Here is a 141,356-nt window from a genome sequence, read left to right as displayed (position 1 = left end):
CAGGTGGTGTTAATATAAGGATCAATCTTGCAGCAGCTCCTCCTGATCTGTGGGATATCCTGACAAGAGCAGCCTACAGCAGATCTCTCATGGGCTGTCATACACATTTAGGGGTGAGACTTGGAGTGACATAAAATGGCTACACAGCTAAAAGCCTTTCCAGATCTGTTTCCCTCTGCTCAGCTAGTGATTGTGACTCAAAAAGTATCAAAGCTGCCACACGTGATTTTCTGTAGAAATCACATTCTTAATGTTAAAGTTTGCACATGGATTGATTCCCTGCTGCTTTCAGCTCCCTGTTGTTACATTTAGGAACTGGTTTATCTATCAAAGAACCTCTATTAAATAAGGATTCCTCTTTTTGTTAAATAAATGTTCCACTTGTACAGTGAGGCACAGAGACTCATGGAATAAGCTTATAGCTAAGACAGAGAGAGGTGTGTAGTTCAGAACATGAATTCCGGTCTTGGCTTCCAAGCCTTATGCTAACATTTCAGCTGTTGGGAAGCCCTACCAGTCTGAAAATCAAAACCTAACCTCCCGGACTTAAAAGTGAGATGGTCTCTAGTCAAAGATCCAAATTTAGGAAGGGACCTTCCGAATCTACCTTCCAATTCCAAACATACTGCAAAATATGGCTGTTAGGAGCTTAGACTTAATTTTTTTTTCAGTTCAAACCATTCTCCGTTTGCTTCGAGAGTCATTGCTTACACAGGTACAGGTCTCTAGTATTGGTATGAGTCTGCTGTGTAAGTAGGGATAGAATGAAAGGTTTATTTTCCTTCTGTTTCTCTTCCTTGTATACAGGCCACAAAGGTCCTGAAGAATGGGCTTGTTGCTGGCCATGCCTACACAGTAACCGGTATTAGAAAGGTAAGACTAGCCCTAATGTCCTGGGTCCAGGTTTGTTTGGATGTCAGCAATTTTTATTGCAGTCATAGGTTCAACCCTTAATCAGGGCAACTACTGTATCTCCTCCCCCAGTGCTCTTCTCTTAGTCTAAGGCTAAAAGAGGCTGCGTGCTTTGTAAAGATTCACTTTCAAGTGTGTCCACATTAGTATCATGAACCTGATGTAAAGGACAATGGTTATAGATCAGCATATCTCTAAGGGTGGGAATGGTTCACAGGGCTCTGCTGAGAGCATCACCTACAAATGAATCTTAGCTGTTAAGGATGAAAGAACTGGCCTTTGGGGATGCTGGGAGGATGTGCTGAACCCTACTTTGGGTAAAAAGCCTTCATCTGAAGTCAGAGGGGAGGCCATAGAGAAGTAAAGATAACTGAATACAAGGGCCAAAACATGAAAAACTGCAGATGGAAATGTGAGTCAAGGCTAAAGTGAGGGAACTGAACTAGGCTCCTGTGCAGAGTACCATATAGACCCCACTGATCTGCAGAAGTATCATTGGGAGTCCCCTAAGGATATTTGTCTAGAGGTAAGGGACAATAAAATAATAGGTCCCAAAGAGTGGGAGAAGGCTCAAGCTTTCTCCTCCTGGACTGATGGATGACTATCTTGTCCAACCTCAAAAGGAGGTTGACAAGGGTAGTGAAGAACTTCTTTGTGGGGCTTTATGGGTGAAAGCACATTCAGTACCTCTAGCAAGAGATACTAGGGAAGCTGGAAGTGATACTATGAGCTGGATGATGCACACCTGTCTCCCACACACAGCAGGAGGGTTTTAGGTATGGACTTTATCGGCGACATGTCTGTCAGTCTGGCTCCTCTGATGGGATGAAGAGCCAGGCAGGAGTAAGGGACTGAGTGAGCACGTGGAGCTGTATGCTGCCAACAAAGCCCCTAGTCAGCCTGGCTCCCTCTTCTCCCACCATGGCATCCCATTTCAGGAGACACTAATCTATGTGGTTACCCCACGGGCTGCATTGTGCTATGCCATTGCACTGGGGTAGGACTTAGCTTTCACAGTAGTACAATCCTGCCCCCACATAAGCACAAAATGAGCAGATGTTGGAAAGGAAGAGGAATTTACGGACAAGCCTCCAAATTAGGAAACTGTGAGGTCTCTGGTTTCAGTTATAGAAGGTAAGATAAAGCATCTTAATCTCTTTGTGCCAGCATTCAGAGTTGTTCATAGATTTTTATCATCATACTTGCTGGCATATATGAGAACAAACAAAATCTTTGTTAATATCTGACATAGTACAGTGATATAAACCAGATGAGAACTGCTGAGACCTTGGTAAGCACAGTGTTACTGTTTTATACAGGTGACCTGTCAATGTGGACCAGAAAACCTAGTGAGACTGAGAAATCCATGGGGAAAAATTGAATGGAAGGGAGACTGGAGTGACAGGTGAGTTTAAAAAAGGGAAGGTCTGATGCTGAGTGGGAGGAAGGGTTTCTTGGAGGAAAGATGCTGCCATCTTCAGGCATGAATTAGTGCTGAGAGCAGCATTAGGATAAGTAACAGTTGCTTGCACAGACCGTCTGGTGTCAAAGCAATGACTCGATAGATCTGTATTTCTCCAGCAGATAATGCTCACGTAGCTGGGCTCACTTCACACGTGCAGCTTCAACAAGCTCAGTTCTGCTTTTCCATTCACTGAATGCCAGTGGAAACATAATATGAACATCAGATGCTGACCATGTTGCTGTGATCTTGATGGCATGCAAAGTGACAGATAGCTGTGCAGAAGGCTCTAAACAAAAAGCATGTTTCAGGGCACACAGCCCTTTATCACAGGAGGGACTGTGCTAAGTCCTCCATGGGTGGGAAAGTGTTGGAGCTGGGTGGCTGCAAAGGAGTCCTCCGTCCTGGCTGTTTGGGGAACTACAATTGGGTATGAGATCAGAGGAAGCAACTAGTGAGGCAAATGGGCCCTATATTTGCATCTGCCTGAATGTTTTGATTGGGATCCATGAAAGACAGTGTTTTGCATTCTAGACCACAGGCAACTGTAGACTCATGTCCTATTCCTCTTTGAAGCGGTGCACGTTCCTTCCTTCCAAGCTTCACTTCATTCCCTGCACAGGCCCTGTTGGCTGAGGCTTGGGGATAGGGAGGAGGGAAGAGCATAGGGAGGTGTTGGGAATGTGAGTGACTTTCACCTTGTCTGCAGAGCAGTAACTTCTCTGATGCATGTCTGTCACATAATGACAACATACCAGCTGTTCCTGTTGAAGAGCATAATGAGCAACATACTGTAGGCCTGCCTTTTAAATGACTCCCAGCTGCCTCTTGTGCTGTCCTAGTCATTCATTCATTATGCCAAACACTCTTCCTATTATGTCTCCTTTGACAGAAAATTAACCAACAAAACAGGTCTAGATTTTTATATTTTAAGCACTTGGAAGCTGTGTGTGCAAGTGAATGGACTGGCTAATGGAAATGGAGCATTTCTGGCTTCTGCCGGAGAAAACTGGAGCCACTTAGCTACAGCTCATGGGGACCAGAGTGCTTGTGGAGAGTCTCCTATGGCTGAAGGCATAGGGGGCCTTTGTTTAGTGGGGTATAAATGTGGAGATATATGGGGACAGGGATTTGGCCTCTTTTTGTAGAGGAAAGCTATGTACCTTGAATTTGAGGACACATTTGGTTAGTCACCTCATGTTTTTCCCCTCAGCTCTTACAAATGGGAGCTGCTGAGCCCGAAGGAGAAGATTTTGCTGAGGAAAAAGAAGGATGATGGAGAATTCTGGTAATGGCATAGTCTCGCCTCTTCTCTCCTTGCCAGTAGCTCTGGGGCTGCGTCTGGAGATGAAGCAGCACATTGCCACTTAGGTTGAGGCATATGTGATCTGCTTTATAACAGCCCATGCTTGCTTTCTTGCTCTCCTCCTCTGCTTGATGATGTGAGAAGCAGTAGCTGTGCTGACACAGAAGAGATGCACTGTTCTTCAGTGGCAGGAGTGAGGGAGAAGCAGGATGCTGCCAGGTCTCCCAGGGCTCCTGGAGACATGGGCAGCTTTCAGGAACTTTTGTCCTGCCTTTTATTTTTAAGGTAGCTTTGGGAAGCTCTTGCTTGCCTTATGTTTGTTCCTGGTTTCTCCACAGCTTCTGCCAAGAGGTGGCAATGTTGTTGCCTGTGTCATTTCACTGCGGTCCCTTTGGTGGCAATATTATTTTAATCTCTGTGCTGCTATACTTTGCTGAAATCTTAGTCATGCATTTGCTACTGCTAGATGCTGCTGTTGGAGCAGACGCTCTCTTCTTTACTGCCTAATAAAATATGAGCATTACCATATGTAACACAGAATGGTGTGGCTTCGAAGTTCCCTGCTCCCTTTCCTTTTCTTTTTATAAGCCATATGGACTAAACTAAACTGCTGACAAGATGTCTCTTGGCACTCTTTTCTCAGGATGTCTCTGCGAGATTTTAAGATCCATTTTGTAGATCTGATGATCTGTAAATTAACTCCAGACCTGATGAGCCAGGAAGATGGGAAGAAGTGGATGTACTCCCTGAAGAGTGGGAGATGGGTTAAAGGAAGTACAGCAAGAGGAAGTCTGGGATTCTGTAATGGTGAGAGGTGCTGTTTTGGATGACTGTGGGGTAACATTGCTCTGCTGTCACAGTTACCAGCACCTTATACCTGTTAACATGAAATTGACAACAGAAACGTGCTCTTCCTGCTTAAACGTCCACACAAACATCAGAAATAAGCAGCTGAAGGACTTGACTAGCTTCTGCTATCATAAAAGCTGCATGACTCGCAAACATAGAGCAATGGGCTGGTTATGGCATGAAATGAGCTGCAGAATCCTAGGATCAGTTGCCAACACTGAGCTTCCTTGGGGCATTAAACTTGTGTGTTAAAATTTGCATCCTCAGCATCTCCAGGGAGTGGTACTTTAAGTAAAGTGAATGGGAAATGCAGAGGCTCAGCCTTTCTGGAAGCAGAGCAGGTGGGGTCTGAAGTCAGCTAGCCCATACACCAGAGGAATAGTGATACATTTGTAAACAAAATGACCTCTTAGTTGCAGGTGACTGGAAATGTAGTTCCTTGTTCCTGGGCCTTCCTCCTGTCTTAGTGGTTGCACTGCTAAACTCGTAAACTGCACCCTAAGATCAAATCCCTGTGAGGTCTGGAGATCCAGACAACCTGTGACCTATTCAGTCTGATGCCAGGCATCATGTGGGAAGCTGGCAACCAATTTTGTGATGGAAAATGACATGAAAATGTTTTTCTTGTTTTGCTTAGGCTCCTTTTGGATGAATCCTCAGTACTGGCTGAAAGTTTTACCAGCTGAAGACAGTAAGAAAAGACTGGGTTCCTGCAATGTGGTTATATCCCTGATGCAGAAACACAGCAGCAAACACCGGAAATGAGCTCCTCACCTCTTCATTGGATTTGCACTCTACAAGGTGCGAAGAATTCTTTGCCTTTCTTGCTTTTACCAAATAGGAAAATTTCCAGCCCCTGTAAATTGTAGAGCTTTGCAGACCAAGAGTTTTGCTATGCGCGGGGTGATCTGTGCTCTTTTCTCCTTGCCTGGGCCCAGTCTCCTCACACATCAGGGCTAGGCTCCCTCGGGCTCTGTGGCCCACTTGCTGCCTCTCCAGCATGCTGGGTGTCAGCCTGCAGAGCAGTGAGAAATGCAGCTTGCTTCAGAGCACACTGGGCTTTATTTTATTCTCTCTGAGAGTATGTGCAAGAGCTGGGAGAGGGTGCCAGGAGTCCACTTTGAGGCAGGGAGAGTGCTGCCATGGTAAAATTGTGCTTGAGAAGTATTCCTAGTATGATGTGGCAGCTGCCCATGTGTGAATACTGCTAGTTCTCTGTGTATCCAGGGGTGAGTGGATATCACTAGAAGGAGTGAGAGTTTCCCCACCTCAATTCTCTGCTTATCTGTGAGCCTTGCAGAGCCACTCTCTGCCCATGAACAGAGCCACAGCTCTTGTTGCTGCTGTGAGTTTACACAGTTGTGGAGAGATGGCTGTGGGGCAGGGTTTTCAGGTGGAGGGGCTGACGTTTCTGAAGGCAAAGACCCCAGCTGGGCATATGTAGCTGCTTCCCAGCAATGATATGGCTATGTTGTGTGAGACCCAAAGGTCCCTGTCTGACAGATGCTCTGTTTCTATTCTTCCTGCAGGTGGACCTAGAGGTAAGTCCCTTGTCACCGCTGCTGGCTGTTTGCTGGTGGACCTGGGTTGGTGCAGCTGTTATGACAACACTGAAGGTGTTGTGTTTGCCTTTGTTCCTTGGCTGACAGCTAGTAACAGTGTATTTGAGTTCAGTGAGGCACCACAGTAAGTCACTATTAATGCAGAGCTATCCACTGACTCTTCTGAAAAGCAGCCATATCAGGAGGGCTCAGGGCTCAGAAGCCTTAAAATGGGGCATTAGTTGTTCAGCTTCTGCACTAGGTCTTCAAAGGTATTAGAAGTGGCATCAGTGTTTACCCGATCAGCACTTTGTCCCTGCTGCAATTGTAAGATGGTGCCCCAGTTCTTGGCTGTGTCTAAGCTGGACTCACTGCAGCAATCAGGGGAGCCAGAGCTACCTTTCTGCTGCCTCCCAGTCTTGGGATGAGGTGGGAACAGAGCCTATGTCCCATGCAAGTCAGGGGTCTCCTGGGGAGCTCAGGTTCCTTCCTGGCTGGGGATGCTCTGAAGCTGACACTACAGGTGTTTTCAGCTTCCTCAGGCCAGCTGAAGGCCAGCTTTCTAGCATTTTCTTTAGCCAGTAGCCTTTGGGACCTGAGGAAGGGCCCTGGAAGTTAAACCCTGATGTAAGTCCCAATTTTGACCCTGACATCAGAGGGCTATTTAGAAGAGGGAAAGGTTTAGCTCTTTTTGTCTTGAAAGGGTATATCTTCCACTCTGTTACTACTCAGAACACCTCTGAAATGAGAGTCCCTTTGAATTTGGGCTGGCAAAGAGCTGGTTTGGGTGTATGGTCAGGGCAGCACAACTGTGTTCTCAGTTATTTTATTTCCAGCATGGTAACCATGAGGTAAGATGCTACTCCTTCCTGACTTAAATATTGTGGGCATTATCAGAGTTACAAGTGAGTTAAAATTCCTGGCAGAGGGGGTCTGAGTGTGGCCATAGCACACTGCTGTGCTGCACCCAAGGGGGAATGGTGGCAGCCAGGACTTTAATTTCAGGTTTGTAGCGGTTGCCAGGATCAATACAAAGAGATGGCAAGCTGAGAACATCTAAGGTATTGGAACTACAGTCAACAAAGTATTGACTGGAATATAAAAACTTTGAATTTAACATAAGGGGCATGAGGAGGAGTAACCCTGAACCCTTCAGAAGAAAGATTGCTCTATTAGTAAGAAAAATACTGGCAAAGGAAGAGGAATAGCATCTCCACTATGAGGCTGTGGAGTAAAATGGCTAAATGTTTTGAGGAACAGCCAAGATCAGAAGGTGACAGTGGGTTTAGCTAGCAGGATTATTTATTTGGCTTGTGTACTGGGCACTTGGTGGCATTAAAAATGAGTTCAGAGTTGCCTGGATCAACACTTTATCTATCCTCCTATTGCAGAAAAGTGCTGCAGAGCAAAACATCTATAAGAGCCAAGAGTGCCAGGCAGATCAAGGACACATGTGGAGTCAGGGCTAGGGATTAGGTTGCTCCTGCAGTATGCTCAGATCACAGGTGCTCAGGAAAACCCTCTGCTACCAGATCCCTAGTGCAAAGGACAAGCTGGGGACAAAGTGTGTGGTACCTATGGGATAGGAGGGGTGTTCTGGCTAGTGAAGAGCAGTCTCTAGAGCAGTTCTTGCCTGCAGTCATTTCTGCCAGTATAGAAATGACTTTTGCAGTAGCCACTCTGACAGGAGCCTCTTTTCTTCCCCAGTCTTTGCTGCTGTTCCTTGCAAGTACTATTATATTGTTGATAAGGTTGCAGGAAGACCTGTTCTTTGTCATATTAACATTGGGCAGGGGCAGTGGGTAGTGAGAACCACCATGTCCTGGGAGGAGACTGAGTCCTTTGGGCCCTGTTATCTGCTTGTGCTGTAAAAAAAATCTGAGGTGTGAAGGCAGGCTGTCTATGCCATGCCTGTGAATTCTCCATGTGCCTTTTGTCTCTCTGTTCAGCTGGTGCAGAACACATTTCTCTTCTGTTTCTTCTCTTAACAGTACCAGGAAAGCAACAGAAAGCTGCCCCCTGCTTTCTTCACCCGACACCAGCCTGTGAACAAGCACCAGGTCTTCCTTGATGAGTGGGAAGTGACTCATGACTTCCACCTGGCACCTGGTATCTATGTGATTGTCCCATCCACCCTGAAGCCTCAGCAGGAGTCTGAATTCATCCTGCGGGTCTTCTCGAGGAAGCATGTTCTTTGGTGAGATGCTGGTGCCCCTCTGACAGCACCTAATTCTCTGGGATGGTAGGATGGTCTGGTCTTTCTAGCCTAATGGGGGCAGCATAAAGACTTTACTCTGCAAAAAGCAGCACAATCTCTTTTGGAGAGGCTGGCTGTGGGTTTCTCGGACCTCAGGATTCTCAGTGGCTGAAACTGCTTTTAGCCTTATCCTTTCAAGAAGTCTTGAGGTAGGCCCGCACAAGGGATTCTTGCAGCATGCTCAAGTTTGAGACTGTGGAGAAGGACAACAGTTTTTAATGCACCATCAGTTTGCCAGGAGGCCCTGCTGGCGATGCTAGGATGGTTGCTTGTGCAGAAATGGTGCTTTGGAGACTTCACGTGCCAGCAGCCCCTGAGGAGCCATGTGGGCATGAGGGCTTCCCTTACTGCAGGTGTTACACTAGGGAAAAAAAACATATGCTGCAACAGAGGGTTGGGGCCCTGTCTGAGGATGGGGGATACCACCTGTGATGAGACAAACACACAACTCTGGGATATCTCCTTAATGTGTCTGCTTTTTTGCATCTCCAGGGAAATGGGCGGGAACACCAGTTTCACCCTCTCTAAGGTGAGTGAGTATGAGGGGAGTGGGAGGTCTGTGGTTCGGTCTTCAGGTCTGAATGTTGGGTTTTTCCTGTTGCCCTGCCCTATTGAGAGGCTGAGTGAGAATGTGAGTGCTTGTGTTGCAGCGCTTTTGAAAGGGCAGCTTGGGTTTACAGGCAGAGTCCCTTGGACCATGTGGACAGAAGCAGTCAAATGTCAGGGACGAACAAATTTTTAGACACCTTTGTTAGTTGCCTTTTTGTGAACTTCTTTTAGTGACACCATCTTACTTGCTCTGCAGTCTTTCCTATTCATGGCTTTTTGGAGACTCCCGGTCCTTTCTTGCACTTCTCCCTGCTCCTTTCATGCCTTGAAAGTTTTGAAGACATCATGGGACCTGAGCAGTATTGTTCCCATGCAGTGGTCTATAGGTAATTTTCAAAATAACTGAGCTCAATGGCAGTGCATGCATGTCTGCAACTTGTGCCAGGGAGTTTATAGCATAGTCTGTTCCCCTGGCATAAATAGGGCCATTCTTTCTTTCATGTCCTCTATCCTCCTGTATAAAGAAGGACAGAGACCCTTCTCTCTCTTCTTGGCATGGAGTGAGCCCCATCCTTTGTTCTTGCACAGCTTGGTGGGGGGGAAATATTTCTTCTCACTGAGTGTTATATGAGTATTTCTTTCCAAGCAATAGCATTTCTATGAGGTGGAGAGCTATCTTAGCAGTGGGCTGCGTTAGTGATATAGCATTGATTGCAGTGGTGGGGAGAAGGTGGAAGGGCAGGGGATGAGAGTGCAGTTCTGGGAAAGCATCTTTACTAACTCTGTCTTGGATGGCGACATTTTTCTTCCTTGAGTTAATGATTTATTTATTTATTTATTTAAATATCTTAAAGGAAATTGTGGATAGATATGAAGGCAAGATTTGGGAGGATTTCTTCACAAAGCATTTTGAACAGGTAAGTGTGTGCATGAGCTGCCAGAGTAAACTCCTCCAGAACTATTATATAGCTCTGTGAAAGTTAAAGCATGTGGACAGTGCGGAGACAAGGTAGTCCAGAACATGGTTTAGTGGGCATGGATGATGGTTGGACTTGATGATCTTGAAGGTCTTTTCCAACCTAAATGATTCTATGATTCAAGGGACGTCTGGATGTGGAAGTGTGGGGAACAGAGAGGGGCCACAGGAGGTTGGGCTGTGCATACAGTGCTGATTCCATGCAGCAGATTTGACCGCAAAGCTTAGCAATGTGTTAGCATTGAGATAGGCATACTTCTCTACGCTATGGGGTGTGAATGCCTGGAACTTAATGCCACAGGATGTTGTGGATGTGACAGTATCAACAGGCTCAAAAGGTATTAGCAAACTGATGGGCAGCAGGTCCGTAAATGAATACTAAAGGACTAGGCAGGTATGTACCCTCTAAGATCCATTTTCCAACAGGTGTGGGTGCCAGGAAAACAGGAGAATGGACTGCAGAAGCTGACCAGGCTCACGTGCTTTCCCTAAACTTTAATTCCTATTGCCTGTATTGGGGGGAAAAATGGTGGGCTGTGTGGATCCATCCTACCCTTTATGGTGTTCTTACGCTTACTGGAGAAAGTCACCTATTAGGGAATACCCCCGAAATATTGACACTTGTCTCATACATCCTTCATCACAGTTTGATGGCAGCTAACTTGTTTCGAGAGGTAAAGTAGGTATCAGGTGTCCCATCACCTTTTTTCACTAATTTTTCTAGTGAAAGATTCTTTTTAACGATCTCTCTGGTCTGATTTGGGATTGAGTTGACCTTCAGGGATCCCACTAACTATGGTGAGGGATGAAAGTGTTTTACCTTTCAGAAAAGGTGGCCACATTTATTTAGCAGCATACACTGTACTTGACGAACACAATTTCACAAAAACACATTTGCACTTTCGATAGCAATATTTTGATGGAAGCAGTTACTAAAACCAAGCAATGCTTTTACTTTTTGCCACTTGTTTAAGATTTTGATTTTGAGAATGGTGTGGCTTTCAGATGTGCTAGAAATTGCCACATATTGTGAGGTGCTGGTCCTTTGCTGTCAGGAGGTCCAAGTACGCACAGAGGTGAGCAGTAGTACCATTTCTTAATGCATTACCCTGGCAAGCCTCAGTGATCTGAAAACAGGCTTTTATTTTTGAAGAGTGACATTTAAAAAAATCCTCCAAACAAACAAATGTCACAGTTTCTAAAAAACCTTTAAACTTTAGTATAACAAGGAGGAGGGGAAGTCTCTGCTTTTGAAAAGTTTGGGGAGGAAGTATTCTGAAGTTTCCATCTTTTTTTGTTTGTAAATGATAAAAGGGAAATATTTGAAGCAGGTCTCTTGATAGTGTGCTTGATGGGACAGATGGCACCAGGGCTGAAAGGTTGACGGTCTGGATCCTCACTCAGTGTAAATCTGCACTACTGCATTGATCTGTGTGGAGCCCTGAGAACTTAGCCCAGAGCAGACTGCAGCTCTTGCAGGCTGAGAATCTTGTCATACTCAAAGGGAGTTTTTTCTATTGATTTTCACAGTGGCTGGAGTGGGGCCAGAAAAGCAGAGAATGAAGATGGGACATGCTGGGGAAATAAAAGAGGGAGAAAAGTGATTTAATAATTTAAAAAAAAAAAAAATTTTCTTCCATATCACAGAATCCTGAAATAAATGCTGTTCAGCTCCAGAAGATCCTGAATAATATATCTTGGAGAAGTAAGTGCTGAGAAGTAATGTTTCTGTAAAATAAACCCTCTTAGAGAAAAGCCTCAGCTCCTGTATCTGTTTCTTGAATTCTGAGAAGAGAAACTGGCTTGAATCTGACTGAACTGACTCTTCTGATGCCATGTTAGATTTCCAGAGAAAGGATTTGCTGGGGTGTGAATCAATATGGTAGAAATTTTGTAAGCGATGCTAATCTAGTTTGAATTTCAACAACTGAAAGAATGAGGGGGAAGAGCAAGCATAGATATTGTGTGTGGATGCAGACTCTGAATCTGACCTCCAAACCCAGCTTGACCTCAGCCTTGACTCTGAAACTGTATCTCATTTCACCCTGTGCCACTGCCACAGTCTTGGCAGCACCACTGCTAGAAGGTGTAGAAAGTTAGCCTGGTCTTCAGGCAGTTAGGTGGTGGAAGGGGGTCTTGTCTTTACCTTGATGTGCCTGGTTCATGCTCACTATTCCTATTTACTCTTCCCTGCTGCGCATGCATAGGGCTGTTCCTTGTTGTTTGTGTTTGGGAGACAGGAAGGAGGTGCAGGTAGCCTGTGTAACTTATGCTTGTGAGAACCAGGTGAGCCCTGGGGTTGTCTCTCTAGTGAGGACTGTGACATCCACTGCCAGTGGCAGCCCAGAGCACTCCACAAGTTCATAGTTTGGTCCCTAGTTATAAATAATGCTACCTGGACAGCAGCGAGTTATTGCAGTGGCTGATTTCTCTGAACAGCAACAATGAAGTTACAGATACAATGATGAATCCAGTTTTTCTTCCCACTTTCTTCACTGGTAACAACCGATGTGCAACACAGAAAATACACCGTCTGGCCATTATAGGCAACAAAGATGATGAACAATAGACTGATATGATGCCTTTTCCACTGAAGCTGAATTTGACATTGCTCCCTTTTCGACAAAGGTGGACAAGGATAGCTTTTCTATCTTTGCAAAGTGACCCACCAGGCACTGTTTTATCTGTGAGAACACTATGTTGAACAGAGAGTCTTTATTTTTCATAAGTCATCAATTTTAAGACATTAATTTAAAAACGTTACCGTACTTGATTCATATTTAGTAAACAGGGCTATTACAAGATTAAAACATCTTCACTTTCTGGAGAGAAGGGATTGGTGAGTTATGCTTCTGTCCCTTGCTCAGTGGAAGTCTACAGACAATATATAATCATGATTTGCGGTGAGATTAGAGTCTATTTCTGTTACTCTTCATGTAACTTATGTATGAACCAGGAATGCTAAACTTTGATGCAGCATCATGTTTTCAGTGATGCCTGTACTTTTAATTATATTAACAGAGCTGGCAGTGCGTCTTTGAAAGAGAGAGAGATACTTAGCACAAAGGTTTCAATTAATCTGCAGTCCTGCTCCCCAAAGCTCTTCAGGTCAAGTGACTTTGCTCAAGGTCATGCAGTAAATTCTGTTTGGGATTACGGCTTTGGATGTCCTTTTCCTTCCATTTTCTCTTAATAGCTGGAGATAGTGCACCGTATTTCATTCCATATTACAGGCCTGCAGGGAGCTCATATTGGATTTTCTGAGACTAGTAGAATCCATCCTGTTGCCTCATATTTTTATCATCATAGATGATACGTCTTCTCAAGTGGGCGTAAATTTTCACAAAGGCTTTGGGGCCTGAGCCCTATCAAGGGAGGGGGAATTTTGTGAGAGTCCATTTTTCTGAGAGATGTTCAATAACTCCTCAAAACAGTTTTTTTTCTTCTTTTTTTCCCCCTTCTCCAGATTTCCAGAATTTTCACCCGAGTTTCAGTCTGGATGCCTGCCAGGGTATCTTGGTGCTGCTGGATGTATCCTTAGCATGAGTGATACTTCTGACTCATAATACTTCACTGAAGCATTATTTCTTCAGGCAAACGGGGTGTTACTGTGATTTCTTTACCACCAGGACATGGCCCTGCTTATTGAACTTCTCACCCTTCATAATAACAGTTCAGCTGTGACAGAATGGAATTGGTTTGGGAAAGGGTTGATTCCTACTGCCTCTGAAATCAGCGGCCAGGTTTCCATTGACTTTAGTGGGAGGAGGATCAAGCCTATATATAGGCTTGTGGGCTAAGAAATCATTATCCTCATATTATAATTGTGTGAATGTTAAAGTGGCTATGAGTTTTTGATTTGTTTGGGTTTTTTTATGTAATGGGTGCTCTCTGACATTTAATTGAGATGTTCTGACCTTAATTGTCTCATGAAGCTGAATGCCTCTGGCACACTGAGTATCCAGGAATTGAGAGTCCTGTGGAAAAGGCTGCTTTTCTATTTGGTATAACAATAATTTCTGTGCCCCCTCGCAATATCTCCCTGCTCACAATCTCTTTGGTGTCATCTGTTGTTTTTTGGGGGCTTGTTTTGTTTAAAAATATTCACCCCCACCTCCCGCAGGAAGTTTTCCAGAAAGAAGATGCTAGCAAATCAGGAAAGCTTGACCTTGTGGAACTGCATGCAGCTGTACAGGAGACAGATGAGCCCACAGTGCATCTTGGCAAGTCTCATCCTCTTCCTCATAAAGGCTGGAAAAAGCCCAGGGCTGGGAAGCATCTTGAGAATTGTAGGTGGAGCCCAGGAGTGGAAAATCTCTGTTTCCCTCTTTAGCTGGGTAAACACATCTGAAAATTATTTTGCTGTGGGATGGGCTACTTAATTTTGCCCCAGTGTGGTCTCATACTGATAGTTCTCTGAAACAGAAGTGTCTGTCTATTTTAGACCCAGTTTTTAAATCCCTTCCTGTTAGTTGCTAATTTAATTTTGAAAGACTGTGTGGGGTTGTGTGGATACATGCAGGAGGCCAGATCTAGCTCATATTAAATTGCTACCTCTGCTGAAGATGACAGCTCAGGGACTGAACCTAGAAATGTGGGACTTGCACAGAGGCAATACTGGTGCCAGACTTCACAGATATAATGTCTGAAGCTTGATCTAAAAATGGAAGATGATACATATGGGTCCAAATACTGGACCAAGCTCTGTTGCTGTTACTGGGTGGGGGCTTTGAGTGGGGGCTGGTACTCAGTCTTGTAGCTTCTTTTGCACATTTACAGCTTAAATATCACTCCTCCTTTTTTGGTGTGTGGTTCACCCAGTTCATCTGAGTCAGTGAAAGCACAGTGAGAAACCCAGGTGTACCTCTGCTAAAGCAAACTAAAATCCCAGGCCATGAGTAGAAAATACTTTTATTCCTTGTAAATGCTGCTTGATGTTGGGACTGATGGTTTCTGTATGAGCTTCCTCTGGAATTTCTTTTTCATCTCCTTTCCTACCCTCTTGTGGAGTATTGCTCTTAAACACAGCTGCTGTTATTACCCTCATACCCCATGAGCAAAGGATGCCTATGTGTATTTTATTCCAACTCTGGCAGGACTGTGAGTATAGGGGTCAGATCTGAACGCTTTTAAGTTTGCAGGAGATATCTCCACGTAGTGGTCTCATTTGGGCTGGCTAAGACTTGATTATCTTAGGGGAGGTTTGAAAAACCACGCTGTTGGAGAAGGGCTGAAGACCACTCAGTTGTGCATGCTTATAGCTATGTGCACACCCACAGCTGTGCACATTCAGCTGTGTACAGCTGGGAACTGCCATCTCATTCTCTTTTCCCTTTTTTTTTCCTCCCCCCCCCCCCCCCCCTTTTTTATGAAGGCATTTCACTCAGCAATGAAGTCTGTAATTTGATGGCAATCAGATATGGAGACCCCGACTTACAGATCAGCTTTGAGAGCTTTGTGTGCTTCATGCTTTGAGTGGAGATCATGGGAGGTGAGGCTGGCGTTACGTGACTGGCCAGGAAGCTGGGCTGTCCAGCTAAGCTCTGGCCCTTCTGACGCTGCTCCAGCTGGCAGTTGCAAGGTCAAAATTAGGACTGGGTTTCTGAATAGACCAAGAATAATCAATTTAAAGCAAGGGACAGATATAGAGGAAATCAAGCTCTTTACCTTTCCACCAGTGGCTTTCTACAGACATCCAGGCTGTACATGTCAGAGTGATTTAGCTCCCTGCAGGTTTGCACCAGCCTTCTGTAGGAGGAGGCAGGCAAATTACAGATGGAGGTTGCTCATTTTCCAGGAAGAAGAGAGCCTTGGAATATACCTTTGGTGGGACTGCAGTTGTGATGATGAGACAGCTGATATCCAGTCTGTGAGCTCATGCTGTAGACACTTCGCACATGTCTCAAAACTGTAGTGGGTGAGATTGGGACTGCCTGCATTTTGGGGTTTCACAGCTGGATGGACAGACAGTAACATGCCTGACTTTATTCAGCTGCTCCCTGTGTCCCAGCCCTCAGGGATCTTCCAGCGATAGAACGGAGAAGCACACATGCGCTTGTGAATAGCCTACAAACTCTGACTTTGAGGTTTTTCCTGAGACAGAGTGTCTTGGCTAGTGTTGATCTCTTGGCTATTAAGTTAATGCCCTTTATTTATTTATTTTCCAGAGGCCTTTCGCAACTTAACACAAGATGGCAAAGGGATATATCTCCGGGAATCTGAGGTAAAGCTTGCTCCCTGACTGTCAAATGTGGGCTCCTTCATTGCAAGTAGCACTGCATGTTTTGTTCTGTAGCATTAAAAAAGGTATCTTTACCTGATCACTTACAGTGTAGGTTAGAAACAACAAGGAGCTTCAGGCTTCTAAGTCTTCTGCTTTTATTATGGCTTCTGCTCCTTCTGGAGACAGAAAATCTGCAATGCCCCATAGTCCACTGCAGTTGTGAATATTGCAGAGCTCTCACAGGGATGGATGAGTTCAGCCCACTTTCCCCATTATTTTACAGTGGATGATGATGACACTGTATTCCTGAAGCAATGCTGTAGAGGAGGGGACAACACAGGCCTGTACCAGGATGACGAAGGCTGCTTTGTATCAACTTTCTGCGCACACTGGACTCTCTGGGCTCAGCCCTGCAATTTCCCTCATATGAAAAGTCTTCCCCTCAAGCTTGACCTAATAATGACAGACTTGGTGAATTGAAGTTTTGCTAATTAATGTACTTATTTTGAGTCCTCTTTCACTTCAGACAACCCTTCTGAGAAGAGACTGCTGGATGCCAACCACTACAAGTGCACAGTGTGACACCATGGAGTGCGGTGGCTGAGTCGCTGAGGTCACCTACTTAATGCTGGTGTTACACTGTCACTATTATAGGATGGCATATATTGTGGTAGTGCCCAGAGGCTGTGCTTGGTGATGGGGCTCTTGAGCCTGGGAGAGAAATGGCCCCTGCCCTGAGGGGCTTGTCACCTAATAGAGGAAATCCCAGTTCTGCAGCTGCTAGGCCCATGGTAGAGGGCAGGAGTCTGTGTACTTGTGGGGAAGAAGGGGTGGGGACTCTCGGAATGAACACTCTTCCCTAGCCACGACTTGGAAAGGTGATTTGCAAGCATTCAAACCATCTCTTTTGCTTTTATAAGTCAGCATAGCCCTATTGAAGTGAATCTAAGTTGATTTGACCAAGCAATGAGCCAGGCCTCCAGCTCTTTGTTGTGGATGGAGGCTGTGATGTCTGTGTATTTATTTCAGAAAGGCAGTGGGTTTTCTCTGCGGATTGAAAAGTACAGTACAGTGATAAGTAAACTGAACCCATATTGTCTTTAAGTCACCGGAGACTGGCAGGGAATAGATGTTCTCTGTAGCATGATACAGGAGCAGTCTGGTAAAACATTTGGATGTTTGTCAGTTACTTTTATAAAGCAGGATGAGAGAGCATGTGTGTGTGCGCCTTTAAACGATGCAGGCACATGTAGGTTGCGGCTAATTAAATAGTGGAAACTGGGTGTGTAGCTGTGAACAGCGTTAGAGAACGTGTTATAAGTGGGACTATTCACATCAAACTCTGTGCTAGAGTTGCTTGATGCATCTGTCTGTAGGATCCTTTTTCACTTTCTTACCATTTATTTAATTGGGCTGGAAATGTCCATGCTAAGTGCCTGTTACAGGTTGTTGCTTCTATTCCTGCCCCCCAGTCCAGTGGACAGCACAATTGTGGCTTTTTTCCAGTGCAGAGCCTAGTCTGGGCACTGAAACAGAGCTCCCATGGGAATGAACATATAATGAAAGACCATACTCTAATCCCTTTGTAGGAAGGAGTTATATTAAGCTTGCATAGGTAGCCTTCCCTCTGGCTTTTTGTGACTTTTTAGGTGCTTAATCTCATAAATATCCTTTTAGAGTGTGTATGAGATTCAGGAATGAGGTGGACTGTGGGTGAGAAAGTAAACACAAGCAAAAGACTGAGCTCAGGTATGTGCTTACCGCTGCATTGAAGCCTGTGCAACAGCATAAGCATATTTAGAGAGAAACCCCATCATGTATAAGTGTTCCCAGTCAGGAGGCGTTAAACAGTAAAAACGACAGTGTGCACTTTATTCCCCAGAACAGTCTGTTTCTAAACAGTATCATTTTCATACTGTTTTTATGAGAAAACTGTTAGAACCACATAAATAGATAGCTGTGTTTGTACTTTATTACAGATGATATATCTGTCGTCTACTGTGGTGTCACTGGAGCCACAGGGTTCAGATCTGCAAAGGTTAGAGGGAGCTGGGACATCCAGGACCCTTGAGCAGCGGTGTTGCAGCACTGCCATCCTGCTGAGCTCCCGAAGAGCCTCTATTAGCAGCTCCCATCACAAAGCACATGCCCTCTCCCAACTGTCATGCCTCTGTTTTCTTTTGTGACTCACAGCTGAACACGACGGTGCAAACTAAATTAGCCTGATTTAATTTGCACTCAACTCAGTGGGGGATATTATAAACACTGATTTACTGTGTGCAGGAGCAGCACTAGAAGAACCGAAAAGGTTGATTGAGAGAGCGTAGGTCTTACTTTTTCAGTGCACTCGGAAAAAGATGGTCCCTGGCACCCACAGGGATGGCTGGGGGGTCTGTGTGAGTGCAGAGTGTTCACAGCAGGACTCTGCTGGACATGATGGGATGAAAATCTGTCAGTCCCAACTGGGTTTGTTGCACAGTATGTGTAACCAGCTGAGCAAGAATCATTAAAGGCTAGGAGTATGCTGAGCATAGCTCTGCCACAGGCTGTGCAAAACTGTGGTGCAGGACACCACAGTTTCAAATTGAAGTTCATTTTAATGTTGTACACATTGTTTTTTATATCAGATTTTGTACTTATTTACTTCACACCTCTTTAATGCAGAGCAATGTAATTGCAGGGAGATTATTTTGCTATTGATTACTTGATCCAGGAAAGAAACAGAATTCATCCATGCCATGAATCACTAAGCATTTGCAGCAATAAACTTTATTGAGCCATGTGACTTGCTGTTACAGAATTGTAAAGAATGCTTTACTGGAATGATTATACCAAACCGTGTACAATTCAAACTGAATTATCTGGCTCACAATAAAATGTTTTTGGCAAGGGCACCTACTCGGACACCGTGAGGCTTTTATATTGCTAAAAGAATAACGTTTTCTGGGCAATTCTGAAGATATATTACTCCTCATTTACAAAGTGTATTGTGGAAAAAATGGTCTAAAAGGCTGCTGAAGGATGCATTCGCTTGTAACCACAGCGTTTATAGAGATGCTGAGCTTTGCAGTGGGTGGTATTGCTCTAGCAGAAATGAAGGAAAAGTGGGGCTGCGGCTTGAGACTAGTATTGCTAATAAAGGTTCTTTTTGGAAAAGGTGGGTGCAAATAACAAGCATAGCAAATAATGGCTGGAGTGTGAAGAGGAGCTGGATGATGAGGTATACTGTAACAGTAAGACTGAGATGAAATTGAAAGGAACTAATCAACCCTTTGCAAACAAAATATTCAGCTAGAGCTTATTGCCACAAGATACAATCGCACAACTGGAGGTATTTCATGTTTCCTGGATATAGCTGGTGCACACGTTTAGTATGCAGTTGGGGTACAGCAGGTACCTGTCAGCCTCACTGCATGCATTCTGCATGGTCAGGGCTTCTGTCCAGATGGCAACAGGACAGGCTCTACCCTCAAGCCTAATAGGATTCAAGAAGGGGCTAAGACTTACAGGAATGGCAAGCGTGGCTGGAGCGATCGTGGCCTCCGTGAAGAGCTGTGGCACAGACCTGACATCTGGCTTCAGGCAAAAGGGGAAGAGCTGTCCCCTGGGGACAAATTACCCCAAGGCAAATCACTCCAAGATCATGGGGCTCTTGCCCTTGGGCAGCTAGGGTTGACCACCATTGGAGAGATACCAAGCTGGTCCAGGTTTGAGAGTGAGTATTTCTGCCTATCTGTATTTCTTTCTGGGCAATCAATTAAAATTTGAAGGTCTACATGCTGTTGAGATACTGCAGTGTAGTTCTCTGCCTGAAGGTCACATCTCTCCTTTTCGCCAATTTTACAGTGGGGCCAACAAGACTCCTGCCTTACCTAAAAGCATGTTACAGTCCTTTGTTGGGAGGTATTATATTCTTGTAAGGGGCTACTGCACAAACCACCATCGTGCCTGACCAAGCTGTGCCAGTGGACTTTGACCATACCACGAGATGTTCTGTGTAGAATGAATAATGCTGCTTTGTTTTTAATTATTAAGCAGTACATGTAATCTTAACTCCATGACCCACAAAAGGGATTTCTAAAGGGCAAGTTGTAATTGCACTGGAGCCATAAAAATGGGGACTTTGAAGCTTTTGGAAGGAAAAGCCTGTTTCTGAGGGCAGGCAGTGCCCAAAGGCTGGCCACTGAGCAGAGTGGGTACAGGGTGTCCCAGTAGCACAGGCCTTTGCACAGGGCAGTGATGGAAATGAAGAGACAACATTGGAATATGGAGTCAAAGCCGCTGCCAAATCCGAGTGTCCACCAGTCCTCGCTCACCCCCTCTCCAGTCCTGCAACCCCACCAGGACACTCAATTAAAACAATGGGATTTCAAAATTTGCAAACCTTAAGTCTTTCTTTATTTCCTTAGTGAATTTTCAGGCTGATATTTCAAGCTTTCTGCCCAAAGATGGAGGGCTGTGGAGATTTTTCTCCCAACATTAGTTCTGCTGGACTGGCTGAGTGCAACCCTGTGCTCCAATGTGAAGAGGAGTGAAAAGCTGGAGTTTCCAACAGGTATGATGTTCACAACCACATTCAGAAAAGCTAAGGGCACACCCCCCCCTTGTTATTATTTACAGTGCCACAGTACTGAGGGGAGGAAGATCAGATCTCTAGGGTGCTGGCTGCTGTGTGACCAGGAGAGCAGGACTTGTCTGCTTAGAAAAAGAAGTACCTCTGCAGTGCCCAGGGGGAGTGATCTGTCTGTGTTCAGCCTGGGGCTCTATAGTCAAAACTTTATCTGAACCTCAGCCTCCTGAAGCCCAGCCTGCTAGCTCCTCTTCCCCTTGTGTACCACAGCGTTGCTGCTCTATAATCCCCATACTGCTGTGAGCCAGATTTTTCCCATAAGCAATGCTTCTTTCTCACTGGCATCCAGGAGCTCGAGTTATGATCCTGTCCCAAGGTTTGGGGCTTGGCAAGAAGCCAGCAATTGCCGGGTGGTTCTTCTGCACCTCACTTTCTGCGTGCGCACTCCTGCACATACCCGTGCATCCCATGTCACCTTCCTCAAAAATAGTTGCAGTGCTGTGCTGAAAAAGAAAGGAAAAAAGATGATCTTTATTTTTTGTCTTCCCTGCTCAGGGAGCAGCTCCTTGCGGAATGAAATGCTAACGAGCACCTTTGCCTTTCCTTCCTGCTATGTCTTACACTGGATTAGACCTGAAAAGCAGTATCACCAAGCTTGAAGTTCAATTTATCAATGCAGTCAGGATTGATTTGTTACACTACCTATTCTGGGGAAATGAATGTCTCCATCGCGCTCCATTCCAATGCAGGCAGACCTTTGTTTTGCTCAGATCAGCTATGTAATGTAGGAAGCTGACGTTCCACAGATAAAGGAAAAAGCCTACAAAATCCTGACTAATTCTACCCAGCCTGGCAATGCCAGAGACTGATGGCACTTGCAAAGCACCTGCCTGGCGTTATGGTGGCTGCGGATACTGGGCAGAAGAAGTGCTCCCCACGTGGGCTTATCTCCTACTTTTTTTGTTGTTGAAGAAGTGGCGAAAAGTACCATAGAAAATTATTCTTGGGTGAATTACACATCCTCTTTATCACTATTAATGTTATAGCTGGATGGTCAGGTTGGTCCTTGGAGCTCAAATTCGTAGTAAGAGTCAGGTTGAAAACAAAGTTGGTTTTTGTACAAATTTTCAGCTGTTTTGCGAGACAATGGAAATGGACTTTTCTACTGCTGTTGAGGAGGAGAATTTTACTCGTAATCTAGCACAGGGGATCTCCGTTAAGAAAGCATGCAATTAAAAGTCCAGTTTTCTCCTGAAGCTCATTTTGATGGAATGTTTGCAGTGAACCATGTACAAATGTGGGAATTATATTTTCAGATTCAAAAGACCCAGAATGTGGATTGCTATGAAGAGTCATATTTTAAAAAGACCCATTTTTTGCTAACAAGTCCTGTATGCATCTCATGCGGAGGGAAGGGGTTAAGAGCTGAACACCCTGTGGAAACTTGTGGAGATCCTCACGCTCCTGCAAACGTGGCTACAAGAAGGATGTCTATAGCTGGTGCTCATTAAGCGAGACGAAATGAAAGAGGTAGTTACTCTAAAGTAGCTTTTTTTCCTCAGGTAAAAGCAGGATTTCTTTCTCATAAATACACTGCAGCCTAGACATAAACCACTTATTGCTTGAAAGCAGCTCTGCGCTGCTGAAGAGCTGGAGCTCATGAGTGAGAAATTGGATCTTAAGCAACCCTGACCCGGCTGCTTTCAGCCTGGCTGCTGGCAGCAGCAACACTGCTTTTTGCCTTTTCTGAGGCTTCAGAAGACTCCTGCCTCTGCAGCTAAATGCTGAGTTTCCAGAGGATGTGAAGAGTGGGGTTATGTCTGAGAGCGCCTCGTTACCACTGTCTCTCCCTTCCTGCTGCCCCCTTCAAAACCAAAGCGTTAGCTCTGCATACCGCGCCAGAAAATGGGGCCATGTTTGCTCTGCTAGTTTCTAGATCCAGCCCCCTATTAGCATGTTTCCCCTAAAAATGGAGCAGGAGATGCAGAGCTTTGGAGGACACAACGAGCATGCCCCTTCCAGAGAAAGGGTCACGGAAATGGCCATGGGCCATTCTGGATGCAGTGAATATCTGAAGGGCTGCACATCTCTTGGCATGAGATTTCAAGTTGCCTTCTCTGTAACTTGGGTGTTTATTGTCACTTACAGTGTTTCCTTTTAAAAGGAAAAAGAAAACAAACTCAACATCACACACTCTTCCTGGTGCTCCTTAATCTTACACGCATCTCAGAAGAGTCATAACCCTAGTCTTAAAAACTGTCTCCTACTCTTAAGGCATGGGTGCACATGTACCAACTGATTAAAACTGAAGGGCTGAGGTGTGCCCCCCAATCCCCTGACCAACATTAGCTCCAGTTGTTCCTTAGCTCCAGCTCTGCAGGCTGATGTCTGAAGTTGCGCAGGAACTGGCTCATGTCGGAACGTGTCACAGCACCGGGGTCTGACCGCATCCACGAGAGTGGTGGGACAGGCCATCGGAGATCTTATTTTAACTTGGAGCCATGCTTGTCACAGACCCCTTTTCTGAAACCCAGGCGATGCCCTTGCTGAGCACATCTGTTGTGGCCAACTTCTACCAGAATTGTGCTACCTGCCTTACGGTGATACTGGAGAAATGTTGGCCTGATGTTAAGATGCTCATCCTCGGGGACTGTGGAGAACCATGACTTCTGGCCTCCCAATGCTTATCGGGCAAATACGGACAACAGAAATAACCCTATGTATGTCCAAAGTAGTTTGATCTGAAGGGCTCATGATTTTTGAACAGCTGAAATGAGCATTACTGAGAACTCAGTTTCCACTTCAGCCTGCTCTTCTACTTGTGCAGGGCAGAGTACAGAAGCAAGGCTTGTGCACTTCACAGCCTCCACTGTCTGGATCAATATTTTCCAATGTGCTCAAGTTTCCAAGAGTTTAAACCGCTGAGTTTTGCAGAACTTTAATTGTATAAAATACAAAAAAAAAAGGGATACTCTATCAAACTAACACATAGCTAAGCACGTAAAGAATTTAGGGGATGAATGAACAGAAAATAATTCATATGCTGCAAGAATAAATTGCTGAGTCCAGTAGAAGGAACCCCTATTTCTTCATCTTTTTTTTTTTTTTTTTAATGGTGCACAAGTACTTGGAAATACAAAATCGCAGGAGAAATTTGGTGGAAAGGCCATGTGGGGGTGCCATTCCTCAACACTACTCTTTAAATTACTTAAAATGTTGCAATAAATTTGAAGAACATCAAAGAACTTCTATCAACTCTGACCACCTGAAACAGCTGAAGCAAGCTGAGAAGTCCACATCGCCTTGCTGAATTAAGGTGCCAAAACCTGAGCTACAAACACAGCTGTCACTGGAGAGCTTACCGTGACAGGAAATCAAGCCCTTCCTGCTGTGAGGCAGACAGTCATCCTTTCTCAAATTATTTAAAGCAACTAGAGGCAACAGATCCTCAGGTGGCTCACACTGTTGCATACGCATAAAAGTTAGGATCAGCTGAGTGTGTTTCTCCTCAATGTCTTGGTGTGTAGAATCATAGAATAGTTTGGGTTGGAAGGGACCTTTATAGGTCATCCAGTCCAACCTCCCTGCAATGAGCAGGGACATCTTCAACTAGAGCAGGTTCCTCAGAGCCCTGTCTGACCTGACCTTGAATGTTTCCAGGGATGGGGCATCTACCACCTCTCTGGGCAACCTGTTCCAGTGTCTCACCACCCTCATTGTAAAAAGTTTCTTCCTTATATCTAGTCTGAATCTACCCTCTTTTAGTTTAAAAACATTACCCCTGGTCCTATCACTACAGGCCCTATTAAAAAGTCTGTCCCCATCTTTCTTACAAGCCCGCTTTAAGTATTGAAAGGCTGCAATAAGGTCTCCCCGGAGCCTACTCTTCTCCAAGCTGAACAACCCCAACTCTCTCAGCCTTTCCTCATAGGAGAGGTGTTCCATCCCTCTGATCGTTTTTGTGTCCCTCCTCTGGACCTGCTCCAACAGGTCCGTGTCTTTCCTGTGCTGAGGACCACAGAGCTGAACACAGTACTGCAGGTGGTCTCACCAGTGGAGTAGAGGGGCAGAATCTCCTCCCTTGACCTGCTGGCCACGCTGCTTTTGATGCAGCCCAGGATACGGTTGGTCATATAAGAAGAGCTGCCTCTAGTTAACAGGTTCTTGAGGGCAAAGCCTACTGAGAAGGTCTCCTGATTGTTGGTAAAGCTGCTTTTCTAAGAGGCTGTGCTGGGTGCTTGTGCTCTTCCCAGCATGGGTCCAGGAGCTGAGCTGGCTGTTTTGCAGGGGTGAGTGGCAGGGTGAAGGTCCTGCAGCGTCAGCTAAGGCTGCCTTTCTGCTTTTTGTGTTAAGTTGGTGTTTCTCCCTTGCTGAATGACCCTGGGCTTGGGATTGCTGTGGTGAGGGATGAGGCTGTCCCGATGTTAATAGAAGGTCTTTGCAATGCGATCAAACCCTTCTGCATTGCTCAGGCAGCAGGGTGAAGGTACCCAAGGGTGAGCATGCCATGGGGTGGCACAGAGGGTGGGAGGTGGGCACACAGTGTCTCCATCAGTAGCCCAGCTCCTGGGGGCTGCAAGGCTGTGCTAGCCTGCCCTGACATACTATTGCCCCCCAAAACTGAGGATACTCCTGGCTGCTTCTGGGCTGTGCAGGGCAGAGCCAGCCTGGGACCTGAGCCCCTCCTTGCATCCAGCACATGGGGGAAGAAAATGAAACGATCCATCCTCCCAGGTCAGGCTTTTTGTACAGCTCTTCAAACCTAGAAACCGCTCCTCTTTCTCCTGACACTAGGCTCAGCTTGCTGAAACAAAGATTAAAAGCCTGAATTCCTGTAAAGGTACTTTAATGGCAGCCAAAACAGGCTCCCTAGAGAAGATTAACTGTCCCCTGGACTGAGGGGAGTTTGAGCTTTAGCAAAATGGACTGATGAGAAAAATATAGCTAGTCCTGCAAAGATGAATTTGATAAAGGTGCGCAGGGCATAGTGAAGGCATGAGATGTTGGTTAAGTTTTAGCTTTTATGTATAGCTGAGTTCTAGGTCTTTAGACAAGACTTAATCTTTTCTATAAACAAATAACACATTCATTTACATGAATAATCCACATTTCTTATGCAAATCATTTCCCTGCTGCTGTTTCTACTGAGAATAATATTCAGTATAATTACCACATTTATTTAGTGAATCTATTTACACAGGGTAGCTCTCTGTCCATGAATGCTCTTCACCAGAGAGGCCCAAAGAGCAACAGGGGAGCCCAAGCTGCCAGTCATGTGCACCCTCCGCTTTCTATTTTTGTTCTGATAAAGCATTTTGGGACTGTTTGAGATGTCTCGGCAAGAGCAGAAGCATGTCAGCACCCTGCCTCCGTCCCAGGGAGAGCACCTGCTGCTAATGGAAGGCAGCTCTCCCCTGCTCGCTAGCCTGCTGTTTGAGCTCCAGCTAACTATAATGAGGCAAGGCACTTTGAATAATAACTTTCCTTTGGGTATAAGGCTATCTTAATTTTTTGTGTGTTTAAGTTGGTAATTGCCATAGAGTTTGAAAATCTTCCAGGTTTTACCACTCTTAATTATGTTCTCATGCATATGCATCATCTGCTTGTGCGCTCATTACTGCAAGGAGATCAGAACCTGAAACTTTGGAGCGGTTTCCTCCAATTATCTCCCATATGCAGAATTTCCTGCGAAATACCTCTCCTGTGTGGGATAGCCTAAGCTGTTTGGAGCACATCTTGCTGTCCAGAGCACATTTTGCTCTGTGTGGTTAAATCAAGACACGTTTCTTCCCTCATGTGTCTTGCCTGGGTTGCTCCTACCTGGGATGTCCCCTTGCTGTAGCACCAGCTGTTGAAATGCTTGTTCAGGGGAAGTTATTATGGTGTCCTAATGGAAAATATTTCAACTTTCTAGGACCCTGATTGCCTCTTTACCTGCTCTGTTTGCATCTATTGATCGTTCTGGTTCAACAAGAGCCTCTGGGACTAACAAATTCTAACAGGTTTGAATGCATTAATGAGGTGTTATGCAGGGAAGGAAAAATAATGCTGTTGGGCTTCTAACTTGTTCTTGCTCAATAACAGCAAAACAAATGTGTGCAATTAAACATTACTTTGTTTTCTAAACAGCAGCCTTGAAATTTTGTCCTGCTAGTGGGGAAATCAAGCTGCTGCTTTGCTTTCTAACCAACAGCAATGATTTGGTGATGGGAAATGAGATGTTAATCCACCTGAGCACATTCAGGGTAGAATATCGTTCCCTGGTAGGTAGGCAGGATTTGTAGCACCGTGTGTGTTTTCCTGTAGGAGATCACAGTGGATCCCATGAAAAGGTTGACGTGGAGCACGTGTAGATCTTGACGTTATGCACTCTTTTTGCACAGAGTAACCTCTTGCTTTTAATTCTTTTTCAAGGAGATGCAATGTTAGTTGTTAGCCCCTTGGAGCTTTTGCGTTGAGAGCAGGAGATTGCCTCATCAAATATAAATCACTCCATCTTTATACTTAAAGTGTTGGATTGTATATGGAAGAAATGTCTGTTCCTAGACTCTTCACCTAAATAATGGGATTGAAAGCTTAAGAAGTTAGGTGGTGTGTGGCTCACTCTCTTCAGTTTTTGGATCCCTCAGGAGAGGGGAGGGATGAACAGTCAAGAATTTTTTCTATGAAAAATTTTCTAGGAGGAAGACGAGGGTAAAACTTTTCATCCAGCTGTGAAAACGCTCCTTCCCACAAAACGCCTGGTGCAATATTACATATTGCCAGCTGTGTTAATAGATGCCTAAATCCCAGTTGGCATCAGGCCACGCTTATCACAGAAGTAGAGCTTTGGCTCTGGAGTCTGCTTAACACCTGCACACAAAAGGGCAGAGGCATTAAAGGTGCTTTAAGGGCAAAGCTTTATTTTGGCTAATGTGTTCTCTCACCCATCATCTGACTTGTTTTTTATTCTGCTGAGTGTCACCTGCCCAAACCACAATTATGGGCTTGAATGTGTCTGAGGGACATAGTCCTGCAGCTGGCTAAAAGGACTGATTTAGCATACTCAGAGTAACAAAAAGGGTTTGGTCTGAATTCTGGCAGGGTTCTCTGCTTTCTGCGCACAGGAGCACATCTCCTTAGGAGGCAGCTGAGCAGCTCTGCTTCCCCTGTGGCGTTACAGCAGCACTGGGGTCCCCCGGGAGCATGGGTGCCTGCCAGAGCTATGCCGAGGACTGCAGGGTGCCCAGGACCTTACAGGCTCAGGTGCTACTGGTGAAGATTCATCTGCCCTGTGCTGTGTTTGCTTGTTTGTGCTTGTGTTTGTTGTGATTGTTTGCTGCAACTTGGCCCTTAAAGCTATCTGCTGCCTTTTGTCTCAAATGCTTTTTGTGGCCATTTGCAGCGGCTGCCACTGGTTGCTGATGCAGTGACCTGGTTCCAGACAGCTTCCCCCTGGCCAAAACACTGAAAACAGGCTGTGGGATCAGCAGCCATCACTTATCCATGGGCTTTTCCCAGAAAATTCCTGTGTTGGGGAGCATCAGGAGACAGTATCAACCACCAGAGACATCTGGAGACAGACAGGACCCAGAAGACTTAACTCTATTGTGGCAATAAGCTACACAAAAGCAGGGCTGGTCAAAAGCAACCAGTGAACAGCACTGAAGGTGGCCACAGTGGAAGAGCACTGCCCAAGGGATCACTTCTTGTGCTCCCTAAAATGTCCCCCAGCCACATGCTGAAGTCAATGTGTCTGCCTTCAAATCTCCCATTGCTCTGGCCCTTGATCCCACACCTGCTTGTACTGGCACCACTGGGCACCTGGAAATGCTGGGAGCTAGTAAAAAGGCTGCATCTAATCCAGAAAAACCTGTGCTCCAGCAAATGGAGACAAAGACTGGGGAGAATGTGAATTAAACACAAGTGCAAGTGGGTGGCCATTTGATTGCAGTTGCTAAAGATGCAAGATATAATACCTTGTGGTAGGCAAGAATTCTTTCACCCTCCTCCAGTCTCGCTATGGAGAAGTCTTTGCATTTGTCCCAGTGGTGAGGGAGCTCAGCACTACCTCATGCATCGGTGCCACACGAGCTAGGCTGAAGGTGGGAGGCTGACTTGTAGAAACTGCAGGTGAATGTCTGGATGTGTGCTGGTGCCCACCTACTCAGGGAACAGCTTGTGTTCATGCAGCTGACTTGTGAGAACTTCAATTAACAAATATTATTAAAGTATCTCTCCTCTTTATTTTATTTTTTTTATGCATAGCATTTCCTGACAGCTTAAACCTTTAATTAACTGGAGATGCCATCGTGGAAAGTTTGCTAGAGAAGAATGCTTGCGGTTTAATTAAAAACAAAAAAAATCCTTTACGGTTACTGAAAAAGATCTGCTTGCAACACCAATAGTGGCAAAAAGCCTGCAGCAATTCCTCCATTTCCCTTTCTGATTGAAGCAGTAGGTGAGGAGGTGCACAGCGATATCATCGCTCGAGTGGAGAAGGTGAGTGCTTCACAGCTTCACGTTTGACCCTCCAGTTTAGGCTGCAGATGTAGGACAAGCTACAGTTCTGTTACCTCGGTGAGGGAAAGGAGACAGCCAACTATAAAGCTTTTAATTTTTAAAGAACTTCAACTTAAAATTTTCCTGGTATTAGGCCAGAGCTGTCTCTAACATTTGTGGTCTTCTCTGAGGGCACACAGGGAGAACATTGTCTTTTTTTTGGTTCCCTTTACAGCACAAAAGCAAAGGTAGAGCTTACCTGCCACAAAAATGTGGGATAATGTTCACAGTATCTTCAGCAGCCATCATGGAAGCTGCTTTTTGAGATGGTAGGGTACTGCCTGATGTGGCAGAGAGTCCTCGCTGCCGTTCACAACCCTGAGGGCTGTGTGTGATGGCAGCTGCAGCTCGGAACCACCAGCTCCGTACACGCTTGCATCCTTGCAGCAACGTGCCATGGGGCCAAGGCACGGCGGTGACGAGTGCCGCAGAGCTGGTGGAGCCCCACGGCAAAGCAACGAGCTCTCCTTGCTCCCGTGCAAAGGACTTGCTGGCTTCTCCCCTTCTTCTGCCCACGTTGACCGGATTAGGAACAGACCATGTGACCCGGAGGCTTTTGAACAGCTGCAGATCCAAAAAGGGATTTTTGTTCCTGTATTAAATATAAACCTGAAAGAGTCACCGATATGACTGTTTGCATTCAAAGCACAGCTCCACCCCTAGACAAGTAGCAAATGGTTTCTGAGTCATCCCCGGGGAGCAGGTCGGGGCTGTTGGGATGGTGCCTGGGCCAGGGGCATGTGTTGGCTTGCTCTCCTGGGGGCCCTGCACCTCGGCTGGCACCCCGGCTGCTGGGTGGCGAGGGACAGCTGGGCTTCTTGTGAAACATGCCAAGGCTCAGCACTTGCCAAAACAGCTATTTGGGAGCAGTCTGATGTGCTCTCCCTCCTCTCCTGGCCCTGTCCTCAGTGCGGTTAAATTCAGTAGGTGTAGCACACCCTCTTCCAGGGGTGGGAGAGAAACTTCTGTATTAGCTTCTTTCCCCAAGCCTGGAGCAGGGACCACAAGGGTGCTGTTGACCACTGAATGAAATCCATCTCCCTGTGTAACCACATATTACCATGCTGTCCCTTTCAAACGCTGATCTCTTATTTTTGCAAACATACTCTTTCTGATGTATCTGCTACTGCAAGCGGCACATCTTCGTGGGGAACCTGCGCTGCCATGAACAGCAGTGAGAGCTGGGCTGCCCCAAACCACTGACCGTGCCAGATCCTACCCTGGCAGTGGAGCTCTGTGTCCTAGAAGCCCCTTTTCAGCCAGGGCTCGGTGGGGTTACTCCATCTTACAACAACATGGGATGTTCAGCCGAGACTCCTCAGCATCCCAAGTTGGGGATAGATTTTGATCCTTTCACCTGATCACTTCTTGAATGTATCTGTTTAAGCCCTTTGCAACTTTCTCAGAAGAAACTGCAAACTATTTGCGATTCTTTTGGAAAAGAAACATGTTTTTTCTCAGTGGATGGGAATCTCAGATGTGAACCAAACTCAAACCCAGGAGTATTCCTAGTAAAAACTGCACTGAAGCAGTGCCCAGATGGTTTGTAGACCTGGTGAGATGAAATTCCCTTCAAATGTGCTTTACAGATGCCCTTGAACTAGTGAGGAGAGCTACTTTCCCTTACCACCCTTTACTTAAAGGCAGGACCCCGATGAAAAATTAGAAAAATGGGGAAGATAGGTATCAATAATAAAACAGAAGATTTTTTTTATTGCCATGGTTTTAATGGAATTGCAGTAGGATTTTTATACATGTCTCTGAAAGTCCATGACTTCAAATAACGCTGAACCTAGAGATTTGTACTCTTGCCTTATTCTTGTTTAAATAGCCGTTACCATCGTCTGCTCGGTATATTATCTGTCCCAGCACACACGCACACACGGTCAGGAGGAATACACTTTCCTGGAGATGGCATGCATTGCTAGAGCTCCTCGCATCTCCTGTCTCACCACGGGACCCCTGCACAGAGCAGCCCCAGGGCTCCAGCAGGCAGGGATTTGTACAGCGTCACCCTCCTCGCTGGTGTAACGGCAGTGCCAGCGGGGGAGTCAGGCCTTTGCCCGTTATCTCGGCTGGGCACAGTGGGTTATTCATCACGATGCCAAGCCCTGCCAATAAAGCTTTCCCTCAGCAGAGGGAGTTGTTTCTCAAGGTAATAAGATAGCATTATCTGATTGCATTTTTGTCAGGTCTGTCCTATTTATTACCTTACCTGTAATCTAATTTGTAATGTACTTCCCTGATATTTTCTGTATTTCCCCCCCTATATTTTGTAATAACTTCTGCTGAAAGTCTGACCTACAAAAAAAGATGATGTTTTTAATCCAGCTTTGAATGATAACACCCAGGTGCCTTTATCTGGAAAAACTCTCCTAGCATGGAGCGAGGTCTTGTAGGAAAAGCTCAGCAACCTCTGCAAGCATGTCGGGGGAACGCTGTGTTACAGCAGCCGAGGTCGCTTTGTCCCAGCCAGGAAAATGCCAGCAGCTACTTTCTACTTGTGGCAAGATGATCTTTTTGGTTAGAAAGCCATTCCTGCTGTGAAAGGGTTAGAGGGAGGTATGTGAGAACCAGCAACCAGCCTATGCCAATAGCTGGGTTAGGCAGAAGGTAAGAAAATAACTATAAGCCATGTGAAAGGCCACCATTGATGTGCCTCAGCTGCTGAAAGTTGCTCAGGTGCTTCACCTTAACTTTCAGGAGAAAGCATAAAGCAACAGTCTGGGGAAGAAAGTAATACCTGCGGGTTCCCTCTAGGTTGGGCAGAGATGTCTCGTGGCAGAGCCAGAGCTTGGTGGTCCTGCTACCCTGAGCACAGGGCTGAGGAAGGTTAATTAGTGTCACAAATGATGGGCACCATGGGAAGAGGTGGCATTTTCAGGCTGGCGTGGGCTTCCCATGCTATGTCAAGCTGGTGGCTCGCCAGGGCGTGAGGGCTTTCCGCTCTCTTCCCACCCGGTTAGTTCTGCTCCCGCTTGGCTGCGCTGCTGACGTTGTTGTAAAACAAAGTTCAACCTAAGCCTGCCTGCTGGACCTGGATTTCAACATTCTGGTAAAGGCGTTTCAAAGTCAGATGGCCTTAAAACAAAGAAAGAGAAATGTCCCTTTTTGTGGATGCTAATGAAATTTTTATCTGGGCATCTTTCTGTGAATGTTGGGCCTGAGAGGCATGGATTATGTTAGGGGAGAAGGGCTTACTGAGCCCTGGAAATAAATCAGAGGAGGACAGAGGATGAAGATCACAAATGATAAATTAGCAAGTGACAGAAAACAACTGCAGGAAATAATAAAACCAGGAGGAGTGTGTGGGAAATGCATAGGAGAGGTTGTTTACAACATGTGCATTGGACTTCCCAGCATTTGACATCTTATCTCCAATTCATTCCATATGTTACTTTATGCATGGATTCCTGTTTTTATGGGGTTTGTTCCATAGTTTTTCTACTAACATGAATGACTCACATCTGCTCCAATACTTAATTTATTCTCTAATGTCTTCTGCAAGGGATTGCTCAGCTCGTGCAATGCTTGTCAGTGGCAGGATCAGAAGAGCAGCCAGTCAGGCAGGTGAGCAGGGACAACTGGGTGAGGCAGCTCTTTTCTGGAGTTTTTTTTCTGGTTTGGGTTTTGGTTTTTTTTTTTCCCTTCTCTTAGCAATGTCTGTAATTCGCACTTTGGCTGCCCTGTGCGGACAGGCTTGCTGTGCCGAAGCTGTGTGTGGAGCCAGCAGGGAACACCCCACGGGACAGGGATGATGGCTGAGGGCTGGCACCGAACTGCTGCCGGCATACTAACAGCTGATGATTATGATTTTATTTTTTAAGTGCTCTTGACAGCTCCGGAGACTCACATCTTCTCTTCTAAATCCAGTAATTAAATTCCACCTACCTGAATTCCCCCTGCTGTTTCAATTGGATAAATTAATCTTCCCGTCATGTCTGAGCCTTCTCTGTGTGTTGCTGAACGGTAGCCTCCCCTCGCCCCGGAGCCGGACGGGGACCGGGACCGGGACCGGGACCGGCCCGGGCCAACTTCGCCGCGGCTCTGCCCGGCCCCGCGCATCCTTTCGCGCTGGGCTCGGGGGCGCTGGGAAGCGGCCTGGACCCACTCGCGGTGCGTGGGAGGGGAGAGAGATGGGCGTCCCCGGTTACACCCCCCCCCCCCCCCATCGAACCGCTGTGCTCGGTGTCCCCGTCCCCGGACGGCCGCGTCCCCGCCGGCGCGGTGCGGTGCGGTGCCCGGCGGAGCGAGCAGGGCAGCGGCGCGGCTCCGCACCTCCCGCGGCGGGCCCGGGGTGCCAGCCCGCCGGGCTGCGCCCAGCACCTTCCCTCGGCGAGCGACTCCGGTACCGGCTCCAGCCCCCCTCCTCCCGCCCGGCGCCTCCTCCTCCTCTTCCTCCTCCTCCTCCTCCTCCTCCTCCTCCCCTCCCCTGCAGAGCATGCACAGCCCGGGACTCGCATCGCCGGCTCCGAGGCGGGCGGGCGAGACCCTCCTCCCCGCTTAGCCCCGCTCCCGCTGCCCCCCGGAGGCGCCCACCCCCCTTCTCCCCCCCTCCCCGGCCCTTCATCCCCCCCCCTCACCGCCCCCCGGACACTTTTCCCACCCCTCCCGAGGATGAGGCGGCCGACGCGGCGGCTGGCGCTGTCTCTGCTGGGGGTGCTCTGGCTCGCCGCCCTCCTCCTCTTCTTCTTCGGGGCGAGGAGGAAGTTGGAGGCGGCGGGAGCCGAGGGGCACACGCCGGAGGTAAGGAAGGGGCGGCGGGGCCGGGGCGAGACGGAGCCGGCGGGCAGGGCGCGCAGCCGCCGCCGCCGCCCGGGGGAGAACTTGCCGGCGGTTTGCGGGACCCCCACCCCATCGCGCTCCCCTTAAAGTTTTGCACCGGCTCTGTGCCCCTAGCAGGGGGTCGGGCCCTTTCGTTACCCCTGCCCGGCCTCGGGCAGCGGAGGATCCCAGCCGTGCCCTCCGCCCCGCGGTTCACCGGGGGCTGCAGCCGTCGGGGGTCCCCGAGCCCCGGGTGCGGGCGTGGGGGTGGCAGGGGGGCCGGCGGTAGCAGCCCTGTGCCCAGCCAACAACTTCGAGCATCCCTCGCTTCGGGCCTGGGGTTCCTGGGGAGCGGCGCACCCCAAGAAGACGAAGCGCGTGGTTTATGTCACCCGTGGGGCACGGGCGACCTGGCCCGGGTGAAGGGGTCGCGCAGCGTTTCCGAGCTCTTTCCTAAACAAGAAGGGCTCGATCTTCTCCCTCATCCGAAGCGAGAGGGGAGTAGATGGGAGAGCGTTTAGGTGGTCCATGGTTGGGGCACGTCGGCTGGCAGAGCTGCAGGTGCATCAGCCGGGTTAAACCTCTGGGTCTTTTTTTAATTACGGTTTTTGTTTGAAGGCAGGGCGTGGGTAGGAGTGTTGCCCTGTAAGTCTCAGCCTGGGTGGGAGAAGGGTGCAGTTGCGTGTTTCTGTGGCATGTTTTGAGTCCCCGGCGTGCACCGGAGTGACAGCACGGGCGAGATGCGAAGAGCATCCCACTCGACACAGGGAGTGAAACAGAGGAGTTTCGCTGCCCAAACAGTGTGAAAAGCAGGGGAGCTGCAATCAGTGTTGTTTGAGCAAGGTCTCATGGCTGAGAGCAGCCTGAGCTTCGCTGAGGGTTAACTTGCCGAAGGAGGCGGATTAGATGCTGCTCTTAGTTACAGTGTTGTAAATCTTGAATAAATTAATCGGGGTTAGAGCCCAGGTCCTGAAAATCTGCTGAGATTAAGGGTTATCGCAGCAGAGGAAGGCTGCGAGCCCTCAGCCCCTTTTTTGCACCAGTGACACCCAACTGAGCGTTTGGCCCGTGGCATATGGCAACTATATGTGTTGGCCAGGTCTTTGGAGAGTGTCATATATGTGTCACCTCTGCAACTGAATTAATGGCTTGATTGGGAAAAAAAAAAAAGTCAGAACTCATAAAGCTTACTTTGATTTTTTCCTCCTGAGGAATTATTGGTTTTCCATGTTTTTTAAATAAAAATGATTGAGGAGGTTTTCTCAGGCTTTCAGAAATCTTTCAATCCTAGCAGAGGGGAATGAATCTACGCAATTTCAGGCCCCAAAATAAATAAATAAATCTATATATAATTATTTATTTAAGCGGGGGAAGGCAATAAGTCACTGAAAACAGAGTTAGAAGACAAGCCCTTTCTTAACCATAACTATGCTTTGGTGTCAGTAGGCTTCTGTCTGCACTGCGTTCTTAAAAATTGCAAAATAAGACCTCCTCTGTTTGATGTGAGCTCCTATATTCTCCTTGAAGTGAACCTTGCTTCTCACTTAGCAGCAGCTGCAGCTGAATTGCTGCTGTTTTGTAGCCCATTTGGCTCTCTGCTCCCATTCAAGGCTTCCCCCACCCTGAGGTGCAGGTTGCTGATGCTGTTAGGGGCCAGGCTGGGCTCCCACAGCTGGCGAAGCAAACTTCTCCCGTCACGCAGGATCAGGCCCTGAGTTTCGAAGCTGCAACTGCCAAGTTGCCATAACTCCAGCAATTTGACTGCTAAAATTGCCTCTCCTTCATTTCCTCTGAATTTTCCATCAAAACAGTTGCATCCCCTTGAGATCCATACAGTGCTGATTTTAAAAAAAATTTTTTTTTTTTTAATGCATTACATTTTTTGGCTTTGGAAACCGCTTTTGAGCAGTATGAATTATAAGCTGGTTGTGAGCGTGGGGACATGGTGTCACTTCAGTTAACCCCTCTGAACGGCTGCAGAGCTGACTTGGGTACCAGAGGCAGGGATGCTGTGGTCCAGAGAGGAGCCTGGCGGTGTGTCCCATTCCCAGCGGGACCGGCTGCCAATGATGGAAACTTGAGCAGTCAGAGTTGTCCTCCCAAATTCCTCAAGAAACGAGTGGAGGTAGCAGGTTGCTAACGGCAGTGCAAACTTTGCAACGCAGCTATGGTGGAAAAATGGAGCAAATCTGCATCAACTTTCCTGGCCGCGTTTTCTGATGGGGGTTTTTTTTTTTTTTTTATCCCCCCTCTCCCTTCTGCCTTCTCTCTCAATCAAGCTTTATTTCTGTGGCCATATGCACACCATATATCATGCCTCATGTGGATTTAACCTTTAGACCCTTCTAGTTAGGCTCCAGCTGGTAATGCCTCCTCCTGCCCATGCCAGTTTCCCAGCAGGGCTCTCGGCACGTGTCCGGTGCTGGAAGGCCGTGGTGCCCGAGCTTGCCGGCAGGCTGTGGCGTGTTGGTGGCTTGCCAAGGGCCAGCGGCAGAGCTGCTGCTCGTGGAGCTGCCACCCTCGGCTGCATGGAGGGCTTGCCCATCCATCGCTGTTATTTTGGTCTGCGCCCCCCCTTTACCCCTAATCTTGTGCCAGATCCAGCACTCATCTTCCCGAAGGAAGACTTGGGATGTTTTTCCTATAGCCAGAGAGCTATATGTTGGGGTTGGCAAGGTATCCAAGGAGCAGGTTCTCGGGGTGAGGGGTCCGCTGCGGTCTTTGGGTCCTGCCTACCCTCGAAACACACTGCTGGCTTGGCCTCTCGTGGCCCCAGCGGGACGGCTGTTCAGGGCAGGTCCGACGGCGGTAGCTGAGCTTTCCCAAGCTGCTCATGCACAAAGAGGTAGGCGCAGTCATCTGTTTTAAGCTAACTTGGCTTCACCTCCTCTTTTTTTTTTTTCTTTTTCCCCTCTAATCCTGTCTCCATGCATCTCTCACTGCTGCCCAGTGGCAGGCAGGCTCAGAGGGCCCCCCTTCTTCTTGCCAGCCCTTGCTCCCCTCAATCCCTGCCGCCTCCTTTCCCTCCTCCTCCTCCCTGCCGCTTGCAGCTGCTGGCGGTACATGCCGGGGCGGCCAAAGCAGGCTGAGGCTGGATTTTAGGGTGTGGGACTCCCTCCTGGCTGTGGGGTGTAGTAACCTTGCAGGGCTGGTAGGGTATGGAAGAAAATAACTTGCTCCATTTAGGACCGTGAAGCTGTCCCTGGGACAACTTCCCCAGTCCCTCCGGTGCTGTTATTACTGCTGTCGCTTGGGCTTTTTTTCTCTTTTTCAAAGGGCAGGTCAATTCCTATTAGTGCAGTAAGCGAAACTTGCCCTTGCCCTTTCCCTGCCCTTTATAAAGTCCTGTAAATTGGCTGAGGAGCCGTAGCGGTGTGCCTGCCTCTGCCAGGGTGCATTGCCCGCACGGCCCGGCCGGGTGTCTGGTTAGCTGCCGTGGGCTCAGCCTGGAGGAGAGCCGAGTCTGACGGATGAAGGTGTAAGGATGCGGGGCTGGTCGGGGTTACGGATGAGCTGGGACTTGTCGATGCCTCCTGCCCTCCCTGCCTTTTGGCAGAGGGTTTCAAAATACTTTGCAAACATTAATTAGTTCCAGCTTGTCTCCCTGCCCCGGCAGGATAAACCAGGACCTGGAGAGGTTAACTGAACTTTGTATCCTTCTGGCTCTCGTTGACTCCAGAGGAACTGGAATTGCTCAGCCCTCTTGGAAAATCAGGCTGCCGGTGACCCACCTGAAGTCACACAGGGAAGCGGTGTCGGGGCTTGGCATGTGCTCCGGTGATCTGGGCTCGTGGCCGGGCGGTAGCGCAGGTCCATCTCCCCTGCCTCCCTCTGATCCGGCCCTTTGCTTTGGGAAGGGCGGGGGGACGTATAAATTAATAACTTAATTACATTAAGAAATAATGAGAGGAACTGATACGCGGGATTAATTACAAGCAAATTCCCAAATTGATTTGTGAGGAGTACGTGTAGCTGGCTCCGCGGTGATGTTTTGCTAGCGTGCCGGCTCCCCCGGCTTGTGCCGGTGCCTGTGCCAGGCTGCAGCCGTGCGGCCCTGGGGGATGCTAACGAGGGAGCCCGAGAGGAGTAGGTGACAACCCCTTGGTCATCTCATCTTCTCCACCTGGTGAATCCATACCAGATGAAGTGGGGAGCTGACTGTATAGCAGAGCCCCGCAGCAGCGAGGGGCTGGCGGGGGGTCTGGGCTCCGGTGCTCGGGGCCAGCAGTGTGTGCAGGAGGGGCACAAAGAGTTTTTTTTGTTGGGTTTGGGGGTTTTATTTCACTTTGTTCCCTCCTGCATGCTGGCTTGCTCCCTCTGATGAATGGCTGAAGCACAGCTGACAGCCTCTGGAGGGAATGCGGGTCCGTCAGGGGCTGGATCACAGGAGAAAAGCTACCGAGGAAAAGTTCCTTTTATTAAAAAAAGTGACCTGATATACTTGACTTGTACTAGCGTTTGCAATGCAACAGCTCCTTTCCGAGTGTGTGCAAATGCAGCTGGGGGATGGCTCCTGGGAGATGACAAAAGGCTCAGCACCCTTTCTGCCTGCTCCAAGTGCTCTGGCATGCTCAGCATCCTGCAGGATCAGACCTCGATGTGAAGGGACGCTTGCCAGCTTTGCGCTTGTGTGCCTCGCACCAGCCTGCGCTTCCTTCTGCATCATCGCCATCTAGAAAGCCTCAGCACCTGGAGCTCAGCTGACAGTCTCCAGATATTAAATTCCTGTCAGTTTTATAGCAGCAGAGCCACTTAACAGATTAAAATAACTGTGTATCCTGCAAAAATTCAGATCTTAACAATTATGGGATTGAAGTGGCAAAGCTGTTGGGAACAAAAAGGCAGAGCGTTTAATACCAGGGAAGCTGGTGTTGGCTGGGGGCATGGGTAGGTCCAGGATGGGAGAGAAGAGGAAACTTCTGTCATGCTTTGCTGGTGAAATCCCACCCTGAAATCTCAAGGAGCAAACCCAGGCTTTCTAGCATGTCCAGACCTTTGCTGGTGCAGGAGGTGGGGTGGGAATCCCATTGCTCTCTACTGCTGGTGTATTTAGTGATGGATGTGGAAGTACAAAACAGAAGACCATGCCCAAGCTGTCCTCGTCTGTGGGACCAAATGGGACAGGTCTGGTGCATCAACGGTGCTGTTTCTCAAGCGCTTGCCTTCCTTCTGGTGGGCTTGGGAAAGAGATTTTCCCAGCACGGCCACCTCCTTGTTCGGATACCTGCATCCTCATGGAGCAGGAGCGAGGCGAGAAGTCCTGCCAAAGTCAGCACCCAGTCACCTCGGCTACTAAACCAGCTGCAGACAAATGGTGAGCAGCCTGTCTTGTATGTCTCGTTTAATTAATCTACCCACTGCATATCAAGGTGCTCTCTGAGATACCTGTGAAACAATAAGCAGTCAATGAAAACCCTGTTAATTTTTCATTGGTAATTGCAATGAATGAATTTTACCCCCATTACATTCTGGTAGAGCTCTGTGTTGCGGCTGTGACTGATGGGGGCATAAATATTGATTGAACAAGACCTGTTTGCTTTGCAAAACAGTGAGCATCAGGATGTCCAGGCACTTTTCCTAGCTTGGTGCTTTAAAAAAAAAATATATCAGGGAAGGAGGGAGAAGATGCAAGGATTCTGCTTCTTTGCTGGTAAGATACGAAATAAATTTCTATGCAGCTGGTATGTGTCTTGTTGACAAGAGATGTTGAGCACCAGAAAAAGAACAATATTTTTTATTCTGCTCTGGAAGGATAGAAAGAGCTGGAAAAGTCCTGCCGCTGTGCTCTGAAGGGGTGCCAGAGGTGGTGATGCTCCCGGGGTGAGCTGGGCTCAGGAGTTTCATGGTCTGTCTTCTAATCTGCTTCTCCTGGCGAGGTCCCTGCGGAGCACCCCACATGTTGCCAGCGGGATCGCTCTGCGCTGCAGCATCCCTTGCCGGCTGGCATGGCAGTGCGGCATGGCATCCCCTTGGTAGGTGACAGGGAAGGGTCCAAGCCTTTGTCCCTGCAGCTGGGTTTTTAGGAGGGCTCAGCTCTGGCTCATTTGTGGCCCTGAGCCTTTAGTGACCCTAAGGAATGGGCTTGACAAAAGAAAGTCCTGCTTTTGAACAGGGAGGTCTCCAAAATCAGTTCTGTGTCTGGATGCCAAGGCATCCTAGACACAGCGCAGATATTGTGAAGTGTCTCCACGCTTGAGAGAGATGCTGACTATCAGGGAAGATTTTTTTCCTATTTATCCTTTCACCACCTCACATACTGTCCTGGTTTTGGCTGGGGTAGAGTTAATTTTCTTTCTAGTAGCTGGTATAGTGTTAAGTTTTGGGTTCAGTATGAGAAGAATGTTGATAACACACTGATGTTTTCAGTTGTTGCTAAGTAGTGTTTAGACTAAGTCAAGGATTTTTCAGCTTCTCCTGCCCAGCCAGCAAGAAGGCTGGAGGGGCACAAGAAGTTGGGAGGGGACACAGCCAGGACAGCTGACCCGAACTGGCAAAGGGGTATTCCATACCATGTGGCATCATGCCCAGTATATAAACTGGGGGGAGTTGGCCTAAGGGGGGATTGCTGCTTGGGAACTAACTGGGCATCGGTTGGCAAGTAGTGAGCAATTGCATTGTGCATTGCTTGTTTTGTATATTCCAATCCTTTTATTAGTATTGCCATTTTATTATTGTTGTTATTACCATTATTAGTGTCTTCTTTTCTGTTCTATTAAACTGTTCTTATCTCAACCCATGAGTTTTACCTTTTTTCCTCCTGATTTTCTCCCCCATTCCACTGGGTGGGGGGGAAGTGAGTGAGCAGCTGCGTGGTGCTTAGCTGTTGGCTGGGGTTAAACCACGGCAGATACGTAGAGAGGTGGATTATTTACTCAAAAACCCAGGCTGTTTTCTCCTTCTCGCTCTTCCCTTCCATGATAAGAGAACATCATCCTGATTGATTTTGATGTGCTCATGGCCCAGGGCCTGTCCTGGCTGGGTTTGCTTCCTCTTGCTCTGCCGAGACGTCTCTTGACCCTGGCTCTGCAGCGTGACGCGTGCCTCCCCACGGGCAGGGGGACTTGACACACGGGATGGCTGCAGGGTGAGGGCTATAAACGGGAATAACGTGCCTGGGGAAGGCAGGTCTGTGGAGCGTTTTATGGTACGGGGACTAGAGTTTTTCCATCCCTCCCAAAGCTGAAAGGTTGCATTTAGGCATAGAGCAGAGCACGCAGGGCACGCTCTGCTGAGCTGCTGTGGTTTAGCAGGCGTGAGCTGGGCGAACGCAGACGCTGGAAGGGCAGCGCTGGGAGAGGCAGCCTTGCAAACAGCACCGTCTTATAAGCCCGTGTAAGTGCAGGTGCTGCATTTTTGTCCCAGGCTAGCAAATCCCCGGGTAGCTGAATACGGGGTTTGAGCAGAGGTGGTGCGAGCAGAGTGTTCTTCTTGGATCTGTGTCCAGTGCGCGCAGCCCAGGGGATGCCAGATTGGTAGTTCTGGGTGCTCTAGTCTCTTTGCCCGGGGAGAAAGCAAGCTTGGGAGAAGCCATGGAAATGCAAAAGCAACCTACTGCTGCTGGGAGAGAGAAACACAGTTACAACCATTTCCCTTCCGCGAGGGCAGCCCAGCATTTGGTGCAATAAAACCAATTATGGGGAATGTATCTGCAGAGAAAGCAAAAGCAGGATCTGTTTAAGAAAGATGTTTGCGTGAAGGGGTAATTACGTGTAGCCTAACGACAAAGGGTGCAGCGGATTGACTATTAATTGGAGTAGCGTGAGCGGGAGATTGCTGGCGTTAGCTCTGTGTTTCTTGCTGGCTTCCTCCTGTTTAAAGAAGGAAGGGGTGAGGAGGAGCAGATGATCGGGGGGGTTTGCTCTCAATCCACTTTCTCCTGCAATGAAAAAGCCATTTTCCCCCCCTTTCTCTCACAGCAAAATGTTCAGATTTTGCCAGCAACACTTAGCACAGTTGCTTACTAAGCTGCAATTAAATTGATTTCCCACCCTCTTTCCCCTTTTTGGTTCCAGAATCTCAGCAGAAGTCAACGTTAGGGAAAGAGTGAGCTGAAGAGGAGATCTTGGGCCCCATCTTCTGCTTGTCTAAATCGGTATTGCTCCACTCTTCCTATGTATTTCCACAGGAGCTGGGGAAGGTGAGCTGCCTAGATATAGGTTTTCCAGTATAGCTGCTGCTCTGGTGGGGAGGGCAGCCCTAGGTCAGGCTGGATCGGTCTATAGGGTACCCGGGAAGCTGTGGGGTGGGTGTTGGATGTCCCGGGGGGGCTGGGGCTATGGGTGCCCGTGGCACAGGGGTGCTGGGAGGAGGAGGAGGAGGAAGAGGATTTCTCATCGTTAAGGTGTGCTTTTGGAAAATGATCAGTGGTGACAGGTTCAGCAAGAGTTCACCGCTTTCTTTGTGGAGGCGGCATTAGTAGTACTAATAGTTTGCCTTCAGTCCCGCTGTTTGGAAGCTCCTTATGAGCCTTAATTAACCCTTACCGCAGCCCCGAGGGAGCGAGCGAGGTGCAGCCGTCCTTCGCGTGTCACAGAGAAGCGTTTGGGGAAGGGACAATGTGCCGGTTTCACTTCTCCGTGGCGGGGGACACGCTGGGTTGGGGACTGTCCCCAGCCAGAAGGGATGCAGAGGCATCATCGGTGGTGGCACCCGTGGGGCCGGGGGGAGCCTTGTGTCCCCCGCCAAACCCTGCCCTGCCGCACATAGGCAGAAGTTAGTGATGATTTACCGCAAAGCAGCTCGAGCTCCGGCTTTGTGATATTATTTGGAGGAGCAAGTGAGCTAATGATTGCATCTTGTCTCAGGAAGGACTGCAGGGAGTGCGGTGCTAGAAGAGAAGTGATTCAGAAGCAAAACAGGTTCCTTTTCAGATCAGGCTTAAAGACAAGGGAATAATAGATTATTATTATTCTTTTTTTTTAAATTTTATTTTTTTTCCCCACCATCTCAAGTACGACTGAGGGTTTTAATCTTTCCCTCCCTGGTTTTCTAGTGGAAACACCAACAATAAACCTGACTGGAAAGTGATACGAGGAGAACAGGATTCATGTCATGCAAAAACAAACGAGCTCTGAAATCACCTACTATTCTCTAAACATTTTTCACAGAGCCAAGGAAATTGAGATGGATTATTCTTTTTTTTTTTTTTTTTTTTTTTTGAAGCCACTGAAGGAATAAGTCCAAAGGATGTAATTTGGCCCAAGCAAGGAGAGCAAGGCTGCTTTGTCCTGGCTTTCTAAATATCTTTGCCTGCATTTAGACACACACCATTTCCTCCTCAAGGACCACTGTCGGCATCCGCCGGTTGCAAACACACCTCATAACACATTATGGAGGCACACGGCTCACAAATAAGACACAAGTATGTTCAGTGGCGCAGGCCTTGGTTGCAGCCCCCCCCCCCCCCCCGGGCCGGGGGGAGTTCGTGCACATCTTCTCTTTCTTGTGCATTGAATTTTTAGTTGCTTGTCGTTAGGTGAGACAGAGAAAAGCTGGGAAGGAGGAGTTACAGGTGTGAGCAGGCTCGTTTTCAATGGCTTGGGTCAGTTCCTTTTATTAAACATTGATTTTTTTAAAATTTTATTTTTATTTTTTTTTTTTTTTTAAAAAGAGGTTTTTTACTCTGAGTCGGGGTAATCTACTCTACCCAATGGGTTGATCTGGGGTTCTTCAGGATGGAATAATATCCTCTAATATCCTTTGGGACCTGTCTCGGGGGATGTTTGGGATGCAGCCTCTTTGCACTTTGACCTCGCCAAGCCAAAATGCGAAACTCGGGATCTGGTTGCGGAGGGAGGGTGGTTTTTCCAGCGGGGTGGGCAGCGGGAAGATGCAGGGGGGCTGCTGGAGCGGGTGTCTGGGAGCCGAGCTGGGAGGGAAGCTGTCGTGCCGCACGGTCCTGCCTTTTGGCAAGAGCCGAGCTGGATGGGGAGGGAGCGGTGAAGAGCCGTGACTTTTATAATGCCTGCTGCATTTTCCTGGTGCCATAATATGGTGTAATTTGGAGAGAAAGAGACTCAAACGTGCATTAAACAGCCATCTGCTCCTGCGACTGGGATCAAAACGGATGAATATCCGTATAACGCTCAGAGTTAAACCGTGTACAGCGTGTAGGCTGCATACGGTGTGCTCCTTGTGGTATTGCGAAACGCTTTGTGAAGAGCCCTCCCATCCTGCCCTCCCATCCCGCAGGAAGATCTCTGGTTTAGGTCTCTTAAGAAAAGAAAGAACCAACCACCGTGCAGCCCTTGGGGATGGGTGCTCAGCCCAGCGGTGCCCCAGCGGTCCCGTCTGCTGGCGATGGCGCAGGAGGAGCAGATTTTGGGGTGGAGATGACAAGCGTTGCCTGGGGCCGGCCAGCACCAGCTCTCCCTGCCCCGCTGCCATGGCACGGAGCAAGGGAGGGATGGACAGACAGCTTGCTATGGCAGAGGGATGGCACCTGTCTTGGGAAGCTGTTAGCAGCGATTCTGCTGTGGGGTTGAAATTCTGGGAAACGAGAAGGAAAATCAATTTGCCTTTTTTTCTTAAGTTTTGACTTTTTTTTACCGTATAATTAAGTACCCACAAAAATACTGTTCTGGGTGTTTGAAGGCCAGGACTGAGGTTTTAAAGTGCAGCGTGCTGCCGTACCCATCACCACTTTAATTTAGCCCCTATTAAGTGGGTGTGGTTTGAATCCCGCCCGATGCAATGATGTACAAGAGTACCCGCACAGCATGCTGGATGGCTTCTGCTCCCTCTTCAAGAAACTTTTTTGTTTTATTCCTTACTGCTTCTTGCTGACCCCAAGCTCACAGATGGAGGACAACGTTATGCACTTCCACGCAGACTTCTCTGTCATGCTCGATGCTCTGGCAGCCAAGGGCTTCACGAGCAGTAATAATTGTATTTGCACAGCTTCTGGATAAATAAGGATGTAAGTCCCCCTTGCAGAGGTGATACGTGAAGGATTTGGTCAGCGCTAGAAACGGTGAGAAGACGAAGCCTACGAATAGTCTGAAATCTGCTGAGACTTCAGCTGCAGTCTTAGGAAGCGTCAGGTATTTGTGCAAAATTAGGCTTTGCAAAGGCTTATCACTTTGCCTGGTTTGGTGGCATTCTCGGGGGGAAAAGTGAAATACCTGAGCCCATTAGAGAGGCTGTCATCTGCCTGATTTGAAGTCCCAGCCCCAGAGCTTGGAGAAGGAAGGACATCTCAAAACATAGGGCACCAGGATTTTGTAATAGGACCAAACCAACTTTTTTCTTCCCTGGTTTTGTTATTTGAAAGAGAGTCTGGTTCTCCATGCCCAAACCTCAATCACCCTGCAGTAGAAAACTAGCCAGGACATTTTTGAGTGAAATAGCTGAAATCTGAAATTAGACTTGCAAGTGGCAAAAAAAGAGAATCGGATGATGAGAAGAGTGGTACGCTCGTGGTCCCCGCTGCTGCTGGTGATGTGGCCTCTGTTCCTGCGCACAGTTACGGATGTATCTCCTCAAAAGGGACCTCCTGTGTGCACGCACGCGCTCAAGAAACATGAAATTTCCAAAATCAAACGTAAAATACAAACACAGTCTGCCTTGCAAGGTGAGAGCGAGCTCTGGCAGGCATCCGAATGCTGGGGAAAGTCGTTCAGATGTTGTTCTTCACCTGAGGCACCATGGGGCTCGGGGAGGTGAGGACACTTTGCCTTCTGGAGGCAATGTCAGCGAAGGAAAGTCAGCTCCAATTTGGCCTTACAAGCAGAAGCTCCACTAGCACGTGTGAGGCAGGAGGAAAACGCGTCGGCACTCGAGGGCACCGGCTGCTGGGAGGTGAAGTGCGGTCAGCCTTCCCCAACGGGCGCGAGTGGCGTTCTGCGAAACAGGATTTCTTTCCTCTCGGTGCTTTATTGCATCCTTTGGAGATCAGGTCCCGCTGCCAGCATCGTGGCCAAATCCTGACACTGGATGCGTCCCAGAAGCGAAGAACATCTCTGCTATTTAACCAAACCCTTGTATATCTGCTGTTTGACCAGAGCGTTGTACTTAGACCGCAGTTGTAGAACTGGGGCGGGAGTTGGTATAAAGGCACTTGCTGTAGGTGGAGCGGCACGTGCAGGTCCAGCCCCGGGGTTTGCCTGTGCGATAGCTGGAAATGAGCACATTACATAAAGTTTAATTTGTACCTTTTAATCTCAGTGATACCTGCATGCGGGCACCCCAATTTGGGATAAAAGCTTATTCTGCTTCAATTAATTTTATATCAACGTAAGCTGAATAATTAAAGGTGTGAATGAAAGGCCAGGTAGTTATTTCCCTTCCCTCTGGTGCACAAGCTGCACTGAGAGAGCCAGAGAGGTGGGAGCACCCAGCAATGCGGGTGTTAGTCCAGCCAAAACCTGCCTGCACCATCTCACAGCCAAACAATTCTGAGTTTCTATAGGTAAATATCAACTGGGATCAATAATTTTTGATGCAGATCTCCTGGTATTAACACCAGTTTGGGCACTAGCACCAGCTGTGCGTATGGCCTTGGGCAAGCCAGCATCTTTCTTTCTGAATGTAGGCTTGGGTCTCAAGATGTTCTCCCCATCTTCAGGCAGAACTAGCAGCCATTACTGTATCCGAAAGACAAAGCAGGTGAATTCCCACTTTTTTTTTTCCTTATTTCCAGAAACTGTGTTTCAAGTCCATAGGCTAGGGCTGGCTGTATTTTGTAGGCATTTCATTACAATAGGCTGCAATAGGTAACTGGCCATTTCTGCATCAAAATCACAGGGAACTTTTCAGAATTATATTAATCCAATAAAAGAGTAAAAACTTTTGAAGTGTAAAAGTTGGGGACGTTTTTCCTTTGAGAATGGACTAACGCTTGACCTGAAAAGTATGATACATCTCTAGTTCTAAGGTGCAGCTAAACTCATGCTGTGCTCAGGATTTCTTTTTCTCCCCAGTAATCCTTTCCCAGTGCATCAAAGACAGTTACAGGAGATTAATTTGCTGAAGGTCTTAATGTTTGCTGTGTGTTACAGGGACCCAAATTCCCCACGGGGCTGGCTTTGACTGAAGGAGGCTTTAAAGCCACCCAGTTCATCCCAGCACGTGCTTAAGGCCTTTTGCCGCATGGGATTCGGTTTTGAGAGGACGTACTGGGAAGCCAACACTCGCTTTTCTGTGAGTGGGGCTGATTTCGGATGCTGTAAGGAGCATGGCAAAGTTTGATAACCCAGCAGCGTGGTTTTAGTGCCTTCCCTCGTGCTGCCTGCCTGTGCTCTTGCAAGGAGCCACAGCATGATTACAAGGGCTGTTAAATGCCCTTAATATTCACGCTGTTAGAGAGAGCATTACTCCTGCAGGCTCTGCTGTCTGCTGCTGTTTGCAATAGCGTCGCACTGATGATTAAATCACCGATGCCGCATTGAATAGTGTGTGAAGCCCCTCCAGCCAGGAGATTCAAAGGCAGAGTTAAATCCCTCCCATTTGTCCATCTCCTTTTTTCTCTGTCTCTTAAGTAACGACATTTTTTTTTAAGAAAAAAAAACCCCACCCACAGAGGGAATGGTTCAGAGCCATGAGATGAGATGGGAAACAAGCCCTTTGCGGAGAGGTTAAGAGAATAGGGCAGGGGTGCAGCGAGGGAGAGGAGCCGGGGGGGTCAGGGGGGCACAGGGATGATGCAGCACTGCTCTACACGCTGCTGCTTCTCATACTCTTTTCAAACGCAGTTGGGAAAAGCAGTGTGCTGAGTAAGATAGATATATATTTATGTATATATATACTGATGTATACTTGGTAGTGCAGCAAATGGGAGGGTGGCAGGGGGTGCTACGGCGGTGGCGTGGGGAGGTGTTTGGAGCTGAAGCCAGCAGGTGCTTGTTGTGGAAGGGCCCCAATCCATCCTAACCTCTCTGGATGCTGGGGGGAAGCTGCTCCCTCTTGGTTTTTTCTCTTCGGGTTGGTCGGTGTTGGGTTTGGGGAGCACCCATTCCCCACCGCACCTACACCATCGTCCCATCTCGCGGGTTTCCTTGGCTGGTGCCAGGATGCAGCCGTTTCCCCGTCAAAGCCTCGTCCCTCGCATGCAGCCTCAGATGCTGCAGAGCGGGCTTCAGTCTGCCGGGTGTTTTAGGGAAAAGAGCCAAAAGCGGTTTCTTGGTACCCTGCTTCACTCGTTTGGCTGCTCCCCATCCCTCTCGGTCCCCCAAGACCGTGTCCTCTGTCCCCTGCCTGCATCCCTGCTCAACCGCAGGTATTGCAAGTGCGTGGCTTGTCTCGGAGGTGTCCCAGTGCTTCCCATTCGGCCCCAAAATGTGCGGTGTCCATCTGGCCATATAAAGACTTAGTTTTAGCTCATGGGGCCAGGGGCTTTGAAAGGCCCGTGGGTGTCTGGGAGAGGGGTGCTGAGCCAAACATCCTTGTCCGTGGGGAAACGCTGGGGGCTTTTCCGAGGCCGGTTCCCAGAAGCACCGCAGTGGCCTCAGCAGCCCTTCTTTTCTGCGCTGGTATTGCCAGGGAGAAGGCTGGCACCTCCACAGATGACTCGTTGTTGTGGCTTGCTTTCACGGGGTCTTGGTAAGAAGAGTCCTGCCGGGGTGGCCATTAATGAACCTGTCGGTTAATCGCTCCCCCGTCGGTTTCAGTTAGAGAGAGCAGCGTGGCGGGGACGCCTGGCTGGGCGCCGGCAGGAGGCTTTGCTCGGGGTTCGCCAAGCCTCCATTGATTTTTGAGCTTGTCACGCTGTTCATTAGGAGAGGGAGAGCAAACTAGGTGTTTAGCAGAAATGCTCCGAGTCCATCCTGATGGAGCAGGTTTCTCCGCTGCCTGGTTAGGGGAGGGGAAAAAAATCGTCTTGCCCAAATCTCCTCCGCTCCTAGAGCGCTCAGCCTCAAACCTCCCGTCTTCCAGGGGTGCCGGGCAGGGCGTCTGTCCATCTGTCCTGGCATTGCCCCATCCTTGCAGATTTGCTGCAATGAGAGAGAGTGAAGAAAATTGCGCTGTTGGTGCTCTTGGTTCACGGGATGATTTTCTGCCCTATCCCTCCTCCTCGTCCCGCCAGGCTCCCGTGGCCGGGTCCCTGTTGCATATTGGGCTTGATGCGTCCCTTTTTCACGCAGCTCATGCTGGAGCTGTGCTGATCGAGGCAGTAAATCAACTTCTTGGTGCTGTGGAGATAAATGATGGCTGTAATGTGAACTGAGGGGGAGCAGATGAAAAAAAAAAAAAAGGAAATAAAAAAAAGAAAAAATTGTGAAGAAAATAGTGTACTCAATGACGGATGGGCTATGAAATGAAATATCTACCTCGACCAAGGCCCCTCGGCACAGCAGCATGGTCCTAGCAATGACTCGAGGTGCTGCAACGGGACCTGCTGGGAAGCATGGGGAAGGAAAAGGGGTGCAGAGCTGCTCTGGCACCCCACCTTCCCCCCGGCTCCTTGACAGCTGCTAACGGGTGGCAGAGATAAGGATGAAAGCCGGTATCTGCAGCGTGGGCTGAGGCGCGGGACTGAATAGAGGGCACCAAATGGAGCTAAATCATAGGCCAATTTATAGTCTCGCCGTCTACAGCTGCAGGGAAGGTTTGAGCTGAGATACTATTGTTTGAATGTCTCTGCAGCTCTTAAGGTTGCAACCTCTCCATTTGCTGCCTGCCTTAGCTGGGTTTTGTTTCTTTTTTTTTTTTTTTTTTTTTTTAATTTTAAAGCACTTTCCTGCTGGCGAAAGGCTGACAGCCCTCAAGGCTTAAGTCTTCTACTGATTTCTGCAAGCGGCGGCGCTTGCTGGGTCCCTGGGCTGCCCAGACTGTGTCCCTCAGCCCTGGCCTGCACTTTGGGGATGGAGAAAGGTGTTTAGAGCTGAGTCAGTGGCATCTTCACCGGTGGGTAATTATCCACTCGGAGCTGAACGGAGCCCGGCAGCTCCCCGTGAGCCACAAACCAGATGTTGGGTGGCAGTGATTTAAAGCCCCTGTCATATGGAGACAAACGGGTGATAATGATTCTCTTTTTATAGATGGGGACTTCAAGGCACAGGAAGATTTAATGTGGGGATGCTTTGTAAAATTAACTACTTAGCTAAGTTTAGCAAAATCTTAGGCAAATTAACTAAAACTGAGCTAAATTTAGCTAAAATCATAGAAGAATTGTCATTCTTGATGGGGAAAAAGCAGAAATCAGAGGGGAAAGTGAAGAGTTAGTAACGCTGATGAAGTTGTGACACTGGTCAGTAGTTCAGGAGCGTGCCCCTGCCTTGAGTATGCTGCTGAGTTTTCGGCATCTCACTGGGATGGGACCTGCGTTGGAAGAAATTAAGGTGGGTGATGGAAAGTTATCTGCAGGGAGACAGAGGGATGTCACCAACGGACCTCACTGCTGATGGGCTTCTGCAGGGTCGAGCACTTGATGGCTAGCAGCAGCAGGATTTGACACCTGCGTGGCTGTCCTCAGCCACAGCTTTTATAAGAGGAGGCAAAAGAGATGGCAAAAAATATCTTGTGACTGGAGGCCATCTCTTGCTGGCAAAAAACTGGGGAAAAGCATCACTCGTAAGGGAGTTGCATCTCGTTAAGCAGTGTGGGGAGGTTTGCATCTTCCTGGCCGGTGTCGGAGGCAAGGTGTCTGGTCGGACAGTTTGGAAATGATTTGTTTTCTGAGGTTGGGTGTGGAGGAAAAACAATGCTGTTGTAGTCCCACGCCCTTGGAAGTGAAATGTAAGGAAGGAGAGACGAAGAAAAGCCTCTGTAGCTGAAGGAGGAGGTGAAAGAGTATAAGTTGAAATTCAATTCTGCGAGCCTGGCCGTCGACCAGGAGGCTGTGGTGAACTTCTGCCATGTTACTCGGGATTTGTCATGACTGGGTGCACTTTGGAGCTATTTTTCCTACAGCAGAGCTGTATCCTTCTGGAGATGTTAAGCTGCCAGAGACAAGACGGATTGTTGCAGGTGTGCAAAGGTCTTGGATGTACGTTTTTCCCTTTATCCCAATTTATGTTCGAGTTACTTGTAAGCCCCCTGGAAGATTATTCCTGGTAGAGGATCTGGTGATGTGCTAGTGGCTTTTTGCCTTTTGGCTTTTCCAAGAGGCAGTCCCAGTGGACTAACCGAGGGGTGTTAGTGTTACTGGCCAGCAGTGGCGAAGCTGGTCTGTGGGGTCACCATCTCCTCTTCCTCTGCTGAGGAAAGCTGGGGAGCTGATGTCCCCTGTGGATCAGGAGGGACCGGAGACGTGGTTTTGTGGACTGTGCGTGCCTGACCTGGCTGTTATCTGCCCATCTATTTTCAGCCCTTGGAGTCAGCATTGTTGCATCTGAGCAGTACGGATGAAATCGGAGTCAGGTGGGCTGATGCCGGGGGAAGCCGTGTGGCAGCATCCCTGCCTGCACCAGCGGGGCTGGGGACCGCAAAATGGGACCGAAGGCTAACCCCAGAGCCTGCACTGCTGGGAGGTGGGAAGAGGATGCAGAGCTGGTTCGGTGAGCAATGCAGGGGTTAAGCCGGCATCCCCACCTCGCTTCTGGGGCAGGAATTATTGCGGCGCTTTCAGGAAAGTGGTCTTGGAAGAAATATCCTTGTGGAGGCAGAAATCTGAATAATCTCTCAGTTTGCAGGCTGCTCTGATAAACTTTTGTTTTCAGAAGCAAGAAACAGGTTGCACAGTTTTTTGCTTCCTCCCAAAAAACCCAACCCCCAAACCCACCCCCTGCCATTAACACAGTGGGTAGGGCGAGGAAGAAATATTTCTTTTTTTTTTTTTCATTTGCTTTCATTAAATATTTTATCAAGAAACATTCACCTTGGCCTACCCAAAAGCACTGTTTTAGTTAATGAATTTTTCTTCCCTCTGGAAACCCTCCACTGACAGCAGTCCCCCCCGCCAGCAGGGCAGACCCTGGCACTGCAGCTTTCTTGGGGTCCCTGGGGACGAGCCCCGGCAGCATTTTGCCATCGGCAGTGTTCTTTTGCAAGCGTGGCAGCCGCTCTCGAAGGGACAGGGATGCTGGTGGATAATGGCACGTCGTTTCGGTTTGATAGCTCCTGTGTTGAGCGTGGGGCTCGGTGTCCCATCCTAACCTCGACCTTGGTTTCCCCCCTCCTCCTCTGCAGCTCTTGTGTGCCCATCAGGAACACGGCACGGTCAGGGCAGCTCTCACAAGCGAGCGTCACTCTTTTAGGTTTGTGGGTAATAACGAGCCGCGGTGTGAAATAGCAGTTTCTTTTAAAGCATTCTTCTCTACAAAAGTCCCCTTGAATTTAATGAAGACTTAGAAAGTTGTTCCTGAAATTTTTACGCCGGCATATAGATATCCATAAAAGAGCCTTCCCATAAATGGAACAGAAAGGAAACCATTCATTTTAGCGTCTGTGCATTTATGGATTGATTTTTACAGAATCCTATTAGTTTCACTGCCAGTAAATGGCACGAGGACTCTATTTCAAACCAGACAATGTCAAGGTATAGAGGTGGACATTAAATATCGTCCTACCTGTTGCTGTTCAGCTATAGTTCCTGTTTGTGTCAGAGCAGAATATAATTGCAGAGACCAGGAATGCCAAGTCAATCTCCTTTCAACTCTTTGATTAATAAAATCATTAGGAACCAGGTTAACATAAGAGGTTGGCATTACACTGTCTCAATGGCCCATTAAATAGATCTGATAATTTTTGCACAATGCTTTCTTAAAAGCAAAGAAATACTCTCCTGTAGCCATTACTTGGTGCCTACTTTTGAGAAAGCAATGATTCATAAACCTCTTCCTAAATAAACAAGTTACATACAATGAAAAAAACCACCTATAAACCGCAGACTGCTACTCCTCCCCATAATGCAGACAATTTCTGGATTTTTTTCACCTCTCCCCCTTGCCAGGTGGAGGACAGAGCATCCTCTCCCTGCCCAGAGGGCTGCTGCCAGCCCAGCTCTACCTGACCGCAGCTGGCACAGCGACCTGTTGCAGCGGCCATTTACACTTTACCTTCACGTGGTGTTCGAGCAGCTGACAGCCAGATGGTTTCATAAATAGCCACGTCTCCTTGGGCCAAGGATAGCTCACCTTCCAGTGTCATTACCAGTCTCTCTCAGATCATTACGAACGAAAATATGCTATTAATGTAATTTCCATTTTTTTCCCCCTCCCTATTTAAGCTCTCTGCTTTGTGCATCTTGCTCGGTTTTGGCAGTGCAGTGCTTTGATTTTCGTTGATAGGCGGTTTTACTTTTCAATTTCAATTCCACCAAATCATTTGGTTTGCAGAGTGTGGGGACTCTGCAATTAAAACCAAAACCGAGCCACACACATCGAAGCAAGGCGGGAAAAGCAACAGGCTAACACTTTCAGTATTACTAAGTTTTCTAAGGGTCGCTCTACAGCCTGGGGAAGAGTGGGCAAATTTGGTGCTTCAGATTGAATATGGCTATGCTGGGAGCTGAGGAGATGCTTTAGGGGGCACCTGCAGCAGCCGGTGTGTTTTGGGGTGCAGAGTGGCACCCTGATGCTTCACCCCCCCACGGAGGGGACAGACCAATGCCACCCAGCATCACCTCCTCTTCCCTGTGGTCCTGCTGCAGGCATGGTACGTTACGGATGTATTGAAGGGGACATCGGTAGCGCTGGCAGCTGCGATAGGGATGCGGAGCCCGTTGTGAGCAAGAGGCGTTGGTCATGACCGAGGAAGATGCAAGCCTGTTCGTAAAACATTTGCAAACCATTAACCACAACCCTGTTACTAACTGCTTGTATTCGTCCCTGCCGCTTGGGCTGCGCTTTTTGTGGCCTGGCACCCCTAGGCATGTACTTCTCTCTTCCATCCCTGTAAAGATGATGCCGGGATAAATACAAAGATGGTGGCCTGATGAAAAATAGCAATATTTCGGATCTGTTTCAGTTGGTTTGCCAAGGAGATTTAATCCTCCTTTCCGCAATGTCCAGCGGGACTGGTAGAGAAGAGAGGGCGCCCAGGGCTCAAGACGGAGAGGAGCGTGGTACGGCAAGCGGGGGACACTGCTTAGCTGTGGGCATGTCGGCCTCCTGCTTGGAAAAAGCAAATCCATGATGCTTTACCGAACTGTTTAGAAAAGGCAAAATAATATGAAAGTCATATATATATATGTGTATATTTTCTTATACATAGGTTTTCTGTAGCTGAGAGGGAGGGGGTTGTTGCCAAGATCAGCAGTGTAGCCTCAGACTCTGTGTGTTATTTAAGGAGCTGATGCTGCTGGTTTTCAGCCTCCTGATCACAGACACAGAAATGTGTCTTAAAGTCATTTCTCCTGTTTCACCTCTGTGGGCTGCCCAGATTGTCCCTGCGTTGAGACCAACCTCATTGCAGCAGAGACTCTGAGGATGCCACTGCAGACAGAGGAAAGGACATTTCTTGGAGGGGGGGTTGGTGGAAGAAAGGAGAGGGTTATTAATAAAAGAGCCTGGCTCTGAGCTTATCCTCTCCCTGGCTCTTACCCTACTGCTCGCCTCCTTCACCTGCTGCATCTCGCAGGCTGTGGAAGGAGAGAGCCATCAGGGTGGACAGTGATGCCTGACCGACGGCCCCGCTGTTCCTCTGGCCACGGCAGGCACCTGCCAGCGCAGCCTTGCCACAAGTTTTTTTTCCTGCCTCAGTGTTGGGGAATAGTTTCTGGGATTGGAGGAGCACATGGCTCTTCTATTCCTGGGCAGCCTCGGGCTTCCCCGCCAGTCTGAGTGAGGAGCCCCTGCTCTGCCTGGGGACCAGTAAAAGCCTTGGTAAGCCAGGTCAGCGCTGAGCTCTTAAAGGCGATGACGGCACTTTGAGCTTGCCCTTTTTGCCATGTGTAATTTATGAGTGCGGCGGAGGCTGGGAGGTATGTTTGGGGTGGGTTAGCGCCAGGGCACCCTTAAATTGCAGGGCTTGGCTCCTGGCAAGAATAGAATCTGGCCATAACATCTTCAGCCTAAATTTCAGACTGTCCCAAGGTCTTTGGGACTATTTGGAGCTGGGATTTTAAATATTTTTTTTTTGTTTTTAAGCTTGAATTGGGCTGTTGAGCCTTAACCAAAGAGCTGTAGTGCAGCACATATACCTGCAGCTCTGGAGAGCCCAGCAGTTGGGCTAACAGCTTATAGCGCATTCCCGGGGTGTTTATATCCCACGGAGAGTTTCTGAGCAACTGTGGGCAAAGCAGTTGCTGTCACTGCACTTCAGCTGCTCCATCAGGAAGTGGAGAAGGGATGGAGAGCCCTGGGGGAAGCTGTGCTGTGCCCCGGGGGCATGGGGCAGCGGCCAAAGGGAGCTCCCCACACCAGCCCCACTGCTCTGTGCTTCCCAGTGAGGGGAAATATAGTCCGGGAGCATGGCAAAAGCTTGCTTTGCCGCCTGCTTCACCCACTCTGAGGCTTAAAAGCAGCTTGGTAGCACCCCATGTAAGGCCATAATGAAAATGATTCTCAAAGCAGGGCTAAAATCCCATTTGTTTTGCCCTTTAATTATTTAATTTATTTTCTATATTTAACACGCATGCTCTTCGTGAGTCAACTGAATTTTTCTGTAATATTTTTTGCTCAAATATTTATCCATGTTGACAGAGGGAACGTTTTAATATGAGCCTCGCAGAGCTCGCCCTAGATGCCCTAGTGTTTCTTCTGGCTTCTCCCGCTATTGAGCCAGAGCGGTTACTCACTTCACATTTCCCACATGTTTTCCCCGCTGCTTCCAATACAGATAAAATGTTAAATTGAAACCAAAAGAAGAATTTTAATTTTATGCCCTGTGTTCACCACTTTTGTCCTTGAAAGTAAGGGGCCAGTGGGCTTAGCCTGGTGCCAGCAGCAGAGCCCCACTCTGGTAGCGCTGGCTGCCCATTCCCATTTGGCATCACTGGTGCTGGACGGGGGGTAAAGGACAAGCCACAGCTCAGCTGTGGCACTGGAAATAGCAAAGCCCCCGCCAAACGCCTTGTGGAGGGGAAGAACATCTTGTCCTGCTGTACCAGGACCCTGGTGCCTTCTAGCAGCCCGGACTCATATTTTAGAATACTGAGGCTTTTGCTGCTTGTCTTTTTGTAGTCACATTTAATTAGCCAGGCAGAGGAGAGGACTGTCGAACAGCCGCTCCTGGGCGACTTATGCTTTTTTTTTTTTTTTTTTTTTTTAAACCGTGCTGCTGGCAAAGGTGAGTGATGCTCTGGGAGCGCAGCCGGCCCCGTAGCAAGCACTGAGGGCTGGAGCGCAGTGGGCAGGTCAGTTGTGTTGCTGGTGAACCATGGGTGGTCAAGGAGTGAGGGCAGGCAGGGTGCTGCCGCATGAATCCTTGGTGGATTCTGCCTGCTGTTTGCTCCCTGCCGACTTGGAGAGAGGGCTGTACAACTGGGAATGGTGTGGAGAGGGGGGACACCGGGTGATCTAGGCTTTGGGGTGGCTTCTCTGCGGGAAGTAGGCTTAGCTTAGGATGGAGGAGGGGGCTTGTGTTGGAGATCTGGAAGATCATTAATGGCAGAGAAAGGGTGGATAGGAAATATCTCCCATCAGTTCCCGGACAAATGCTGGGGTCATTAAAGGAAGCTGTCAGGGGCAGGTTCAGTGTGGCTGGATGCAGGGTATTTGTGGAGCCCCCTGCAACAGCATCTTCTGGCTGCTGAAAGCCTGCATGGGTTCAGCAGTGACTGGACAGATGCATGGGAAAAAGGTCCGTGCAGGTATTAGATGAGAAGATGGGAGTGTGCTGGCATCAGCAGCGTGCTCAGAAGAGGTGTCCCTGTGCTCACTCGACCATAGTTTTCCCCAGGTCTTTGCTGTCGAGACTGCCATCAGAGATGGAGTATTTAGGCAGATATGACCCAGCACCGCTGCCTTTCTGAGCAGCCCTTCTGTGCGTGACTGTCACTCTGCTCCCCAGGGGCCAGTTTTCCTGCTCCATGCCCCCAGCACGTACCCAGGGCAGCTCTAGCAGTTCAGTTTGGAGGCTCTTTTCAGGGAAGGGTGTGTAAATGAGCAGGAAAAACATGGTGTGCATGCATATATATGCATATACACTGATATATTTAATTTACCACATCCCTGTAAGGAAACTGGGCTGTGGAAAGCTGGGGCTGGGTGTGGGAACGAGCAGCTCGGCTGGGAGGGAGCTGTGGGAACACTGGTCCTTTCCACCTGGGGTGTGGAGGGAAGTGTGCTGCGGGACTGGATGGGGACCGAAACCCTCATGCCTCCCCCTGCTGCTCTGCACCCCTCCTCTGGCTGCTTTACACCGCGCTGGCCCTCACCCGGGAAATACCAACCCCTGGACAGGCGCTGCCACGCGTGCCCTGCCTGCACTGCGCCCTGCCTGCACCGCGCCCTGCCTGATGCTGCTTGCTGGGCAGAGAGCCCAGGAGCAAGACAGAAGTTGGCGGAGAGGAGGAAACCTTTTAAAATAACTTTTTTCCTTTAGCATGACTAGATTTTTTTTTTTTTTTCTTTCTTTCTTTTTCCCTGCTCCTCCAAATACCGCATTCCTCAGCTCAGCAGTTTTAGAGCCGGGCGGTACAAGCAGGCACAACCACGTTGGCCGTGCCTGGTGGGGACGAGACCCTCTGCCGACCCAGGGAGCTGGGCAGATGTTACTGGTGCCCATCCAGGGCAGGGAGGAGGGTGCACCCGTGCCGCCGGGGCTGCTGTGCATCCTCCCCTAAAGCATTAAGCGGTGTTAGAGACAGCTTACCGGGGACCGTAGCACAGCACAGACCATTAGTCTTGCTGAGTACGGCTATGATCGTACTTACTGCTGCCTTCCTATCTCTCGTTGCTGAACCATAGAGCACTTTGCAATGATTAATTCAGCATGAGACTCTTAAGTGAGCATTATTGCCCCTGTTTTAGAGCAGATGTAAAGGTTGCTGGCAGACCAAGAGCAGAAACTCTCTGCCATACAGATGTTCACTGGCGTAGCTGTTACAAGCCACCAGTACCTCCGCTGGCCTTTTGTTTCAGCACTTTTTTAGGTCCATTTCATTGCCTTTGAGATGTTCCTTCCTCTGCAAAAAGTGGGGATGCATTCAGATGCTCAGCTGTACCCGGTAGTTTGGGATTAAAACTCTCTTTGTCTGCGTAGGAGAAAAAGTCTTGGCTTGTGTAACCAGTTAGTTCTGGTGCATCTCTCCAGGAATCTGTGTTGATGTGGGCAGCAGCAGCATATGCTGCCGGCTGCAGAGGGACCGGTCCCATTGCCATCTGCGCACAAGCTTGCTGGGGCTCCGGCGGGTGTTGCAGCCGGGGCTCTGCATCCCTGCCTTTCCCAGGGCCGTGCACGAGCCAGTGGCAGGTCATCCGGCTCAGAGCTGGGAGCCTGCGGTGGTGTGTCCGGAGCTCTTCACATCTCATGAGAATTTTTTCTCCTTTGGGCTCCAGTGAGGGCAGAAAGAATAAGAAAATGCTCAGCTGGAGCTTGTGCTCTAGAGGTGCCTTTAAAATCAGTAAATCAAATATAAAAGCAGTCGGGATTTTTTAGAGCAGTCGGGACCAATGCTGGTTGAGATGCTCAAGCCTGCCTGCCCCGCAGCTGGTAGGACCTCTGCACTGACTGCTGTGTTTTCGGGATGGGTCTGTGAAGTAGCACGTCTGCTCCTTGGCAGGTCTTCTCCATCCACAGGGTTTCTGCTCCCCACCCTTCCTTCCACGAGGTGTTGTGGCTTTTGCTTGCTCCGGCATGCCTATCAAAGCCTGAACATCCCCCTGAGCCCTTTGTATCACCATCTTCTCCCCTCCGTTTGAAGGCACGCCGTGGCTGGTGCCAAGGGCTCGGGGAGCGAGGGGAGGTAGAGGCATGCCTGTAGCATGCCTGTAGCTGGGAGGTGAGAACTTCTGAGCGATGTAAGAGAAGGTGAGGATGGAAGAAGACCCGGGAGGAGAAATGAGCCAGTGGATGCCCAACGTTAAGGGAAAAAGCATCACCCATTTGGGCCTTGACTCGTGCTTTCAGGACCGTCCAGACAACAAAAGGGTTTTGTTTCATCTCCAGTTACGCAGACCCGTGTAGGGATGGTGCGAAAGACTTCCCGCCGGCGGTGGGGAGCCTGCCTGCTACTGCCACTCCTCACCTGCCCTGGTTTCCACCAGGAAACCCAGCTGGAGACGTGGCTCCTCTGCAAGGAGAGTCCCGTTCCCCTGTAGCTGCGGGCCATCGGGCACTGTAGTGGTATATCCAAACCTGTGGGCAGAGAAGCTGCATTAGCCTGATCTCAGCTGTACCCCTCCTTTCCTTTCCTGCATGGCCAGAGTTTAACAGCATCTTGTTTCCTTCCAGCTGGGAAGACTGGCTCCTCATTTCTTTGCAGCTACTGTCAGCAGCAAATGCGACCTCATTTGTATTATCCCATGTCTGATCCTACCTAATCCTTAATGCAGTGCTGCCGGCAAGGGGAGTGTGTCGCTGCTGGAGCAAGGGGGATGAAAGGCGTGCGGGACATGCCGTGGCCCAGCCAGGCGGTGGGGCTGCCTGAAAGTGGTCCAGCCTCTGTGCTCCACTCCTTGCATCGTGTGAGCCACTTCCCTTCTCCCCCCACGGATTTCTAAGAGCAGGGACCTTCGCCTTCAGTAGATATTGCACAGCTTCTGGTGGAGCTAACGTGTCCACCCGGTGTGAAATGCTCTTTGTTGAAGAGAGCATCGGGCTGTTTCGGTGCTGACTCTTTGATTTTGGAGGTCCTGGAGGTGTTGCCTATCAACTTGTTTCTGGTAGACGGGTGAGCAAGCCTTGTGTGGTGACACGTCCGTGCTGCCATGGCCAACGAATGGAGCATGTGTTGACTTGCCACCCAGCTGTGCTATGAGAAGTTGTACCATGCCTGCTGCTACCACCCCCCTCCAAGCCCAACGCTGCTAAAGCATCAAGAGCCAACAGATTTAGGGGGGCTTATTTCTGCCTTGATTTGAGACCTGCTGCTGGCTCGTATCATGCTTGCTCTGCTTGCCCGTGTGCATGGTGCCTCCTCCCATCGTGTGCTCATACGAAATGCCATCTACGGGAGCGCTTCGATGTCTGCGTTGAAGAGGATGAGGTTTTGGGGTTTGATGCATTACGGTACGTGGCAAGGCTTGCTGCTTCCAGACGTGGGTTAGCCACAGTGTGCGCAATCATGGTGGAGCTGAGCAGGAGTGTGCCAGGAGCCATTAGCTGTACTGCCTTGCTGTGGTGGAGGAAATGTTTTCCTGCATCAACCAAGGGGGCTGGTACATGCCCAAGCAGAAGCTGCCCGTCAAGACTTCCCTGCTACGTTTTCATGACTGGTGACTCCAAAAATGCTCTTTTCCTTGTTGCGGTGAAAGGTCTGTATGTGTGAGAGAGAATGAGTGCCAAACGCAGATTTTATTTTTTTTCCAATAATAAAACCAAAGCTCAGTCCCTGGTTGCTGGTTTCTGTCCGGATCCCCATGCTCTCAGGAGGTGTTTTGAGTTTGCTGCATCAGGTGACTTAGCAGTGGGTTTGTTTTTTATTTTCAAGTGGGTTTTTTAAATTATTTTTGTTTTTCTTCTAGAGATGTGCAGAAATATTGATCAGATGTTGCCAATGTGTTAGGGAAGGAGGGAAGGGAAAGTTGTCCTGTGTCTCCAGGCTGTGACATAGCAGTGCTTTTTGAACTAGCGTCCTGGATGTGAGAGCTCCAGTAATGGACCCTTGGTGGTAACACAGCTGTCCTCCAATTACAGATGTAATTTCCTACAAGCCCAATTACAGCTTTGTTTGGGTTTTTGTTTGTTCCCTCCTCCCTCTCCTGTTTTCTTTTTGTATCTCTGATCTTTCTAGCAATGTGGGAAGCTGTGCTCGTGCCTTCGCATGAGCACAGCAGGAGCGGATGGTGGGGTGTGCGTCTCCATGCTCATTTGCCTGCTTCTCTTTTTGGGAAGGATAACGCTGCTTAAGCCTGTCCCTCAAGGGAAGCAAGTGGCTTTTGTGATGGCAGAAGGAGGTCTTTGCTCCAGAAGAAGCTGTGATTCTTTCCCAGCACCATCTCTTTTCTCCCTGTGGGGATGATTTTGGGGGCAAATTTGCCCTAAAATACTGGTCAGGCCTCGATATGAACTTTGGCCCATGTCGCCCTTGGGCTGTCCCTGCTGCATGGACCTGGCATGTCCCACGCCCCAGCTCCCGTGCCCAGCCGCAGCTCTGCTCAGGGTTTGCTCCTTCAAGCAGCAACGCTGTGCTGCTGGAAGGCAGCCAGACCCTGGAGATCTGCCTGGGATCCTCCTGGCCAGGCCACACCAGCTGTGTCCTGCCTCTGGTCTCCCCCATGCCCATCCCCATCCCAGCCCGCATCATCCCAAGGCGCAGCACCTTTCTTGATGCTCTCGCAGTGCCTGTGTTTGTGCTGGCAGGGACCCGCAGTCAAAGGACTTCTTAAAGGCTTATTTATTTTCTAACTCACCATACCTTGCTACAGTGCATTTCTCACTAGCCAGGGTTGGTTTTTTTTATTCCTATTACTGAGCTGAGATAGGAGAAGGTTGGGCTGACACATACGCTCTAAATTATGCTGCTGTATCTCCGGTGCTGTCAGTCATGTTGCTCCCAGGCCCGGGATCTCGCAGATGCTCCAGCAGCAGGTACCTAAGGATCAAAGGTTTAGATCAGTTCTTGCTGTCACAAATGTTTTATATCTAGTTTCTCCTTGAGGAGAGTTGGGGGGAGGATGGGCTGGCAGCTGGGTAGTACACGCACCCTGGAGCATCGTTGCCGTGACCTGAGCTTCATCTCCCTCCGCCTGTGTGTTGAGGACCAGCTCTGGGTTGCAGAAACGCCTGCCTCTCTGCAAAATGTGTGTGTGTGAGATGAGGAGGTGGGTCACCGGTGCTTTTTGATGGTGGGATGGTGTCTGACAGGCAGGCACCGCCAGGTCCTGTGCTCCGGCTGTGCACTGAGGGTTTGCAGGATGCCCCGTGGGTCGGTGCCCCACAGCCTGTACTGCCCCTCCCAGCTGCAGAAAACCTGTCCCTGTCTCCTGCATCCTCTTATATGTGGGGTACGGCAGCCCACATGTTTTCTGCTGGTGCTTTTAAGTATGTTAGAGAGGTCATGCTCTGACCAAGAATTTCCCCACTGGTACCAGGGTAGCTGCTTGGTATGGTTTGGGCTGTGCTGGGCTGGCCTTCAGCACATCACTGCACAGTGCGCATACACCAAGAAAGCCCTCTGAGAGGGCTTGGGGCATTTTAATTAGTCCCCAGCAAGGGTTTTCCTCCACTCTTCCCACTTTGCAAAGAGTGAGAGATGGGAAGAGAAAAAAAACCCCTTGTGCTGGAGCTGCTCAGCGCAGGTGATGCTCCCTGGGGAGCCTCCCACCAAGCGGGAGCCTTGTGAGTTAATTGTAGGAGCAGGGAAACCGAGGCATGGCTGGCGGAGGAGGGGGGAGTCCAGGGCTTTTCCAGAGCTGGAAATTGAGTGCAGGAGTGGGGAGTTTTGACTGACAGCATTTCTTGTCCTTGCGGAGCTCCTTCCTTGGAGCAGGTTGTGCCTTGGTGCCCACTTGGTAAAGCTCTGCTCCTCAAAAGCAGTTAGCTGGCAGAGGGAGAGGGAAAGGCAAGCTGGTGGCTTCCTGAAGAGAGCTAAAGCCATGCATGTAAGTGCCTTGTGTATTTGCAATTATTTTATTTTGCTTGAATATCTATTTTTCTAATCTCTGGGTTTTTTTTCCCCCTGTTAGAATAAACCACAGTAAAATAAAGACTGAGCTTTCCCTCCCTTGGAGGCACTTTTCCCTTCACATTAATACGCTGCTGTTATCCATTGCCCCTCATTGCTGCTTGGTTTGGAAGGGTGGCTGCTCAGGGAAGGATAGTAGCATTAGTTTCTAAAGCTGTGTAAAGATCCCCATGGAAGCAATTACCAGATGGATTACCCCTGGCTTTGCTGCTGTGAAAAGGCCGCGTCGGGTCGAGGATGCCGAGTGTATTAACAGCACGATCCCTTCCTTGCTTGGGAGGTGCAGTTCAGATTAGGCACCTGCTTAAGGGCTGGGTTCAGAGCAGAACTCCGGCTGCTGGTTGCTTTACTCTTCCCTCCCTGTTCCCCTTTCCCTCTCCCTTTCTCCCCGATGCGCCCTATCCCAGGCTGTCCTCCAGCATGTGGGACCCACAGCTCCGTGGGGAAGGGGGAGACCTTCCCCGACCTCCGAGATGCTCAAGCTGTGTGGTTTGGTAGGAGTTTTGGCTTTTACGCAGAAGGATGAGCAAAGCTCAGCTGGAGACCGAGTGCAGCTATGGGCTCCTAAGTACTAAATCATCTGCTGCTCCTGCTGAAGCCTGGGAAGGCTGGTTTGACCTTCATGGCTGGGAAGCAGCTCATGTCTGTCCTGAAAAGGCACAGAAGGAAAACAAAACAAAACACCGTCTGTCCACGCAGGAGCTCCCTTTTGCCATTTTTACCCACCGTGGGTCTGGGGTCTACCCAATGTGTTTGACCTCTGATGATCCTGGGAATGAGCTGAACCTGGCTGGCGTGAAGGGGACACGGGATGCTGCCTTCATTTCTTTCCCAGTTAGTGCCCCATGTAATTGCTGATGACCTTTGGGGAGCAGCGCTGAGTGGTGGCAACGGGCCACAGAGGGGCTGCCCGTGGTGCTCCGGTTAATGCGGCACAATGGCCGCAGAGATGCTCTCTGCCATCTCCTGGCACCCGGGGAAGCCCGGAGCGGGGTGCCGAGGGGACCCCCTCTGGCAGGGGGCAAAGGCGCCTGGGGGGGCTGGCATCAGCAGAGGATGCAGAAGGGCTCAGGGGAGCCGTGGGTGTCCCACCGCGGATGGGGGGTGGCAGCGGGGGCACCGTGGAGGACTATTGCCGTTGACCCGGGGGGCTCACCATGGAGCACAGCTGCTGCCAGACCAGCGGTTTTCCACCTTTTTTGGTTTTTTAAACCTGAAATCTTAAAAAAAAAAAAAAAAAAAAATTCTCAGTGGAAGAAGAGACTCTTTTATAGACTCTTAAAACTTATTTGGTCTTGTTTGCCGTCCAGAATTACTGTTTGCAGACCCATTAAAAGGGTTCACAGGTACCAACAGGCTTGGGCTGACCTTGCTCATCCTTTCTTGCGGGGGACTGTGGGGGAGCTCAGAAGGCCTTTTTTGATGGAGGCTTGGGAAGACTGATGCAGCCCGAGCACAAGCAGCTGAGAGTGAGCAGTTGAACCGAGCAGTCCCACAGTATCTCGGGGAGCTGCAGGCAGGGGGAGGAGATGACCAAAAATCCTCTCCATCCTCCTGCTTGGCTCCCGGCACAGACAGAGCTGGGTCTTCTCTTTTCTCCAGTCAGCAGCTTGGTTTGTGCTGACCTCCTAAATATTCAGCTCATTATACAGTGTAACGTATAAATAAAACAGAAGCAGGCAGCAATATTCTCCAGGAGGATATAATCGGCTTCCTTTCCTTTTTAATTATACAGGATTTGTCTTCATGTGTCAGGCTATCCTACTGGCTAATTTATTATTTTAAAGAATTAAAGTCTGTGTTCTTTACGCAGCGAGACACTTCTGTATGTACCTGATTTTGGGGGTCCAGGAAGGAAGAGCACAGGGAGTTTTGTAGCTGAATGTTGTTTCTAGAGGTCAGTGGCCTGCATTATGCACTCCTCTCCGTTGTCACAGGGAGGCAGGAGGTTCCTCAGCATGTTGGAGATGATGAGGGTCACCACGGGAATTCCTTGGGATCTGACTGGAGCATGCGATGCTGGCTGGCAGCGTGCATTGCCTCTCCCCCCATAGAGGCAGGACAGTGGCCTGATGCTACAGCCAGCAGACAGGAGCATCGTCCACACGTGAAGCTCAGGCCCAGGCTGCCTGCAGGAGGTTGGGATATATTTTAACCTGGCACCACTGCCAGCCCGGCGAGTGCTTGCTGATAAGCGAGGTGTGAACTCTGAGCTGACTTGCTTTCTCCTAAGGGAAGCCCTGGAAACAAAATTTGGCCTTTCATCAAAGCAATGAATCTTTCATCTTTCCCTCCTTGCGACTCCGAGTCCCCTGCTCCTGATTTGCAAATAAATTCCCCATTTTGGTGGCTGCCCTGGCCATCTGTTTTAAAATTAAAGCTTTGGTGCCCTTACTGGAAAAAGCATCAATAATTCTCCAGTGGCTTTTCATTCCATTGTATTTGGCTGGAGACTTTAGCAGATTTAAGCCTCTGGAGGGTGTTTCAGACCGTGTGTATCGCTTACCACAGACACGGACAAGAAGATACACAAAGAGCTGGTTCTAGCTGTGATCGACTTAATGATGGCCCTGGGTCAGCTCCTTGCACTGAATCAGTGGCCAACAGCCTGTGCCGATGCTAGCTGAGTGTGGGGATGATAAGAAGAAGACACTGAAGAGCCTTCTCCAGATCCTGAACTGGGGATGTCTCCATCCAGGCAGCGGTTGCCGTTGTAGTTCCTGAAGGTCAAGTCTTCTTCCGTGGCCACTTTCCAGCCTTCGTCAGTCCTGTTGCCTGATGCAGTAGGTGTCTTGATTGCGTAAACACGTGCGTGCACTGCAGGAGAGATGCAGACGCTGCCCACGCAGGAGTGAGCATTAGAGGAGGGGTTGGAGGGAGACAGGTAAAGGAAACTGGGTGGTGGGCAGGAAGGGCACTAAAAGGTGGTGATAGCATGGCCTTGGCCTCAGGGCCAAGTGAGAAAGTGGGACACTTACTGGAAGGTCCTCAGGGACTCGTGTTCCCTGCTGAGATAGCAGAGGAGGAGGCAATGCTCCGTCCTTTGAAGATGGAGCAGCATGCCTGTGGATATGCACGAGCAGGGAAAGGTCATTGGCAGCGAGAAGCTTAATGGTGAATGCTCAGAGCTTCTCCAGGGACCCCAGCTGCAGGACAAGCTTTGCTGGAGAAGTGCTTTGCTTTAATTAGGTATCCATATTAATATTTAATTTGATTTTTTTTGTTGTTGTTGATGTTCTTTCTTTTCCCAGCAAGTGGGGTCAGAGCAGACTCAGATCTGCAGGTCTCCCTTGAGAGGCAGTAAATTACCTCCAAGCAGTGGGAGATGCTGGTCTTCCTTGGGGCAGGGTAGGATCCTGGCAGAAATGGGTCTCCTGTGCATCCCCGCAGGGTCCCGAAGGAGCTGCCACCAAGGTGCATCTGGGTGTTGTGCCCAGCTATTAGTGCAAGAGGAAGAGGAGCTTCATAGCCCTCAAATAAAGGAACTGCAGCTAAAATCCCCACGGGGCAGAAGACTAATTAAGGGCAGATAATAGCTGGGGCCCAGAGCTACCTCCATTTCCAACGTGTGGTTGGTGTCAGCACAAAGCTGGAGAAGGCGGCACTGAGCCAATGCAGCACTTAAGCAAGTACTTAATTTCAAGCGTTTAAACAGGGATTTCTGTGGGCTCCTCCAAATGCCTGGAGTCACCTGAGTTTGTATTTAAGTGCTTGATTGGCTTGGGGGCTGTGCAGTTTGGGGAAGGGGGATAAGAGAAAGGAGGTGTGGGACGTGACCCTTCCAAGGTCTGTGGCGGTTTGCTGCTGAGCGGCACCTGATGCACTGGAGGATGTGCTGCAGGATGGGTACGAAGCCTGTTCTCCAGAGACCCGCGGCCTGATTTTGGCACCACTACGTGCTCTTCGGACAGGGCAAAGAGTGTGGCCGTGGTGCTCTGTCTGTCTCCCCCTTGTATCTTGGGGATGAGGCCACCGGGATGCACAGCACTGCGTGCACGGGGCTAAGCCAAGCCGCTGGGCTCTGGCATCGGGAAAACTACACCAAAGCCCGACTGAAGGATCTTGTACTTCGATGCTCCATCTGGGCTGTTTGAGGAGACCTGGAAGAGGGTGGAGGCAGCATGATGCTGCCCCGCTTCTTTCTCCTGTGGGATTGCTGACCCTCTTAGTGCATGCACTGGCACCGGGGGACGAGGAGGGATGAGCCCTACCCTTTTTGAAGTATTATAATCCTTTCAGATGGCATTAGCGCCTCGGCCAGTAACAGCTCTATAATTGAACCTCCTGCTTGCGGGGGGCCTGCTTTTCAGTGAGATGTTTAAATCTCATTTGTATAATGCCTGGTTGCAATTCCAGCTGAAAGATTGCCCTCCGCCTCCAGTGCCCCTGAGCTGTGCCGAACACGCGCACGTGCTCCAGCCCTCTGCAGGCAGAGGAGCAGCTGAGTGCGGCCAGGCAACAACATGCCACACGGCATCCGAGTTTCTAGAGTTTTCGCTTGTTTATTGGAGCTTTTGCTAGACTGATGTATTTTTTTATTTCCCTCTCCCCTTCTCTTTTTTAACACCTGAGTCCCAGGAAAGGCAGGACGGAGGCTCAGTGGTGAGTGCTCCATCGGGGATTATGTAGGGATGAGATTTTCCAGGGAAAGCTGGCTGTGAGGGGGCACATTTGGCTACTGCCACATCCCCGTGGGGTCATCATTGCACCTACACAGGCAAATCCCCTTTGCCTGGCCAAAGATTGGGGCTCCCAGCAAACCCCGTCAGCTCTGCCTGCCTGCCGGGCTGGCTTGGGTTTGCTGCCTCCTGAAAGGATGCGCATGGTGCTGGTCCGATTCACCTTGGTCTAATGGCAACACTCAGCAGCCCCAAAAGGAAAATGGCTTTTATTTTAGCAAAGGCGTAAGTTCTCTATTTTGAAACAGTGCCTTGAAAGAAGAAAGTGAATCAGAGTCCACTTTTAGCTCACACCACCCACTCCTTTTCTTCCTGGGCAGCTGGAGGCTGGCCCTGGGGACTGGTGCGACTTGCCCATCCTCAGTCACCGCTGGCTCTGCTTGGGCCAGGCTTTTCACCCAAAATGCCCTTTCTGTGCTGGCAATGCACTGGCCTCTTGTGCTGGCGAGGGGTGCCGGGGGCTGCCTGCGGGTGCAGGCAGGATGGGGCAGAGCGTCCTGTGGGACGCTGCGGGCCCGCAGCAGCAGCCGGCTGCGTTCCTCGTTCCTCCTTCCCGCTCCAGTGATCCCCGCTGTACTGTAATCACACAATTATTATGCCATTAAAATGTCATATTTGCAGAAATCCACATAAACAAGGCATTAGCAGTTGCCAGAAAATTGTAGTTTTACTGCTAATGACCCGCTCTCCCCCCGCAGCACCACTCTTTTTTTTTTTTAAATATTATTTTTTCCCTTTTTTTTTTTTGTTTCTGAGCCGTGATTTAAGAGGCAGATGACGAATTACATCTTTGCACCGAGAGGCTTTCGAACTTTGATGTACAGTTGTGGTGAATAGCTGCCTCTGTGCTTGCTCTGGGGGTTTGCCCTTTGCCCTTCGCCAGCGAGGCGGTGGGCAGTTTTGCAGGGGTGCCTTCAGCAGGGGGGTTTGGGGGGGGTGCTTTTGGTGGGCTGGTGAAGAACGCTTTTGGTGAGCCCTGCTCTTGGCTGGGCGCTGGCGTGAGATGGGAGCTCCTCTCCTCAATGAGTTTTGTCCGTGTCTCCTTGCCTGGGGGGGCCCTCTTGTTGACCACCCTGGGACCCCCCCCAGTGTGGTGTTGGAAGGGGTGGCACTTGTTTGCTGAGAGCGGCCGGCTACCCCTTGGATATTTTTTTTCCTCTCTTTCCTGCAGACTCATTGAGTCTCTCAAATTCTTTTAAGCATTGACTGTGTTTCCTATAATTAATACCAGCCATTAAACTGCAATGTTGAAAGAGAAATTACCTAATTCCAAGGAAAAAAATGAAAATTTATTACTAGTACATGAGAGAAAATGAATATGAAACTTGGAGAGAGGAGCCCTCTAGAAGATAAATAGAAAGGCAAGTGGAGTATTGACTTGATCCTTTTCTAGTGCAGGGTAATTTGGCTTCTAAAGTGAGTTAGATCATAATAAATTAAATTTAGATTTCTGCACATCAGTTATTTAACTCCCAAGACAGAATTCTGGTGTGAGGAAGAGGTGATAATACATGGCGGAAATATTATAATGAAGACCTTACTCAGTAATCCGTAACTGATGTGCTGTCCCTGGGTGAGCGAAGGGGATTTCTCCTCACACTTTAACTTGCTTTCCCCGTCCCTGATCAGGTGCTGAGAAACAGGTGAGTCCCTGCGTGCAGGTTGGGGAGGTCTGCTGCCTCCCACCGCTTGTGTAGCTGGAGCCTTTGCATATGAGGCTGCTGCCTCGCTTTCCTTCACTGCTTTGTGCAGGTATTTTTTTGCAGAGGTCAGTGTGTGCGTGTGTCCGAGCATCCTGCTCCGATTTTGGTTACCCTTGCAGGGAAGCTTGGGGTGGAAAGCTGAAGAACACCCAGAAGATTTGGACAGGAGTTGTAGATTGAAAGCAAATGACCAAACCCGGGTATCTACTTCTGGCTGAGAAAGTTAACCAAATCCCTGGGCTTGTTTTGTGGCCAGATAGTGGTTAATATAACTCTTTAATCTCTATTTGGCACCTGTTCGCTCTTGATCTCAGATGTGTATTTAGCTACCTGATATTTAGGAACCATCCTACTGATAGCTTTCCTTGACCCAAAAAGGAGAGTGAAACCTGGGTGAATCAAGGTGGGCTGATGTCTTTCAGGTGGAGATTTCATGGGGGCTGTTAGTTATTCACTGCAATGTGAACCAAGAATGCAGCCCTTGGATGCGAGATATATCCATGGCAGGATGAGAAGCAAATTCCATGGGATAAGGCACTGGTATTTGTCCACGTATCCATTTAGCATTGGGACCACCCAGTAACAGGATGGTAGTGGGGTTAGATGGATGCTGGGAAAATGCTGTCCCAGACCTCGAAGCACGTGCCAGGACCTCCCGCGCGGCGACCCCCTGCTTCTGCTGGCCTGGCCAGAGCCTCGCTGCCCTTGCAGCATGTGTAGAAGCGCCAGTTTTCCCGGAGCCGCGGCTGCCCACGGGAATCCGCCAGCCCTCCCGCTTGAGCCTTCCGACGCTTGCCCGGCTGCCCCCTTCTAGTTGATCCAAGGCTATTGGGTTGAACTGACATTAAAAAATATATCTATACACATCCAACAGCCTTAAGTGCTATGTGGCCGCTTTTAGAAGCCATTTCTCTTCTTATTAAGTTTGATAAAACAAACTTTTACTTTTCTTCACAGCATTAAAATTTAGGAACTGCAACTTGGCGGCGGTTGTTTTAACGGCACCAGGCCTCCCGCGGTCATCATGAAATCCTATAAACGTCAGGCTGTCAGTGGCTCTGTGATGCAATCGGCTCACTTTTCCCTGGTCTTTTACTGCAGTGGTAAATCACATTTTGCAAGATGCCTTAGAAAAAACATAAACAATATTTATCACTCTGTGTACATCAGTCCTCCCGAAAGCCCGCAGGCAGGTTACGTACATCCTCCTCGTAAACCTTCTGCAGTGACCTTACTGGTTTCATAACTTTCTCCTAGCCTTGAATAACTTTCTCCCGGTCCTGAATAACTTTCTCCCAGTAGAGCTGGTGGCTCACGGGTTTCTTCTGCTCTTCCCTGCACTGGGGTAAGTGCTGGAGGAGCTCCTGAGAAGGCCATGGGGTCACACAGGAGGAGGATGCATACGACCCTGTATCTGGAAGCCCCTGCATCTCTGGGCTCTGTCAGGTTTTTGGGGGTGCTCGTGTCACTGTGACCCAGGGCGGTGTGGGGCATTGTGTGGCTGGAGGCACCCGGCTTGGTCCTGCTGCAGTTCAATTGCAGGAGCCAGTGCTCCCTCCTCCCCTTCCTATGACTAGAGAAAACGTGCTGCCAGATGCGAGTAAAATCAATTACAGGATAAAAATCGCCTGTTTCAAAAGCTTCATTTTGCACTATTAGCAGGCAAAATCGGCTTTGAGATGGTGTGAACTGAGGAGGGGAAAAAAAAAGAAAAGAAGAAGAAAAGATCAATTATGGGATAAGATCACAATTTTCTTTAGGGCTGAGATGTCTGTAAATGTTTGCATCTCTCCGTGTTACGTGTAGGCTCAGATCAAAGAGGTTGTGCTGCTGCAACGATGAGATCTTATCGGCGCTGCATTGTGCTCGCTGGCTCAGGCACTGTGCCACCGAGGAATGCCTAAACCCCCCCCCCCCGAACAGCATCATGCTGCTGAGGGATGCTTAACCCCCCTGATGGCACCAAGCCACCAAGGGATGCTTAAACCCCCTGATGGCTGTCGGAGCTGTCGGGTAACCCTGAAATGCAGCTCCTCCCTCATTTTGGAGCGGGGGGAATGCACGGGCACATGCTCGCCCGCTCGTCTCCCTGCCGTAGGGCTGAAGTCCTTGGTGGGAGACTTGTTGCGGCAAAGACGGACTGAAATCGGGCTGGGAGGGCTATGGCTCCCTTCTTCCAGGGTCCCGTTGCTGGAGCTGGCCCTGGGGCCAGGGTACGGCTGTGGAAACATGGGATTGCGCTTGAGGAAACTGCTCCTGTCTGATGGCTCTTTCCCGCCCGAAGCGTTACAGGGATGAGAGGGCATGTGGTGTAAAATACCTTTGTTTTTTGGCTGGAGAGAAATTAAAAGCCTAACAAGACCTTTGCGCTTTTATATTTCTTGAGACCGTGCTGTTTGAGAGGGGGATCCACCAGAGACCTGAATTTGGTTTCAAATTAGTCATTTTAAATTCAAATTGGCAGGCTCTCTTCGACATGCTGTTTCAAGACCTAGGGAAAAAACAAAACCCGAAGACCTAATGAGGCTTCGTGTTAGCCTGCTCCTGTGATGCTTGCCCATGCTGTGAGGCCGGCTGACCTCCGGCAGGGCTCGGGAGGACCTCCGGAGCGGGGTCGGATGTCCTCTGGTCTCTCCTCTCTCTAACGGGGCTGACTTTGTGCGCGCAGGGCTCGGACGTGGACTGGGACGACCTTTGGGATCAGTTTGAAGAGCGGAGGTACCTGAGCGCCCGGAGGTGGAAGGGCGGAGAGGACCCGTACCGGCTCCATGCCTTTAACCAGCGGGAGAGCGAGAGGATCCCCAGTGACCGTGCTGTCCGTGACACCCGCCATCACAGGTTCTGCCTCCCCCCCGGTTTCTCCCGATCTTCCTCACGAAACTTCGTTATATGGGTGGATAGTCCCATTCCTCTTCAGGGCCGTGGTTTTGGGATGCTAGGTGGGTCTGGGCCCTTCACCCACGCCAAGTGGGTGCGCTTGGGATTGTTTCTGCCTGGGTTATATTTTTAGGATTGAATCTTTCACTTTGCTTGATTTCTTGGCATGTCTGGAAGTCCTAAACTTATTAACTAAAACCTGCATAAATTATTCCAGGACCATAGGGAAAGAAAGGAAAAGCCTTTTTTTTTTTTTCTCCTTCAGAAAAGTAATGGGTGCGCAAGAGCACATCTCCATGATGTGTGAAGCCTTCACTGGTGCTGGGAACACTTGCTCTTCAGAGGATGCAATGAGATGGTGCAAGGGGGATAAAATAACTGTTGAGCGCTTATTTTGCTCCGCAGAGAGGAGTTAATGTGGGGAATAAGGGACTATTGGTGAGTGAGGGGGAGAGGAAGGTAAGAACTCGTTGGGATCTCCAGCACCATCGGGGTCAAAAATACCCTTTGGCACCCAAGGGACCTCTTGGGAGAGGCAGGGAGGATTGCAGCGAGGGTTGCCTTGCGGGACCCGCACTCCCTTGCCGCTGTCAGCGTGAGAAGGGCAGGGTGGGAGTTTTGGTGCACCCTCACTTGCTGTGGGTGCAGTTGTAGCCTTCCTTCCCTTGCCTTTCCAAACTCATCAGGGAAGAGCTGCCCTTCACAGCTGCAGGTTGTTGATGGTCGTTGGGGTTAATTGTTAGTCTGCTGGATGGAGCAATGCCGGAGTGTCCCACTGGTGTAGGAAATACTCCCAAGGTTCTCTTGATGCAGTTTTTCTCTTTGTCCTCTGAGGGCACAGCCAGCCCCCGACGGTGGTCCCCAGCCCACAGCCATTGCAAACCCTTCCCGAGGAGCTGTGCCTGGCATTACATCCCAGCCTGCCAGCCGCAGCTGTCATCTACTGCCTTCTCCTGGGAACCCTTTGGGGGGACGTCCTGCTCCAGCGGGAGCTCTCTGCTGGACCCAGCCATGGCACCTTGCTGCCCAGGCTGCACCTTGCTCCCAGGTCAGAGTGACGCAACTCCCAGCATCTGACCCGACTCTGAATTTTCCCTATTCCAGTCCAAATGCAGCACTTGGGCTGAAATGCTGAAACAGCACCAGTTCTCCAGCCCTATAGCAAGCAATGTGCTTATTTATTTATTTATTTATTCTTTTAGCTCCGTTTTGTAGTGAAGACCAGATGCTCCTTTCTGCAGAGAGGAGTTGTCAGCCCTGATGGACGCCTCTTATAGCTGTGCAGAGAGCGAGTGTGCTATTCCTGGAGAGAATTAATGCCAGGGATATTAACCATCTGCCCCCATAAAAAGGAAGATCGACTCAGCTGCCCCCTCGCTGTCCCCCCGCTGCGTGGTGGCAGCCACCTTGTTCCCGGGCGGGCGGATGCGGCGCTGAGTGCTCCTGTGAAAGAAAAGTTCTCATTAAGGAGGAAGCGAGGGCACAGCACATGGGAGGGGCTGGGGCTAATTGCATTTGCTTCCAATTTCCTTAACCCGGTAATTGGATTCTGATTTATTGAATATGTCTGAACAATGCTGCGGATGATGCATCATTAGCCGAGCATTAGTGCGGCCACGGAGGAAACGGGGCTGCCGGGAGATCTGGGGGAGGCGGGCGCTGATGGGGGGGGATGGAGGAGGGAGAAGAGTCCAGGCACGGTGGTGGACAGGGAGAGGAAGGTGCAGAGTTTGCAAAGCTCTCTCTGGAAAGAAATCCTTGCTCATGGTGTGGGTGTCCGGGGAGCTGCCGCAGGCGATGCTCTGGCACTACCATGCAACCTAGGAGAGGGTCCTGAATTGCCCAGGGGAGCTGGGAGGGAAAGCATGGATGAGCACGGCCTGTTCTTGGAGCAGGGAGAAATTGCTGGTGGCTGTGCAAGAAGCATGTGTAAAGAGAGTCCAGCATGGAGTTGACTAGGAGAGGTCCCTCCTGCGAAGCAGAGAGCAGAGTACCACAGACCAGGCTAGAGTGAGAGATGGGAAACCCTCAGGGCTCACGCTGCGTGACCTGCTGGAGGCTGTGCTTAGAGACTTGGTTTCAACGGCAAACCTGGCTTAGGCTGCTTTGTGTGAGCCAGACTGGAAGCGATCAGGCTTTTTCGTATGAGAGTGAAGCCAAAGAGCTGGACTTCGATTCTGCTCCAGCTGACCTTGGGGGAAGCTACATCCTAGCGTGGGCCCCGCACCAAAGGGCACTGCCATGCCAGGAGCTGTGCTGAGGGGCACTGCCATGCCAAGGGGCTCCTGCCCAGCTCACACAAGGGGCTAGGAGGCTTTGAAAACGGTCTTACCCACCTCTTCAGCTCATCCCCGTGAGCAAGCAGGTTCTCCTTCAGCCTCTCAGACAGATGTTGCCTGAAGCAGCTTGCTCTGCTCTGTGACCAGGTTTTCAGCGTGTTTGCTCTCCATCTTTTATCCCCTCTGTATAATGCATGACAGCACCGAGACATGCAGACCTGCAGACCATGGTAATGCCCTGATACCAGCACCTCATAGTCCTGATCCTAGTGCCCAGGACGTGGGAGTGCTGCTCCTTACAGCGTCTGTGGGGTGTTTTTCACCAGGATGGTTGCAGATTTCCTGGAGTTTTCTTTGCTGATCCAGCCAAGCACCTGGACTTGCCAACGATAGCTGAATATACAAAATCTGGCAAGGGATGAGCAGCAAGCTCCTTGCCAGAAGGTCATGGAGAGGGCAAATACTTTCGGCAGGGCGGGATGTGGCACTGACAGCCAGTTGCTTAGTAATGTTTGCTGGATTGATTTTGTTTTTAAATTGCAGCCAGTGGAATAATTTCAGATGGAGAGGAATCACAGCGCTCCAAAGAATCGGAGCTGGAGAAACCATGGTGGCTCCCCGGCCAGTGTGGGGCTGCAAGCCTGTGCTTGGTTTGTGGGTGATTTCAGCTGGGGAAATGCCACAGCTTCCATGGGCCACATCATGTCCCTCAGCCTGGGAGATGTCACAGCTGGAACATCGCTCCTGCTGTCCTGCCCGCATTTCCCTGCCATTAACTGTGTTCCTGGCTGCATGTTGACTCAGCTCTTGGACCCCGTGAAGGGATGTCTTTCTCCAGGAGAAGACCATGTACGGTCCTGTGGTGGTGTGTCCCATCCCCACCATGAGTCAAGGTTAAAAAATCCCTGTGACCACAGCAGCGAGCTGGACCCAGATCTAGCTGGCGTGTCCACGTCACGCGGAGCCAGCTCATGCTGCTGGAGTGGGTGGCTAGTCCCCCTCTGCTGCGGTAGCCACACGCCATTGGGATTACCTCATCTCCACATCCCACCTTCTGCAACTCCCACCGGCAAACCGCAGGACCAAAACAGCAGCGAGTGAGTCAGTGCCAGGCGCACGCGCGCGGGGAGAAGAGCTGAGGTTTCCAGTATTGCTCAGCGGCTTGGAAAGCCGACAGGGAGGATGCGTTGCCCACAGCCAGAAGATTTTGTCGTGATGGCTCCTGGGCTTTTTCCATCTGTAGCAGACAGCTCCCGAGGAGGCCGGTATTCACCACACAGTTGCTCCATATGCTGCTTAGGCTGACCTCCGCCTCCCAAACGCTCCGTTAGGTTTAATAGATGTGCAGATGCTGTTGTGGCTGCCAGGCTAGGCTGGGACCACGAGTTGCAGCCAGCATCAACCTGGGCTGGGGTTTGTGCTCGCTGACGGCGGTGAAGCAGACAGGTGAAATTGGGGACAAGGAGACTAGATGAGAGGATAGTGGCTGGAGGAGAGGTAAGAGCCTCCAGCAGACTTCTCTAGCTATTGCAAATCATGTCAGCCAGCCTCAGGCATCCCCCGCTGCCTGTTTTCCTCTATTTGTCTGGCTTTTTTCCTCTGCAGCGCCGATACGAGTTTAGTAGTGCTGTCTCGAGCTGGTATAGCAAGGAGGCTGGGGATGGAGCCCTCTCAAGTCCTGGCATAAGGCAATAATCCTTTGAATTTTTGAAACTCCCCCCCCTCCCTGAGTCCCAAGTGCTTTACAAGAGGCCCTACCTACCCAGCTAAGCTTGAATTTTGCAGCTGCTTGATGGGGTGCGTTTCTGTGTGTATATGCGTGTCTGAGAGAGAGAAAGCAGCTGCTAAAATCAAGTTGCGATTGAAATGCGAGGCTGGCAGGGATACTGGCAGATAGGAAGACCAGGCGTTGCATTGTCTGCTGAAGATGAGAGCATCCTGGCAGCCCGGCGGCCTGGTCACGCCAACTTGTGCTCCCTAGAAAAGTTCTGCCCTTGTAGTCTGTCCTGTTCCCTTTGTGGGGAACAACACACACCGTAAGACTTCTTGCAGGTCTCCTCACTCAAACCGCAGCGCAGTGCCAGCTGGAGACTGTCCGCTGGGTGGGAGAGCTGCCCAGGGCTGGTGGCTCTGCTCGTAGGGACTATTCATGGAGGGATGGGAAGAGGTGACGCCTGTGACGTTCCCCAGGGGCAGAGAGCTGCTGGTTTGAGTTCTTAAGGTCCAGAAAAGTCAGGATTTCAGCCCTGAAGCGCTACATGCTGCAGCGTTATTTTGACCCATTAATTGCAGCGTGCATCCCAAGGGTGCAGAGGCTGTACGTTCAGCATTACGTTGGAGCAGCTCTAGTGGGGGTAGTTGAAAATACCTGACTGTTCTGCGCATGAGGATGACCGGGAGGAACACGCTGTCCCGAGGGCGGTCCTACCTCTTCCAGGTGAGGTACCTGTGGACATGGGCACATGGGGCTGAGCGTGCATCTCTGCCTCTGCACGCCTTCCAGGTGTCCCCGTGTCCCGTGTGTACACATTTGGTGCACAGCACATGGAAGCACGTGTAGACATCCATGTGCAGATTGCGTGAGGGCAGCTGTATCTCATGCAGGTTTTGAAGTGGCTCTGTTTTTGGCTGAATTGATGATTGCATCCCAGGAGTGGCAAGCAGTCAAGTGCACTGAGAATATTGTAATATCTTCTTGGAAGCAAAGAGTCGAAGAGGAGAAAAGTAGATTTTGACAGCATTGCCTTTGGCTTAGCGTGTTTATGATCCCCTTGGACTTCTCGCATTGCCTTGTCTTCCTTCAACTTGCCCGCTAGACCAAAACCACTTTGAGATGAATTGAGGTGAAAACTGGGTCTCAACAGCTAGAAATGCATTTTGTAGCCCACATAGGGATTTAGGCATCTTATCTTTCTTGCCCGGTTTCTTGAGAGTCCCCAAAGGAGGAACTTAATGTCTGGAAATGACATGTGTGGAAAAGCCCATCTTATTCCACAGGCAGGACAGAGTTGGGGCTCTGCTCTGCCATCCTCAGCGGTACCTGAACATCAGACCTGCAGAAGCAGGTAGGTACCTAGCAGGTGGCCAAACCCACTTTGAATTCGAGGGAAGGTTTGCAGGGATGTTACCTGGATGGACCTTGAACAGTTGAGAGCAGAACCGAACCTAGAGGTTTTCCTGGTCTACTGTTGCCTTTCCCTTTGCTGATTCCATACATTTCTCCCCGTGGCCTCTGGACTGTAGCTGAGCTAATCCAGTTTCCTGCGTAATGCAGACTAGGTCCCGAGGGGTTCTGTTATTTTTAAAATTTGCTTATTCAGGCAGTGTCTTGCGAGTTGCTGACTCTGGATGCGCTGTGTTGTAGACCAGGGCAAGAAGTGGCGTGGGTACGGGTGTGTGTGCACGTGCTCTCCCTGTGCCTGATGCTGCTGGGTGCATCTGCTTGGGGCAGAGGGGTGGTGGGACCAGCAGGGAGCAAGGCATGTCTGAGCAGAGGTGCCTTGAGTGCGGTGGGGGTGGATGAACCTCTGTCCGTGAGGACAGATGGAGCTGTACAGTCCAAGATGTGAAGGAGGGAGCCAGGTGAGGAGGGTGAAGGAGAGGGAGTGCTCAAATGCTGCCACATCTCTGGACTCGGCATTGGTGAAAGCTGGAGGAGGTGTCTTTGTACAGCCACGTGTGTGTGCTGCTGGTTTTGCTCTGTCCTGCACGCTCTTGTGTGGGCTGGGGGTCCCTGTGTGGGTGCTTCCCTGTGAGAAGTGTGTGATGCCCTGGGGAGAGTGGGCTGGCAGCACCTTGTGTGGCCTGGGGGTGGCTGGATGCAAGGGGGTATGGGTCTCTTCTTGCTTTTGAGGTTCATTATTAGCTGCTATGTGACTGCCAGCAATATTCCAAAGAGTTTTTCTGTCTCTTGATCTGTTATTTCAGCTGTTACACTGTTCTCTGGGCAGAGCCAGGGCATTTGTGATTTCATTACAAAATAAGATTTATCACATTTGGGCAAAATCCTGTATGCACGAGGGCTGTCCCTGGATCTCTTGCCTGCAGAGCATACTCTGAGGCTGAATTAGCTAAGTAAGAGAAGATCTGGGATCCTCCTGCCTTTGGTCTTGGTCTCCTTCTTATTTCTAACAACAGGCAAGAGCACAGCATGACCCTACAGGCGAGCAGTTACACAAATGAACGGTGGAAAACACATCTGAGATGGAAGTGTGTCCATTAGGAAACAGCATGATTGCTTTTGTCTCTTGGACACCAGACCCTAAGAGGTTAGCGCTCGACACTGTGTTTTTCCATCACCTCCTTAGGCTGAGATCTCTGGGGATGAAGAAATGAGAACAGTCCATCAAGTAGAGTAGGGGCTGCTGTGTGTCTTGGGGATAAACTAGAACTGCCTGTATTGGACAAGGTTTTGTTTCTGCCATCGATCAGCTGGCTTTTGTGGCCTAAGTTTGAAACTTTCACAGGCTGGGCAATGTCTTAGAGAGTTGCTCATGCCTCTTCTGTGCAACCTGGTAACCCTTTGGCAATGGTAGAAGTAGCTAGCACAGCTTGGTGATGTGAAGGAAAGTATCTTAATATGTTCTGTAGCTGCTTCTATCAGCAGCAGTTGGGCAGCTGAAAGTCAGTGAGAGAGACAGCTTTGAGCAGCCAGCTCGCTCTCCACACACTATCGCCAACCACTGATCAACCATTTGATATCTAGCCATACCATCTATGTAAGAGGGGATCGTCATGTGATGCTGGGATTTATTTTATTTTTTAGGGAACTGTCGTTATTATCTCTTCTCGTCCTAGTTATCCTGTTTTCAAGCTCTTCAGCCCTCCAGGAATTCAGACCTTTGCTATACAGACTGGTTAATAGCACAGTTAGTTCCCCTAGCTGGGAAAATTTGCTGTCTGCTAACAAAAGACCTGGTATGGAGCTCCCCTTATCAAAACCCACTACCTGTAGCTTTGTGCTAGAGTTTATACCTGCTGTCACTCACAGTCTGGGAAGGTCCCATCTGGCCAAAGACTTAAGGGTGAGGCATAGTTTGAGTAAGGGTGTGCACTGTGTCCCCCAGACTACCATGCAGTAGTTATTTTGGCCTCCCAGCCCCCATCAGACAGCTGTACCAGCATCTCATGGTTGTGATGGCCAGTTTGTTGCCCATTGCTCCTGGGCCAAGACTGGCTTTTGTGTGCCTGTTGGCTAAACCTAACCAACCTATGACTATAGTTGGGCCAAAATCTGAGTCTTTCGCTCAAAAGAGCTCAGTTCTGCACTTTGTAGATTCAGTCCATCTGGAGTGCTCACCACACCTAGTGGCATTTTGCACTTGGTCTTCTGGGTGAATTTGAACTTAAAACTCCAAGGAGGTTTGAGGAACAGGTATGCGATCAAAACACAGAGAGGTTGTTTTCAGGTAGCACAGAGAATAAGGAGTATTGAGATTTGCAGTTGTTGGCAGCTAAGCAAGGAAAGCAAGACAGCTATTAATCAGAAACAGGCACTCCATAAAATCATAGAATAATTCAGTTTGGAAGAGACCACAGGAGGTCTCTGATCCAGCCTCCTGCTCAAAGAAGGGTCAGCTATGAAATCAGCCCAGGTTTCTCTTGTTGCAGAAACCACTGAGCCCTCTGGGGCTCCTGCCTCTCAAGCTTGGCCCAGTGTTTTATAAGAGCTGGCATAATTTACAAACCCTGATTGCAGCGCACGTAATTTGTACTTCTTCTCCCCCAGCTGCTTGTGTTTGTGTAACAAGCTTTGAAGTTGCTTGAGTCGCTGTCCTTGCAGCGCTTGTGTTACCCGTATCTTTCCTATCTTGCAGACACTATGGGCCTAATTGTCCAGTCACTCATAGCGAGTGCATTTAAATGAGAGGAGGGGTAGGTGCACATCAAAGCGTGCTTGCTAAAGGCTCCCATCCTCACTGCCTGCCATCTTTTCCAGGCTTGATCATTACGTCAGTAGCAAATCTGTGTTTCGAATCTGTGTATCACTGTGCAGTTGCTCTGATGGAGGACTGCTGAGGTGACTGGAGACCTTCATCCATGTGATGAACAAGCAAGAGTCTGTGCTACTGCTTGCAATCTATTCAGAATTCTGCTCAGAGAACACTGTGGAAAAAATTGGGGGAAAAAAAAAAAAAGTGACCCTGACTCCTCATTTCAAGCTGGAACTGAACTCCTAAACTTTTCTCTTTCCTAAGGCTTGAGAAAACTTGGTCAGAGACAAAAATCCCATGGAGTCCCCACTCCATGATGTTGCCTGAAAGTGGAGAAAAATATTCATTGGAACATTTTAGTGCTGAAAAACCCCCCAGTGTTTCATGTTCTCCTGCTTCTGCTGGAGCTGGCATCTTGCATAGATGTGGGGACACCTGGTAAGAAGTCAGTAAGGTGCCTCTTTCCGATAGCTGCACCTATTGCTTCTAGAGAGCTCATGCAAGAAGCGTGACAGGTCTCTCTAGGGACTTACTGGCTGCGAACTGGGCTGGAAATGCACGGTCCTGGGAAATGGCTGGTGCGTGTCCAAGTCCTCATACTGGGAATGGCTGTGGCCACCCTGACATGCGACAGTGTCTGTGACATTTGCTGCCCCATGTTTGTTGTCTGGTGGCCTGTGGGGCAGCTTGCCAGGAGGTGGAGGGCTTGAGGAGCAGGCCAGCTAGATCTGATGGCTTCTGAGACAGGGGCTGGTGGCTTCAGGAGTCAAAAGTTGATGAATGCGATGATCTCTTTCAAATATCTTTCTATGTAATGTCCTCTTTTGAAGCTTTTTTTTTTTTTTTTTTTTTTTTAATGGGGTGGGGGGAAGGAAGAGTTGATGAGAAGGGTGTGCATGACATGGGATTATGGTGGGCTTGAGCACTGAGAGAAATTGCATCTCCCCTGAGATGGCTGCCCGTGTCTGAGCTGGGGACTATCCTTGGCCAACACTGATGGCCAGATCATCATCCCAATATCCACTTGTCCTGAATAGCCTGTTTTTTCCTCCTCAGATGTGACAGTGCTTCTGCCACAGTCCATGTTGGCTCTCCCAGTGCTTGTCCTGGGCCTCACCGACATCCGAACTGCCCTGCATGACTTGTGCAGACCTCCCTGGAGAGGAGAGAGGCTTCCAAGTGCCGAGATCCCAACCCCAGCCTTTGCTGTGATGTCCGAGGCAGCCTGTGATGCCACTCTGCCCTCCAACCCCTGCCTAATCACTCCCTGGAGCTGGAGGTGGTGGGTCAGGTCAGTCAACATCGCCTCCTTGGCAGAGACAGAGGGTTATCACTACCCACCAGGCTAACCGCATCACAGCAAAAGGACTGCCACCCTTTTGGTTTCGGAGGTGCTATGTCTTCCTCACCCTGGCAGTACAGTGGCTCTGCTCAGGTTTTCGGACCACAGCTCAACTGATCCCAGGTTGCAAATCGTGCCCCGGAATCACGGGCTCTGGCGCTGGATGTTCGCTGTCACGAAGGGGCAGGATATGAAGTGCTGTGAGATGCCGTGGTTTTGTATGTCAAGGGGCTGCCCCTAGAGAAAAGGCAGGTTGAGGGGCTTTAATTAAAAATGGTACTGGGACGGGATGCTGGGGCAGGGGTAGGGGGAGGCTGGTGTTTCTTCAGGAGCAGCGTCGGTTGTGTCTCGATCATGGATGCTGTAGGGAAATGGCAAATGTGACAGTGCTTATTCTGCAGCGGTAGATTTGCAGTGCTATTCCTCCCCCCTCCTTTTCTTTTTCTTGAGTGAGAAGGATGAGGGCAACTCTTGGGAAGGAGTCGAGGAGTGAGCTAGACTGTATGAGGAACTGATGGAAATGTATAGGCGGGTGTTTTGAATGCAGGAGGATGTGTCAGTTAAGTGGCTGTGTTACTCATTTTTTTCTGGAGGGCAAAGCTAGTTATATCTGAAAGAGCTGTGCTGGGAGTGTGAGTTATGGCACTTGTCTGCACAGTGAGCAGAAATGATTCCTGAGCTGTGTCCTTGGCTAAAAGGTGTCTTCAGGGCAAAAAGGATCGGCAGTGCGGGTACTGGGGGAGCCCGTAGGACCTCGGTGTCTCAGAGCCTGGGTCCTGGTAGTGGGGGTGACTCTGGACTGTTCCAGCAAACACCATGGTATAATATTAAATCTCCTGCTGCTGTGTTTTGTTTCTGCAAGTTGTCCCTTGTTTCAGCCCCACAGTGCCTCCCTGGGTAGGAAGAGCATCCGCATGGGATAGGCATCCTCCTGAGAAGCGTCTGAGGAGCTCACTCAGGAGCAGGCACAGCCTCCATCCCAGCTGTCCCTTCCCTGGAAAACACCTTTATTTTGGTTGGACTAATGTTTTGCTTGCCAAAAATTGCTGTTTCGGAGAGAAAAAAAGCTGAAAACAGTTTCTCCCCCCCCTGCTCCATGTGATAGATTTCCTTCACCTAAGTTATTTTGGTTTTGTTTCCTCATGAGACAGTTTTGATTTCACTCTGGAAATTCCCCACCCACCCGTCCATTGCATTTTGCCAAGAAAAATGCTTGCACAAAATAGTTCTGGGTCGATCTGAAATGACCCTTCCCTCGTCCTTTTCCAATTCCTCCATTTACCCTGCTTGTATCTCAGCCCTGTTCTTAGCAGCCTCATGGAGAGATGTTGTGCGCTGTACCCCCTGATGAGGACTGCTGTGCAGGCACTGGGGGGACCTTCTTCTCCCCAGTCCCCATGGGAATTTGCTTCAGCGGTCGGTTCCCCCCATGAGAACGGGTTTGTCATTGGGATGGAAGAGTTAGGAGAGCCCTTGGGTTTTCCCTCTCGTTGTGTAGACTGGGGCATCGGAGCGATGAGGGAAGAGACTGCCTCAGAGCTGGTGGTGCCTGGGGACAAGGGGCTTGGACTGGTGCTCCGGTGCCGGAGCTGTGAAGCTCTTAGCTGAGTTGCAGTGCCTTGATTTAAAGCATCCCCTGTACCTGAGGGCAAAGAATAGGACAAGCAGAACATGTACAGCCTTTGGAGCAGGGTTTTGCCTCTGTTAATATTCTACGGCAGGTTAGTTTGTGTGGAGAAGTAACCACTGGTTAGATGTACTGTTAGCCCAGAGTTGAGATGCTGTCTATCCATCAATACCACGTGTCTCTCTCCAGCCTCCAGTTTCTCACTCAGTCCCTTGGGAAACGGCAGAGCTAGTACTGCCAGGGCTAATTATTCCTCAAGACAGAAGACATGTGATAAAATATTAACCTTTCTCAAAAACAGAGCCCCAGTTAATTAGCTCTACTTTTGCGACACATTCACCCAGAGATAAAAGCTCATTCCCCAGATATCTGTCTGTGGCGGCATGATCTTTCTGCGTGTCCCTGTCATGATGGGGGACGGGGAGGGGGAGAGCTGGGAATTTAATAAAAGACAGTGACCTGCCAGTCACTGGGCCCTGAGGACGAACCGCTCCATTTCAAGGTGAGCGATGTCCGGACACGGGCACTGCTGCTTTCGTTTGAGAGGCTGAAGCTGGAAACAGAGATGGAGTGGGTGGTGGGATCTACTCTGATCCCCACACCTGGGTTATGTCCGTGTTGTCAGTGCCACATCTCTGGAGCCTGAATTTGGGGATTATGTGGGTGGACAGGACTCAGTAGAGCTGAGCGAATAACTGTGTTTTGGTTCTTTGGTTATTTGAGAAAAAGAAAAGCCAGGAGACAGCAATTTCAGGATAAACCAAAAGCAAAGCTCTCTGTGAATCTCAAAGTAAAAATACAGGAAAACTTAAAGCCCAAAGGATCTGTTTTTCTCATCCTGAAAAGGAAAAAATTTCATTTAGATCTCAAATGTTTTTGACACTTGTAGTCATCTAAAAATGACAGGCTGTATTTAAAAGCAAGTGATTTTGAGTATCAGATGAAAAGTACACATTGGGCTCCTCTGGAACAAATGATGTGCTGGAGTGGAAGTGATGCCGCGACGTGTGTCGGCAGCTGCAGCAACCACTGGTGTGAGGATGTGGTATCGCCATGGCTGTCACTATACTGGGGAGAGGGCTTCCTCCTGCTGGAGGGAGGGATGGGGGGTCTCTGATAGACCAGCATCAACCGCAGCCCCAGCCGTGGCCCTCGGGGTGGGTGTGCCAGCACCAGTCAATCCATGGAGGCATGGGGTCTCTTCTTTAAACTCCACGTGCCTCCTTCTCTGCAATGGACAGAGAGGATCCTGGGGTTTTTATGGGGAAGAGAAAGCCTCGCTTGTCTCGGTGTCCTTCACAGGGAGCGATGGAGCGCCCACCTGAACCCTCCCAGGGCCCGCGATGACTTCGTGATGGACATCACTTCATCACCAAGTGCTTCAACATTCCTAGGGTGCCATTGATCACTCCCTGCTAGAGCCATCCTCTGCCTTTGACTGCTATAACGTATTGACCACTTGTCTTCTAGTTATTACGTGCCATCGATTACTTTGATAACTTGTTCCAAGTAATTCGGACAGAATGAAGTTGTTTGTTTAACTTTCCTGCTTGTCTCGGTATTTCTATTGACCCAGTATGTTTGCGTAGGCTGAAATCGAAGTCGAGTATTAGTAAGCCATGGAACTAATTCTCTGAGGCTCGCTACTATTGATAATTAAGGCCATGAGACAGTTTCTTCCATCAAACTCTTGTTTGTTTTTTCAGCTACCCAGCACCTTAAAGTCCTACTCCATCAACTGTAGCAAAAGGGCAGTCACAGGCAATGTTTCAGGGCCATTTGGGTGGATTTTTGCTGTAAGCACTGCAGATCCCTGCATGCTTAAAGTGTTTTTGACCTATCACAGTGTGGAGTTGGCTTTGCGCTTCTCCATTTTTGACTAAGGAGGAGTTGTGGGGATGGGGACTTTCTCTGCTTTGATTTGCCACATGGTGCCAGGAAGCTCTGGTCAGAAAGCATCCTCCCTAATGAATCTTTACATCCGTGGTTCTGACCCTCTGAAATGTAATTTCAGGTTGTCCTGGCTTCTAAAGATCTTTAATAAAGGATTGGTGGCTTTCCAGGAAGGTGCAAGGTGCCAGATTTTGCTTTTACTTTCACCAGGTGAAAACCTTTGATGTCAGCTCTGGTATTCCAGTAAAACTGGCATCAGAAATTTGGCCACAATTTAAACTTCTACTGAAAACAAAGAAGTTTCTTTTTTGTTGTTTGTTTTCTTTTTTTCACTTTTGTTGGCTCCTTTTTTCTTTTTGCCTCAGTTCTGAAGAAGGAAGGGTAGGGGGAGTCAAGAAGCAAGACAGACCCTGAGTCTGTGTGGAGGGCCCTAGAAGTCTGAATTATTCATGAACTGCTTTGAAAATCAAGACACACAATCTGGTTTAACTTGTTTTTAAATGCAGCCATGCTATTCTCTCCTTTCTTTTTAGTAGGTTCTCTTTTTTTTTTTTTTTCCCTCCCCTTTTCCAAAGACAAAAATCCAGTGAATTTTTAATAAATTATGAATGCATCATCTCATCAGTTTTGAGGTTCGCAGGCAGCAGCACGTCATGTGCACAGAAGGTTATTTTTGCCTTCTTGCATTTCCCCCTTTCTTCAAATTTAGCCGTTTGATTAATTTTTTAGATATCTATCTTGCAGGGAAAAGAAAGAAAGAAAGAGACTGAAAGAGGCAGTGAGTTAGAGAAAACACTAATCGTACACTAGCCAAATATAGCACTGTTTCAATTTCCAGAAGCTGTGTAGAAAAATGTCCTTCTTGGTCAACCCAAGAAGGCTGACCTCAGGTCATCCCGCAGTTGACTTGAACCGGGGTTCCCGTTTGCAGGTCCCTGCCCTGGTGGGCAGCGTGTGTGGTCGTCCCCTGCCAAGGCTTGGAGCTGCTTGCCTTCAGGCAAGCACTAGCTGTAACCATCACATTCATGGTAGCACATCGACTTCAGAGCACGGAGGCTGCGAAGACCTCTTTCATCAGTGGTAGCATCTTCTGCCCTCCGGAGCGTTCTTGTCTTTTGCCCGTTTTTCTAGGATTTTTTGCGGTAGTGTGTGCTGGGGAGGGGAGAGGTGGGGACTTGGACAGGTTCCTCTGGGAGTCTAATCTGCAGCCAGAACTGATTCAGTGCCCTGGCAGTGTTTTCCCAATGGTGTTCCTTACAGTTTATCCAATTACGTCTAGTTAAAGCCTGCTAAATAATTCCTTGTCAGCTCTGATGCTAACCACGATTGAATATTTGTTGCAGATGTGCCTCCTCACCCTCGCTCAAGCACTTGCACACCCCCAAGTTGTCTACTCAACCGGGGATTCCTCTCTTTGGATCGCCCCTGTTTGTCCCAGCCTCAGCAGCTACTGAGGCTGTTGCATGCCACCCTGGGGAGTTTTCAGTCCCTTTTTGGGAATGCAAACCTGAGGTGCATGCCAGCCCAGCACAGAGAAATCCTACCGACCTTTCTCAAGGGTATTTTTTCACTTTGGCAAGCCTAACTTGAGCTGGCGTTCCCTGCAATCACGTGGCATCCCCAGCTGACATCTGACTCCTTGCCCCCTCTTTCCTTTTGGCACAGTTGCTCTCCAGAGTCATCTGCCTTCCAGCTGGTTTTTCAGCCTCTCTTCGCTCTAGGCCTTTTGGTATTTCGGTAGCACCAACGTGCCCACTGTCATGGCCAGCCCGAGGCGGACCTGCAGGACCAGGATGGATGCAAGAGGGTCTGTAGCTGGTGGCAATCCCCGCAGCCACTGCTCTCCCTATCATGCTACAAAGGTCACATATGTGCTCTGAGCAGCGACGTTCACACTCAGATTGTGGTGTGTCCTGGTGGAGTGGTCAGTATCAAAGCTCTTGGCGTTATGGAAGAAACCCCAGAGCTTTCTCAGTAGGTCTTTGTCCCAGACCTGACCCCAACTGCAGGATGTGCAAGCAGCCTGCTTGCTGCTAGCAGCCGTCCCCCGGCATGGCCCCGGGTGCCAGCCGGTGCATGCAGAGCGCGGTGTTGCTGGAGATGTGCAGCAAGGCAGACCGTGGTCAACCCTCCGTTTGGCAGCCTCATCCTGACTGAGGGGGTGCAAAGCATACCCGTAGAAGGAGGAGGAGATGCTGACGTATCTTGGGAAGACAAAGTAGGATTTTGAAGGTCTCCCAAAGCTGAGTGACAAAATATTTTGAGGTGACGTGCAGGAAGGATGGTTTGGGGAGAGCCAAGAAGAACTGAGGGTGGTGATGGGAGGTGAATGTCATGAAAAAGGCCACAGACCCCTCTATGTGCTTTGGTCATGCATATACTGAGTTGTCCTATCCCACTTACACTGTCGTATGAGACTGATGCATTGACTGTAACGTGAACGGCGCTTCTTGGATTTTCCACCTCTGGAGGGCACGAAGTAATGATTTTTTGAAAGGTACTCTGCAGTCAGACACAAGTCACTGGGCTTAATGCATGGATAACTGAGAAATGTACAGATAACTGGGAAAAATGCCAGAGACTGTATTACTCAGAGGTCAGGTGAGACAGTGCATGGTCCTGTCCAGCAGTAAGCTCTATGAACTCATTAGTTTCCATACGAGTTGGCACATACATTGCTATATAGCTCTAAATTGCAACATGTCCAGGGTCCCTATTTTTAGAGTATTTTCATGGAACTTGACTGTAATTTTGCTTCAGCTCGAAGATAGGGTTTAGGTACAATGGTTTCCCACTGGTGGGGGTCTGTGCCACCCTGGGAGGTTGTCCTGAGAGGTATGACCAAGGTGCCCACATGTCGTGCCATCCCTGCAGGTGTGCGGAGCCCGCGCATGTTCACTACTGGCCGGAGCAAGGCAGTTGGGGCTCTAATCTCTTCCTTCCCACCGGTGGCTGTTTGCTTGCCTATGATGGGCAGCTTCCTCACTCCCCAGGGCAGTAATTTTTGTTTTCCTCTGAAGAAGTAATTTTTCACACCTGGTTGGTTGTCAAGACTTGCTCCAGTTTCTTCTGGGGTCCTGGAGGGAGGAATTGCAGTGACTACACCAAGGACACCCGGCCGCAATAGTTAGATGAAGCAGCTCAAACCAGAGAGGGCTGAGCTGGTTTTCATGAGAAGAAAGAAAAATGGTAAAAGAAAGCTCTCCTTGTTTTTCTTTCCTGGACTGCCACCCATTTCCAGAAGCGGGCTAGCTCCTGTCCCTTTGGTAAGGTATAGACATGTTTTCAGCATCTCTGGTCTTTCTCCTCCACTTTCCCTGCTGCTCTGTCTCTTCAGCTGGGTGTGGGGTGACAGCAAGGTCCCTGGGAGGTCGTTGTTGACTGACTGGTGTGTAGCCTGAGCGAATCTGTAGAGGCTTCTCCCAGGCATGGATGACTTGGTCCAGCCCAAGGCCACGCTGGAGCAGAGGCTTGCTCCAGTCCTGACTGGCTGAGTCCCTTCAGAGGTGTGCACCAGGCTGGCAAGATCTCTTCTTCCAGCATGGGTGTGAGCTGAGAGCTTTGATGTTAGTACTAACTCTTCCTTGAAGTTGCTGTGGAGATGTGTGTAATTCAGTTCACTTTTTCTGCGAGCTAAAAGGACTTTTTATGGTTTTCCCCTTTCTCCACCAAGTTCTTCTCTGCTTCTGGTGGAGCGTCCAAGTCTATAACGTGCAGCTCATGGTAGTTGCGCTGTTGTGACATGACTCTTGCACGTGTCCACTCAAGATAGCCATCAAGCTCGGAGAGCTAGTCAGACTCAAGGAAAGTCATCTGAAACCCAAAGTGCTCCTAGGTTTGTCCATCAGTGGTGGTGTGAACCCATACTGTTTCTGATGGCAGGTCCCTGTCCTCTGGGTCAATGTGAGAGGGAGAGCCCTGTGAGTGCACAGTGTGGAGACAAACCCAAATACTTGTGGTTTAGATGTGTGGTGACGAGACTGCTCTCCCACGTGTTTCCAAGGAGAAGGGAGGAGCCAGGAGGGAGTTGAAAGGTGGTGTAGCTCTGAATGATGCAGCTGGCTGTTCAAAATAAATATGCAGAGAGTGCTTTGGAGGTGGTGAGCTGTGTTAAGGGAGAGTTTGGACTTCATGGAAAACGTTAAAAATTCAAAGCAGAGCTGTTGGCAAGTGATGGCTGTCAAAGCAGAAAAAAGGAATGAACAGAAGCCTGGCAGGGGAAGCTGGTGGAGCAGGATGAGGATAATCATCTCTTGAAGGAGGTTAACGAGACACAGGAGAGAGTGAGCCTGAGAGGTGGGTTTCAGAGACATGGCGCAGCTCTGTGGGTGCATGATGGCAGATGTCAAGGAGCAAAGACACTCTGGATGAGCCCAGGGGTGGACCAGGAGGGGCTGAGGAACAGGGTCCATCTCTGTTCACACCATTTTTTTCTCACCAGGAGCACAAGGGTCGAAGCAACCCAAGAAAAAAGTCTTCAGAGTGAGGGACTTTGGAGGCTTGTGAGGAACGCTGGAGTGTCCAAAGTTTGGGACTTTGCGGGAGGGCTTTGTGATTCCTGCGAGGAGTGCAGGGCTCCGGCTATCTGCTCCCTGTCCCCGCAAATAGGTGTGCCGTAATTTATTCCTGAGCTGTTAACGGCATATTGGGAAAACAGAGATGAGATGTGCTGCTCCTTCCGCCCTGAAGGATGTACGGCGAGCAGCCAGTCCAGGCTGGGATTTTCCAGGGGTGATTCTTAAGGTGTCTGCAGCCAGAATGCCCCTTTCATAACTTTCTGTTTCTGAAATTATTTCAAATTTGAACGGGAAATAACCTTAAAACAGAAAAGTGAAACTTCCCATCAAATGAAAGTTTGACTTCTGGGTTTGCAGGAGGAAATAATAATTGTTTCTCCAGCTGGATGCTCTCTCTGGGGTGTTTAGGGCAGGCCAGCCTAGCTTCTGTTTTCTTTTGGCCCCCCAGAAGCTGTGAGCTGGTGGGCAGCCCACATTGCAGGCAGTTCAGCCTGGCAGCATTCCTGCTAGCACTTGCTGTGCTAAGATTGCTCCCCAGTCCTGCAGCAAGGTTTCAAAGCATGAAACTTTAAATGACTTTAGCCAGTGAATTTCAACACACTGCAAATATAAGCAACGCAGTTATTACTTTTTTTTACTTTTTTTTTTTTGAAACAATCTAAAAAAAAAGCAACCCTCAAACTTTCACTGGTTTCCTGAAAATGTTGGGGGTGTTGTTGTTGGTTTTCTTTTCATGTTGGCAATTGGGTGACCTATGAAATACCATAAGCAGCACAAAACGTTTATCCAGTGACAGCCTGAGGTAGCACAGGCAGCTCTTAGCGGGTTTATTTTCATTATTACAGCAATTTTAGGGCTGCATGCTGCAATTTTCACTTGCAGTGAGGTATTAAATTGAAATTACCCCAGATGTAATTGTCACACAAAATAATTCTGGACGTGCTGGATTTAATGCTTTTCCAAGCTGTGGTTTTTATTACCCAAGCAAGTGCCAAAAAAACACTTGTAGTCAACAACTTAAACTGAAATCTGCCTTCTGGGGAGCCAGGATGTTTAGCTGCAGTTACGCTGGGGGAGGAAGGGGGAAAAAAAAAAAAAAAAAGGGACCAACTGAAGGAAACTTTGGGAGGACTCCTGAAAGAAGGGTCCAGGTGTAAAATCCTGGGCAAGGGCAGAGTCAGGGCCACATGGGGACCCCGGAGGAGCCCTGGCAGATGCAGCAGCTCAGCCTAACCCTTTGTAGGCTGATTTTGGGGAGATGAGTCCCACCTGCGGGGCAGTGCTGGTCACAGAGGCGAAGCGAGGCTGGGGGTGCTGCCGGGTCCCTGCCTGCTCCATAGCAGCAGCGCAGTCATCAGTCCCGTCTTTGGGATGCGAGGAGCCTCATTAGACAGAACTCGGGTTGAGTCGCAGAGCCGGTGACCAAGCTCTGGAGGTGCTCGTATATGACATTTCAGTGTTTCCCATATGCACATTGTCTAGTTAGGCTGATCTGGTGCATAGACATCTGGAGTTTTAAAAAGCAAGTTGTTGTCATGCACGAGGAGCTTTCATCACTTCGCTGACAGGCTCAGCCAGCATGCGTATCCCCAGCACTCCCACTGGTGGGTGATACAGCATGCATCCATTGCAGCTTTATTTATTAGCTCCTTAACTATCGTAATAACATAAGTAAAGTATTGATGACTTTGTATTTTTCACCCTCTTTCATTTTTTTTCCAGAAATAGCTTCCCTTGTTTACTCCACAGAACCCCTTCTGATGCCGCGCTGGAAGTGGGTGGAAGGACACGCATCTGGGAACAGTTAGGAGATAATGGTGTATAAATAGCACAGGGAGAGCAATTGTCATAGTCTGTCCCTGCAGCTCTGCAAAGCAAGCGAGAGCTGAGCCTGAGCGTGGCAAAAAAGGCACTGAGCAGCAGCAGCAGCAGCTTCTTTCTCATCGTATCAGGTTGGGAAAGCTCAGTTGGAGTTGGTTACTAGATGATGCAAGGGGCCACGGTGACCCAGACGAGCAGCTCAAGGCATGACCCGGTGCTGTTTAGTAATTCAGAAACCCTCTGTTTTTAGCATCCCTGAGATGTAACTTTGATGAATGAGGGTGTTGTCACATGGGGCAATGTTACTGAATTTTCTCCTGCATGTGGAGTAGCTGTGCAACTTTGGCGTCCTTTGAAGATGGACCTAGAATTAGAATTGGTTCAATGATGAATTTCTGGGGTTGGTGACTATGCTGAAAGAACCAGGTAGTAATGGGAAATCTGCTTTGGTCAAGTTGAGGCAGGATTTGAGAAAAGTTTTGAGTGAAACAATGAGAGAAAGCAGCAGCCGATTTAGCGTGAGCTTGCACATATTTTGTCCCACTTGAGATGTCCTTTTTTCCTTACCTCTGCAATTATTTCACCTGTTGCGCACTCTTTTTTCCTTTCATTTAGTTCACTTTGTAAATAATCAGAAATGCAATTTCAAAATGAAGAGATGAAAAAACTCATTAAAAAGAGTATCTCAAGCGTTTTGGTATTTCTGAGGTGCAACATGCTGTGCTGATAGCATAAACCAGCAATATCTGGCTACTCTTACTTACTTTCCCCTCTCCATCTCCAACTTAATTTTTCCATCTGTTTTTACTTTGCCTTGCAGATACTGTGGTCCAGAGCTTTGGGGGAGCAAACTGATGGTTTGTTGAAAGAGTGGTTGCTCAGTCCTCTTTCCTGCTTCATTTGAGGATGGTAGTGGTAGCACCTGGGCAGTGACACGAGCAGTTGAGTGGCACGTGGATGGGAAGGGACACGATGGCTGTGACGGGGAGTTCCTCAGGCTGGGCACGGGGTGCCCTTCTGCCACTGCTGTGTCATCTTGTGGCCATCACAGGGACTGACAGGGACCTGGAAAGGGCAGCACGGATGTAAGAGGTATATCTGGATTTCCTGAGCTAGGAATATGTTGGCATCGGTCTATAAAAGCCACAACTTTCATCAGCTAAAGGTCAAAGTAATTACAGAGTCTAGGATGTTTCCTCCTGGGAAGGAGGCAGCAGGGGCTGTGGTTGCAGTTGTGGGTTTTCACCTTCTGCAGGGTGGCTTGGAAAGTGTTAAATCCCAATCTTCCCTGTAGTCAGGTTATGCCATTAAGGCAGAATGAATGAGGAAACAATTTAGAAACAGGACTTGGCTTACCTTGCAGCCGGCTGGTGGAAATTGCTGCCTTGTGAGGTGGGAGTGAGGCAGCTCGGAGCTGGAGCCACAGCAATGCTCTTACCTCTGCCAGGGTGCGTGCGAGAGTCCTTGAGCCCCTGCCTCACTTTAAGAAAGAAAAAAGCCTCATCACAATAACCCAGTACTTCTGGGATGACACCAAAAGCCCCATGAAGCTCACAAAGCCACCGAGGCAGCATAAGACTTGCAGCTGGCCTTCTGCAAGCACCTCACCTGTGCCTTACCTTTGGCATGAAGGACTCATTTCTGATCCCATCATGCTAATGTCAGTGAGGAGCATCTTTGCTGAAGCTGGCATTGCCCTAACTGGTATCAAAAGGGAGGGCCTTTATCTTCCCACTACCTCTTCGTGGGGGAGGCTGGTAGGACCAGGAGGGTGTGCTAGTTGGGAAGCAATGGTTAGAGAAAAGGGCTGCAAGCTGGGTGCCTCCTTTCTCATCCCTTCCTGTTAATGGCAGTTAAGCTCTTTTTGCTGCTTTAATCCTCACTGACTGACTTGGCAGTTTCTGAACTCCTTCAGAAAGCATTCACACAGCAAAACTCTTCTTTTTTTTTTTTAATAGCAGCTGGAGGACCATCTACTGATGGACTCTGCTGCCTGTGTTAATGAATTGAGCTCCCACTTTGAATTCCAGTGCCTGAACGGCCTCTTTCTCCCTCTCCAGGTGTACGACTTTGCACTATCGCCAGGACCTGCCACCAACCAGCGTCATCATCACTTTCCACAATGAGGCCAGGTCGACCCTGCTAAGAACGATTCGGAGGTAAGAGCTCCTGGTTTGCTGGAAATGCTCTTATTTATAAACACTCTTAAAAAAGGATGAGTGGGCTAGAGATTTTCATGGATAAAGGCAGAATCTGTTTGCACTCACTGCAGCAATGGGACTGGACCTACCAACTACAGTCTCAAATGATTACCAGGAGAAATTAGCATGAAAGCTGGTCTCTGAGAAGTAGGTTTTACAGTGGGATGCTCAGGAAAGTAAGTAGCTGTGTTCCCTTTGCAGGGTCTATCACGGGGTGCTCTTGGGGGAGCGGCAGAAGATTAGACAGAATCTGGGATAAGAGGCTTTATATCCAGCTGGGTATCAGTGCTCAGCTGTATTTTGTCCCAGTCCTCTAGGGACAGCTATGATTCTGCAGATGTCTGCTCCAGTACTGCTGTTTGAGCTCCTCCAGTGACCCGTTGAGTGCCAGAAAGGCTTGCTAATTGAGAAGCACTAATGGTGCACATGCAGACTAGATTTTCAAGGATGGTTTCTGTACTCCTCTGGATACACGGTGGAGCACTCTGGGCATGTGGCCATTCCTTCATTTGTCGGTTTGTTCTTGGCTGTGTTTTGCTGTAGGGGATAAACTAAAGGCTTCATTTTCATTGCAGGTTTTTGAAAATCAGCATTTAACCCCAATGTGTGCCTTGAATCTGCAAGTTCTCTTGTAGGAAGATTTAGTGACCTTTGAGGGGTCTATCTCCAGGTCTCAGCTGGTGGGTTCCTCTGTAGCGAGCTTGGGTGTGCTCAGCTCTGTGCCAGTAATAAGTGTTTTGCAGGTGTGTCTCATGCCCACACAGGGAAGGTTTGTGCCCTGCTGCAGGCCTTGTCAGTTAAACCCTGGCATCCCCAGGGACCCCTTGCCATCATCAGTACTGGTCAGACTGGGGTTGCTGGTTGGGGGGAGGCTTCAGCTGTGCCCTGTCCACTGTCATGTCCTCACTGGGGTCTTCTCTGAAAACAGCAGCCTGAGGTGAACATATCCAGTGCCACAAGTGAGTTTGATAGTCCTGAAATTGAATTCCTGCTTTGCTTTATGGTTTCATGCCTGTCGTGCTTTAACCCCAGACAGCAACTAAGCACAATGCAGCCGCTCACTCACTCCCTCCGACCCAGTGGGATGGGGGAGAGAATGGGGGAAAAAAAGTAAAACTCGTGGGTTGAGATAAAGACAGTTTAATAGGACAGAAAGGAAGAAAATAATAATGATGATGATGATAATAAAATTACAATAATAATAATAAAAGAATTGGAATATACAAAACAAGTGATGCACAATACAGTTGCTCACCACTCGCTGACCGATGCCCAGTTAGTTCCTGAGCAGCGATCTGCCCCACTGCCCGGTTTATATACTGGGCATGACATCATATGGTATGGAATACCCCTTTGGCCAGTTTGGGTCAGCTGTCCTGGCTGTGTCCCCTCCCAACTTCTTGTGCCCCTCCAGCCTTCTCGCTGGCTGGGCATGAGAAGCTGAAAAATCTTTGACTTAGTCTAAACACTACTTAGCAACAACTGAAACCATCAGTGTGTTATCAACATTCTTCTACTAAATCCAAAATATTCCACTATACAAACTACTAGAAAGAAAATTAACTCTATCCCAGCCGAAACCAGGACATTGCCCGATCCCATCTCCTTTTTTTCACACTTAATAATTTGTCACTGCTTTCTCTCTCTAGGGTATGTGGATTTCGTATGTGCATAGCACTGACACTTGATGCTGTGTACCGCTTCCTCGATCCTGGACCTTCTCTTATATCTTTACAGTGCCTTGCATAGGTTTACCATCCCCCAGAACCCATTGTAACAGAGATGGCAAGGGAAAGCCAAGTGCAGTCCTCTAGCCCCTGAGATATAGGATGCTTATAACATGTAAAGTGCAGGGATGGACTTTAATCTCATTTCTCCCCATAACTCAGCACTTGACTGTCCTGGCAGGTATGATCATGAGTGATGTTGTCACATGAGAGATGTTAGACCCATGATATGGCTCTTATGCCTGGGTCCCCCATATCTGGTTTCATTAGAGAACTGTTCATTGCAAAGATGCCAAGGTTAGAAATACAGGTAGTTTGAATTTTTCCTCCTTCTTCTAGGATATTGTCCTCTGAAGTTTCCGATTTCCCATTATAAAAAGACTTTCTTCCTTGTTCCTCTTCTTTTCTTTGCTTGACTTGATTAGTTGGCTTTACTGCCTTTCTTACCTGGTTGCGTGTGATTTCCACCACAGCTTTGTCCCCGTCCACTGCTCCTCCCCGCTCATGTGCCCCGGCAATTCCAGTGCTCGTGTTTTGTCTGTGGGGAGGTTTTCCCCAGCTCTGGGGCCCCTTCTGAGCCCTCTTTCCCACAGGCTGATCTCCAAATGGTGCCAGAGCCCTGCAGAGCATCCCACTGAGCTGCACCACAGAGGCAAGCCTGGGCAGCGAGGAACCGAGATGACAGCCTTGGGTCCCCATCTCCCCTGCCTCTCCCTGGGCTGAGATCCTGAGCTCTCCTGAGCTCACTCTCCGTTTTCTGGTCCCCATGGTTTGGAGGTGGCCTCCTGGCATCAGGGTTCACTGTTTTCCTCCTGGATGCAGTACTTAGAGGCTTGCTTTGATCCAGCTGGCCCTAAGGGTACCAGCCCTTGGTCGCAAGTCACACTGGTGACGTGGCTCCTGCTCTGCTCCTCTCCAGCCATGATTGTGCACATATTGCCACCTCCCTGCCTGTTTTTGGACCCAGCTGAGAGCTCATCTGCCTCTTCAGCCTCTGTAGGTTAATTTGCTCTGCCTTCTGACTGCTCTGGGTTTTTTTCCCCTTGCTTGGCAAATGCTTAGTTTAATTAGATCTTCCAGATAACTCCATCCCACGGTGGCTGTAACAACATGGATCATTTTCCATGGCCATTCAAAACAAACTCTGTCCTCCTGACACTGCTTTGTGCCTTTTGTAGCAGTCTGCAGCCAAGTGTCTCCAAGCGCTTTGAGCATGGCGGTGAGTAAAACGGGCACCTCTTCTACCCTGTTCTCCCCAGTACATGTCCATGGTGCGCTCTTGGTATAACCCAGGTGACAGACGGACAGACTGAGGAACAGAGAGGTGATTTGTCTGGGTCTGGTGGAAGATTTTGGGTTGCAAACCTGGTTTTCTGAGTTCCAGCAAGTTGGGTTTTCCAGCCTCATTGCAGAATGAATGTTCTCAGTTAACCACCATGGCAGGAGCAAGAAACAGGGCAAAGGGACGTTGTTTGGCTTGTCCAAAGCCATGGGTGGTGGGGCATTGTCCCCCCCAAAGGGAGCGCTTTTTACAGGACCCCATGTAAACACGGAGGAGTGGCAGAGGGAAATGCTGGTGAAGGCACCCTCTAGCAGGGGAGGAAATCAGCTCTTGCAGAAGGGACCGCGTACATGACAAGCAGGAGGGATTTTGCTGTTCCTGTGCTTTTCCTAGGTGCTTGAGAGCTTTAATGCTCACCGAATGCAGAGGCTGAATTGTACTGCAGGCTCAGTGTGTTGCATGTGGCTCTTGATGAGGATGCGAGTGCTCTGACCCATGAAGCAGAGGTGCCAACACGTGGCCTCCGCAGCACCCCTTACGCAAGTCATGTTGCGAACATTTGGGACGGTTCATTTATGAACAATTTGCGTCGTCAGAGCTATTGAGAAAAGCTAGTGGACTGTGTTGAATAATGAATTAATTTAAAAGTTTCATGATCCTTCCTCTGACTGTTTGCCAGCTGGAAGAAAAGGAGGGGGGAAAAAAAAAGCTAAATTAATCGAATGCCCAAATCTCTGCAAATGATGTAGTCAGCATTTATAAATGCGTTATCTAACTATGCTTGTGAATATGTACAAGTGTCCAGGTAGCAGGGGTGGGTGCCATGAGAAAGGGAAATAGAAAAGGGGAGAAGAGGCCAGAAAGGAGGAAGTGGTGAAGAGCAAAGTAGCTCTTGAGAATTTTTTTTTTTTTTTTTTTACTGTGCAGACAGTGAAGAAACTACCATTGGGTTGTTGTTTCAGCCACTCGCTTCTCGAATTACCTTGGGCAACTTTCTTATCCCCCTGCGGTTTGGTTTCACGTTATTTCAAGCTCCAAGGCTCAGTGCATTAAAGATGGTGAGAGTCTCCAACAGTACAGGGATGGGACCATGTGAGTAAACCCAAGGAGGGAAGGCAGGAGCAAAGGAGAGAATAAGCAATACAGAGGCATTTAAAAAAAAACCCAAACAATTTCTTTCCTCTCCTTCCATCCTGTGCTAGCCTGGATTTAGGAAGGGAATCCAGCTCATTACCCAGCTAGCTCTAGCTGCCCAGCTCCTCTGGCGGGAGAGCTTAAGGATGTCCCCAAGGCCATAGCAGTCACTGGAGGAGAAGGAGCAGCGTGGCCAGGAAGGATGCACTTCTCATCACCTGGGGCTGGGCTGGGTGCTGGGATTCTCGACAGCGATGGGTGATAGTGCCTCCCCATCTTGTAACCCTGTGTGGTTAGGGGGATCTACTCCATGGCTTGCTTATGAGAATATCATCCCTTTTCCTTTGCTGTCCCTCCTCCGCAGGCTTCGGCACGCTCACATGCCGAGATGTGGCCACCGCTGGGGGACCAGTTGTGCTTTCAGGGCTTGATGCAGTGTGGCATCCCTTGCCAAGGTCCACAGGGGGGCAAGGCTTGGTGCGTGCCCCATCCCTGGGAGCATCCCTGGAAGCGGCAGGGAGAGAAACACTGCCTGCCCTGGAGGCAGAGCTGGGGAAGGCAGAACTGCAGGCAGCCTGGGGTGATGCTCTGCTTTGCTCCCGGACCATCAGAGACCACCATGCTGTGACTTTCTCCAGCAATGCAATTTTAGGAGCTTGATGGCTGGTCAGCGCTGGCGCAGGCTGGGCAGGAGAGAAGTGTAGGAGGCTGTCGTGCCGGCGACCTGCCAGGCAGAGGGTGAGACAGTCCTGTTTACTCTGCTGAGTGGTCTTCATTTATTTATTCTTCAAACTTCCAGCTGGGGAGCTCAGAACAGGAATAAGGAGACTTAATTATTTACCTCTCGCTGACAAACCAAAACACATCCTTTGGCGAAAGTCCTGATGCGAGTGCTGTGAATACCACATCAAATATTTAGATCATTAATTAGTGGGGAGAATATCGTGCCTTTCATTTTCCCATCCTTGTAAGTAAGAGGAGTGAGGTTCTGGACAGCCAGCACCTTGCACCTTCCCCTCACGCCACTACCTTGTCTGCATCCAGACGCATCTGAGACAGGGAAATGACAAAGACGCGCACCTCCTTCCGTAGGTAGTGGTGACACTGTACAGAGCCTGTGCCGTAACTGAAACGAGTCTGATTAAAGAAGCAAAACCAAGCCAGGTGTTGCACAGAAACTGTATAATTAGCACTTTGTGCCAACTATTTTTTAATTTTTTTTTTCTTCTTTTTGCTTAAACCCTGAACTTTTTTTTTTTTCCTTAATTTGCTAATCATCTTTCACGGTGACTAAGTACACAGCCCTCCATGCGCTTTTACCTTTTGATGTTAACACAAGAGAACTCTTGAATTTCAAAGAGCTTGGTGGGTATTTGAAAGAATAAAATGTGAAAGCTGCAGTATAATCAAAGCTCATTATGGTTATTCTTGGTGTGATGTCTCTCTTCCTACATAATTAGCTATTTTGGGTTGTTGAAGCAGTTCATTTTGGTGGGCATTTTATCTCCACGCTTTCGGTCTGATTTTGATAATTGTGACCCTTGGCCCTTTCAACACTTTGTTATACCCCCAAAGGTGTATTTTTTCCCCTAACAAGTCTCAATGTCTTGCCATGGAGAGAATTAACAGGTTCATGAGTTTCTGAGGATCAATGTCCACAGTCACCTCTCTAAAGCAGCTGATACTCTGGGTGATGACCAAAACCATACTGATCTTCTGTCAGAAGGTCTGAACTCCTCCATGGAAACATTTTCCATGTCTTACATGTCAGGGTGACTTTTGCACTGGTATTTATTTGGAGATGAAATTGTTGGATCCAGTGCTTACTTCTGGGTAGGTGGAAAAGGATCCCAGCAAATTGTTGAGGAGGACAGAAGAGGGACCTTACGGTGAAAATTTAAGGTGAAATTCTCCATGGCTACATCTGCATAATGTCTGCTAAATCCATTGAAACAAAGAAACTTTGAGTATTGACTTTTCAAGATAATTCAGCAGCGAATCTGGTCTTAATGTGTTGAGTAAGCGTAAGCACTTTCTGGACTAGAGGCATGAGTTTTCATTTCAGTGGTAACGGGCCTTTTGGCCATTTAAGGGAGAAAGTGTTGTCATCTCTGGCTCAACAGAACTTGAAAGCTGTTTTGATTTGTTAAAATATGTCCATCACTGCAGTATATCTACTTACGTTTGATTTCAGGGAAAAAAATCTATAAATACCAGAGGTACTTCAAAGCACTATAATATTAATTGTCTTCTGATTTTACCCATATAAAAGGTAAAAAAAAAAAAACATGCACACACATAAAGAAAAGAAAGTATTAAAAAAAAAATCAAAGCTGAGCAAAGGCACAAGTAATAGGAAAGCTGGCTTTGAATTTTTAAAAGTGCTTTTATGTCTATCTGAAAAAACCAAACCTGTAATGTCGAAAACGTGCAGGATTCAGTGCCTTTGTTTCCCGTGCTCCCCAAGGAGCGCTGCAGGAGGGGTGTTTATAATCTCCCGAGTCTCCAGTGGCATGGGTGCATTACCGTGTGATTAGCAGAGCACAGGTAGGAAATGCGTTGGAGACGTGAATTTGGCTTTGCTGAAGAGCCGGCGTACTTGCCCTCGGCTGCGTTGGGAAGTGGGCTGCGGTCACGGCGTTGCAGCCTTGGCTGGGGATTTCTTTGTGCCTGCATCAAGTGGCCCTTAGCTTAGTGGCAATTTTGGGGCTTGCGGGTGTCTGTGCACAGACTTGCAAGGGCAGTAATGAGCTCAAAGCCCGCTGAAATCAATGGACATCAGGGCCCTTAGAGCCACAGTAGACCCAGCCTTTGGACTACCCTCACCAGGGCTTTGTTCACTTGGAGTTCGGGAAAGTGTGGCACGGTGAGGGAGTCCCACAAGGGAAGTGATGGGAGAGGGCTGCGACGGTGCGGGCCGAGGCTGCTCGCAGTGCCAGGGGATGCTGCGTTGCTCACGGTGGTGTCTGTCATTAACCCCATGGAAGGATGACGGTTCATGGAGCCAGAGCAGTCCTCGGAGACATCCTTCCCTTGTCAGTCAGCATGCTGACTTTTTCCCCCTTGCTCTGGTCAACCCTCTGCATCCCACAGATGGCCGTCGTTGGCATTCAGGGGACGTCATCCCTGATTTACAGGGTGGCAAGCTGAGGCACAGAGTTGGCAGCAAACTGCTTGACCTGGGAATGGTGGGAGCCTGCAGCTGAGCAGAGACTGGGCTGCGCATCTCCCCAGCCCAGCGCCTTGAAAACGGTCTATGCTGGATTTTCTTCTATAAGAGGTGCCCTGGGGGGAATTCCCCTAAGGCACTGAGTACCGCTATGAGCCCAGGTCTGAGTCTACAGCCCAGGGCAGTGGTTTTGGTTGAGTTATTCTTGCTGGTACCAGCAAAAGTAGAACTAGCCCCATTGCGACCACCTTCCTGTAGAGTTAAGCCCTGCATTGCACTTCCAGTAGCCGAATCTATAGGGGAGACTGGGCAGAGGCAGGCTTTGAATATTCAAGTTGCCCGCTGCCTCCCCACCTCCCGCTCTTGGAGGGTTATTTATTTATTTTGCTGGCTTTTTTACAAGTCTGCTTCTTTCCTGCAGGTTTCACCAGCTTAGGTTTCCAGGCAATCAGCGCTTGTTAAATATTCCACTGAGCATGATATTGCTCTCCTGTCTCTCTGTACTGGCGCTCAGCTGCGGTAATTTGCTGAACTCAGCTCTCGCATATGGGGATTTTTTAAAAATAACAAACCTATTAATAATAATAATTAAAAAACACTTGACAGGTGGGAACAGCACATCTAAATTGTTCTGTGTGCCCCAGCGGGAGGAGGGGCATTCAGCCACTTTTTCTAATACTTTGTGCAAGCTGTGGGTGTTGGTGAGGCGGTGCTGTCTAACCCTGCTTGGTGCAAGCCTTAGTGATGCCGAGGTGGCCACAGCAGCTCCTGGCTGTTAGGACTCCCCCGTGACTGTTGCTTAGGGGACAGAGCCTTTTTTTTCCTCCCCACCCCGGGAGGCTTTCTCTTCCTGCCCACCCCTTATCACGCAAGGCATCTGAAGCAGGGGGAAAATCATGGCTTTTGCCAAGATCCTGAAACTGGAGGAGGCAGGGATTGTGTTTCCAGGGAATGTAGTTCTTGGAAGTGATTTTTGAGGAGCTCCACAAGGGAGGTGCCAGCCTTACCCACTCTGGTCTGAGATAAACCCCCCTGTTTTTTCAGCATTTCTGCTGGGGAAAAAAAAACAACCAAACAAACCATGGAGGGAGGATCCATTTCAAGCATCTGCCTTAAGATGTCCTGTTGTCCTTCCAAAAAAATCCAGCTCAACTCTTTCTCTCTGGAGGGTTGTAATTCCAGCACCTGGTGGGGTGGGGGTACACCAGCGCAGGCAGCAGGCACCCGGCAATAGGCATGGATACTCCAAGCTGTCCTGGGTGGGGTGGGCTTGTGGTTTCTCAACAAGAAGGTTTCATCAGAGAAAAGCAGCCCTTTGGCTGAATGTCCTCAGATATCCGGGGGTGATGCCGTGAGACCCCTCGGGGTTCCTGCCAGCTGGGCTGGTGGCTCCCGAGCACCCAGGTGCCCCAGGGATCCTGCCCTTCAGAGCCCTCTTGACTGGGGTCTGGGCCGGGGAGGTAGTTTTCCAGACTTCCAGGCTTTTTGCTGGAGCTTTGGGAGCCTGAGAGACTGGGGAAATCTGTCAATAAGGGTCTGGAGGTATCAGGGGCTTCAAGGTTTTTAGCCCGTGGGGTGTCTGCCCTCTTATGCCAGTGGCAGGTTTGAAGGTTTTGTCTAACCCAGACCAGAAGGCAGACTCAGGTGTGAAATTTGGGGGGGGGGGGGGGGATTTTAAATCCTGTGTGAAAAAGCAACCACACTGAGGATGAAGGCAAAGAAGTTTAAAAGCTGGAAAAGCCCGTACAACCCAACTGGCGTTATCAAAGCCCAAGTCAAGCGCTTAGGAGATTTTTGGGATGCCCTGGGGCTTCTGCTTCAAGAAGTCAGCCTTGACCCTTTGCTGGGGCAGGATTTTAAACACTTGTAATTCTGCTGACCTCTGCACCGTGCGAGAAAGGGGAAGAACAGGTCTAGATTTTTAAATAATAATAATAAAATTAGTAATAATAATACCATCCTTCATGGCATAATTAAGGGAAGATTGCAGCTTTCAGCCACATTTCAGTGTCTGTCCACCTGGAGGGAGCTGCGAACCACATCCTCCAGCCTCTCTCTTTCATTAAATAGGTGCGCTCCAACCCTGCTCTTATCCTCTCGGCAGCCTCTAAAACACAATCAGCCCACAGATAAAAACAGGAGTTGTCCTGTCGTGGCTGTGAGCTCTGTAAAGATGGGTTTGAGCTGGGTAATTTTCTCTGTGTTGGCCCTGCTGTCAGTGGACACTGTATCATTAGCCCCAGGAGAGGTGGTGGGGTGACAGCAGCTTTGCTGTAAGCCCCGTTAGGAAACTTGGTGCGACGTGCATGTTGCTGAAAAGCCGGTTTTCTTGTTTCTCCTGGCTTTACATGGTGCTCTGCTTTTGCTCACAAAGGTGGTAAGGGTGAATCTCAGCTATTTCCCAGGAATACCGGGTGCTCAACTCTTAGATCAGGCTACGGGAAGCTGATAGCTGGGCACTGTAGGTTACTGGGGGGTGGTTTCTGGGTCTTATCTAGTATATACTTTCTGGAAATCCAAGACTGATCTTCTGTGCTTTGGCAGGGATCAGTTCCTAGGCTTTCCCGCTCCATTTGCTGAGTTGTTGAGTTGGTAAAGCACTGTCATGGATTTTCTCTCTTCATTCTTTAGCGTGCTGAACCGCACCCCAGTGCACCTCGTCCATGAAATCATACTAGTGGATGACTTCAGTGATGATCGTAAGTGACCCTTTCTACGTTAAAAGCGAGGGGCCAAACCGAAAGAGAGTGTGAGAGACTGGGATTTACGCAGAGAGTGGGGGAAGAGTTTGTCAAAGTGGAAGGAAATTTAAAGCTCCGTAGGTGTAGAGAGCAAACCCCGCTGTGCCAGGTTTGCATCGCCGCATGAAGAATTCAAATTCCAAATGATCAAACCTCTTCTCATGAATATAATACAAGAAAAGCGCATGGCAAATAGTTTTTATGCCCAGTAGACATGAATCTAATCCTTACCCGGTTGTATTCTGCCACAGCTATGGTGTGTTTAATCTGGCTTTCAGCTGCAGCCAGGAGCAATTCTGGGTTGACACCACTGGAATTGCACAGGATAGTGATAGTCTGACCCTCCTGATGTATGCACATGTTCTGCATACATTTATGTAGGTGGCCAGCAACTCTTGATTGATTTTTTTTTTTTTTTTTTTTTTTAATTCACCTTCTTTTTCACCCATGTAAAGAGGATTTCCTGCATGGGTTGCCCATTTCTGAGATGCACCATAAATAGCACTGTACACCACAGACAGCCCACCTCCTCCTGCCATTCTCTCCCAGTAAATAGCGTGACTCAAGTGAAATCAATAGGTCTGATCTCTAGCAGAAGTCGGTAGCTGAAACCCCAGGGGCTTCCAGGGAACCACCCCAGCTAAAGACCTTGCCTTGTGAGATGGGTGAGTGGAAGATTCAGGTGCTGAGACTAAATGCTCAAAAAAACTGTCTCAGGCATAAAAAGGATGATAAAATACACCTAGACTGAGCTGTCCACAGCACTTACATTTCAAGGAGCTGCAAGATGTAGCCATTTACTAGGAAACGTGAAAACTAAGCCAGAGAGGTTAAAAAAACCAGGATCTATGCTTTGCTCTTGGATATTATAAATAGGCACTGCCTCAGAGAGCATTAGGGACAGATTTCACATGAGACCCACTTCTTGGCATCGACACCTCCCTGGGGAGTCGCTGAAGCCTGGAGAAGGGGTTGCAGTGATTACGGTGAGCTTTGGAGCAACTCCAGTGCATGGGGGGCCAGGCTAGGCAAGCCTGAGGACTGGCAGAACGGCTGCGATGGAGAAAAGGAGCAGGTGTAAGGACTCGAGCTGCCCCGGCATACAGCAGAGCAGGCTTTTTGAAGGGTGGAGGAAGTAAATGCCAGTTATTTGGCTAAATAGACAAAGCGCTTGCCTTCCTGAAAGGAGAAAGGTTTGTAGAAATGCAGTTTCCCTGCCACAGCACACCCGATGGTATGAGCCTTGGAGAAGGAGCAGGGCTGGGTTTAAGCTCCTCTCGTTCCTGGGGCACCAGGGGGAAGCCTGTTTCCCATCTAACTTAGAGCAGCCCCTCGGCTACTCGAAATCAGTGCTTCTCAGCTGTCTTACATCTCCTTTCCTGTGATAATCTGAGCCTGCTGGCATCTAGTCTGCATGCATTTACATAAAATACATCTATTTGCATAATACGCTGTATACACACGGTCAGTTTTTTCCCTGCAACCCACCCCAAGCAATTGGTGCTTTTATCTCATGCCTAGTTGTGTCTCATTTCTCACCTCTCTCTGTCCGTTGACCTTTTATTCACTGGGATGCAGTTGTTCTGCACGTGGGTTCCCGCACTTCCCAGCAAATCTCCATCGTAGGTCTGTAGCCAACCCCTGCCACTTCTGCCCCCCTCGTATGCGCAGAGCAACGCAGCCCTGTACCCCAGTTGTTAGGGATACCGGTACGGTGATGTCTCTTGTCAACAAAGATTGCTGGAGGGGATGAAAGCACTCAGAGGTCCGTGCGGGCTCATGGGGCGGGTGCCAGGGATGGGGCACATGCACGTGTGTTTACAGTGCCGAGGAAGAAGAGGCAGAGAAGTGGTGAGAGGTATGAAGGGGTTGCGGAGGTCACGGCGTGGGTTTGCGGAGGTAGAGGGGACTGTCATGGGTGCAGATGCCTGCAGAGCCAGCTCTTGCTGGGAGAAATCTGGGTGAGGAGGGATGCTGGGGCTGCAGGCAGCACCGGGGCGAAAGCAATGGCAGCAACTGCATGTGGGATTGCAGGACCTCCCTAGCTCAGGTATGGGTGGCTGTGGGAGCTCTCTGCCCCATGGAGCTGCTGCCCCAGGTATGAGGAGCCCTTGGATGCTCCATAGGACTCTCTTTGACCATGATTTTCTCCTTGCTGAGGGCTTGCGGGCCCCCTCAGGAGGCTCCTGCCCCTCCACACGGACATGCATCAAACAGCTTTTGTGTTGCTTTGCAGCTACCAAAAATAGTCATTTGCATTAATGTGCAAAAACTCCGACTCTGTCCCCAACCACAGCTCTTCTACACTGACTTTCCAGTGTAATTCAGCTGTTCTCGGTGTAAATCTACTGGGTTTACACTGGTTTTATGAAAACTGCTGCTCTGCCAGTCCTGGTTTACACTGCATGAGCTGAGGGGTAAGACTGTTGTGCCCCAGCAGAGCAATCGCCCTAACAAGCCATCAGCCAGTCCAGGACGGGGTCCTCTCCCTGCTCCCAGTCTCCCCTAGGACCTTTTCTGCTGCCAGAGCCACCATGAGGGCTGAGGGTGACATGTCCTCCCTTTGTGTTTCCCAAGCTGATGACTGCCGCTTGTTGGGCAAGCTCCCCAAGGTGAAGTGCTTGCGGAATGGACGGCGAGAAGGTAAGAGCTGCCTGCCCAAGACCCAGGTGGGAAACCCAGATTTTGGGAGACGTGAGAGTGATGGAGCAGGGGGGGACCTCCATGGAGTGGGCGACAAGGGAGGTCAGTGGCTCCTGGGGATAGGGAGCCCTGATAAAAGGAGATGTGATAAAGGGCTGGGATTTGAAATAGATCCCCCCTCTCTCGCTGAAAAAGATGGGACTATTAAGATATCCAATGAGGCTCAGCTGTAGCTTATTAACCAGAAAATTAGAACAGGCAAAACAAAGCCCCGGGTCTTATTTTTAAAGATGTTTGCTCTAATGAAAGAGAGGAGATCTGCTCCTGCTGCTTCTGTGGGATTTTTTTTTTTTTTAATAATTAATTATATTTGAAAGATTAAGAAGGACTATATGGAGGATGTATGTATGTCCTACTGGGCTGCAGCTGGCAACCTTTTGAGACATTTTCCAGCTCCCTATAGTCTGAATGGGTGTTTTCAAGTCCTGCTTTGCAGTATTAGGAAAACAAAAAACAATGAAGTTTTTTCATGCTGAAAATCGAAGGCGTGAGTCCAGGTGTGTGTCAGGTTGTGGTGATGGAGGAGTGGAGAGGGTTTGTCTGTGGATTCTTTCTGCAGAAGGTTTCAGATCTGCAGGTCTGGTCTCAAGGTGGCATCACCTCCCCATGGGTGTAAGAGATATACCTGCTTTGGCAGGAGGGTAGGGGAGGTGTCCATAGACCTGCATCTCCTTCTCACCTTTCTCTCCTGTGTTATGGGGGTACATATGTGCCCACCCCCAGCACTGGATGGACCTGCAGGTATCGGTGCTCTATAAAGCCGTCAGGATTTGGGTACTGTCATGGTTTAACCCCAGTCAGCAACTAAGCACCACGCAGCCGCTCACTCAACGTTCTTCTCATACCTAACTCAAAAACATAGCACTGTACCAGCTACTAGGAAGACAATTAACTCTATCCCAGCTGAAACCAGGACAGGTACCCAGCCTGGAGGGCTTACCTAACCTAAATACATCACTGAAGCTGTATCCTTCAGGACCTGCCAGGATTTGGGGAGGGCTGGGGTGGGTACAGCAGACTGTGCCTACCCACAAGATCGTAGAAGTTGCAGAGAGAGATACAGGAACAACCTAGGTTGCAGGAGGTGACCTTGGCAAACGCTGGATTGCTCCAGGCTTTGTTCTCCTGTCCCTCTCCCTCCTCCTCAGAGGCTGTTCCTTGACCCCTTTCCTCGAGGGAATTTTAATATGAAAGTCAGTGACCTCCTTCTGCATGGACCTGATGTGTGGCTGCTCCCTCAAACCCTTCTGTCTCTCTTTATCCGCTCCTATCTCCCTTTGTATTACCATTGTTTCTCCTTCATCAAGAAGCTCTGCTCCCCTTGAGCAACTTGCGTGTCCTCTTGTTTGCCAATGGACCATCTACTTCCTTGCGTTGCGGTTCACTTGAGCATTGGCTGCAGGCAGGAGGAGTGTTGGAAAGCCAGTTGACTCCTGCATAAATAGGAACAGAGCATCTTCAAGAGCAGTGATCTTGCCAAAGAGTCTAGTGTGAAATCTGTGTGTGCAGCTGTTTTCCATGACTTCCCTCTTTGTTCATTTTTCTCTCTCACAAACACACGCAGCGATCCAGCTCCAGCTCCAAAGGGCTCTAAATTCACCATCAGCGCCCTGATGAGCCAAGTAGGCTCTTAGCACCTTGAGAGCCGACCCTCTTTACTTGGTGGAAAATGTGTTCCCATTGAGCTGCAGATCAGCAGTGCCCCCAGGGTGGGAGAGAGATCTGGGGGTCACTGGGACATGGAAAGGGGCACAGCAGGGAAAAGTCAGCAGTCTAAGAAAAGCCTAATTCTGGCACAAGGTGATCCCACCCTCGACTCCCCTGGACCATTCCCCACTGACTTACATCTATGTTAGATTTATTACTTGCAGGGGGTTATGAAAGCATTTTGAGTCGTGTTTTGCCCCAGAAGGTGACAGTAGAAATAATTGCACAAATTAAGGATTGGCATAAATGCCATAAGTCATTAATCTTGGTGGAGCCGTTTATTTGCTTTGGTGACCTTGGGAAATGGTTGACATGCCTTGCAGTGCCGGGAAGGAGGCAATGAACCCGAACCATGTTTTATCCAAGTGGGATTTAGACGGGTCGCAACCCAGGAGACGCACGAGTGCAAGAGACCGTGCTGGAGGAGCCCGGGGACGTTGCCCATCCATCTGGGCGGCAGCTGACATGGTGTGTCCCTGAACAGGTCTGATCCGGTCCCGAATCCGAGGGGCAGATGTGGCACAAGCAGGAGTCCTGACCTTTCTCGACAGTCACTGCGAGGTGAATAAGGACTGGCTGCTCCCTCTGCTGCAGAGGATCAAAGAGGTGAGTGCTCCTGAGAGAGCAGGGCCTGCCCTCAGGGGATGCGTCGCTGATGTCCACCTCCTCTTCCCTCTTAATGGGCATGACCACCCAACTGTAACCAACTGCATGCAGGCATCCGAGTAAGAAAGTGATGAGCTTCTGGGGTGCAAAGTGGCCTTCGCTGGTCTTCCTCTACCCAGCAGCCAGGTGGGGTTGTCTCCGTGACTGGGAGAGCATGTGGGTGCCTCCTGGGGCCGTGGGGCTCTAACTGGCAAGCACAAGTTGAGTGGTGAAAGGGGAATACGTGGGCAGTGCTCTAGCAGAGTTTTTAATTAGGCACATGTAAAATGCTCAGTGCTGATGATTTAAGGGAGTGACGGCTCCTAGAATAGGGGCCGAATTTAATTTCATGCAAATTAAGCACTAATAAATTGATTTAATAGGATTTAAATTCTGCTGATTTCAGAGCAGACAATGACATTCGCCTTTCGCCGGCGGCGACATTCTCGCCAGACGTGTGCACGGAGGCTCCCGGTGCCTTGTCGCTTGAGTCAGAGGGAGCTCTGTGCTGGTGACCTGCTGGCACGGTGCAGGGGATGAAGCCTTCAGCTCCAGCGCGGACGCATGGTCCTTTCCCTTCGCCGTGCCTCTTTCCTCCACCCTTGCTACACCTCTGGCTCCTGATTGCTAGTATTTATTACTCGGTAATTTTAAAACTACTGAATTATGGTGAAATAATATGCTGAAATGGGCAGCTGAGGAGCAAGGGGAAGCCGAGGCGGTGGGTTACGGAGAAACCCGCTCGGCTGGTGTTCACGGTGCCCCTCGTCCAAGGCGTCCTGCTTTTCACACCTCTATACGTGATAGCCGTGCTGGCTGGGCTATGCATCCCCTGTGTGCAGCAGCGATGGGACAGGGTGAAGGGGGCTCAGCACCAGGTCAGGTCCTGCCGGAGTGGGCGAGGGCGGTCGGTGCTGCTGGTGCTCGTAGTGCAGCCAGCGCTGGAGAGGTCCCAACCTCGGTTTGCAGGCTGGGCCGCAGTGCTGCTGATAAATGGTAATATAATGAAAATGGCCTTTTCATATTATCGATCGCAGCTCTGGTGGAGTTATGAGAACACCTGCTATAATACCCCACTCGGGCCTCATAGCCGGCCTGCCCCAGGGTGGGATTCACCACTAAACTTTACTGCATCGGTTGTTCCTCTGAGCTTTTTTAAGGCAAGCATTCCTCGTTCTCTGCCAAAGCCCTGCTGTATTTTGGTGAGGAATATCCAGAGCGATTGCCTCTTTCCCAGGCAGAGCTTTTGATGTGTTTTGGCAGGAGAAGGGCAGCAGTGGTGGCAGAAAGGGGACAGGCAGAGCTGCTTTCCCGTGCAGCTCCAGGACTGTGCCCCACGTTCGGCACCCGTGGGTAGGTGAACGTGGATGCCACGTGCGGCATCGCCGTAGGAGTTTCACTGCATCGTGGTCTGAATATAGCATCAAATGCACGCGTCACCTCCGTGAAGTTCTTTTTATTTGTTCTTCTGGGTTAAATCTTTCTCTGGCTGGAAGTAAGGCAGTCTGTAAGCTTGCACTGCTGCTCGTGCTGCTCTTACCCTGCCCAGTGTCTTGCAGGCCAGGCACAAAGGGAGACTTAGTATGAAGAGTGTTGAGGGACTTGCAAAGCAAGTGGGGTCCCACTTGCTTGCTTTTTAACTGCTCACAAAAGCTGCAGGATAAGGGCAGAGAGTCCTCAGTTTCCTTCTTCCCAGGCCCACTGTACCCATCCTTTCCATCAGGGTTAAAATATTGATCAATGAAGTGTATGAAATGTTACTGCTGCCACCTTCAGGCTGTGCTAAAGAGATGGCTTCCCTGTCCCACTGCTGCGGTGAAGATTAGCCGCTTAGAAAGAGCATTTTCTTACCGTGTTACTCCTAGGAACAGTCTGCTTTGAGCTAATGTGATTTAAGTTTCAAGCAAAGGAGAGCGGTGATTGCCTCGAAGCACACCCGGCACTTTCGCCACCACCAGCCACCCTGCGCGTCGCTTCTCTTTTATTTTCTCAGCCAGAACAGCTATTCCTGCAGCTTTCCGTGGTGCAAAATGCCAGAGCCCATGTGTGCCACCATGCACCGGCGTGAAGGTGCCCCTCAAGCCCCACGTCGAGCTTTCCCAGCAGCCGATAGCATCCCCCCCCAGGCCGATGCTCACTTTCAGGCATGGGCAGCACTTGCCCAGCATATGGATTTGGAAACAAGCAGGACTAGAAAGTCTAAGAGCAAGTGATGGGGTGTGGGGGGAAGAAAGGGGGTGCAGGGGGTCTCAGACCTGTGCCTGGGAGGGTGCCTGTCCCTAGGAGTAGCAGTGACGGTGGGTGTTTTGTACCAGCACGTTCACAAGCGTATGACTGTGACTGCGTGGGCACGGGCTCTTGTTTTTATTTACAGAACAAATATCTCCTAAAGCCATTAACAGTGCATTTCGACTGAATAACTTTTCTAAAAATGTAATTATCCAGCCCAAGGCATTTTTACAGTATGGCTCAACAAGCTCACCCCAAAACCGGATTTGCAAATGGTACTGGGATGATCCAGTGGATGGTGACCCCCTCACTTCCAGCTCAAGCACCCCCCCAGTTTGGTGCTCTCCTAGGGCAGGGGGAGGCAGATGATGGCCCTCTCATCTTGCCTAATGCTGCTGTGGGGCCTGAGGAGCAACTGTGGCCCTTTCTGTTGACCATTACAAGGTCATGATGTAGAGGTCGGGAGACAAGCTGGAGTCAAGGTCCTTTTCCAAGGTTGAAATGCATCCGTTGTCTTCAGGACCATTTTCAGAGTTTTTTCCTGTTGATTTAGTTCCATAATTCGGTTTGTTTGAGAAGTGTTTTGGAGAAATGCATTCTCAGGTTTTTGAGAATTTCATGTGAAAGAGGATTGAAGATTTGGGCGTTGTTAATATTAACATGCCCTGGCATGGGAGGGTATCAAAAAAAAAGAAAGGTGAACCTGCCTGTAATAAGATCTGGTGCTCAACCCAAAATAAATCATAGCAACAGCGCTGTGCACTTGAGCATGCCATGCTTTTCTTTTGAGGGTCAGAGAGACCTTCATGAAAGCTGAGTAAATATAAATGTTCCCAGGACATGGCAGGGAAAGTGAGGCAGGGAGAAGGTTGCACTGCTGAAGGCTAGCATTTTGCAGTAGTGCACTCAGCCAAGATGTAAAGGGGATTTTCTTGCAAGAAGTTGTGCCGCGCAATGAGTAGGAGTGGAATCAAAATTGGGGACCAGTGTCGGCTAGTTACAAGTGCTCACCAGTAAGATGCTTGGGGGGCAAGTCTTAAATGACTAGATACGATCCTTTCCCTGCAGTGTTCAGCACACAAAGCAGATGCTTTGCTCAAAACCTTTCCCCTACCGTCAGGCAACTAAAACATGCTTGGGTATACTGAGCGGTGGCAGCTTGGGGGACACTGCAGCAGCTACAGTGGGTTTGAAAGGCTCATCGTGCTTGGCTGTGACTTGAGTTTCCCCACGCTGTATGTAGGTACAGCAGACCTTGCCCTTTCAGTGGGATGTTTGACTCACAGAAAGTCATGTTAAGACTCATGACTTGTCATTGTTATGGAAATACCAAATATTTGTCATGCTTATTTGGAAAACCTGAGCTCTAGACCAGCTCCCAGCTCATGGCCTTTGGTTGCTTTTTCCTACAGCTGCGTTTGAATACTTTTTTGTTAGGACTAATTTCTAAAACAAAGTCTTTTCTGAGTGAGAGAACAAGCCCATGTGTGCTCAGATGCTTTCCTTTGCATGGCTGTGAAAAACAATTTGATCTGGTGAGGGTAAAAGCTTGAAGTTTGAGCTATAATTGGAGTTTGGGATTTTTGAAAAGAGAAAGGGAGATAAGAGAGCAGTCAAAGCTGTCAGAGTCTCTTCCTCCTGTAGATATTTTTGTTCATAACTGTATAATCTCTTTGTCCGTAACAAGATGTTAATTAAATCACCACCAACTCTTTAAAATAATTCAGGTCTTTTTTTTTTAACCCTTTCACACATTTGGCAAAACTCTAACTGTATCCCCATAGTTTGTACATTTAAAAAATACCTGTATTTAAGCTGCCTGACTGCCTGTGTTTTTCCTCTGTTATTGCAACCGCCTGTTTGTCGCCATACTTCTGAAATCCAGTAAAAAGTATTTAAGGGAGGTGAAAGGGGAATACATCGGTGAATTTGCAAAAGGCGGACGGAGCTTTGCATCCAGCCAAGTTGGGCACCAAGTGCACGCACAACCTATGGAGGGAGGGACTGCAGGTGAAGCCAAAGCCGGTGAGAGATGGTAGCTCAGCAGCCCAGAGTCCTCTTTCCCAGGAGAGACAGTGCCTGTCTTCCCAGCTTCTCTTGCTGGCGTGCCCCTGGCTCCCAGTAATATCTCTGCCGCTTGGTGCTGCTGCCGTTAATTCCTTGGTTGAACTGATGTGATGGCTGAGGAGGAGGAGACAGTAATGGGCACTTGGCCCTGACAAACCTGAATGACACCAAGATTTCCAGCCACCTGGTGTCTCCAGGAGTTTAGAGTATCCCTTGACCAGTTTGAGTGATGTGATCTGAAGTCATGGGTCATTTTGCTTCTGCTTTCCAGGATCCCACCCGAGTGGTCAGCCCTGTTATTGACATCATCAACTTGGACACTTTTGCCTATGTGGCGGCTTCCTCGGACCTCAGAGGAGGTAAGTCCAAGCTGCACGCATGCCCCATGGCCATCCATCCCGTGGCGTGAACATGCACTGGCCCGAGGAGCTGGTGGCTCTTCACCACACCGCTGGCTCCTGCTACCTTGCAAAAAATTCATTAGCACTGTTCAGTACTCCCCGCTGGCTGTTTTCAGGCTATTTTAGAGACAGGTAAGTGTGGTGTGAGGAATGGTGTTTGCTACAGTGGATAAAGCGGTCAAGCAGGAAAGAAGGGTCATGCCGAAGCCACCCTTGGCAGCACTGAAAGCCGGGCTGCTGACAAGAGGAGATGGGGGATGTCTAGGCAACAAATGGAGGATGCGACTGTAGCGCTTATTAGTATGCCTGTGCTATTTGTAGCGTGCAATATCCATCAGAGCGTGTATCTGTGTGCACAAGGGGACAAAGTGAGGTTTCAGCAGCATCTTTAATTCTGACTTTTCCTGCCTTTGGAGTGCTTGACTGCAATTGTAATGCAATATGTTGTTTCTTGTTCATATGCAGTAGTAAAATACGTTAGTCATTGGACTCTTCTCCCAAGAGCTGCATCTCCATGGCTTAGGTCAGTTGAAAGTGGGAAAAATACTCCATCAAATGTGGCTTCTGCAGCCTGCATTGCCTCCTAATCCATACCCATTTCTAATTTCCCCATGGTACTTCTCTACTTTGGTTTTAGGTTTTGACTGGAGTCTGCATTTCAAATGGGAGCAGCTTTCTCCAGAGCAGAAAGCCAAACGACTTGATCCCACTGAACCCATTAAGTAAGTCAAGAGGGGGAAGGAGGCACCTGAGGAATGTGGGGCAGGACAGGAGTCTCATCTGACTGCATGTGTGTCACCATGCACCACAGCAGTGTGATATTCCTTCCAGGACAGCTCTGAACGTCTAATAACTATAGCGAGCTCCTGGCTGGCTTGGGTTTTGCAGTACAGCTTCACCTGCCAACACTGAAGCCTGAGGGTGCTACAAAGGTAGAAGGGGTATATTTATGGTTATTTGTGTTTTGGTAGTGCTAAGGAGGCTGAATATGGTTAGGGAAAAAGCCTAGTACTCTAGACTCCTGCTTCTCTCAGCTCAGCTATCACTTAAAAATAAGGCGGTGTCCTCAGCCCACTTGACAAAAACGTGGTGTCTAGTCCAGCCTTTCCAGATCAGCGCTGCTCTTCTGGACCTCGCTGAAGGCTCCTCAGAAATTCAGGATGTGCAGGAGAGATAGCGCAGCTGAACGGGAGAGATGCCATCTGTCCTCATGCCGTGGGATGGAGGGAGTCCTTCATTCTGCTGAAAATCTCTCCTGGCAGCAAGCCTAGTGCTGGTGTCTGCATCCCCAGCCATGAAGCGCTGGGGTGTGCAGCATGGAGGAGACCAAATGTTGGAGGAAGCTCAGGGCCTCAGAAAGCTCTCAGGGGAGCAAAGCACTGCTTCTCCTTAGGATGCTGTTGTTAACAGGAGCTCTCGCTGGCTTCCCAGAGGCTCACCTTGTGTTCCTGGTCATCCTGCCATGTAGGGCACTGTGGAGACTAGCCTGGGTGCAGCAGTCATCCCAGCTCCTCCCAAGCTTACACTACGGCATCCACACTGTCTGCAATTGAATGGAGACAGGACTTGCGCCAGCAAATGGCGAGTCTCCTTGAGCTATCTTCTGGCTCTGCCCTCCCCTCCTCCACAGACCTTCTCTGTGCAGTTTTCTTAGCTAATCCAAGGAATGAAAAATAACCCTGTTTTGAAATAAAGATCACACAGCTAGTGATGGCTTTTAAAAAGCCCTTCTGAATTGGCTCTGCCTTCCTCTCCCCAGTGCAATGGTGCTCTTAATAGGCTGGCTCCAGGCAAAAAGACCGTCTGAGTGAATAACCCCCTGAGCGCTAAGTGCATTTTTGATGCTGAAGCCTACAATCAGGGCTGTGAACTTTGGGCTTGTAGGAGTTGTGCTGACGGGTGCATTAGCCAGTCATTAAGTGCCAGGCAATTTATGATTGACAGCAAAATACCAAGGCAGCTGAAAGAAAGACTCAGATGCTTCTTGAGGTGTGTTGTCCTTGTTTGGTGAGGAGATACTTAAGTAATGTCCTGACAATGGAAGAGGAGGCAAAGGGAAGGGATGCTTCTGGAGCACAAGTCTTATGAGGAGCGGCTGAGGGAGCTGGGGCTGTTCAGTCTAGAAAAGAGGAGGCTGAGGGGAGACCTTATCGCTCTCTACAACTACCTGAAAGGGGGTTGTAGTGAGGTGGGTGTTGGTCTCTTCTGTCAGGTGGCTGGAGATAGGACAAGAGGAAATGGCCTCAAGTTGAGGCAAGGGAGATTTAGGTTAGATATTAGGAAAAATTTTTTTACTGAGAGGGTTGTCAAACATTGGAATGGGCTGCCCAGGGAAGTGGTTGAGTCACCATCCCTGGAGGTATTCAAAAAGCGAGTAGACGGGGTACTCCAGAACATGGTTTAGTGGGCATGGTTAATGGTTGGACTCGATGATCTTGAAAGTCTTTTCCAACCAAAATGATTCTATGATTCTATGATTCTGTGCATCCAGGTGCTGCAGCAGTGTTTGAGTATGTGTCCCCTCTTCCTTTACCAATTCTGCAGGACTCCCATCATTGCTGGGGGGCTGTTTGTGATCGACAAAGCCTGGTTCAACCACCTGGGGAAGTATGACAGTGCCATGGACATCTGGGGTGGGGAGAACTTCGGTGAGTCACTCTTCTTCCTCCTATGCCTTGCTGTGTTGGCTTCTCTTCCTGAGTCATGCCAAATGGATGACTTGGGTCATCCGTCAGGTCACTTTGGACTTCACTTTGAATGCTCTGCATGGTTTCCCTCACATTCATAGGTTATGGCCTCAGGTGAGTAAGGAATCCAACAACCATGAAGGATGGGAAGTGAGCAATTGTTAGCGCTCAGGACTCCCTGTCTTCCACGTTGCTTTGATTTTCTATAGGTAAATACCCTAAACCACAGAATTTTCAGCTTTGGTGTTACCAACAGATGAGAGAACACCACACGCACCCTCCTATTCCTTCCTGATCTTATTTTCTCATTAATAAAGCAAAGACGTGTCTTATTCCATTGTCTGACGACAGCATTTCAAAGCTATGAACTGAGGCATCAGTGCCTCCCTGAATTTGCAGAGTGCCTGAAACAGTAGCTCCATCGGCATGCTGCAAGCAGGTGGCAAAGTAACATGGCTGCTTATCCATTCCTGTATCACTAGATGGCCGACCGCTGCCAGGCTCTCCTTGACACTATCATTTTTCCTGCACAAAAAAAAATTCAGTCACCTCTGCTCATTATCACAGGGCAAGATGGGCATTAAGAAATCTCCTGCATGCAAACTTGAGAGGGCACATGAAGGAGGTAACAGCCTGTCCCTTGTCCCCCATGTCTAGCAGAGCTGGATCAGGCTGGGCTGTTCTCTCTTTGAAGCTGTAGCGATGCTGCAGATCAGAGCAATAGACTGTATCCGTGAAAGCAGGGGAGGCACTCGATGTCAGGGAGGCAGATCAGAACCTGGCTTTAATAGCTCACACCTCTGGGGAGTACGACTAGCAAGGAAGGAAGGATCTTGTGTCTTAACACATACAGCGATGCTGTCAGTCATCCAAGGGAACAGATGCTGCTGCCTTGCAGTAACCCATCCGCTGCCTGGCACTGTTGTTTCCTTCACATGCCTTTTTCCTCTAGCATATTTTATTTATTTATATCTCGTTAAGCAGTAGGATCTCACTCCTTCGTGCTTTCTCTCTGTGGGTGGGTGTCTTGCCACCAGACTGACCCAAAGCATCTGCTCCTCTGAGTGGGGTGGCTCTGAGAAAACCTAGGAGGGGAGCGACAGCCCTCCTGCCTCCCCCGCTGGATCAGTGGCCCAAACAAAGCATTCAAAAAGAGAACTAGACAGGAGGAGAGGGACTGCCGTGCGGTGCCTGACCCACTGTCCGTCTCTGCACATCACTCGTCTCTGACAGCAGCGAGCCTCAGCTGCTCCTGGGAGATGAGCAGTGACAGGGCAGCCTGCCCTCCGGGGAAGCTCTACCCCACCAGCTTGTCCGATGCCCTGCAATGGCAGGCGTTGCGCTCCTTACGTGTGGTTATGGCCCATCCTACGGAGCACGATGTTTCCCTTACTGGTGCTACACCCTGGGATGCTGGTCCCGATCGAACATGCGCTGGCTGTGCTGCAGGGTGTAATGCTGCCTCAGGGCATTGGCGTGACGAAGGTAAGCCAGGCAGGTTAACACTGCAACAAAAAAGCGCAGGTCTGCATAGCAGCAGGGCAGATCCCGTCTTGCCCGTTGCCCTGAGAGCAGAAGCGTGCCCGGCTCAGAGCTGGTCAAGGGCAGCGCGTCCCACCTCTCCTTCGCTCACAGGCAAGGGCAGCTGTGACCCTGCTGGCCCCGGTCACTTCTGGGCAGTTGACAGAGGGCAGGAGCTGACCAAGCAGCTGCTCATTTTGGGCACTTGCAGTGAACTGTGCTTTTTCTGGTAGCTTAGTCCTGAGGGGATGCAGGACTCTGGTCCTAGGGAGCATCGCTGCTGCCTTTAATGTTAGTGACTGGGCAGCTAGAGGGGGCTGGAGACTTCAGGCAAAACAAAAGCAAGTGTGTTTGGGTTAGAAGGAGGACATTGTAGGTGTTTTACTTTTTAAATTTACCTAGTCCCCTGTAGGTGGATTGATGAGCTATGGCAGAAGGACTTGCAGGCCAGTAAGAAGTGCTAAAGGCATTTTGCCAAGCTAAGGCCAAGCCCAGTGCACCCCAACACGTACTGCTCGCATCTCTCCTGGGATCACTCGGAGGGGCCACCTGCACTGGAGACATCTCTCGAGGGTCAGGTGAAGCATGCTGTCAGTTCCTGCTCCCCTGGCTCCTCTGAGCTGGCCCCGTGCCATGCCTTCACTGGTGCCTCAGTTTACCTCCTCCCGAGACATTTAGCTCTCGGCTGCCTGTCTGCAGACCTTGTTTGTTAGCTGCCACGCATGGCTCCGTGGATCGTCCCTACCTGCCAAAGCCTGTGCTTTAATTGCTTCTGCTGGGACCGGAGCAGGGTCTGCAGGGTGCAACATGTCTGAAGCAGAGAGCTCAGACTCCTCACCACCTCCTGCCTCCCCAGCACTGTATTCTCATTCCGGTTCGCAGTGCACAGAGATCACCTCAGCCCACCTCTTCATTAGACTTTAAATTAAGAGCAGGCGAGGACTGAATGGTGCAAGTCTTTCCCTTGTAGTGCTTCAGGGAGCTGCTCTTCTCCCAGGCTGAGCAGAAGGACCAGAGGAGGGGAAGGCACCAGACAGCAGCCACGCTGTGGTTCACAGCTGTTTGGCTGATTGTCCCCCTTTATCAGGCACCCTTCTGATTTACACAGCAGCACTGGCAGCGTGGCTGGCGCTGTGACACACAGGCAAATGTCTCAGCAGCCACGTGCGAGGGGAACCGAGCGCAGCAGCTTAGAGCGGCCACATCCTGCCATAATCTCATTTCCCTGCAGCTGTGATTAAGGTTGCTCCCAGTATAGCACCAGGACACAGCACAAGGGCATGTTTTATTGGCCTGTTAATACCCAGCGCTGGGGAAAGTGGTGAGGCTCCAGCTGCTGTTGCAGCGCTTGCCTGTAAACACAGCAGTGAAGGGAAGGGGAGGGGATTTCTGGAAAAAAAGTACTTTTCCTCCCTGCTGTGCTTTCCCACCGCAGCCTTTGCTGGCCCCTGCTGCTAGGGCCAGCTGTTGGGGATGGGCTCGAGCCTTGAATTTTGGATCTGGGCATCAAGGTGAGAGGGCTTTGTGGCTGTGCCAGCCTCCCATTTCCTTCAGCCCGGGAGCAGGTGGGTGTGCTGGCAGCGGGGATGGGAGTGATGGGAAGGTGGCTCCTGCCTCTGCAACGACATGCACCTCGTGGCTGAGCCATGTGTCCTGAGAGTAGGTGGCTTTGGATGCCCGGGCTCCAATTGTCCTTTGCTCCTTGAAGCTGTGAGTTGTTTTCAGAGGGATGGCAGCTTTGTGGGCTGGCAGTGGAGGAGGAGGAGGACTCCTGTTCATGCTGCCCAAATGGCTTTCCCACCACAGGCACTCGTCTTGCCAACGTCCAGCCTGGGGACAAGTCATCCTTGTGCTGGCGTATGTATGTGAGGGGACTGCCGGTAGCACAACCTGGCAAAGACAATGGGTGGCCTCCTGTCTGACTTCTGTAGTTAAAGGGGGACAGGGAGTGAAAAGGAATTTGTAGTTTTGGAGTACATACATGCTACGTGTAGCTCTATACTGTCAACAGATGATAAAATAGGATACAAAGAACTGCAGAAGCCTTTCTTTTTAATTTCATTTTTTTTCCATGCTGGTTCTGTCTAAGCATGACTTTCTGACAATATAGCTGCAGATTCATAGCTTAACAGGCGTTAGGACCAGATGGACCTGTTAGATCAGCCATTCTGCTCACCCGTCCTACCTCGCCAGCTAGGATTTCATCCAGCTCCCTGCCAAGAGCCCGGTAACTTCTGGTGTCAACTATGCCACAGGCTCGTTTTGCTCCAGAAGGGCCCCATGGACCAGCCAGAGAGGAGCCTGGGGCAACTGGGAGACATTTGCCATACTGACAGTTTATCCAGATTTTTAGGGGATAATCCCTCCCACCACTGACCTTTGCTTGTGTTAAGGTGTGTGCCTTGTTGGACCACAACGTTGGCACTCACGGCCCGGAGTACGCGCCGCACAGGGTAAGCTCCTGTCCATTTTGGGACAGATGATGGATGCACAGCTCTCTGTTCATTTTGCAGAATCAATGGTGGATTCATAAAGATAATGACCATTGTAGTCATTAATGGTGAATTCATGGCCTCTCCTGGTGAACATGACAGCCCTTTGGAGGGAAGTGACTCTGAAATAGGCAGTGCAGAAGTAATTACAGGAGCACAAAACTGGCAAGATGATTCTGCGATGTAAGCGGGGCTGCATGAAAAGGGACCTACTTACCGTCTTGCTCTTGCTATTGTGATAGCACCTGCTGTGCTATAAGCAGGTTTCAAGTGCACTGACTTCAAACAGATCGCAAGAAGCTTTGAAATGCGCTTTTAAGGCACTTGTGCCTAGGAAAGCCCCTCTGGTAATTGATTTACCCCAGTTTAATGTGGCAGAGGATGAAGTGAGAGGTAACAACAGGATCCAGTCTGCTGTAGGACAGAAAGACAAAATGCTGAAGCCGCTTCTCTTGTAGAAATCTCTTTCCGTGTGTGGATGTGTGGAGGGAGCCTGGAAATCATCCCCTGCAGCCGCATTGGACATGTCTTCCGGAAGAAACATCCATACGTCTTTCCAGAGGGAAATGCCAATACATACATTAAGTAAGTGTTTTGTGCTTGCTTTGTTTTTTTGTAAAACAGAATCAGGTGCTGCCTTGTGGGGAGGGGGGAGCAGAGAAGACAGGGAGGAAAGTTTGTTTGGAAAACTTTGAAATATCCCTGGGCAGGAGTCTCCTGAGCCGAAGAAAATGCAAGTCAGTACAACTCTCCCTTAGGCTTTCTACAGTGCCGAAAATATGACAGAAATAGGACACTTATACGGTACCTTTCATCAGCACAGAAACAGAGGGACAGCTCCAGCATATCCCTGAACACTAGCTACCGTAACAGCAAATGGTTTAGACCCTAAGGTCATCAGAACGCATTTATAATGACCTGAAATCAGGCTGACAGCAATGTCTGTCAGTACCCAATGACCTTAGCTGAGGGCTGAGCGTGGCTCAGCTGAACCAGAAAATTTGGTTCCCAGTGCCTCTCCAAGAGGGGAGCCCAGCAGCGTGCCAGAGTGGGTGGCTTCGCCTCCAGGCTGGTGCTGTCTCTTGAGCAGAGGCAGCAATGGGCTGCACCTCGCTGGTGGGGATACCAAAGGAACTGCCAGGGCATCCCAGCTGAAGGGGACCTGTCGTCACACGCAGGAACAAAGACTGAATAAGGTACTGAAACGGACGGCTGAAGTGGGCTAAGATCCTGGAAACAGCAGGCAAGGAAGGAGGCGGTCCAGAAGTGGGAATGGGCATGGGAAAGATGATGGGAACAGCTAGTGAAGTCAGGAGGGATTTCCTCCTTTTTTAGAGCATGAGGCTGAAGGTTGTCCGTTGTTAAGTAAATGACAGAGAAAAACACTGGGGGCGCTTATACTTAATGCAGGGTTGTTTCTCAGCTAAACTGCATTTGTGTGTGTTTACACACCAGGCATTCCTTTTAGTGTGGGTTTCCCAGTGTTATAAAGAGCCAACAGTATTTGTGAAGACCCAGCTGCCTGCAGCAGGGTTACCACTGACCCAGGCGCTCTGCAGCTTCCCCACGCCTTGCATGAGGCAATGAGCTGGGGGAGTGTAAATCACACCTCTCAGTTATACCTAATATGTGATTTCCAGCCACGCAGTGTGTGGGGCAGGAAGGAGACCTTGTCACCTTGCTTCAGGAAGACAGCAGTGAGGGGCACAGGGCGTTGCTGGCATCAAGGAGGAGGGCTCTTGCTTTTAGTAGTGAAATAAGACTGCTACAGAAGAGGCTGGGATGTGGCAAAATCTCCACTGTTGGAGTTGCTGCAAACCTGAGTGAAAAGGCAGTGTCTGTGTTGCATCACCTGCAGGAGGACCAAGGGGAGCTTGAATGGGTATGGCTCTTCTGGCTGCACCCCAGGCACAGGCACACGGGGACTTAGGGGAGGTCTGAATCAATGCCAAGGTGCGAGCCTTGGCATTTATCCCCGTGTTTCTTATAAACCCAAATGAGATGAGGAAGCCAAGACAAAAAAAACCCTGAACTTCGGGGAAGGCTAGATACAGATGTAGACACTGTGTCTTCAGCATCTCTTGAGCAAGAGCACTTAGACTATTGCAGTGGCCTTAGTGAGAGGAAGAAGCAACATGAATCAGCAAGGGACTGAAAAGTGATCTGGAGAAACACATTTGTAGGCATTAGGAGCTAGGATTTTATTAACCATATGGTAGCTATTAGCCTTAAACTTAATGTTGTAGTATATAGACCGAGAGGAGAAGCAGCTTCTGGCAACCTGATGCTATGTGGTACCTCTGTTTAAACAAAGATGTTAGCAAAAAATATCTCTGCCTTTCTCCCAGATATTGATTTTTTTTTCCACACAGCCTTTTCTTCAGTGTGAGAGACAGCTCAGGCTCCAGTGTTGTGCTGGGTTCATGTGCAGACTATCTCCTGTTCTGGCTATGTGGGACGTGTGGCCCCACAGCGCCCAGAACCCAGTGGGATGATAGCAATAGCTTGGAGGCACTGGTCTGCCTTGGAGCAGGAGTTTGGAGGACTCCCCTGACCCGGACCGGGATGGATGGATAGGCATGGAGCAACAAAGCCATTTGCAAGGAGAGTTAGAGCCATCTGAAGTCAACAGAAGATTTTCTGAGGTTCATAAACCTTCTGCAGATGCCTGGTTGATGTGGAAGACTGACATTGATGCTACAGCACTATGGCCAGGGTGGTTTCTCTTAAGTTTTGAATACTGCGATTTGCCTCAGTGAAATCCAGGAGTGCAAAGCAAAAGAGTCCATACAGGATTGACACAAAGGAAATATTTGCCTTCAATCTTTGGCAAATTGTGCACCGCTTTTCAGAGCTCCATCCCAGCCACTAAATAAAACCGCAGGCACGCCTGCCTGGGAGATGACGCTTAAGAGAAGCTTCAGTTCTAAGTCTGGTGGATGCAAAGCATCCAACTGAGTTTGAAATGGTGAATTCTTCACCCAAGCTTTGGCCTGTTGTGTTTGGTCCTTGGAGTAATGGGGAGGAGGAGTACCTTCTCTAGTAGCAAGGGGTGGGCTGGCTCAAAGGTGGTTTTGGTGAAGCCAAAGACCAAATTTAGGATGGGAGGACAGCGGGATGGATTAGTCGATGCATTTTAGAAAATGTCATCTTGGAAGCTTCTTTGGTTTCACCTGTCTTCTGTTGCCTCCTTCAGAAACACCAAGCGCACAGCGGAGGTGTGGATGGACGAATTCAAGCAGTACTACTACGCGGCTCGTCCCGCAGCCCAAGGGAGGCCTTATGGAAAGTAAGTGTCTTTGCTGCCTGTGCCCTGCCTGTGCCCTGCCTGCTGCAGTGGGTGTTCACGGTGACATCGCCCTGCTGCAGAAACCCACCTGCGTTGTTTCTGTAGTAACGTACAATTAAATGCTAATGGTAGGCAGATGCTATGAGCACAGCAATGAAACATATAAGCAGCTAGTTTATATGCTGTGCTCGTTTATCCCAGTGAGTGAACTGAATCGAGGTGGGGGAACACTCCCTCTGCCTATGTCCTGCCCTTGGCATTAGGTACAAGTACTTCTGGTCTCAGAGCGGAGTTTGGCAGGGAGAGTCCAGAGGTCTCGCTGGCAGCTGAGGGGCAGGAAAAACATCAGATTTTGGGCCCACTGAGGCTTTATTGGAAAGGAGCAAGTGCTTTGTATGCAGGGAGTTTGCCATTCATTCTGTGAACAGTCAGAAACACCTCCCTGTCAGGAGGACTGTAAGTATTTGTGTTAATTTCTCATTTTCATATGCTCTTCCTTCCCTTAGAAAGTTTCCTTTGGACCACAGGGGGTTCCAAATAAAACTCAAATTCCTTGTGGCTACTCTTCAATCTCCAGGATAAATAAATTGAAGTCCTGGTGACTAACCTATTTCCACTGAATTCATCCATCAGCACTGAATGAAGTAACAGCTCTGTCTTGCTAAATATATGAGGGTGTAGAGAAGATAGCCCATGCGAAGGGAAGGTACTGAATGCTTCCCACTGCTCTGTAAATGCCAGCTCCTAACAGCTCCATGGGTAGAGGCTGGCCCAGGGAGGAGCTGGAGTTTGGAAAATGTCACTATACAGCATGATCCCTCAGCAGAAATTTTGCCCTGGTTAATGAAAGAAAGAAGTATTTCACCGTGTGATTAACTTCTGCTGACTTAAAGGCATGTTTAGTTGCTCTTGGAAATCAAGGCCTTCTGTAGTCCTGTAAACTAAGAGTAACTGATAATAGCATATATTAATTTCCTAGTACATTAATGTATTAAATTAATGCTTATTGCAAATGGTAGATAGCGTACATTATTTTAATAATCATTTTTAAATGACTGTACTTTTCCATGAACAATTTCATCCACCAAACTCCAGGCTTCTTGTTAAAATGGCAATATGTCATCACGCCATTTTACCAAGTGAGACTTCCAAAGAGACAGAGATCAAAATGACCACCCAAGCTTGTGCTGAAGAGAGCAGAAAATAGAGCTGCTGGTTCTCTTGTGTTTGCTGTCTGTGCATATCTGTTAGGTTTCTGTGAGCCTCCCTTTTTGGTGCGTTGGGTCTCACCTTCATGATTTCCATTGTATCTCTATGATATTTTCTTCCCACAGCATCCAGAGCAGAGCGGAGCTGCGGAAGAGGTTGAAATGCCACAGCTTCAAGTGGTACCTTGAAAACGTTTATCCTGAACTTCGGTATGGATGTGCGATCTTCACCTGTCCCTAGTAGGCCAGCGGGATGCCCCGTCCCTCCTGCCTCACAGAGCTTTCCTCCGCACCTCCAGTCCCCACACTTCCCCCTGCCCCAGCGACACAGGCATCCCCTCCCTTGGGCTTCACAGAAGGGTATAGTGAATTTTGTGCTGGCTTTAAACACAGCTTGCTCACAGTGTGACATGGTTCATTTGTGATCCTGCTTTCTCTAAGCAGTCTTATAGACTCTGTGGCTCTTTGCTGCAGGGCTGGTGAGGGGCAAAGTACCAGTCATTTCTCTTAGGGCTTCCTCAGGTATCCTCCTGCCCATGCTGCGGGACAGGTCATATAGGGAAATAGCCAGTTTTCCTGACAAAAGTGTGGTGAAAAATCCACTGTAGCCTCTGGTGGGTTGTTTCAGTACTTAATGACTCTTGCTTAAAAGACAAGCACCTCATTTCCAGTCCTTTCACACTGTTCTGTGATAATTACGACTTCTCTGTTGTGAAACCATCTACTCTAGGTGTTTATGACCTGTGTTCAGGTGGCTCTGCCTTACTCCTAGCCTAATGCTTTGCTTAATATGCACTTCCAGAGTTGCTTTTGTACAGATACCTTTAGTCACCAAAATTACTTCAGAAACCATTGTATCCATTGCCTTGGTCACTATCAGGAGCCATCCTCAGAACGGATGCAGAAGTTTTGAAGATACCTCCAGGGACCTGCTGGTGCAATGGCTGAGTGCACAATCACAGTGTGAAAATGATTTATAGCTGTTTCTTGCTTTTTTGCCATGTGTGGCATTGCACAGCAGCATTCACAGGGAATGCCAGGGCTCTGTGGAGGTTTGTTATAAAGTTCCCCACTCCTGTAAGCTGAAGGCTGACCTTCAGCCTGCTCACAGTCTATTCCTTGCTTCTCTGTTTGCCTTGTGCAGTGTTATTTATTTTTTCCTCTTATAAAGGCCAGCTATCCATCTCTGAGTGCTGCTTCTGCAGCATCTCTGTCCATGTACTGCTCTCAGTGATTCAGTATTGTGTAATAGATCTTGCCACTCTCATCTTCTGAAGGTGAAATGGTGCGACTGCACCCTCCTTACCCCACTAAGCCTCCCTCTGAGTACTCTGTGTGCCTGCAGGAGTAGGGATGTTGTTTTCATGCTGTTCCCACAGGATTCCTGAGGAATTGCTCTATCAGACGGGGATGATCAGGCAAAGGCAGAGCTGCCTGGAGTCGCACAAGTCTGAAGCCCAAGAGTTCCCCATCCTGAGCTTAAGTCCCTGCATCAGCAGCAAAGGCACGGCAGCAACAGCACAGGTAAGATGTGTTGCCTATCCCCGTGATGCCGGCTGAAGAGCCGGCTCCGGGGAAGCTTCAAGGTGATTTCCTAAGTTTGCTAAAGCTCTGTTGGAGGATTACCGGTTCTGCCAGCCCCTTTCCTAAGGCAGCATGTAGTTAAACCCTGGTAAGTCCTCCTTACCTCCGTGGAGGCCCTGGGCAGCAGCAGGGACTGGTGCAGGAGCCACAGTACAGGGCAGAGCGCTTATCTCTGTGCTAGCCTGCGCTGAGCACTTACTGCTGCTCAGGAACGCCACGCGCCGTTCATCTGCAGAGATCAGAGAAAGACAGAGAACTATAATTTCCTCTCATCTTCCAGCCTTATTTCTTTCAAAATGCACTGAATCGCAATGGTATTTATAACTTCATAGTCTGCATTCTCTCAGTATTAGATTGCCCATTAAACTAGTGAGAATTTAATGAGGATGATCTCGTTTTTTTCAATCTCACTGAGACGAGAAAAAGCCATATGAATCAGTGTTCTCAAAAGCATATTCTATGAAATGTTAGAGCCAAGAGCAGCCACATGTGCCTTGCAGTGGAGTCGCTGGAGCAAGACCCTGAAGACACGGCTTCAAAATCTGCCTTTGCTTCAGGCTCCCTTTGTGATTTTGGGCATGTCAGGAAGTTCTGTCACTATTCCCATCTATGAAACAGGGAGGATAACAATCACTCGCTTCCTTGGGGTGCCGTGAAATAATTTAATAGGCAATGGCGTGCTTGCTTCCACTTGACTGTACATCCTCAACCCTCATGGTTACACATTCAAACCAGGTAGCTATGCATATAAAAGGCCCAGCCTGGAGATGCTGCTGAAAACATCCCTAGTTTGTATGTGCAAATGAAGCATGTCATTATGTGCATCTCTTTCGCATGCAGTTGCATGCCTGCCTTTAGTCAGGAAAATAATATCTGCTTCACGGTCTGGTAAAATCAGCAATGACTACTTGAATTCTAGTCAGTTCAGAAAATACAGCGAATATAACTGCAAGTACCACATAGTTACAGTTCTTATGGTTTAACTGGTTTCCAGGTTTTAGAGTTCTTTTTCTTTCTTCCACTGCTACATGGACTTTTTACACAAACAGCAAGAGAAGTGAGATGATGAGAGCAGATCATAATGTTTTGCAGGGTCAAGTCTGCTGAAGGAAAAAAATGCTTTAGAGGCAATTGCAATTTTCAATTAATTGGATGTTTTTAAAAAAATCTGGGAAAATCAGAATGGAAAATGCTGCTGCAAGCTAGCATTTCAAAATGAAATGGCATCGGTCTTTCTGAAATATCAATTTGATGTGATATTTTAAAATGAGAAATGTCATGCCAACAAGTTGGATTGTTTCATTCCCATCAAACACATTTTGTTTTGACATTTCTGTGGAGTAAATTTGGGGAATTTTTCATGCCACAAACTTTTCATCTTCCTATTCTGATTCTGCAGCAGTTTGCAATGGGTCAGCACTTCCCACTGGATGGCAACTCCATTTCTTGTGCACATCCAGGACTAACTCTGCAGGGGAACAGAAAAATGCACTACAAACAGATTGCTGAATAGCTACACTCAATACACAGGCAGGAATAGAGAAAAACCTTTTACTTTTATCTGTCTTTCTAGGATAGTTCTCTGTTACTTGTACCCATGGAGAATATTTCAGATGAAAGCAGGCTATTTAAATTTTCATTGTGAATAGAAACTTGTATTTTAATTACACAATTGTTACAAGACCACCTGAACTTGTGGATGATGTGGGGGTTCTAGTCACCAGGCTGTGTAGGATAGATTATGCAGCAGTCCTGAATGCTATGTAGCTTCGTATTTGGTATACCAGAATAGAGCAATAATCTTCACTTTTAATGTACTGAAGTCACATCTTGTATACCCTAAGCTTCATTATTTGAAAAACAGGCTTAGCTAAATCAAAGCTGTGCTTTTCTGGCATTCAATAAGTACTATGGAAATATCCTGAATATCCAGATCCTTTATGATCCAGTGTTAGTAGCATTAATTTGGTTGCTTGATTGCCCTTCTGTAGCTGTCTCCCTGCTAGGCTCCCCAGGCCCAACATTACATGCATGAAGTCCTGGGACCAAGTGTGAGAATATCTGAGCTGTCATACATCACCATGGTTTGAGGAGAGAGGAACAGGAGCTGTCAGGTGGCAATCAATTGCTCTTTAGTTTTTTCTATCTGTAGTGCAGGGGAAGGCTATTGTGAGCTCTCTGGCCACATCCATAGTTTGGGTAAATAGAGAAGAATACTCTGACTGCAGTGAAATCAGATTTACACCCCTAGCAGATCTCACAAACCCTCCCTCGTGGTGTCTGGTGTTAGTCCTGAATTACTAAAAGGGGCACTGAGGCACAAGATGACCCCTCATCTTTGTGTAGGAGAGCTCTGTCTTCTCATCCCTGGGATCCACTTGGCCCTTCCCTCTCCAAAAGGTCTGGTAGCAGTCAGAACAGGCTCTGTCCCCTGGGGTGGCTTTCAGAGGGACCTGCTCTTGAGATAGTGACTGGCAGAGATCTTTATGCAGTGCTGCCCATCCCCAGGGCACAGCGGGCTCTGCTTGCACTCCTGCCCACTGGAGCCTTGGTACTCTAGGTCTTGTTGTGTCTCATTTGCTGAATGAACTGATTGATTTAATTTTTCACAAGAGAAATGCATCTGAGAGAAGATAATTGATCATAATTTTGCCCTGATCTATCTGATGAAGATGTGAGTGATTGCTTTTCTTTTCAAACTAAGTGTCAGTTGATATTAGTACATACATCTTTGGAATAGACATCTGACTCTGGGATTTATTTAATAAACCATTAATCATTAGCAGTTCCGTGAAACCTGACATATTCAGATAAAAAAGTAGAAGGCGCTTTGGCCCAGTATTCACACGTGTAAGCAGTAGCTGCAAGATGAGTGTAAAGTTAGTCATCTCCTAGACAAGTGAGGAAATAGTGGGAAAGTTGCAGCATCCGTTTCCCTGGCCTGCACCCCAAAATATCTGGGCTTTGGAGCTGAATGGCTGCCATTGCATTTGGGTGGCGTGTCCTTGACTCTCATTATGAAGGAAGTGCAATGTGATAATCTGCCTGATGTGACATTGAAGCTTACCCCAGTTGGCTCGAGGACCTCTGTGGGCTGACTAGATCTGCACTTTCTTTGGAGAACATTTAGCATCTATCCAAACTAACCTGACAGTGTCCCTCCTGAGATACCTTAACCACAAAAATTCACTTCTGACCTTCCTCCCCTCCAAAGTCTTCGTTCTCCTCCTCCATGGGCACGTCCTGCCCCAGCTGTAGCCCGGCTGGAGCTGCGGGAGCTGGGCTGAGCCGGCAGAGCAGAGGGGCTGGCTGGCAGCAGTGTCACCTCTGCACCTGGGCTGTCATGGGCATCTTCTGTACTTTGCTTTCCCTCTCCTGAGATGTACATAAGTGCTAGTTTCATCCCAGGGCCTTTTGACGAGTGAAGCACTTTGGTATCCTTAGGTGACCCATGCAGTCACGTGCCTTGGGAAATCCTTCCCTGTGATTTTAAAAAGATAATTGAGGGCTGAGGTTGTTCCCGGCTTCTTCAGAAATATTTTTCTCTAGCTGCTACCCCAGCTTTAGCGTATGGCGGACCTCTTGCTCGGCGGCAGAGCACGTACAGCTCTGTCACGTAACGCTGGGCTCCCATGGGGCTGCTCCTTGCTAGGCTGTGGGGCTCCTTTCTCCTTCTGCCAGCCAGGCTATGCCAAGCCAAAGGTCACATTTTAAAATAATTTCCTCAATTCACAGTGATGCTGAGTAACAGTGACAGGTGCCTGCTCAAATGATGCTAAAGCCTTGAAAAATAGTCGCAAGCTTCAGATGGGGGTTAGTGTTATCCGAGGCTTTGGAGGAAGGGGATTGCAGGTTGTGGTGTGCAACTGGTAGCTCTGGTCTCCCAGTCCACCCACTTCCTCCTTGCTCCACCACCACTTCATCTTTGTCTTTGAAAAGGCAGGAAGTCTTGATCTCGGTTTCACCTCATATGTCTGTTTTTCCTTGGTGCCAGGGTCACCTCTAAACTGCCAGTCTGCAGCCCTGAAGCCATGTGTAGCTTCTTGAAGGTCTCTCTTTTTAGGAGTACCCTGGGCTGCCCCATCCACCACAACCTCTGGGGTGCGAAGATCTGCTGTTGTTACTGCTGTGCTGGCCACGTGAGTGCTCAGTGTGCCAGGGTTTAGAAGATAAAGTAGTTTCTCATGGGAAAAAAAGCAGGAAATTTCATCCCACCTGATACAAATAAGGGAAGAGATGGGGTAAGATAAAAATTTGCGTGGCCATTTGCCTGTTTAACTCAAAGCTTTTCATGGATTCTGTGGTGTTCAAGTGACTTTCCAACCCCACAGAATTTCTTCATTTTCTGCATCATTTTCTCTGGCTTTCATCTGGGGCTGAGAAGAGACAAGACATGATTAGAACTGGATAAAACATTTTCAACAGGACTAGCTTCCATAAAAAGCCATTCTGCCAAAATAGAAGAGCCATGTGAAAATCTGTCAGTTTAGATAAAGACAGCAGCAGGACAGCCTGGGGGCAGGAGGGGAGGATTCAATGTCAACTATCGAACTGACGCATATATCTAGCTCTGAAGGCCTCACTTTTTATGATGAACAACAGCTTAGCAGAGATGTTTACCACCACCCAGTCTATCCAATGGCACTTTGCTGAATGAGAGGATGGTCCTGTCTTGAGAGGATGTGAATATTGGGAAGGCTTGAACAGAGCCTGGCCTGGAAGAAAAGCATGGAGAACCTCTGGGAGGAGCAGTCCTCCATGAGGTGCCTCAGTGAAGCAAGGAGGTTAAGAGGTCAAAACAAAAAAAAAAAAGTCCCATGGCCTGAGTTAGTTGGGGGATTCAACATACGAGTTACAGGATTAACTTGCTGCTGCTGAGGAGCCTCATAGGTGCAGCTCCAGCACCCTGTCCTAGCTAAAACGGTGAACAATTGGTTAAAAATGTAAAGCAGGTTTTCAAAGCAGCTTGTAGCAGCGTGGGCACCAAGAACAGGTGTTGGAGCTTGCCCCGTAGGGCTTGGTTCTTCACAGATGCAGGACTAATTTGGCACCTGATTTCCCAGGCTGGTGGTTTACACAGCAGCTGACAGCATGCATGGTTCGGATGTCTGGAACGTGTTCACTGTAGGATCAGGTAAACTCTGCTCCATCTGACAAAGAAGAAGTAGTTGCCAGAAGGCCCTTTGGGTGCAGGCTACAGCTTTGAAAATGAATGCTTGTTATGTGCCGAAATACTGGGCAGCTCTCGCTGAGAAGCCTGTGGGCAGGCTGTTCAGAAAGCCAGGTTTGCTTTCCATTAGCTGGTGAGGAGTAGTAAGCTAAGAAGCACAGGGTGTGAGGATCACAGTGTGAAGTCCTTGTGGATCTGGGTCTGCTGTGCAAAAGCCTGTTTTCCCTTCCAGGTGGCTAAGAACCTGAGTGAAGTGGGATTTATATTCCCAGGAACTAAATGCCTGTAGCTGTCTGTTTTGAAGCTGGGGAGAGGAGTTAGAGCTGCTGATGGTGACAAATACCAAAGGGGGGGGAAGCGTTTCCCTGCTCTAATAACTCATGCTAATGCAACCCAAAGCCTCCACCATTCAAAGTCAGGGGAAGCCGCAGGCATCCCAGCTCTGAGATCAGGGCAGCCATTCTTCACTTCCCCCTCTGGCACTCAGAAAGGGTTGCAGTCTCCCAGGAGCACCTTTTACCCTTCATTTTTCCAGACCCAGCTTTACTGCCTTATGTTTGAGCACTGCCTTCCCCTCCACTGCCAACACTCCTGCTCTCTTCACTCCTCCCAGAGCTCTGACTCCTCCATATCTGAGCTCTCAACTGTTTTGCTTTCTCTCTGCACCTTTTCTTTCACAGCAGCTTTCCCAGTTCTCATAGCCTGTACCCTGTCAAAGCATTTGCCTTCACCTTTGGGCCCTATTGCGGAAACCCTCTTGCTCCCTGGCCCTGCTCTCTCCAGCGTGGTTATGGCCCTCTGCTAGTGAAACCAGCCTGCTGTTTGTCGTCCAGTCCCGCTGACCTGCCCTGCCATGGCTCAGCAACCTGCTTTCCATTTGCTCCCACTGCTGCTCAGAGCGATCAGACTGCTATCTCAGAGCAATTTACACAGCAGGAGCTGACCCTGCTTTGCTCCCTGGCTAGAGGGCCTCAGAAACCCCTTCCAGCCCTAATTTTAAAGTTAATACTTGCACAAAGTTATCAGCAAAAAAACTTGTTCCAGAAGTCACCCTCTGGAGTTATGTAAAAGCATGGTTTGTGGTTTCCCGTAAGCCAAAGCACCTCTTGTCTGCTTGTGTACACACACAAATAGCAGGGAGACATCCCTGCCTGGACAATCTCAGACCCACAGGAGGTGCTCTTGGGTAATATGAGCACAGGTGAATGATAGAATATGTTCAACTGGAAGAAACATTGGAGTAAACTTCTGTGAAATACTCCTGGGCTAAGCAGTGTATCTGACATGCATGATGCTTTGTCTAGCACATTCTGAAATCCTGGTTAAACTATCAGCTACTTCTCTTTTTCTCCCAAGAAAAACATCCATGGGTGACAAAGAGGATGATCCCAGAGAGCCCCTGTTTTATGGTAAACTTTACACAGGACAAAGAGTCTCTGCTCCCCCAAAGATTATTTCTTGGGCTGAGGAGCTGATAAAAAGCAGGTGAACATGAAAAAGCAGCATGAGAAAAATCCTTCCAAGCCCAGGGGAGCAGGAATAGCAGTGGTCATAGCAAACCAGTACAGCAAATGTTTGGAGTTTGGTCCCACTCCTTTGATGTAAAGGGGAGCTTTATCCCTGATTTTTGTTGTATTTGGGAACAGAATCCTGGGAATTGCAAACATTTGCTATATATCACCTTCTCTCTCCCGCTGCCAGCTGCAAAGCATTTCTGCTGCTCTTCCTCTCAAAAAGAGAATTGCACATTGTGTGTAGTATTTCTGCCTCTCTTTTGCCATTTTTACATCCCCCTGTTCCCCAACCACGGCCCAGTTCAGGCTAGGAAATCCTTTGCCTCGTGAACCATTTTCTTCCAGCAGCTTTTGTAGATGTTTTCTTTGGTACATGCAGTCCCCCAATGACAGCTGCAGTTTTGGGGAGGCTTGAAACATCCTAGTGACCTGTCCTGGTGCCTCTTGAAGTCAGTGAGGTTTGTGCTTGGTTTCAGAGGGGGCAGGATCCAAGCCAAATTGTTTGCTTTCCAGGTGGAATACCAAGAATCAACCCTGATCTCTCACTTCCCTTGTTTTTCTTCCTCTTTGCAGGAATGGACATACACATACAACCACCAAGTCCGCCAGCAGCAGCTGTGCTTGTCTGTGTACACCCTCTTTCCTGGTTCCCAGGTGCTGCTGTCACCTTGCAAAGAAGGTGATAACAAGCAGGTGAGCCCTGTGATTGATCCCCCATTTTCTTTGAAGTTCTGTTTCTTTCAGCATAGTATTACTGCACATCAAATCGCCCATGTGCTCTGACTTCCTCTGGGAAGCACAGTCTATCTGGGAGTACAGACTCTGGCCTGTTCAGCCCTTTGCCTCTTAAATGAGTGTGTTGATAAGGATGTCTATTAGTGCGGGTGGTGATCTGGATACTTATCTGCAGAAGTCAAACCAAAACTGGCAATTTAGTTCACACGGGCTGCCAGTCAGCCAGCAGATGTTAACATTTCTCTGCAGTTAATCATCAAGCTGGCATTTGAACCAGTGACCTGGGGAAAAAGCTGTTAGCAATATATTATCTTCCTGAAGCCAGGCAAAGGCTGAGCTTAAATGAGTGTGCTTCTGATGGGAGAAATGCTCAGTGTGTGCTCCGCTCGGAGTAGGTTTGGGGACCCTGTACTTCCCAGCATCAGGCCACAAAGGCTTAGTGACCACTGTCCTCTTGATGCTGGAACAGTATAGTAAAAGCATAATAAGGAGGAAGCTTGTTCACCCCTGTTTCTCCTCTTGTGTGTGTCTCTCCTCAGCGATGGGGTAAAGTTGGGTCACACATTGAACACATAGCTTCACGCTTCTGTTTGGACACTGAGACGATTGGGGACACGAATGAGAGTACCAAAGAGCTTGTCATCAACCCTTGTGAGAGCACAGCCATGAGCCAGCGCTGGGACATGGTGATGTCTTGACCTGCTGGCGGACTTACACAGCGGGGATGGGCACTGAGACCTTGCTACATGCAGCCAAGATGCACCAGATGGAGCTCAAACGCAAAACCTTTGGGGGTCCTTGTGTACTATGGGAAAGAAGAAGAATCATTCAAATAAAAATAAGGATGTGGCGCTCCAGGTTGAACAATGGGTGTTGTCTGCAAGACATGCAGCTGGTATTAGCCTGTTGGCACTCATACATTCAAAGAGAAGGGATGGCAAAACACCAAACTTGAAATGTTTTAGAGGGATAATGGGGTTCCTGTGATGGGCCTTACAGAAGTTCAGTGTGCACAGTATTGATTAATCTCTCTGGAAAAGCCTTGGAGACCAAAAGGAGACTTGGACTCAGCAAAACAAACATCTCAATAGCTTCTGGGGGGTGAGGCAGGTGCGCAAGGAGGGATGTGCCAAGGGATGCTAAGAAACATCGCCTGGGATCAAGTGGAAAACACTGAATTATCTTTGCACTTTTCATTGCTGTGGATGAATTTGTCTTCTGCAGACAGCATGGGTAGAGCTGTGTTGCACGTTCGAATTTGTATCTGATCCACGTACATGTTGTGTATACAGAGGCAGGGCAGTCATTTCTGGCTGTGGCCAGGATCAAACCAGCAAGTAATGGGGGAATCCTGCTCTGTGCTAACTGCACACGGGGGTTGTTGAATCCCCAAAGCCCAAGCAAACAGAGGATTCAGTGTGTGAGATTAAAGGATATAAAGTGCTGTGAAGCTGGGAGGAAAGGCAGTAACATGATCATTTTTCCTCTCTGAAGGTCATGGGTGAGCCTCGGTGACTGAAAACTCCCCTATAATCTCACTGTGTGTCTCTCACTACTTCAGATCTGGAATAAGTCAAATTTTCACTTTTCTTCCATAAAAGTAATATTTTTGGTAATTGAAGTTAATTGTGTCATATTTCTGTTTCCCAATTTCCCAAATACAGAAGAGGGGACTCCCATGAAGTGCTGCTACTGAAGGAACGGAGGAGGTAATTAAAACTAGAGACTGCTCTGAGAAAGGAAAAGGGATATTACCTGGGTTTGATTCCCAGGTATCTTGTAGCCCAAGATGCGGAGTACTGAAGAAAAGGTTTGGGATTCCCCCAGTCACACCTGTGAGCAGGGAACCCTGGGTCACAAAGTACCTCTCTCCCGAAGTCATTTAGCATAGACAGACTTGACAGAAATGATTTCTTCAGCTTTTGGAGATAAGTCATTAACAAGAGATCATGTCAGGTGCTATCGCTATGTGGGAGTGAGGTGACTGCCAAAGGAGAATAGGACAGAAGACCTCAGAAGGGATCTTAGGAAGAGACGACTGGAAGGTCCTTCCCAGCCTGTCCTTCAGAGCAGCTCCCACTACAGCAACAGGTAACAGGCAGTGAATCACTGAGAGCTGTGCACACAGCTCTTGTGTAGTCAACCCTCAAAGAGAACTTTTGCAGGACTGTCAATGTGACTTGGAAAAACAATAGTTTGTGTCTCTAAAAATGCTAGGGTTTAATGAAAATCCTATCCTTTGTTTCCTGTGCTGCAAACTATAGGTAAAATACCATAAGCTTTGAGCCTTCAAGTGCTCTCAGCATCCCTTCTTGAATAAATTGCTGGCTTTCAGGATTTTACTGCCTCAGTTTCTCCTCCCTCAGTGCTGGGAGAAAGCCATACGTGTAAATCTCCCTTGGCTTTAGAGGCAGGACCAATATAACTCTTTATGTACAAAAGATCACAGGGTGTAAATGCTTTCTGTGTGCTACAGTGATTACTAACCTCATCAAGCTCCCTTGGTGCAAACCTCAAGGGCTTCTGTTATGAAAGGGCTGGAGCAGGCTGTCATTTCATGGTGGGAGATGGCATTGTTTCCATGTCACCCCTTTGCAAAGGAAACCACTTAAAATGCTATGGACCCATTTCACAAAGAAGGGTAGTGACCTTGGGCTCCTTCTATCACACCTACTTTTCACATCAGTGATGACAGGCAAGTGGTAGTAATTCCCTGTCTAGTGCTTACAAGGGAAAGCAGCTCCCAAGAGCTTGAAGCTTAATGTGTTCACAACTGTGCTGTGCCTACAGCCTGGGACTGCCCAGCTGCTGGCACTTCAATTCTGAAAAATCAGAGACACAAACAACTTGGCATCTGTTTTGAAGTCCAGCACCTGGCAGGTACACTCTGAGCAGGACCTCAGACCAATCTGGCTTTATTTTCCACCAAAGCTGAAAATATCCATTCTGCTAACAGCCAAAACTCTCTAAACAGGTAATGCTCTTCTTTGCCTTAGCAGAAACAGCTACCTCACTATACGTGTGTGTGCTTGAGCACATGGACCCATGGGACCTGCGGGGATGTATTCCAGGAAGAAGTTGTTTGACCAGCTTTTCAGCTCTCTTGCCTTTTGTGAAAACCAAATGCTGTATCAAGCCCCTCCGTTCCAAAGCAAGGGCTAAGATGATCACTGTAAACTTGTTTGGGGGCGGTGGAAGGCAGGCAGTGGGGAAGGTGACATCAGGCATGGTGTCCCCTACCAGAGAGTAGCATCATTCAGCTAAGTCTCTTGCAGGCCCAAAAGCCACCAAGTACCTAACAGACCTGGGGAGCAGCAGCCACTTGGCAAACTGGTGATTGTGTCTCACGCATCCATTGGCTGTAACCCCGAGACTACAGCTTCTTTCATGGTCCAAGAAATGAGATTAGATCTATGGATCAGCAATGTTTTCAGAGAAGCCTGAAGGTATCAGCCTGACTCCTTGGAAGCTTCATATAAGCAGGCAACGGACTGGCAGTCTCTAGAATTAGCCCCAATATGGCATTTAGCAAATCTGCTTAGCGTCCCTGCAAAGAGACCTTGCGTCGTGTCAGGGGAAAGGTTAACTGCTGCTGAAATCCAGCTCATACCTTTAGGTTTATTTCACTTATTAAAATACACTGGAGACAGATGAACCTTTTTTGCTTTGTATTTGTTACTTGCCTAGACTTTTTTTATCATGCTGTGAACAGAGATACACATGACATTGGTAGGTGTACTTAGATGGGCTCCTATGCCTATACCTCTTAAGCTCCTAATGTCACTTGGTAGTAATGCTTTTTGGTAACATTTTGCACTGACTTGAAAGAACAGAAGATAAAGTAGAAAATATGGTTCTAATCCTGGCTGTTGAGCTTTGTGACAGCCTTTATGATCTCCAGGTAAGTCACTTCTTGTGCCTTGGGAAAATTAGATTCAGAGCAGGAAACTCAGGGCTAGAACTACTACTGCCTTTTAAAGAGCCAACCAAGGCTATGCAAAAAAAAAACCAAACCCAAAAGCACCTTAGCCTTACCCTTCCCTCCCAAAGGAGAGCAGTGTTCCAGTGAGAACAAATCTATCTGGTTTTAGTTGGGCTGGGGAAGCCTTACAGTCCCTACCTTGCTGCTTACATGATTTCCAGGTTATTTTGTGCTCCTCCTCTCTCTGTACCAGCACAGTACCATAAGATAACACAAAGCATCAATGCTTGGAACCTCAGTTTACAATATGCCAATGTAGTAATTTAGTAGTAAAGAGATGGAAACTGAATTCAAAGATCTTTGATTATCCAGTGATGCAATAGGAAAATGGGGCTGGTGGATGAAGACTGGAGGACTGTGGTTCAACACAGGCACCAGCCCTGAGTGCTAATCCCTTCTGCTTCTAGGAGTGACTTGGGATAGCTTACTTCATTTCTCTGCCTCAGTTTCCCAAACTTTTAGTGAAGACTGAGTATTTTGAACAGACAGAAAGCCAAGTATTAGTTTTTGTTGCATGCAATACCAGCAGTACTGGACTGGCAATGGACTGGCAGTCTCTGGAGTTAGCTCCATGGACCCTTATTATCTGTCTGTACAGGGTCTGGTTCGGATGGAGTTAAATTTCCTCACAGCAGCCTGTATGGTGCTGTGTTTTAGACTGGTGACCAAAATGGCAATAACACACACAAATGTTTTAGTTACTGCTGTGCTTGCACAGTGTCAAGGCCGCCTTCGTCTCTCACTCTGCTGCCCCAGCAAGTAGGGTAGGCTTGGGCAAGAGATTGGGAGGGAACACAGCTGGGACAGGTGACCCAAACTGACCAAAGAGATATCTCATACCATATAATGTCACACTCAGCAGTAAAACTGGGCGGGGGGGGGGGGGGGGGGGGGAGTTTTTCCACGGTAGGTGTTGCTCAGAGGCTGGCTGGGCATCAGTCTGCAGGTGGTGACTGACTGCCTTTGCATGACTTTGTGGGGTTTTTTTTCCTTTCCTTTTCCTTCACTTATTAAACTGTCTTAGAAGTTTTTCTCACTTTTGCCCTTCTGATTCTTTCCCCCATCCCGCTTGGTGGGGAGGGAATGAGTGACTGGGTAGGGGCTTAGCTGCCAACCAGGGTCAACCCACAACACTGCCCTAAGCAAACCAGGGTCCATGGTATAACAGGCTGGTATTCTTCATGGCTTGGACTCTGATCACAACTGTGCAATAGGATCTGTGCTGCTCATATTTCAGATCTTAAAAGCTTTAGTGAAAAGCTATGGGCTAGAATTGTTTGTAGAAATGGTAAAGGAAGCAAAATCAAGCAGATTACACACAAGCAGCAGAAGAAACTGTAGCTCGTTAATGTTCTGGCTAAATTAATTTTGAATGATCAGTCCAGCTCCAGCTTTAATATTATGCATCTGCTTTAGATGGCTGAAGAGTTTAAGGAAGCCTGGTATGGCTGTCCAGCTTACATTGAGACAAGGGCTGAAATCCAGTGGAATTATTCCAGATTTATAGATGTTTTCCATATGTCCACAGTTCTGTTACTCACTGGAAGTGCCTTCAGAACCCTGTAAGAATAAAAACCTGTTACAAGCCACTATCTCTCCAATGAGTCTAATTAAGTTTTGAGTTGAGCTGCATTTTAGCTTAGAGCTGACGAAAAGCAACATATAAATTTGCACGTAAGAATGCTGCTTTTGTGGTATAGGGGGCTGTTTTGTTTTCTCTGGTATTACTTGGGCACTAAGGAAATCCAAGCTGATTGTGTGTGATGTACAAAAGAAAACATGACTGAGTTTCAAGGTTGGATTTTGCATAAGCGCTTGTCTAATAATTATCTATCAGCTGTCCATCACAATGAGTGATGTCTCTCATTTTCTTGTGATTTATGTGAAAGAATTGTCCAGACAAGACATTGCTACTGCACAGGGTTAAAGTCAGTTGTAAACCCCACCAACCAACCAACCAATGAGGAAAGAAAGGAAAAGGAGCATTGAAAGCTTGTATGTAACCTGATAGATGGAATAAAAGAAAGATATTGCAAATCAGGACTGTTCCCAGGCTGAAAGGTTTTGGAGTCTGCAAGTCAGTAGGAATGTGTTTAGGGTTATTTTTAAGAGAAGGGTGGAAAAAAGAGATCTTAAGTGTGAACAAATTTACTGATTGTAAACCTAATTTTTCTTGCAGTCTCTGTGATCCAAGCTTTCTTACCTTGGGCTGTGAGCTGATTGCAGACAGAAGTGTCCTGGCTAGCCTCTTCCCACCACTCAAACTGAGAGAGAAGTGGGAAGAAGCAAACTCCCATCTAAACGTCAAGTTCATACAAGTCTTCTAGTTTTAAAATTTCTTAGTTTTACCCTGTGTGAGGGAGAGCTGATTTCCCTGTAGGATAGCAGCTGTCTCTGCTGCAGAAGGGAGTCCTTTGCCAGGAAGCTCAGAGCACACGACGCACCTTAATGCTGTGGCAGGACCTTCTGCAAACAGGCACCATGACCTCCTGGCCATGGGCTGGAGTGGCTGTGCTTTGTCCGAGTGAGCTGTAAATTCAGCCCCAGTGACTCAGAGCTACACCGTGGGGTCAGGTTTGTAACACAGCACCAGAGCAAAGTCCCCCCGATCCTCGGTTTTCTTACTGAAAAGAGCATGCGAGTCTGCAGTGGTCCTTCACAGCAGCTGTGTTTGTATCAGGTATTAAATATGCACTACATGGTCCCAACTAACTCAGACCGTGGAGACACATAATGATCCACACATGTGTTTGTGTGTGTCTGCAGCAGACAGATACAATGCCATGCCTCCTCCTCTCAGCTTTGGAGAAGTTGCCTGAGCCTATTTTAATGGAGGTTGGCATCCTGGTACTGTAATGCTGTTCTTGCATTTCGAATGTTTTTAGATGAATCAGTGTTAGAAGCACTTTGAGTAGTTTTCATGAATTCTGATCCTGCTGACAATTCCTGGATCACCCCGATGGACACCCAGCCTATTTCCTCTAGCAGAGATTATTGTTTTCTCTAAACGCAGAGTGACATCCAAAGTCTACATGCAGTCACAACCTGATCCAAGGGTATTACTAACATTAGCTCTGACCCTCTTGGGCTAAGCCAACAGAGTTTAGATAGCTATTACAAGTTTTACTGGACTTCAGCTACCCGAGGCCACTGACAACAAGGACACGCACAGCAATGATCATTTCACAAGAAGCAAAAGAGCAAACGGTGTTGGGAGAGAGTGCCCCTGATCCTCATCCTGAGGGTTGCTTTCACCCCCTTACTAATCCTTGGGGAGTTGACCTGAGGAAGTTTGCACACAGGCTAAGGTGAAAGGGAGTTTTCCTGGAGGTTTGGCAGTGGTGGGAAGCACTGGCAGGTAGTCTGACTGACACAAGACCTAATGGAGGGCAAGGCAGATGGGTTCACAAGATGCACAGTAAGTTGTGGAGATGTGAGGCTGCTGCTGCTGCAGCAGGTCAGGTGAGACTGGGGAGTAACCAAGGATGTTATAAATCATCTGAGCATGAAAATGCCTGCTCCCAGGGTTGCAGAGCCTGGGTGGATCTCAGGTCAGCACCCCGCACTTCCAGGGTTTTTTATTTTGACTGGTAACTGATCCAGTGGCTTGAAATGGCTGCCCCAGAATGCTGTAGGGGTTAAGAGAAATTTGCTTATCTGGTCACAACATATTTTTGCTTCTGTTAGTGAAACTCTGTTGTTAGAGTGGCAATGGATTATTCAGTGCCTTGGAAATGAAGCCTTGATTTGGACACGGCACGTATGTTGATAATGTTCATTACTTGTCCTGTCCCTCCAGCTTTGCGTTACCAAACACTTAGTATGTTTGCAATGGATCCTTAGCTTGAAAGATCACAGCCATTACATCTTGAAATTGATTTTCTTCTGTGGAGAGATGTTTGAAGCAAAAACCAATTTGGTATGTATAAACTACATTA

General features: G+C 48.9%; 2 protein-coding genes across 2 annotated transcripts in view; both read left to right on the top strand.

Annotated features, from left to right (window-relative positions):
• Nucleotides 1-16,488, top strand: part of LOC128150534 (calpain-14-like) — a 22,152-nt gene extending 5,664 nt beyond the window's left edge. Inside the window, 16 exon segments of the mRNA XM_052806795.1 lie at nucleotides 1-113; nucleotides 808-873; nucleotides 2,232-2,317; nucleotides 3,588-3,662; nucleotides 4,324-4,487; nucleotides 5,167-5,338; nucleotides 8,058-8,267; nucleotides 8,820-8,856; nucleotides 9,731-9,793; nucleotides 11,500-11,557; nucleotides 13,319-13,383; nucleotides 13,788-13,856; nucleotides 13,976-14,052; nucleotides 15,225-15,343; nucleotides 16,020-16,075; nucleotides 16,359-16,488. The exon segment at nucleotides 1-113 is cut by the window's left edge and continues 62 nt beyond it. Coding sequence (XP_052662755.1) covers nucleotides 1-113; nucleotides 808-873; nucleotides 2,232-2,317; nucleotides 3,588-3,662; nucleotides 4,324-4,487; nucleotides 5,167-5,338; nucleotides 8,058-8,267; nucleotides 8,820-8,856; nucleotides 9,731-9,793; nucleotides 11,500-11,557; nucleotides 13,319-13,383; nucleotides 13,788-13,856; nucleotides 13,976-14,052; nucleotides 15,225-15,343; nucleotides 16,020-16,075; nucleotides 16,359-16,385 — 1,457 coding nt within the window. The 3' untranslated portion in view covers nucleotides 16,386-16,488.
• A 17,273-nt stretch (nucleotides 16,489-33,761) lies between these two features.
• Nucleotides 33,762-135,057, top strand: GALNT14 (polypeptide N-acetylgalactosaminyltransferase 14). Its single transcript, XM_052806796.1, has 15 exons — nucleotides 33,762-33,932; nucleotides 71,610-71,779; nucleotides 93,291-93,389; nucleotides 103,375-103,442; nucleotides 106,062-106,127; nucleotides 108,379-108,500; nucleotides 113,107-113,194; nucleotides 113,874-113,958; nucleotides 115,781-115,884; nucleotides 120,395-120,521; nucleotides 123,133-123,225; nucleotides 124,560-124,643; nucleotides 125,813-125,957; nucleotides 133,275-133,394; nucleotides 133,976-135,057. Exons 1-15 carry the CDS (start codon nucleotides 33,804-33,806, stop codon nucleotides 134,132-134,134), a joined length of 1,659 nt encoding a protein of 552 aa, XP_052662756.1. The 5' UTR covers nucleotides 33,762-33,803; the 3' UTR covers nucleotides 134,135-135,057.
• The last annotated feature ends 6,299 nt before the right edge of the window (nucleotides 135,058-141,356 follow it).

Source organism: Harpia harpyja, chromosome 13, assembly GCF_026419915.1.
Source record: "Harpia harpyja isolate bHarHar1 chromosome 13, bHarHar1 primary haplotype, whole genome shotgun sequence".
Lineage (NCBI taxonomy): Eukaryota > Metazoa > Chordata > Aves > Accipitriformes > Accipitridae > Harpia > Harpia harpyja.
This window is presented reverse-complemented; position numbering and strand designations above follow the sequence as displayed.

What these genes read in the sequence shown, in the direction of transcription:
- GALNT14 (XM_052806796.1), top strand. Translation starts at nt 33,804, where the DNA reads ATGAGGCGGCCGACGCGGCGGCTGGCGCTGTCTCTGCTGGGGGTGCTC. An exon ending in CTGCTAAGAACGATTCGGAG is followed by an intron (nt 93,390 to 103,374) that starts GTAAGAGCTCCT and finishes TTCATTCTTTAG; the next exon opens with CGTGCTGAACCGCACCCCAG. An exon ending in GATCCCACTGAACCCATTAA is followed by an intron (nt 113,959 to 115,780) that starts GTAAGTCAAGAG and finishes CCAATTCTGCAG; the next exon opens with GACTCCCATCATTGCTGGGG.